This window comes from Eriocheir sinensis, chromosome 1 (genome assembly GCF_024679095.1).
Source record: "Eriocheir sinensis breed Jianghai 21 chromosome 1, ASM2467909v1, whole genome shotgun sequence".
NCBI classification, from domain to species: Eukaryota; Metazoa; Arthropoda; class Malacostraca; order Decapoda; family Varunidae; genus Eriocheir; species Eriocheir sinensis.
Genome location: NC_066509.1, coordinates 696,438 through 839,996, shown reverse-complemented (window position 1 = coordinate 839,996; position 143,559 = coordinate 696,438). Strand labels below are relative to the sequence as shown.

At 44.3% G+C, this 143,559-nt stretch overlaps 1 protein-coding gene and 1 long non-coding RNA gene across 20 annotated transcripts; one reads left to right on the top strand and one right to left on the bottom strand.

Annotated features, from left to right (window-relative positions):
- Positions 1–31,426: 31,426 nt before the first annotated feature.
- Positions 31,427–90,953, top strand: LOC127002094 (uncharacterized). Of its 16 annotated transcripts, XR_007755854.1 has the most exons (9): positions 31,427–31,441; positions 39,997–40,101; positions 46,687–46,813; positions 51,428–51,500; positions 68,401–68,455; positions 73,491–73,553; positions 85,770–86,011; positions 88,698–88,827; positions 90,476–90,953. It is a non-coding gene; the product is annotated as an uncharacterized LOC127002094 (long non-coding RNA). The 16 variants fall into 16 exon arrangements; XR_007755907.1 differs by lacking the exon at positions 68,401–68,455; XR_007755762.1 differs by lacking the exon at positions 73,491–73,553.
- Positions 87,218–127,361, bottom strand: LOC127001959 (ras GTPase-activating protein raskol-like). 4 transcript variants are annotated; one of them, XM_050867269.1, is made up of 22 exons: positions 126,954–127,361; positions 123,770–123,870; positions 105,864–105,949; positions 105,249–105,344; positions 104,472–104,564; positions 104,065–104,176; positions 103,046–103,227; positions 102,318–102,532; positions 101,244–101,505; positions 100,778–100,926; positions 100,129–100,295; positions 99,332–99,448; positions 98,826–98,995; positions 98,293–98,413; positions 97,773–97,909; positions 97,219–97,377; positions 95,390–95,730; positions 93,229–93,357; positions 92,701–92,992; positions 90,435–90,635; positions 88,796–88,954; positions 87,218–88,495 (listed from the first exon to the last, which is right to left on the bottom strand). In XM_050867269.1, exons 1-22 carry the CDS (start codon positions 127,099–127,101, stop codon positions 88,402–88,404), a joined length of 3,531 nt encoding a protein of 1,176 aa, XP_050723226.1. In that variant the 5' UTR covers positions 127,102–127,361; the 3' UTR covers positions 87,218–88,401. The 4 variants fall into 4 exon arrangements, with proteins under 4 accessions (XP_050723226.1, XP_050723294.1, XP_050723370.1 ...); XM_050867337.1 differs by having other exon boundaries at positions 95,390–95,640; XM_050867413.1 differs by lacking the exons at positions 87,218–88,495; positions 88,796–88,954; positions 92,701–92,992; positions 93,229–93,357 and having other exon boundaries at positions 90,487–90,635.
- Between the last annotated feature and the right edge of the window lie 16,198 nt (positions 127,362–143,559).

The window sequence follows — 143,559 nt, the reverse complement described above, 5'->3', positions numbered from 1 at the left end:
GAATAAATGGAATAAAAAACAGCTCTGAAACCGTCCCATTGCGTTCTTCCCTATTGTTAGCGGCACAATAGGCACGCCAAGCCATGGACACCCCCTGGCCCGGTCGATCCTCAGCCTATCAAACGTTCAGGCTGTTGTCCCGGCTGAGCGATGGCCAATAACGTGAAAAAAACAGTAAGCCTCGCACGGCGCCACACAACAGATAAAAGCAAAGGAAAATTGGATGCCTACAGCACGCTGCCCGCTGGTGGTATAGGGACGCGGCAACTCCCTCCCTCCAGCCCCCGACCGTTCGTTCCCCTAATTCCGTCACTCCCTCCCTCGCTGCGTGCGGCCTCTACCTGACTGCGGGGCCTTTGTGTGGGGGGAAGAGAAGGGAGGGAAACGGTTCTCTCTTTTACGCATCAAAGAACGAAGGGATAAATGGTTTGGGAGTGGCAGTTTGTTGATCGCCACGTCACTCGAAATGCAAAGAAATCAATATACATTCCTCTCAGCGCTTCCTTGATTTACTCCGAGAATTAACTGCATCATGAGTTTTATTTAATGCATTATAGAACGAAGGAATAAATCTTTTGGATGGTAGCAGTTAGCTGATCGCCACGTGCCTTAAAATGCAGATAAATCAATACATATATACCTCTCAGTGCTTAGAAGGTAGCCACTCCTTCATGTACTCCGAGAATAATTAAATTATCTGTGGAGCTTTGCATTCAAAGGTTATTTTCGTCACATAACTGGATTTCCAACGCTTCTGTGATTCATTGACCAAATATTTTCCTTCTTTCTTTATATACATCCATAATTATTAGTATTTTGGGACTATTTCCATGCTGAAGTAAATCATTTGTCTTAACGGTAATTGATTGAGCCATGAGAACCGCTGTATATGTCTTCCTATGTCTCCAAGTAACTATTTATATCAGATCAAAAATAGAATGAAATAACATGCATTTCCTTGGTCCCATCGCGTTGTTTGTCACTATAAAAATGTAAGAGAAAAAAAAGAGTAAGAAAAACTATTCTTGTAAACATTAAGAAAAAGCTTCGTTGAAAATACATAACAAGAAAAGGGAGGAAGAAGAAAGAGAGGAGCACTTATTGACGGCATCATGGGACACTTCAGATATATTTATCGTCCGTGTTCCGAGATAATCCTGTAACTCCCAACTTTATGGCATTGAATTGCAGGTATTTCCCAAGAAAGTAGTGTGTGGGTGTGGGTGTCTGTCTGTCTGTGTCCGTCCGTCCGTGTCTGTTCGTCTAAGTGTCTGACTGTCTGTGTTTCTCTCTTCCTGTTTGTATGTATGTCTTCGTGTCTCTCAATGTTTATCAATGTCTCTGTCTGTCTGTCTGTCTTCATCTCTCTCCGTCTGTCTATTTGCTTGCTTACTTACCTCGTTTCCTCCCTCCATCCCTACGTACCAACTCTCGTGTCTGTCCGCCTGTCTATCTCTCCGTCTATTTGTGTGTATATATGTATGCATGGCTGGCTCTCCATCTCTGTTTGTGTGTATGTATTCGTGTTCACATGCATTGGAGAGCGTGACCGGGTGTTGTGTTCCTGGCTTGGCGTGTGAGCCGCGTGCGTGCCCTGAGCTAGTAGGAGCTTGGCGGGGGGTTAGAGGCACTTGGGAAATTCGCTGTTGTCGATGACTTATTCGCGGCATGCAACAGTTACTACCAAGTTCATAAGGTGGCGTTTGTATGCAAATTATCTTATCCCTGCCCAATATTCGCCCGTGTTATAACTTGCTTCTCCGGGAGTTTGTTGCAGTGCTAATATTTTAAGGTCCATATCATTTGCTTACTAAATGTATTCATACGTGTTCTTGTTTTGTTTTGGTCGAGTTTTGGGGGAGAGTTTTCAATGATCTCTTACTCTATTCCAATTTTTTTGTTAGGTAATCTTATTCTAATTGTATAATCTTCACTTTGAGACAACTAAAACTCTTCAGCACTCATATTTTCACGTTACCAGCACCAGAATAAATTATCACGTATTTGTTTTTAATCTATCAGCCACTCATAGACTAAACTCACAGGGTCAGGGTAGTAGTGCAGGTGGTGGTGGTGGTGGTGGTGCATCTCAAACACTCGAGGACTTAGTGGCAGCTCCTGAGGAAGTCCGGTAACTGATTCCGGCGAAGAGTCTCAGCGTGATGGCTTCATTGATGACTCCGGGGCCGGCCGACGGGATCAAAAGCCTGGCCGGAATTCTGTGAAAGCAGGAAGCTGTGAGGTCTTGCGCGTGGGGGGAAATAGAGTTTGTCGAAGACGGTGTGTGAGTGAGTGTTTGAGTGGGTGTGGGTGTGGGTGTGTGAGTGAGTGTGGGTGTGTGAGAGTTACTTCGAACTTCGAGCAGCAGGACAAGGTGGAGAAGGAGGAAGAGGATGAACAAGATTGAAGTATAGGAAGTTTAAATAAGTGAGGGAGGGAGTAAGAGAAACAGGACAAGGAGGAGGTGAAGGAGAGGCAACGAGGAGAATAAAAAATTGCAGATATAGAAAGCTTGTTAAAGTTGTGAGTGTGAGTAAATAAGTCACCTTCCATTATATTCCAATTACTGCAAGAGAGCCATGCAGACTGAGGGTTAATTATATATGATTACTTTACCGCTGCAGTAAAAAATAATCCACTTGCAACTTAAATGTGTTAATATACCCTGCACTGCATATTTCAAGAGACAAAGAGCTCCAGGCACGAAGAGTTCTTGGGGGTGTAAAAACTCTGGAACGGGGAGGTGTGACGTTTATCCTCCTTACACACGGGGAACAAAAATGGTACCTATGAATTTAAAGAAAGAGGATGAGCACAGGGAGGAAGCGATATCTGTCCGTTCAGAGGGAGTGAGAGCAAACATAGGAAGGAAGACGGAGGCATTTATTGTAATCGGAATGAGATATATGGAAAAAACTACCAATCCGTTTAGAGTAGATGAAAGCAAACATCGGAAATAAAACCACCTTGCTTTACTCCGGCCAAAAGTAGCCGACTCCACCGACTCCGACTCCGATCCACAGCCCTGCCTGCAGTATACTATTAACCCGCAATTTTTCTCTCTTAGCACGGCATCAAAATCGACCGAATTTAATCAAAGCGGCAAGGACGTCTTACTCCATCCTACCATAAAAAAAGAAAAAAGTTTGATACTGCGTCCGCCATCAACAAGCAATAAATCTTTTCATGTTGTCACTCCCTGCACGACATTATAATCTACCTAACTATTTGATCAAAGCGGCAAGGACGTCTTACTCTATCGCACAATAAAAAAAGAGTCTTGACCTACGTCCTTCATTAAAGAGCTTCATTATTTGTCTCATCATGTCGTCACTCCCGGACTGTCATTAAAATCTACTAAAACATTGTCAAAGCCGTCCTACTCTTGTCTTATCCGTCTTAGTCTTATAGTCATCTACTCTATTCTAACATTTTTCCCTTGTGTTACTTGTACAATGTTCACCTTCTGTCAACTAACACTCTTCAGACTTCTTATTTCAACATTTTTAAGCACCACATTGAAGGACCATTTGCTTATCCCATCAGTCAATCACCCAAACCTTAAACTCATAAATAACACTTAAAAACTCATCATAAAGAGAAGCCTGGTACTGCTGTCCTTCATCAACGAGCCATTTATCTTTTCATATTGCCACTGTCGGCCTGGCATTAAGTTTGAGCCTCGCGCGGAAGACTCACGACGTAATTTAGCGTAGCAAGGTGAGCGCAGCCAGGGAGGGAGGGAGGGAGTCACGGGCATTACCTTTACCTACAGACGACAACGCGAGTCTGTCTCCCTGAAGCGGCGAAAGGGTACGAAGCGATGCCCGGGAGGAAATGGAGCGCGTCTCTTCACTGGCGGCGGTGAACGGAAAATTAAAGTATGCAGATAATGAGAGAAGGAGGAGAAGAAGTAGGAGGAGGAGAAGGCAATTGACGCTAACGATGATAATTAAAAGGAAAGGGAAGAACAACGAGAACTAAAACAGAGAAAAGGAGCAGAAATAGAAAAAAATAAAGGGGAGGAAGGTAAGGAGAGGGACGAAGAAGAGGAGGAGAAGGCAACTGACGCTAACGATGATAATTAAAAGGAAAGGGAAGGAGAACGATAACTAAAACAGAGAGGAGGAGGAATGATAAAAAGGAGAAAGAAAGAAGGGAGAGAAAGGCAATTAACTTCCCCACGTGTGTCGCTAAAAGGAATATTAGAAAAGGATGATTGTGGAGGAGGAGGAAGAAGAAGAGGAGGAAGAGGCGGAGGAGGAGGAGGAGAAGCCCGCAGCGTGTGGTCGTGTACCTCATAATATAGAGCAGATTGCTGTTTGATTGCAGGAAGAGGAGGAGGAGGAGGAGGAGGAGGAGGAAGAGGAGAGGGAATAATAAGAAGAGTACCAAAGCCACCTTCAGGGCTTCACTAATCACCTCGCTGTGTTATGAGGGAACGTCTGTACCAGGGCTCGATTCCAGCACCTAGAGAAAGAGAGAGAGGGAGGGAGAGAGAGAGAGAGAGAGAGAGAGAGAATGAATGAAAAATGATAACTCCTGAAACCCTTTTTATTCTCTCTCTCTCTCTCTCTCTCTCTCTCTCTCTCTCATTCTTCCTCTCTATCTCTTTTTTCCTCTATCTCTCACCCCATTCTCTTCCTCTCCATCTCTCTCTATCTCTCTCTCCCTCCCTCCCTGCCAGGATTACCAGCGGGCAAGTAATTAGTCCTTGTCCACACCTGCTTTGCTAATTGCCTCACCTGACGCGCAATTACACCACCAAAATTAATAGCGACGAGCTGTATAAATTTGCAGCAACCACCAAGCTTTTTTTTTTAGAGGGGGGGGTTGTTGGTTGTCTCGGTTAGGTTAGGTTAGGTTAGGTTACTCGTATACTACCTGTGTGTGATTGTATGGTGGGGGGGGGTCTGTGTGTGTGTGTGGGGGGGGGGGGGGAGGGGGAGGTGTGTGTGTGTGTGTGTGTGTGGTTACCTGTCTGACTACCTACCAGTCTGTCTGTCTGTCCGTCCGTCTGTTTGTCTGTCTGTCCTTCGTTAACTATTAATATTAGGTTGAGTATTTTTGTTTTAATATTTTCCGACTTTCCATTATTTGATTTTACTGTTTATCTTTTTTTTCATTTTTATCATCCATTTCGTTCTTTTTGTGCTTCTACTTTCTCTTAACTTTCTTTTATTTTTTTCTCAGTCTCCCTCTCCTCCCCTCTTCGTTTTCTTCTCTTCATTTTCCTTCTCTTGCCCGTTCTTCCAATTCGCTTCTGATTCTACTCTCATTTTTCCTTAAGCCTCTTCCTTTTCCTTCTCCTTTTCCTTCTCATTATCCGCCGACAGCTTCCTCTTTCCTTCATTCTTTTTTTTTCTTCTTTTTTTTCCTTCTCTCCTCCCTCCCCAGCTACTTATCTTCTGCCTCTCCTCTTTCTTTCTTTCCTCCATCTCCTCATTTTCTCACATCCTCCTCTTTTTTCTTTCTTTTCTTCTCATTTTACCTTCTCTTCCCTCCTCCTGCCTCTCCAAGTACATATTCTGCCCTTATATTTTTCTCCTCCTCCTCTTCCACCTCTTTTTTTTCCTCCTCCTCCTCTTCCACCTCTTTTTTTTCCTCCTCCTCCTCCTCCTCCTCCTTCTGTTAATAGCCCCCAGATTACACTTGTGGGGATCAAACATTAGATTAAAAAAAGGTAATGTCTCGCTTTTAAATTTAATTGCCTCTTTTATTTCCCAGAGAAGACGGTGTCATTGTACTTAATTGGCCCGATGGAACTGGCGGCTTTATGACGGTTGAAGTATCATTGTTTAAGACTTAGAAAGGGAGAGAGAGAGGGAGAGAGATGGAGAGGGAGGGGACAGAGGGGGGAAGATGAAGGGAAGGGAGGAGAGTAGAGGAGGGGAAAGAAGGAAAAAAGGAAAAGGGAACATAAGGGGAAAGAAATGGAAAGGAGTGGGAAAGAAATAATGGAGGGGAAGAGGAAGAAAATGGAGAGAGAGAGAGAGAGAGAGAGAGAGAGAGAGAGAGAGAGAGAGAAGTAAAATAAAAAGTTCCTGGAATGTTCTCTTCGCTTTTTTTCTTTTTTTTTTTTTCCTTTCTTTTTCCGACACTTGGTTTCCCAGATTCAATTCGTATTCATTTCCCGTGTGTGTGTGTGTGTGTGTGTGTGTGTGTGTGTGTGTGTGTGTGTGTGTGTGTGTGTGTGTCTTTCTGTCTCTCTTTGTCTATCTATCTTTTTCTTTATAACTTTGTATGTGTTATTATATACGTGTTTTAAGTTTAATGTGACGGAGATCAGCACCGAAGCCACGCGTAGCTATAACGTACGCCCTTGCATTACCTTACTCACGCCCTCCATAAATCCTGAATGCTCTTACGTCCCATCTCAAAGTACCCAGCAATTTGGAGCCCCGTATTTTCGTCTAATTATACCCCATGTCCAACTAATTATTCACTATGATATATTATGCGCGCGTGTTCCTTTCCATTTCCACATTCCGTTCCGGTCACAAAGGGGCGAGGAATGTTAAGGAGAGAGAGGGGAAGGGAAGGTGAAGAGGGGCGATTTTGTCAGGGCAAGGATATGTATATGGGTAGGGGAAGAGAGACCTCGTATGTTATGAGTCGGGGAAAGGTGGAGAAAGAGGAGGATCATAAGGGATTGGTTGGGACAGTCTTGAGAGAGGGAGTAAGGAGAAGGGAAGGAGAAGTAGAGGAAGAGAAAGGAAAAGAAGAAAAAAGAGGAAGAGGGGGAATGAAAAGCACGAGCAGAAGGAATGGGGAAAGAAAAAGGAGGATAAGGGAAGGAGGCTGTGAAAGAGGGAAAGAGAGAAGAAAGGGAGAGGAAGGAGAGGAGGAGTAGAAGGAGAAAGGTGTCAGTCATGGAAAACGATAGAGGGAAGAGGAAGAAGGGAATAAAAAGACAGAGAAAAATTGATGCGGAAAGGAAGAGAAGGATCATAAGAGGGAGATTGTGTAAGTCTTGGAAAAGGGAAAGGGAAAAGAAAGGGGAAGGAAAGGAGGAGGAGAAGGGGGAAGGTGTGAGTCATGGAAAACGATAGAGGAAAGAGGAAGAAGGGAATAAAAAGATAGAGCAAAACGAAGCAGAAAGGAAGAGGAGGATCATAGAGGGAGGTTGTGTGAGTTTTGAGAGAGGGAAAGGGAGAGGAGGAGGAGAAGGGAGAGGCGTGACTCATGGTAAACGATAAAGGAAAGAGAAAAGAGAGCGGAATGAAAAGTTAGGGAGAATGGAAAGGGGAAAGGAATTTGGAGGATCATAAAAGGGAGGTTGTATTAGTCTTGAGAGAGGGAAAGGAAGAAGAAAGGGAAGTGGAGGAGGAGAAGAAGCGGAAAGGTGTGAGTCATGGAAAGCGATTGAGGCAGAAGGGAAGTAAAAACTAAATGAAAAGGAAGAAAGCAATAAGAAAGATAATATAAACGAATAATAAAGATATGAAGGAATTATTACTGAGAGTCCTTGATCAATGTGAGTTATAGGCGAAGGACAGAGAGAAGGAGAGGAAGGGAAGAGAAAGAAAGGAGGAAGAAGGGAAGAGGAAGAGATAAATATATAAGAAGGAAGGAGAAAAACGAGGCAAGGGAAAAGAAAGCAAGTAGAAGAGGAGGGGTAAAGGAAGAGGAAGGAGGGAGGAGGAAAAGGAAAAGGTAAATATGAAGGAGGGAGAAACGAGAGGCAAGGGAAGAGAAAGGAAGAGGAAGAGTAAAGGAAGAAGGGAGGAGGAATAGGTAAAGGTAAAGATAAAGGAGGGGAAAACGAGAGGCAAGGGAAGAGAAAGGAAAAAGAAAGGAAGAGTAAGAGTAAGGGAGGGCTCTTGTAAGTCATGGATCCAGTGTTACGTGTCCCGACAAATCTTACATAGCCCCCCCTCAAGCCATCCCTCTGGTCACGTTTTCCCTAACTGTCCCAACATTTACGAAACTTTCAATATGTTTTGTTTATCCCCCCGCCGGGACACGAGACTCATCCGTGCGTCACACACTTTACGAGTTTTTTCGCAAGAGGAGGAGTCTGATTTATACCCTCGAGGGACACCCACCAATCACGTCTCCTGTTATAATTGCCTCTGATTGGTTGATTGCATTTTCGCCCCAGACCTCCGCCAATCAGAAAGCAGGAAGTGGCTCGAGCGTGTCATGGGAGTATAAACACAATTCAGTCAGTGCTGTCCTGCCACTCGTGTAGGATTGACGTGTGTGGGAAGGGAGAACGCTGCTGGGTCCAAATGATAGTAGTAGTAGTAGTAGTAGTCGTAGTGGCGGTGGGGCTGAGGATAAGGTTGTTGGGTCCGCCCGAGGTCGAGGAACTGAGCAGACGAATTTCCAAAGAATTGCGAACACATGAATCACTTAAGTTATTGTGTTTCTCGAGAGTTTATTTCGAGAAGCAAACATTAAACTGCTGGGAATAGGAAAGGGTCGTGCTGGGTCGTACTGGGTCGCGCTTGAAATAGAGGGAGGAGGAGGAGGAGAAGGAAAAGGAAAAGGAAAAGAAGAAGGAGAAGTAAGAGAAGTAGGAAGGGTCTTGTAGTCGTATTAGAGGTCCTGTATATGAAGTGCAGAGGCGTGAGGTCGTGGAAAAGCTACTTCGTTACGGTGGGGGTTGCAGATAGTGTGTGAGGTATTCTTAGAAGTGGTAATCGTCTTAGTAAAAGTAGCAGAAGGAGGAGGTGGAGGAGAATGATAAATAGTAGTAGTTGTAGGAGTTAGGGGACGAAGCAGAAGGAGGAGGAGGAGAAATGAAGGACGCAAGTTAGTCGTAGTGGGAGTTAGGTGAAGAAAGAGGAGAAGGAGGAGGAGGGGAAATAGATGGCGAAAGTTGGTAGTAGTAGGAGTTAGGGGAAGGAGAGGAAGGAGGAGGAGGAGGTTGAAGAGAAATTGCTGGGAGGGGAGGAGAAGAAAAAGAAAAGAATGTAGAGTAGGAACACACACACACACACACACACACACACACACACACACACACACACACACACACACACACACACACACACACACACACAACCCCCTCGACACCCACCTATACACTTATTAGAAGATATAAAAGTAGGCTGAAGAGTAACTGGAAGAGGAAGAAAAGGAAAACGATGTAGAAAAGGAACACTCATACACTCTCCCACGCACACATACACACACACACATCAACGCCCCCACAACCATCCCCCCCACACCCACACCCATCCACACCCCACACCCGCACTCTTATTACGAGATACGAAAGTCAATCCTCTGAGACAAGCTTCGTAGCCCTGCACGTGCCGTCCTTCCTTCCCTCCTTCCTTCCCGCGGCAATAATTTTAACGTAATAACAAACTAACAAAGACGTGACATCCGCTCTCCTCCTGTTCCGGAATGGCCTGATGGTTATCTCTGGCCTTTCCAATAACTGTTTAAAAGAAGAGAAAGTATATGTCTGTAATGAGAGAACAGAGGAGACGCGTAAGTGCTGCGAATGAAATAATAAATGAAAGAAGGTATAGCCAATAAGGGAATAGATTTAGAAGTGGCTATATGCAAGAAGAGGAGAAATGAATAGAGTTTGTAATGCCAATAAAAAAATAAGAAGTGACAATTTACAAGAAGAGGAGAAATTAATAGAGTTTGTAATGTCAATAATAAAAGGATAAATTAAGAAGTGACAATTTACAAGAAGAGGAGAAATTAATAGTTTGTAATGTCAATATTTTAAGGATAAATTAAGAAGTGACAATTAACAAGAAGAGGAGAAATGAATAGTTAGTAGTGCCAATTAAAAAAAAATAGGAAGTGAGAATTTACATGAAAAGGAGAAATTAATATAATTAGTAATACCAATCAAGAAGACGTGCATGGTGATGATTTCCAATATAACAGACGAATGAGCAAGAAACTCTTAATGAAAATAAACGGAAAAGTGAGTGTTGCGACGGAGAGGATCAAGACACCCCTTCACCTGAAACTTGCCTCTCTTTTGACCTCTTGTTCGCTTTTCTTTTGTCGAAGCAGCGTTTAGCGGTTTTTTTTTCTGTTTTCTTTTGCTTCTTGCCCTTGAGCTGCCTCCCTTGCTGTAAACACACACACACACACACACACACACACACACACACACACACACGAGAGGCCGCCCAGGTGCTTATAATAGAAAATGCAATTAACGTCGCCGCAAACGTAGGTGATTAGAAAACTTCCTTAATTCATGGCGCGTTGTATTGAGAATTAGGGAATGGACAGAATTAAGAAAGAAAAAGAAAATTGAGAAGATGATCAGCCCGACCCAGAGTCTTGATGGAAACAAAGTGGGATCGAGTTTCATGAGCTACATGTATTTTTCTGGCCATTGGTGTGTGTGTGTGTGTGTGTGTGTGTGTGTGTGTGTGTGTGTGTGTGTGTGTCAGAGCGTAGATTAATTGTACATAAACGTTTCAAAAAGAGAGAGAGAGAGAGAGAGAGAGAGAGAGAGAGAGAGAGAGAGAGAGAGAGAGAGAGAGAGAGAGAGAGAGAGAGAGAGAGAGAGATGAGGGAAAGAGAAGGAAATAGATGGAGGCAAAAATGGAATGAATGGACAGAAATAGAGAGAAAAAGGAAAAGCCGTGAAGAAAAACAGATAAAAAGAGCAGATAATAGTAGAGAGAGAGAGAGAGAGAGAGAGAGAGAGAGAGAGAGAGAGAGAGAGAGAGAGAGAGAGAGAGAACAGATAGCTCACAGTTATTGCACAAGTTTCGATAAACAATAAAAGGAAGTTTAGGAGATAAAGCGAGAGAGTTTTAGTGTAAGTTCTGATGGTCGCTGCGAAGTTGTGAAGTTTAATTAAAATTCTCTCTAGCTAGATGAGAGAGAGAGAGAGAGAGAGAGAGAGAGAGAGAGAGAGAGAGAGAGAGACGAACACATAAGCCATTTTTCCATGCCAGTTAACAAGGTGAATCTCGGGTGTATTGATTGATCGGCAGGTGCGCAGACGAGGTAGGTGTGTGTGTGTGTGTGTGTGTGTGTGTGTGTGTGTGTGTGTGTGTGTGTGTGTGTGTGTGTGTGTTTTCTGAATCCATTACATACTCCTCTCCATTTCTCTTCCCTCTTATAAGCTTGACCCCATTTATCACTGTCCTCATAAGCAAGATAGTGTACATATATTTCTTTCCACTTCTACAATAGTTTTCCTCTTAATTTATCAGTAAGGACAATATATATTCACACACATACTTCTCCTCTTGAATTTATTATCTCTTCCTCTCCAAAATTCTCCACTCTCTTTTTCTATATTTATCACCGTCCTGCACAAGGTAATGTTCATATTTCTTGTCCTTTTTAAAATACTCAGTACAGATATAGGAGAGTGAGGCAAAGTACGGTTCCCACACATGCTGCTACCCCCACATGAATCTATTGTGTGTCCCTCTCCAGTTCCTTCTTTTTTACCTATTTGTATCTCGTTAATTTTCTTTGTCCTTATATTCAAGATTGTGTACATATCCTTTCCACTTCCAAAACAGTTTCCCTCCTCATATATCAGAGAGTAAGATAAAGTACAGTTAAAACGCATACTACTACTACTACTACTACTACTACTCTTGAATCAACTATCTGTCCTTTTTCAGTTCTTTCTTCTTTATCAGTTTTTGCTCTTAATTTATCACTGTTCTCATATTCAAGATCGGGGACATATTTTTTCCCCTTCTGAAACAGCTTCCCATTATGGATGTCAGAGAGTAAGATAGTCTAGGTAATACACACTATGCTTCTTGTATCTCTAATCTCTTCCCTGGCTGTGTTCTGTTCTCTACCAATTTGTTTTCATTCTCATTTATCACTGTCCTCGTATACAAAAGAGTTCACTACATGTTCCCTGCACTTCCAGAATAGCTCTCCATTAAAAACATTAGCTAGAACGAGAATAATACTTAATCCACAGACATATTATACTCCTCCTGCTTCTATTGCACTTTCCTCTACCGTTCTTTCATCCCCCTCCTATACAAAAGGCTGTACATATTCCTTGCACCTCCAGAATAGCTACCCATTAAAAACCTGAGCGAGTACGAAAACAATTACCAACCCACAGACAACGTACTCTTCCCGCTTCCATTATGCTCTCCTCCACCGCTCTTTCATCTCCCACCATCAACCTTCAAGTACTCCATTTATCACTGTCCTCCTCCTTTGCACCATTCTCAGCCTCACTTAGGGGAGACGCGCGTGTATATCATTTTCATCCTCAAACAGTAAGAGGAGATGATTAATACATATACCTTCTCCCTATCCCTCATTCCTGTATTGCACTCTTTTTCACTCGCTTCCTCTCTCTCTCTCTCTCTCTCTCTCTCTCTCTCTCTCTCTCTCTCTCTCTCTCTCTCTCTCTCTCTCTCTCTCTCTCTCTCTCTCTCTCTCTCTCTCTCTCTCTCTCTCTCTCTCTCTCTCTCTCCTTTGTAAGTTGTGTTTCTTAATGTATCACTGTCGACCTAGAGAGACGCGTGATTCCATACACACACTCACACATACACATACAGAAGCTTATCTCATCTCTCTTGTCATGGAAGGGAAGCGATTATTATTATTATGCTGTATTTCCACTTTTTTCTGGCGCTCCGCCCTTCCGTTTTTATTCACAGCTGTCCAATTACTCTCTTCTCTCTTTTTATAATTTATGTCAGTTTCTATCTTCTCTATTTGTCTATCCTTTATTTCTGGTTATTTCATTACTGTTGTTTTCTTGTAGCTCTTGTTATTGCAGTTAGTAGTAGTCGTAGTGGTGGTAGTAGTAATAGTAGTAGTAGATATAAAAACAAAAAAACAGCCACACAGAGTCGGTTTAGCATAAGTGAGTGTAATGGAGGCGTTTAGGAGGAAGGAGAGGAGGAGAAAGAGGATGAAGAAAGAGGTGAGGAAGAGGAAAAGCGGAAGAGAAGGAGAGGGAGGAAGAAGAGACGAGGGAGGAGGAGGAGGAGGAGAGGAAGGAAGCAACAGAGAATCAAAAGTGGCTTGATTAGAAGGATGGAGAAGGGAGTTAGAGGAGAGAGGAGGAAGGGAGAAGAAGAAGAGAAGGAGGAGGCTTGCCGGTTCCTCCCATTAATGGAGCGGAAACAGCTAATGGAACACATAGAAAGAGGAGATGTCCCGTGGAGGATAGGAGGAGGAGGAGGTGGAGGGGGAGTGGGTGGGAAGGGTTGTCTAAGAGGAGTGATTGAAAGGGGTGGTGGGGAGGCGGCCCTTGGGGAATGTATAGATGGAGGAGGAGGAGGAGGAGGAAAGAGGATAAAAAGAACTTGTTATCTATGCGATGTTCTTTTGTTTTTTATTTGTTTTTATTCTTTCCTAATAAACGAAGTATGAGAGTGAAGGAGGAAGAAGAGGAGGAGGAGAAGGAAAAGGAAGAAGAGGGGAAAAAGTGAGGAGGCTTGTTAATAAGTTTTCACAGTGCGGATACGAGTCTCCTTTGATTGTACTTGTATTATTATTTGTTTATTTATTCTTATCTGTTTTTTTATATATCTTTTATACATCTTGAGTGAGTGTTTTTAAATATCGTGTAACTAAGTATCTTGTTTAAGTCATGTATATGGAGGGAAAGAGGAAAAAGAACACATTATCTTAGCAACACTGGGGAGCATTTTCATTATGTGTCCTGCTTCCAACAATTACAGAGATGTAGGATAAATATGTTTTCTTTTTTGTGGAGTGGGAATAAATACATGGTGTGTTCGCATCGCCTGTCATTGAAGACGTAGGATAATGCAATCGTGGCTGACTGTGCCGGTAGAGTTTGCCGCGTCACTGCCTAGTTACTGCTCCGGCCGTAACACACTGATTGTCTCATTGGCATTAAAAGGTTGGTGATATTTGGTGGAAATCTAAGCCGTAGGATAATCTAAACGTGGGTGAGTATGTCCGTAGACTTTCCCGCGTCACTGCCTAGGTACCGCCCCGCCCGTAGCACACTGATTGTCTCGTAGGTATTAAAAGAGTTGTTTATACGTGCTCAGTCTGATTAAGTTAAATGTAGTTAGAAGTGTCCCAAAGTATAATATTCAAATAATTTTAAAAAAAATGTAAATGAAAACGCACACAGACACACACACACACACACACACACACACACACACACACACACACACACACACACACACACACACACACACACACACACACACACAAAGTTGACCCTCCAATTTACCCAAGGTGGGAGAGAGAGAGAGAGAGAGAGAGAGAGAGAGAGAGAGAGAGAGAGAGAGAGAGAGAAGGCCGAAGGTTTCCTTAGTAAGCCAGAATATCTTCTCCTCCAGCCCACCTCGAGGGAGAGATGGAGGAAGGAAGGGAAGGAGAGATGGAGAGGGAGAGAAGGAGAGGGGAAGGGAAGGAAGGAGGGATAAGGAGAGAGGGAGGAAAGGCGGAGAAAGTATTTTGGTATATCTGGTCGGCCACTCTTGGAGGAGGAGGAGGAGGAGGAAGAGAAGGAGGAGGAGGAGAAAAGGGAGGGAGAGTGAGTGGCCTGGACTGGCACGGAAGGAGAAAAAGTGATACGGAGGGAAAAAAATAGAGAAGGAGAAGCGTGGAAGGGAAAGCGAGAAGTGAGGAAGGGAGAGAGAGAGAGAGAGAGAGAGAGAGAGAGAGAGAGAGAGAGAGAGAGAGAGAGAGAGAGAGAGAGAGAGAGAGAGAGAGAGGAGGAGGAGGAGGGAGTGGGTGAGAGGAAGAGAAGATTGAATATGGAGGAAGGTACGAGAGAGGGAGAATAGAAAAGAGAATAAGGTAGATCGGAAGAGGAGGAGGAGGAAGAAGAAGAAGAGGAGAATGTTCCAAATCAGAGAGAAGAATCGTGGGGGAGAGAGAGAGAGAGAGTATATAAATTGTGGAATAAAAGGGAGGAAAAATTGAATTAAGAAAAGAAATGTGTAGTTAAGTGAGAGAGAAGATAAAAGTGGAGTTAGAAAGCAAGAGCAAAATACTAAAATAATAAGATTTGACGTGAAACAAGGAAGAGACGGAAGAAGAAATGAAAAACAGAGAAGATAAAGATTGACATTAAAGAAAAGACATATAGAAACTTAAGATTGTTCGTAAAAGAATATATATTAAATTACTGAACCATGATAGATATATTGAGTCCCATTTTATGCATCTAATTATATACTATAGGGGTTTAAATTACTCTTGTCAGGTTAAAATATGCTCTACGTTAGCTAATATATATGGACATGTTAGGTGAAGTTCGCAAACGCATAGTCATTCTAGTTTCCTTTTTCATATTTCTCAGACTAAAATTGTGTGAAAGTCTAAGGTTATTTTATCCCTGTTATGTCAGTTCGTGGCAAAGAAAAGAGGTCAGTGATACGTATAGGAATTCATGTACCTGTCAGTCTCATCAACACTATCTCTTTAGAAAAATATTTGACGGAGGGAAAGAAGCCAAGAATGAGTATCAGCCGCAGCAGTTCCCATACACTCTCCCGTAGCTGTCCGCCGCTCGACCCTCGCGTCTACGGATCTGTGAAGTGAAAGCCTCTTAGGAAGGACGCTACGATGGAGAGCACAAGTTGAAGACGTATATATAGGATCCTCTTCCTCCTCTTCTGGTTTTGGTTCTGTTCCTTTTTCTTCCTCTTCTTTCCTTTTTTTTTCCTTTTCTTGTTCTTCTTGTTCTTGCTTATGTTCTTTTGCTTCATTCTCTTCTTCGTCATCTTATTACTCTTCCGCGTCCAATTCTTCCTCCTCCTCCTAATCCTCCTCCTAGTCCTCTTACCCCCCTCCTTTCTCTTTTACAAGCAATGGGGACAACATATGAGGCATGGCAGACTGGCTGGCTGTTGGATTACGACCGTGATAAAGAAGAACTATTTGTGTACGTATCTAGGTGAATCTGGGTACGAGTGTGTGTGTGTGTGTGTGTGTGTGTGTGTGTGTGTGTGTGTGTGTGTGTGTGTGTTTGTGGCATGAAGAAACACACACAGATACACACACACACCTTCCCCCCTCTCTCTCACACACACACACACACACACCTCCTCCCTTCCCTTATCTTTACTTCCTTGCGCCCCGTTTCAGCTTTCATGGTTGCACTTTTTCGCCGAGGCTTTTGTAAGCGGCGGCAACGTGCTGAGGGGGTGGCGGCGGCGGGTCGAGGCGAAGCAAGGCAGGGAGAGGCGGGTCGGTAGGTGTTAGGTATTCGGGAAGGGGCGCCACGCAGGTAAAAGTGATTCCAGGTAAATGTGTCCAGCCCGGGTCAGGTGCACACGAGCCCAAAAGTGTTTTCCTTTGGTGTGGGTTACTTTTGCTTTTTGTTGTTGGTTGTGGTGTTGATGTTGTAGTTATTATTATTATTATTTTTCTGCTTGTTCTGAATCTTTCTTTTGTTCTTGTTCTTTTCTTGTTTTTTGTTCTTGTTCTTTTCTACTTTTTTATTTATATTTTTATTATTGATGTTCTTATTTCTTCTTCCTCTTCTTCTTCTTCCACCTCCTCCTCCTCCTCCTCCTCCTTCCATCAGATCAGTTTCCTCATCTACTCTTCCTCCGTGAATATTACTCTCCTATCCTCCTCCTCCTCCTCCTCCTCCTCCTCCTCCTCCTCCTTAACCCCCTCTTCCTCGGGCTCCCCTTTCAGGCTAAGCTGCTTCTTTCTCTCAAAATTAAACACCCTTCGTTCCCTCCTCGGCCCCGCGCTTGCTAAACCAACACGGATGATAAGAAAGAGCTCTCACAAAAAACATTAGCGCGCCTGAACAAACACAGCCGGGCAGTCGATAACACAGGCGTAGACACGGGCTGGAAGACGAGGAGCAGGAGGAGGGAGAGGAGGAGGAAGAGTGGGAGTAGGACGAGGAAGAGAAGGAGGAGGAGGAGAAAGAGAGAAATAGAAAGGCTATAGAAGTTGTCAGGAGGAGGAAAAGGAGAATGAGAAGAATGAGTAAGGAGATGAGAAGAAGTAAAAGGAGGAGGAGGAGCTAGAAACTTGGAAACAGTGAAATACAGGCAACCGAAACCCTACTGAGTCATTACGAGGTTGCCCGCTCTGGTGATTTAATCTGCTCGACAGACACTTTGGTCGGTATTATAAGACACTTTGGCTCCTTACATCAACTATTTCTAAAGGTCAATGAGGGAATCAGTCGGGTTCTAATGAGTTTTTCTTTAGGTTCACGGTACAGAAGAAGGGTCAGACTACCACCAGGATCATAAAACTACTTCTGGAAATGCCCCAAACTCCTAGGAAAGCCTTGTCAAATAGGTGAACTTTGGAGACGAAATGTTTAGTAATACGACACAGTGCCTGCAGAACAGATGACAGTACTTCGGTATTCAATTTACTCCTAACGCAACGAAATGACGGTCGATATGATTTTTATAAGAGTTGATGGTATTTGCATTTACTACTTTTAAGGGAAGCTTGTTCCATTGGCGGATGACTCGGTTTGAGAGGAAACTCCCGTCAGTGTCTGTGCTACATCGCCGCGCTTGAATTGGTAAACCGTTTTTTCTAGTTACTGAGTTGGTATGCATTTCAAAGAACTTGGAAGTGATCGACGTTCCTAAACTTTTTCACGTGCTCAAAGACTGGAATTCTGTCTTCTCGTTGGCGTCTTTTCTCCAGTGTAAAGAAAGGCCCAGATCGTTCATATATTTTTCTCTATACCACATTCAGCCATCCCCTTACTGTTTCCTACCTTAACTTACCTTCTTCTCTACCTTGCCTTTCGCCCGTGTCAGAAAACGTTTTGCTACACCGACACTGAACGAGTAATTCTTCTATCTTTCTTTTCCAGTTCGTTCCTATCTTTCTTTTTCAGTCAACCAACTCTGCCTTATTTTCCTTCCTTACCTCCTTTCCTGTAATGTTATAGTGTTGTGTAGTGTAGTGTTATATCAAGACCGAACCGAGCATAACCGAATGTACTTCTTGTATGTCTTCCCTCCCTCCCTCTTGCATCCCTGCAACTGATGGACTATTTCGGCCTCACACACACACACGGACGGAGGGAGCATTTCTCGGCCCTGGACTCGCGCCACCCTGGACTCCGCGCCGCCCCTCGTTCGATCTGTTCCCGTTACCTATTCAAGACTTAATTACACGTCACACGGACTCGTAATGCCCCGTCGCTGAATAAGGCAGGCCAGGTGTGGGAGCGAGACAGGTGTAAGGCAGGGGTGTGTGAGGCAGGCGTGACGGACAGGTGAGGAAGGGGAAGGTTAAACAGTTATGTGTGTTGACGGGTTGGGTTTTGACAGGTGACGGAGGCGGGAAGTGAGGTGAACGTTGTGACAGTTTGAGGGACGATTTTGGGCGTGGCTATCATGTGTGGGTGTGGGGGGGGGAGGGGGGGAGGTATTATCAGCGCTATTTTTATCTCTTCTCTTTTTCTGTGATTTGTCGTTCGAGGAGACATTGTTCAGCCGTGCGATGCGATGTCAAATTACTTTTATTTTTTTACTTTTTCGCTTTTGGTTTTCTGCAAGGAAGGATGGAGAGGAAATGAACAAGTCTTGACAGCGATATATATATTTTTTTTCTGATCTATAATATCTCCTTAGACGGAAAACACGCGCATTGTCTTTCTTTCCTCATTCTGTTTATTTTACCATCAACGGGACGTACTATTACCACCACCACCACCACCACCACCACTACTACTACTACTACTATCATTACCATCACCACAACTATTGCTCCGTTATATCACCACCCTAAGCATTCTCATTTTTTTCCTTACATTTCCACTCGACGGTCACATCAACGTAACTAGCAGAGCCGGAGTCGACGTCATCGTTCTCCCAGCCACTTCGGTCTCCTTCTCTCAATTTTATCCCACAAGAGCTCCATTAGGCCCAAGGGAACCACTCTTTTTTTCTCCCCTTCTTCCTGTGGCCCGGCCGGCGAATGGGGCTTTTAGTGTGGCAGATTTGCTTCTTGATGAGTGTCGCCGAGTGCTGGCCTCCTGTAGTGTCCTTATAGGTTTGTGTATTCTTGGTGGTTGAGGCTTGAGTTCGCAGGGTTGAGGTTATTAGGAGTAAAGTGTAGATGTGAGATGGTGTTAGAGAGACCGGGCGACTGTTTTCTGTAAGCAGGTTCAAGAGGAGAGCATCAAGACAACTCTCCACCCGAAATTGACCTATCTCTATCGGCCACTTTTTTATAGGGGCAGTGAGTGATCAGCGGGCTTTTTTTCTGTTATTTAATTTCTGCCCTTGAGCTGCTTCATTTACAGTAGAAACAATAGCGTCGAAATACACTCTTGAAGGGCACTGGTGGTTGGGCCCATTCCGTTAGTAGTGCTGGCGGATTTGTTTTATGGTGATGCCGTATATGTCTTGCCTCATGTTACCGGCGGCCACTCTGATGTAAATTCCCAGCTTATAGAGGCGAAGTAAATTCTGAACTCGAGATTAAAGCACCCGCCGCTGACCACTCGGCCGCTGACCTCATCCCCATCTGTGAATAGAACCTCGTTACTGAATATGTCTGATGTCAGGACGCCACGACTGCTGTATATAAAGAGGCTTTCAAGATCCCTCTGTATCTTGACGGTGTCTCCTCCTGACAGGTCATTTAGGTACCGTCCGGGTGTGTTGTGAGCGGGGACAGTGTTGGAATAAACCCATTTGACGCCATTCCTCGTGGGCGTATATGGAGGCCGCTGAGGGTCGTGGTGATGGCTGGGTAATGCTTTTAGAGGCTCGTCTGGTGGTGTGGGTTTGTACATGGCAGTCTGTGGTATATAGTTCTTGTTACGAGGCGTGTTTAGAGGTTATTCTTGGCTATTCATATTGGCTCCATTTCCTTTAAAACGTAGTAATGGGGGCATTACAGAGGAAGAGGAGGGAAGAGGAAAAAGAAGGAAGGTTGGAATGGGGAAACACTCGTCATGCAATGTATCTGATACCCATTCATGACCGTTTTTATCACTGGTGCCAGCAATAATAAACTATGATATGTTAGAGTAGAAGGAATGTTTGACTTAGATGTGAGTGGAAAGGAAAGATGGGAGTAGGGTGAGTAAGACGATCTATTGAAGTAAAGGCTGAAGATAACGATAATGGTGTAGGATGAGCAAAGTTGACCGAAAGCACAAATATACTAAAAACTTATAAGTAGAGGAATGTAAAAAGGGAAATAGGCTTTGTGTATATATTTGTTGCTCACGGAAGTAGCTACATAGTTCCAGAATAAAGAAGTAATAAAGAGAAGTCGTGGAGAGTTAACAGTTTAAGCACAAGAGAGACAGACGTAAGCGTTAAGAGGAAGGGACTGAAGCAGGAAACGCACCGTATGCAATGTGTAGGCAGAAAATCAGCACTTCCTGGAAATCTCGTTACCGTGTTTACCGGCAGCTTCTGGGTAGTGGTTGGCTGGTCGCTGGTGTAGTTAGTACTGGCCGGCTCCCGCTCTCGCATAACTCCTCGCCCAGCGTTGTCAGGATGAATTTCTCGGTCCGTCTGCCATATTACTACGTCCGTGAGAGTGTCGGATAGGAATGAAACTGCGTAATATTGTGTTTGTTTTGATTTAGACAGATTGTGATTACTTGTTTACTTATTAGATGTGAGAGAAATACATGGAATATTTAAACCCTTGGGCAAAACCTTTCAGAAGACGTTTCGCTGACAGTGTTTCCTTATTTTCACGGTACATAGGAAGGGTCAAACTACCACCAGAAAGGTCACACAATAACCCCTTGAAATGCCCCAAATGAAAGGCTTGCCAAAAACGTGAGCTTGGGCGCCGAAATGTTAAAAAATATAACCCTTGATCCCAGTGCCCTCGAGGTTAGTACTTCTGCTTACTAGATTCAAGGCTATTGTTGATTCGGCTCCGTTTCCCAGCAACGAGTGTTTGCTCGCCATGTTGATTCAGCGAGCAAGCGTTGTGTTTAGGAATACCATGATCTTGATGAGAGAGAGAGAGAGAGAGAGAGAGAGAGAGAGAGAGAGAGAGAGAGAGAGAGAGAGAGAGAGAAATAACAAAGAGAAAGAAAGAAAAAGAAAGAAAGAAAGAACAAAAGAAGGAAAGGGAAGAACAAAAAATGAAGAGGGAAAAGATTGATAAAAAAGGAGGGAGAGAATAAAACAATTGAGTGGGAGAGAGAGAGAGAGAGAGAGAGAGAGAGAGAGAGAGAGAGAGAGAGAGAGAGAGAGAGAGAGAGCGCTGAGTCTGACACGTTGACTTAATTAGCAACAATATAGACAGCTAATTAAAAGTTCTAAATGAGTCGGGACTTGCCTCAACTATCGCCCGGGCCTTTAGAGTTTAGAGTCCAACGTGTGTGGAGATTAGGGGAGAAATGTGCGCTGGTTGCGGATTTGTTGGCGAAAGTGGATGGTTGTTAAAGAAGTAAAGTAAAGAAGCTGAGAATTGTAGTAGTGGTAGTAATTGTAGTAGTGGTGGTAGTAGTAGTAGTAGTTGTTTCAGTAGTAGATATATGTGTTGTTTTAGTAGTTGAAGTAGTAGTGATGGTTGTAGTAGTAGTAGTAATAGTAGTAATAGTAGTAGTAGTGGTAGTAGTAGTAGTAATAGTAGTAGTAGTGGTAGTAGTAGTAGTAACATAAAGAAGTAGTGTTAAGGTAAAGGAGTAGTTATAAAGAAAGAAGAAGAAAAAGAAGAAAATAGGATGACGAAAAAGAAGAAAAATGAAGAATGAAATAAAGATAAAGTAGCTAATGGTTATAAAAAGGAACAAAAACAAGAATAAGAACAAGAAGAAACGAAGATGGTAAGAAGAAAAGGAAGAAAATAAAAAAAGTCGTTAACGTTGATAAAGAACAAACTCAAGAAGGAACCTCCATCCCATCCCCTCCCTACGTGGCATTAGGCATTCATGTTTTCCGCTCCCCCTCGGCGCTGCTGTCCCGCTAATCATCATTATTATGCCTCCTCGGTAAGCGTGGCTGGCGGCGCGTCCTCGTAAGCGTCGCGCGGAGGACCTCTTCATTGCCATCAGGGCGGAGTGGCGCAGTGGTGGGGACCGTATTTTCTTATCTCTTGCTGGGGCGTCCGGCGTGCCAGCTTCGGTTTTCTTGTAGTATCTGCTCGGAGGAGGTTGTAAGACGGTACCACTTTTCTGGGATAAGGCGAATTACTTTTCTTCTTATTAGTTTACCAACCACAGCAAAGTTTTCTTGTTGGAGTGGTATCATCGCCCCGCTCGTGGCTGCGATGTTGATAATTGCATTGGGGAGGCGGTGGCTGAATTTTTCAGACACCGCCGAGTGGCCCAAGACTACCCAAATGCTGTCCTGACGACCACCTATCAACCTGGACTCAGATTCTTTCTCTAAAGGGAGGATCAAAGATGAGCTCCATGGGACAGCATGAGCCAAGCTAGATGGCGCCACTATAAACATTTGCCTGTGCCACAACGCGCTGGGGCCGATCACCAGGCCCCTCAAAGACAGTCCACCTGCGACATAGGCAGAAACGTGAAAAGAAATGAGTGAAGAACTGCAAGGATCAGTTCTCTTCTTCAGGCAGGGATGGGATGGCATGCAGTCCTCGGTCGGTGATAGGGACGAGCCAGCAGCAGCGGCGAGGGTGATGTGCGGCCGTGATCAGCGCAGCGGAAAACTCCTCATTCGCATAGATTTCCGCCGAGTGCATAAGGAGGAGGAGCAAGAGGAGGAGGCGGAGGCGGAGGCTGCATTTAGCGCCAGTCGTCCGGGTAATTCCGCCACGCACGGCAATTCACGTTTAACGGGGTATAAATAAATTATTCCGAAAGTTTTATCACCGCCATCACTTCAGAAGCTTTTCCATTAGCTCAAGATAATTGCAACAGGCCCGCCGCCATTGAGGGCGATAGTGAACAGCATAGCAATTTATGGGCCTTTTTTTTCTCTTGCATGCTGTAGTAATATTTTTTTGTGTTTTAATTATCCAATGGTGTAATTTAGGGAGTGGTGTTATTCCTCGAATTGCCACAAAGGATGCATTGGTATAAATTGTCTATCTATCTCCGTCTATCTATATCTGTATCTAAACTGGTGTAATCTCTCTTGTCTGTCTATCTATCTGTTATCTATCTATCTGTATCTGCAATGGTATTATCTCTATCTATATCTATCTATTTTTGCTATCTATCTGCAGAGGTATAGTCTCTTATCCATCTGCCTATCCATACTTATCCATCTAAATATCTATATCTATATCTGCAATGGTATAAATTGTCTATATATCTGTCTATCTATTTTTCTCCATCTATCTATCTCCTCTACTCGTCTTGTCGTATCCGCCGTTGTCTCCTTCAGGTTCGTCATTGTTTACGTGTGTGAAGGCCCAGGTATTGAGTTCGGGAGAATGGTTGATGGCTTAGCCCGACCCGGTGACTATGCTTATGATTGCTTGCCCGGCGGAGAGGATGTAGGTGGGGGTGGAAAGTTGAAGTTTTAATAGTTGTTTTGTTGTTGTTGTTGGTGGTGGTGGTAGTATTGTGACTAGCGTATGTTTGAGGTGTTGTCAGTTAAAAAAAAGAACGAAAGGGAAAAGTGGAGAAGGAGAAAAATAAGAGAAAGGAAAAGAAGAAGAGATAGGAAGCAAGCAGCACTGATAGGGGAAGAGGAAACGAAGCATATCCATCGAATTGAATGCCTTTGATAAACACAATTAGAATACGAGGCCGCTGTCTCTTAAAACATGAACTATTTACCGATTCTTTATCCTAAGGCTTTAGTTATTAGTCGGAGTTACTGATATACTAGGGCTTGTTGATGCTCTTCGTTTAGATAAGCTCATTTATACATTATTTCTCGTTTATTTAACAGCTATTGAGAGAGAGCACCAGTGAAAAAAACGAGGGATTGGCTGCCTCATCACGACGGTTTAATAAAACATAAGGGATTAATACATTGTCCGGCTAACTCATGCGGGTCACAAACACACAGAAATGAACTAATCAAATATTTATGTTCCAATTCACGCCTCCGTTCACAGGTAAAAGCAATCGAGTGTTAACTTAAAAATATTACCTTTACGGAACATAGGGCTTTCATTACACTCAAATCGTGGACGTATGGGACAATTACGGGTGAGAGAGAGAAAGATGGATAGATAGATAGATACAGAGATGAATAGATTGAGAGAAAATGAATAAAACCAGGAGGAAAGAAAAGAGCGGAAAAAAATGAATAGGATAGAGATTGATAGAAAAGAGGGAGAGAATGAAACGACTAAGGAGAGAGAGAGAGAGAGAGAGAGAGAGAGAGAGAGAGAGAGAGAGAGAGAGAGAGAGAGAGAGAGAGAGAGAGGTCAGGTTTCAGTAAGTCTTCGATGGTTAGAACTTCACTTAAGGACTGTTACGTGTGTGCTTGCTAGAGAGAGAGAGAGAGAGAGGGAGAGAGGGAGAGGGAGTCACCCCTTCACCCTTTCCCTAACGACTATAACTAATTTACCTTCGTCTGAGTCCTTTTCTCCATTAAAAAATCGATACAGTAGATGGAAGTCAGATTCTTGGGAGTATATCTCTTTGAAAAGGTTCCTGAAGGTCGTAAATTGTATTAGGCAGAGAGAGAGAGAGAGACAGCTTTTGAACTCTACCATATACTCTTCCTCTCTCCCGCTCTCTCCGCCTTTTGTGAGCGCTCCAGAACCAAGGTGGAAGAGCAGACGTGAGCAGGGAAGGATGAAAGATATGCAAATGACTCTAACTTGACTCAGGGGACACTCTGTTGGCGGCGCGGCGTGCAGGGACGGGGCGGGGCGGAGCGGCAGCGGCAGATTTCAAGATGTAGCGACCGTGTTCCCGCGACGCAAGTTTGTTGAAGGGATGGATACCTGAGACTTGATGGGAGGGAGGAACAAGCGAAGTGAGGGAGGGGCAGGCGAAGGGAGGGAGAGGTAGGCGAAGGGAGAGAGGGACAAGCGAAGGGAGGGAGGGAAAAGGGAAGAGATGGATACCTGAGATTTGATGGGAGGGAGGGGCAGGCGAAGGGAGGGAGGGACAAGCGAGGGGAGGGAGGGAAAGGGAAGAGGCGCAGACACACGGACACCTATTCTTACTTGCGCACTTGCGCATATAGTTACTGACTCGCATTTACGCTGAAACTGACACACACACACACACACACACACACACACACACACACACACACACACACACACACACACAGAAACACAAACACAACCCCCTCCCCTCACACACACACAACATAACCCCCCCCTCACACACAAACACAACACCCCACACACCAAACACTCACACAACCTCCCACCTACCCCTCACATACACACTCACCATTGGGCTGGCTTGCTGGTGGCTGGCGGGCGGGGGTTGGGTGGCTGGCTGGCTGGTCGGCTGGCTGGGCTGTAGTATTCTTGCCTTGTGTCGAAGCCAATATGTATGCATGGGCGGTCGGCGCACCTGGGGCTCGCGAGGCGGGGCAGGGGAACCGTGTACACCTGAACGCAATACAGACGCGTGCATTCCTTTGTCCAGCGCTTCCGGATGTGCTGAAAAAAAAAGGGGGAGGAAAGGGAAGGGCGAAAAAAATGAAGAGCGAAGAGATTGATCGAAAAGGGGAAGAGAATGAAACGATTGAGAAGGGAAAAGAAAGATAGATAGATAAGAGATGAAAAAAAAAAGAGGAAAGGGAAGGGCGAAAAAAATGAAGAGCGAAGAGATTGATCGGAAAGGGGAAGAGAATTAAACGATTGAGAAGGGAAAAGAGAGATAAAGAGATTGGTAAAGAGAATGAGAGAGAGAGAGAGAGAGAGAGAGAGAGAGAGAGAGAGAGAGAGAGAGAGAGAGAGAGAGAGAGAGAGAGGGGGGGGGGGGGGGAGGGAAATAAAAAATAAAAAGTGGAGGAAAACGAAGGGCGAAAAAAATTAAGAATGAAAGAAATTGATGGAAAAGGGGGGTTGAAGAGAGAGAGAGAGAGAGAGAGAGAGAGAGAGAGAGAGAGAGAGAGAGAGAGAGAGAGAGAGAGAGAGAGGTGAAGTTTTATAGAAAAAGGGAAGGGAAAGGAGACTGAAAACAAGTAAGATAAAGAACGAGGGAATGGAAAAAGAGATAAAAGGGGAAAAATAATATATAGAAGGGAAGAGGATAAAGAGAAAGAAAGAGGAAAGAAAAGTCAAAAAAGAAAAGAAAGAGAGCAAAAAGAGACAGAAAAAATATACTTCACGCGTTAGTGGTTTGATTGCGAAGGAAAAAGGATTGAAAGGTTGAATTTTTTTCAGCTTACTTTTTGGCGGCGAATAAAAAGCTTTGATTAAGGGAAAGTGAGTGAAGAGAAGGTCACAACTCGTTACAGCTTAAGTATAGCGGAAAATAATAGAGAAATTGTGAGGATTCGTAACATATAAGGTCTTTTGATAGTCAAGGAACAACACATCACAGCTTAGGTACAGTGAAAGAAATATAGAGAAATTGTAAGGATTCGTAACATATAAGGTCTTGTGATAGTCGAGGATAGGTCACAACACATTACAGCTAAAGTATAGTGCAAAAAAATATAGAGTAATTGTGAGGATTCGTAACTTAAAAGGTCTTGTGATAGTCGAGGATAGGTCACAATATATTGCAGCTTAAGTATAGTGGATAAAATATAGAGAAATTGTAAGGATTCGTAACATAATTAAAAGGCGCTGTGATCGTCGAGGTAAGGTCACAACAAGTTATTACAGCTTAAGTATACTGGAAAAAAAAATAGAGAAATTTTAAGGATTCGTAACATTATAAGGCCTTGTGATAGTCGAAGAAAGGTCACGACACATTACAGCTTAGGTACAGTGGAAGAAAATATACGGAAATTTCTATCAGTCTCCTTGCTTTTCCTTTTTTTCCGCCCGTCCCTTTACTCCCATATTTTCATTTACTCTCTCTCCATCTCCATCTCTCTTCATCTTATCCTTGCTTTTCCTTTTTTTTTCCGCCCCTCCCTTATTTTATTTTTTTTTTTTCATCTCTCTATCCATCTCTCTCTCTCCTTCTATCTTTCCCTTCTCTTCCCCTTTTCATTTATCAACCTAAGTCATAAGTCGCGAAGAAAACTACATGAATACAAAACAGTCCATCATGATTCTTTACCTCAAAATAATTACGTCCTCCCCAACCACTCCCCCGCCCCCGTGAGTGAGTGAGTGAGTGCCAGCCATTGCGTTGCGTCACTCAACCTGCTGAAAAATTACTCGCGGCGGTGAGTTATTTATGAATCTCGTGGTCACTCGAGCGATAGCAAAAACCTGGACCCCATTCAGGCTTTAATGAACGCTAATTAATGGTCGAAATTCTAAAGCAGCAGGTCATTAACTTGCTTAGGACCGTAGTTAATGGCCGGCTGTGGCTGGTCCGCTCATAAGAGTCTCTCAGAGAAGTTTTCAAGGTTTTTCTTTCTGTTCCCATTACCAAGACGTCGCGTGGCCAAGCTAGGCGCGGCCGGGCAGAGCCAAGGGTGCCACTTATCTCTATGTCGACAGGATTTCCAAACATCTCAGATCGTGGCTTGCGTAACGTCCTCGCATAACGATTTCCGCCGCCCCCCCTCTCAAAAATATTAGCTTGACCATTTGAATAGGAATAGCTAATAGTAGAAATGCATAACTAATTCCGATATCAGTCATAATATTCTTTGGAAGGTGCGCGTTGTCAATGAAGTGTCACTGATTCTCTTTGTGTGATGTCATGCCAACTGGTCCAAGATACAGTCTGACTGGGAGACCTGTCAGCACACCCTGGGAAGCACGAGCGTGTAACAAGAGCCTCCTGTCCCCTTCCGGCATGTCCGCAGCACCGGTGAGCCAACGTGACGTGGAGCGGCTGGTGGCGGTTCGGGTAGCGTCCCCCTCGCCCTGAAGGTCGATGGCTGCAGGAGGTGTAAATAGAGCCAATGAGGCGTCTTGCCCAGCAGCCAGCGAGGGGCGTCTGAGCCGGGCCGGTGACGCGTAAGGGGGAGAATCACAGACCAACGGTGCGTGCGAGAGGCGAGCGAGCCCCGCTGATCCCCGCCGCCAGGGTTTGCTGTAGTGAATTTTTTTTCCTCGTCCTCGGTCTGTCAGGAAATGGAAACAGTGGTGAATGTGGGGTGAACATGGTTGCGGATAAGAGACTCTAAGATTGTTTTTCATGAGCATTGGCGAAAAACAAATTATTTACTTGGGACAGATGAGAAGAGTTGAGTTGGAGAACGTGGGCTTGACAGAATAACAGGAAGCACAACGAGATGAAAGCATTGGTAAAATTACGTGGAGGGAGTAAGGATTGCAGAGGAAAGGCGTATTTAATTGGACGTCAGCAGGAAATCACAAGAACTAGCGAGGTGAAGCATTCCACGGTCGTCAACGTTTGCAGGGGGGCGGTACTCGGCAAGGTAAAGACAGGTTGGCTATATAGGACGCGGGCGGGCAGGGATCACGTGTGGATGGACGCCAAAGAGCCCTGACCCTCCCCTCAGCCCTTCGTCGCTCCGCTGCAGGCTTCGGGGCTACACATAGGGGGCTGACTGGGGCCCGAACACTGGCGGCTGATGGTCTCGCTTCGTTAGTCACCATCGACTGAATGGGGCGAGATTGAGGGCGGTATTCCTAAACATTTCGGCGCCCAAACACACTTATTGGACAAGGCTTTCGTAGGAGGTTTGAGCAATTCCCTCTCGAACACACTTATTGGACAAGGCTTTCGTAGGAGGTTTGAGCAATTCCCTCCCGAACACACCTATTGGACAAGGCTTTCGTAGGGGGCTCGAGCATTTCCAGGGCTAGTTTTATGATCCTGGTAATAGTTTCACCTTTCCTCTGTGCCATGAACCTAAAAAAAACACTCATTAGAACCCAATTTCTCTCTTTATCGGCCTCTGAAGAGGTTAATGTGAGGGGTGGCAGCGTCTGATAACACAGACCCCAGCCTCCAGCCAAAGCTTACATTGGTCTGGGCCGCGATTTGGTATTTTGGGAACTCGAGGATTAATTTAATGTCGGGGCTGCTATTTAGGTTTAGTGGAGCCCAATACAGAGTCCGTTTATCCCGTTGCGGCAAATAAGTGAACCGGCTCTCCGCGGACCGCTTTGCCTTTGTGAAGCAGAAACTGGAGGCATTCAGAGGCACTGTCTATTAAAACGTGCAAGGTTAAATCGGCGGGTACAAGTATTAAAGCGTATATTGCACTGATAGTAGGGTTTTCCCCGGGCGTAATGGCTCATATTCTACGATCACTTATTTTTATATATTCTGAGGCAGTTATGGGCTTGTTGAACGTGGTGCACCTCATTTGATTTTGGGTAAGGATTGTTGGGGTGATTCTGTAAACAAAACAAAAAAAAAATATATATATATATATATATATATATATATATATATATATATATATATATATATATATATATGCTTTGCCATATTCTAAAAAAAACTGTCATGTATCTTCCTTGCCAAAATCTTTATTAAAAACTTGTACCTGCTTACCCAACATCTAATAAATAAATAAATGAATATATATATATATATATATATATATATATATATATATATATATATATATATATATATATATATATATATATATATATAATCTGCTTTACCAAAATCTAAAATAAAAAAATAACTGTTTTGCCAATATTTATACTCTACTTCCATTAATAGGCGGATAGGCCACGCCCACGACAGTTCATCATCCACCAATAAGATCTAACCTTTCCTGGCACCAAGGTAGGGGCAGGTCTGTCTGAATGAGGGATGCAGCGTCCTCAATCTCCCCGAGCTGTTTTTCTTTTCTCTTTCTCCTGCTCATGCTTCTTCCTCTGAGTAGCCGGAGGATAAATCCCCCTAGGGGTCGTGCGTCCTTGCTCTCTGGTGAGCAGTCAGTCCAGCCCTTGATCTGGACGATTCTGTCTATAAGAAAAAAATTGATCTCTCGCCAAAAACAAATTAAAAGGAGAGGTCGGGGTCGGGGGGTGAGCTTGAGGGAGAAGTGGAAGAGCGTTTTCACCTTGAGAGAGGAAGAGAAGAAAGGAAAACATGAGCATTATAAACTTAAAACCAATACTGTCGTTACTTCCATGCTCAGGTGCGGGCGTGGGCGTGAAGTGACAGGCAAAGCGGAGACTTGTTAACCTGCCCAAACCACCTGTCAGAGCAGCCGCCCGGTAGGAAGTGGTAATTAAAACTTCTCCTCAGCGGGTTGATTTTGCGTTGACCTTGTTTTTGTTTTCCCGGCCAGAGCAATGATGTTATGCTGACGTTAGTGTTGGGGTACGGCGAGGAAGAAAAGCAGCGAGAGTTAGGTACAAGCCATTCCGTAGAAGCAAAAATGAGTGTCTGGTATGGCGTCGTTTGAGTGTGTGAAAGGAAAGGAAAGGGAGGGGAAAGAAAATGGAAGACAAGAAAAAGAAAGGATAGGAAAGAGAGGAAATCTAGGTATGTGAGGAAGAAAAGCAGCGAGAGTTAGGTACAAGTCATTCCGTAGAAGCAAAATGAGTGTGTGTTATGACGTTGTATGAGTGTGTGAAAGGAAAGAAAGGGAAGGGAAGGGAAAAGAAAGGAAAGGAAAGGGAAGGGAAGAGAGGAAATGTGGGTATGTGATGAGGTGAAGTGCAGGCTCCAACTTAGAAAAAAAAAGCTCTTGTAAAAGGCACACAGCAGAAAGTGATATTGTAAGCTAGGAAGAGAGGGAGAGTAAGTGAAGGAGTGAAGAAAAACACGGTTATTGTAAATTGTTGTATGTGTGTGTGTGGGGGGGGGGGGGGCCTTTGTGTGTGTGTGTTTGTGTGTGTGTGTGTGTGTGTGTGTGTGTGTGTGTGTGTGTATGTGTGTGTGTGTGTGTGTGTGTGTGTGTTTCTACGGTTCTATCAGTCCAATATTTGTTAACTAGGTGTCCATGATCAGCTAAAGTTTTTTTTTTTTTTCTCTCTCTCTCTCTCTCTCTGTGGCTGTGTATTCTATGGTTCTATCAATCCAATATTCATAAACTAGATGTCCGTTAGCTAAAGGGTTTCTTTATTTCTTCGGGGCGCTCCACGTAACTAACTCATAACCTTCTTCTCTCTCCCATGTATAAAGGTTGTAGAACGATATCCTGGTCAGAGCTGGACGAGAGAGGAAGGAAGAACATGAGAACGTAAGAACGTAAGGAGTCTGCAAGAGGCCGGTTGGCCTATACAAGGCAGCTCCTGTACACTCAACCCCACCTTACCTCACCATCCATGGCTTTATCTAACCTCTTCTTGAATGTATCTATGGTATTGGCACACACAACATGGCTCCCTAGCCTGTTCCATTCATCTACCACTCTATTGGTGAACCAATACTTGCCTATGTCTTTGTTGAATCTGAATTTGTCATGACGTAACCCACCTCTTTGTCCTCGGCCAGCCATCCTGTGAGAGGCCAGCGGGAAGCACCTGGACGCTGAGCCGCCGACACCTGCACACTTTGGGCCCGAGTTGAGTCGCTTCACACCGCGGCTTCATCATAACTTTAAGGCGGAAGCTGCTGCAGAGGTGGCCGGGACGCGAGAGAGGGTGAGAGAGCTTCGACGGGGGAAAGAGAGGGAAGAAGGTAAGGCGATCAACGTATCCATGGTGTTATTTTTGTTCGTGTGTGTGTGTGTGTGTGTGTGTGTGTGTGAATCTCAGGGGGTCAGGAACTACGAAAAATATTGAAATGTCTCGCGATGTGGGTGACTGAACTGTTGTTGTTTTTGAGGTTATTTTTATGTATTTATATGTTTTTGTCGCGTTTCATCCCTTTTTGGCTGGAATTTAGCTCCATTTTAACTTCAGGCTTGGTAAATAAACTAACTACCTATCTAAGTAACTATCTAACTGACTAATTAACTATATATCCAACTATCTAACTTTAACTATCTATCAACTGTGCCTAACTACTTATCAAACTACCTAACTATCTAGCTGTAACAATCTATATCTATCTAACAGACTAATTAATTAACTAACTAACAATTTATTACCCAGCAGAAACCAGGGAGCAAATAGGCAGACTAGAACTCGGAAAAGCGAATAGACCAACACAAAACCTACCTTTGTGTATGTGCGTGTATATTTTGAAGGGTTGGCTGGCGACTGTCTTAATTGGTGTGTGTGTGTGTGTGTGTGTGTGTGTGTGTGTGTGTGTGTGTGTGTGTGTGTGTGTGTGCGCGCACCAACTTCACACCCTGGCTGGCCGAGGTAATGGTCAGTGGCCCGTCAACGAGTCCTGTTTCCTCCTGACCTGGCTCGCTTCCTCCCCACCTCACTCCCTCCTTTCCCCCTCTTTACCTCTTCCTCTTTACATACCTCCCTTCTCTCCCTCCCCTCCTCCCTGCCTTTCTGTCTACCCTCCCTCTACCTGATCTCCCTTTCTCCCTACCTCTCTTTCTTCCTTCCTGCCTTTCTCTGTACTTTACCTAATCCCTCTTCCTCCCTCCCTTTCTGACTTTCCTTTCCCTTCTTCCATTCTCTCCCCTCTTCATCTCCTCCTCTTTGTTCTCCTCCTCTTTATCCCTCCGTTTCTCTGTACCCACTTTCTACCTGATCTTCCTTTTTTTTTCCCTTTCTTCTTTCCTCCTCCTCCGGTCTTCATCATTTTCTTCCTCTCCCTCCATACATCCATTCCAATTTTATCGCTCCCTTATCTCCCCTCTATACCTCCCTTCCTCCCCACCTTCCTCTGTACTCTTTACCTGACATCCCTTTCTCCCTCTCCCTCACTCCCGTTTACCTCCTTCACGACATCCCTCTCCTCCCTTCTCCCTCCTTTCCTACTCTACCTGATCTCCCTCCCTCCCTCTCTGACCCCCACCTTTCCCCTCTACATCACTCGCTCTCCCCTGCTCTCTCTCCCTCCCTCCCTGCCTCTCTCTCTCTCTATGTCTACTGCTGCATGGCGTTTCCAATGTTAGTTTAGCCTTTCGCACCGTTTCCCGCGGCGCCGCCTCCACCGTTTTATTCATTTTTGGTTCCCTTGTATGTATGTAATTTTCCAGCGATTAATTTTTGCTGCTGTTGATTAAACTTTGGAAGTGTGCCGCCGCAGTAGTAATAGTGGTGGCGGTGTTTGTATCCACCCAATTTGTTTTTCTTTTGTTTCAATTTGTTTTTATTTTGTTTCAATTTGTTTTTCTTTTGTTTTTTGCTGTTATTGTTTGGAGTGGTAGTGATGGTGGTGGTAGAGGTGGTGGTGGTATCGTTGTTGCTGTTGTTGTTGAGATTATTATTGTTGTTGTTGTTGTTGTTTTAAGAATACGGTTTGAACATGAATATGACAAAAGGTATATTGGCGCACGAGGATTTTCACTTGAGACACACACACACACACACACACACACACACACACACACACACACACACACACGCAATTAGTTACTTTTCCTTTTGCATTCTCTTACAATCAGGCACCAGCTTGTCGCTTGCCGAGGAGGAGGAGGAGCAAGAAGCGAAGGCAAGCAATTTCCTGGGTGACAATTGCTTCCATTATGAGCACCGAGGGAAAGACGGAAGCGAGGGAGGGTAGAAAACTGCGCTAAAGTGACGAGACAGCTGACAGAGGAAGATTATCGAAGCGTTCACGTGCGTATTTGCTGGCAGGAAAAGGAGGAGGAGGAGGAAGGAGAGGAAGAGAAAAAGTATATGAAGTAATGGTTTTGTTGTCAGGGCATTGTTTCTTAAGTTAGAGAAGATAATTGATATGAAGGAGAGAAGGAAGGAAGGTATATATTTAGTTGTCAGGGTATTGTACGAGGTTGGGGAACGTTATATGTAAGAGAAATATGAAGGTATATATTTAGTTGTCAGGGCATTGTACAAGGTTGGGGAAGGTTATATGTAAGTAGGAAGAGAAAGAATGAAGGTATATATTTAGCTGCCAGGGCATTGTACAAGGTTAAGGTGTATAAGAAAGTAAGAAGGGAGGAGAGAAGGAAGGAAGGAAGCAAGGTATAGATTTTGCTTTGAACTCAACTCAACCCTTCATTAACTTTGCTCAGACGAGGTTAAAAAAAAAAGTGAACGAGATAAAACTGAGAAAATGTACGCCAGAATAAAAAGTAATAATAAACAAAAATATCAAAACACATTTGTAACCGTAACGGACCTTTTGTCTTTCTCGTTCTCCTGTTTGATCTTTATTTCGACAGTTTCTCGGAGGCAATTTTTCAATATAATCATTTTTTTTTCATCATTGCCTCGAATACTGGGCAATAAACTAACTACCTAATTATGTATGACTAACTAGCTATCTAACTAATAAACTCTCTAATCATTCATCTATCTAACTATCTATAACAATCTAACTAATTAACTAACTAACTCAACTAACTAACCCAGTTAACTATACCTCTTATCTATCTAACTAATGAACTATAACAATATCTAACTTACCAACCCAGCTAACTATACCTCCTATCTAGCTAACTAACCAACTATAACAGTCTATTTAATTAACTAACTAACACAACTCACCCAGCTAACTAATCATTCTTCCTGTGCCATAAAAAAAACTACTCAAAACCTACTCTCTCAACTACCCCATTCCATGCTTTCTCCTCGTCGTTACCATTAGCTTAAGTATTCACGAAGCTATGAATAACGGAATCAGAGCACCGTTCACTCCTGGCCTACTTAACAGCCGGGTCCGTCCTCGTCGAGTCTTGGCTCCCAATATTCCGTCCCCTTGTCCTTTGTCCCGCCCGCCCGTCCTTTGTCCGTGGCTTCAGCGTTCAGGTACTCATGGTAAAACTGGAGTTGGGCGTGGCTGTCTTGGGTCCTCCTCTCCCGTCCTTTCTTCGTCTTCTGTACTGTGCTGCACCACTATCCTTTTATCACGTATCTGCCGTACCTGATCAGTTGCCTCTCCGTCCTTTCTTAATTTAAAAGCTGTTGGGTTAATTACTTTCCATCTGTTTTAGGCTGCACCACTGTGTCCTATTCTGTCATTTATTTGTCGTACCTGATTAATTGCCTCCGTCCTTTCCTAATTTAAAACTATTGGATTCCTTACTTTCTATCTCTTAGGCTGTACCACTGTGTCCTATTCTGTCATTTATTTGTCGTACCTGATTAAGTGCCTCTCCGTCCTTTCGTAATTTAAAAGCTATTGATTTCTTACTTTCTCACTTAATTGCCCTGCACAGCCGCGTCCTTTTCCGTCGCTTCTTTTCCTTAATTAATCCTGGGAACCCCTCGTGCACCTTCCCTTCCGGTAAATAAATGTCTGTGGACTTACATGAAAAAGCGAATGAAAGAGTAAAGTAACGTGATTAGTTTTCGGACTCTAACAGCCCGTTCAAAAAGTCTTAACGGCACCAGGTAAATTTTTTTTAGAATCGTTTTTGTAATCTTTATCGCCGGAGTAAAAATGGCAACTTTTCTGCCTCATTTAGCGAGCAGTAGTTTGCACAGAGAGAAAGTCCTTTTAATTAACAGTCAGTCAGCGGTAAATGAACATTCGGCTTCCCTGGCTGTTTTGTTTTATTCTATTGGTTTATTTTTTTCTGTTACAGAGGAAGAAATGAAGTGCTTTTTAAACGTAGCAAACCGTATCCGTAGATGTTTTTAACCTCTCCTTTTTCTATAAGTGTATACAAGGCATTCACATAGGAAAATCCCAACCAATCGAAACTTGTCGCACGTTAATTAACCGGTTACCCTTTTATTTTTAACTCATTCTTTCAGGATTAACACACAAAGCACTTTAATCAGACTCCTCATAAACCCCGAAGCTCATGCGTAGATGGAGACAAATTTAGGTACCCACTCCCCACACACACACACACACACACACACACACACACACACACACACACACACGAATAAACGGAGTACCAATCACTCATGTCCAAGAACCAAGTAAACAAGAGTCAACAGGGTGGAGGCGGGGCAGTTGTGGTTGTGGTCAGGTCAGTGAGTCTGTGCCTGCATTGCTCAAATCTCGCCCTCTCCAGGTAAGACACAGCACGGATTTATGCGCTTACTTTACCGCGGATGCCACTGTGCTTGTGTGTGTGTGTGTGTGTGTGTGTGTGTGTGTGTGTGTGTGTGTGTGTGTGTGTGTGTCTCTATTTTCTTTCGCGTGTTTTGTGTTTGGGGAGGTATTTGATTTTTTTGTTTGTTTGGTATTTTGAGTTTTATTTACTTCAGTCTTGTGGCCTTTTTTTTTACCTTTTGTGTGTTATATATTTTTTGGTATCTCTATTTCCCTTTACTTTCGTTCGTGTTTTGCTCGTGATGTTTAAGCGTAAAGTCATGAATGCCGTTGAGATGGTATGGACGCGTAATGAGAATGAGGAGACGAAAGAACTGTGGGAAGGAAAACAAGAAAAAGATAGATGATTAGGAATAGAAATGCGCTATGGTAGGAAGGAAGGAAGGCAGGAAGGCCGAGACAGAAGGAAAACCAGAAGACAGACGAATAGGAATGGAAATGCGCTATGGTAGGAAGGAAGGAAGGAAGGCAGGTAGGAAGCCCGAGACAGGAGGGGGTGTATGGAATGTGTAAAGAACAAAGAGTACCAAACATATCACAGTGCAGAAGTAAATGAAAATGGGAATACAAGACAAATGAATTGGAATGGAAATGCGTTATGGTAAGAAGGAAGGAAGGAGAGCAGGTAGGAAGCCCGAGACAGGAGGAGGTGTATGGAATATGTAAAAGAGTACCAAATATATCACAGTGCAGAAGTAAATGAAAATGGAAATGCAAGACAAATGAATAGGAATGGAAATGCGCTACGATAGGAAGGAATGAAGGCCGAGACAGGAGGAGGTGTATGGAATGTCTAAAGAACAAAGAGTACAGAACAGATCACGGTTCAAAAGTAAACGAAAATGGAAATAAAAGCACAAGGAAGACAGGAGGGACCGAGGCCGATAAATAGTTAGCTGTGTTGTGTAAAAGGACAAAATGAAAGACCAAACCATCAATGAACAAAGAGTACCAAAACAAACCACAGTGAAGAGGTTATGAAAATGGAAAATTGAGTGGATAGGAGAAAGGAATCGAGACACATAAGAGGTATATTCGTTCTCTATAAAAAAAGAAATGATAGACCAAACAAAACATCATTGAGCAGTACAAAACAAACCACGGTGAAGGAGGAGACTCGTACACAACAACGACCCCATTTAACTGTGAACAGTAATGCTGAGACGAAGAACAAGAGGAGGAAGAGGAGGAGGAGGGGGAAGAAGAAGGCCTTGGTCGTTCCTTTAGTCTCCGGTCTTTCCGTGTACCTGGAAGCAATCTTAACTTCTTGTTTACGACCTTCTCTTGTTTTCAAGGTCGGAGGCTGGTGAAGGGAAGGAGGAGGAGGAGGAAGAGGAGGAGTTGCAGTAGGAAGGGAGGAGGAAAGTTTGACATATACCTGGAGGAGAGAGAGGGAGAGGGAGAGGAAAGAAAAACTAGGAACGAGATATGACAGGAATGAAAAGGAAATGGAAACAGAGGGTGGAGGAGATGGGCGAGAGAGAGAGAGAGAGAGAGAGAGAAAGTTACTTACCTTCCCTAACAAACTACATTAAAACAACTATTATTAACGTTCATATACAAACTTTTCATCCTTCTTAGTCTCTCTCTCTCTCTCTCTCTCTCTCTCTCTCTCTCTCTCTCTCTCTCTCTCTCTCTTGATATATTCCTTTTTTTCCGCATAATTAATTCCTTCTTAATTTTTTTTCTTATTTTTCTCTCCCCTTTTCCTAGTTTCCTCCCTCTTCATCACCTCCTCTCTCTCCCTCCCCCTCTCTACCCCTCCTCCTCTCTCTCCCTCTCTCCCGCTGCCTCTCTGTTTTTCACAAGTTTCACCACATTTCAAAATCTGAGTGAGCGACGCGAAAGTCCATTCAAGTCCAATGAGCGAACTTTCCCTTCCATACGGCCGTTGTTAAAGCCGAGACGCAAGTTGGAAAACCTTTTAACGCCAGGCCAGACCACTCCCCCTCCTTGGACCCACCTTCTCTTCTTCTCCCCTTCTCTCCCTTCTTCAGCCCTCCCCCTACTCTGTTCCCCTCTAGGCCAGACCACTCCCCCTCCTTGGACCCACCTTCTCTTCTTCTCTCCCTTCTTCACCCCTTCCCCTACTCTGTTCCCCTCTAGGCCAGACCACTCCCCCTCCTTGGACCCACCTTCTCTTCTTCACCCCTTCCCCTACTCTGTTCCCCTCTAGGCCAGACCACTCCCCCTCCTTGTACCCACCTTCTCTTCTTCACCCCTGCCCCTACTCTGTTCCCCTCTAGGCCAGACCACTCCCCCTCCTTGTACCCACCTTCTCTTCTTCTCTCCCTTCTTCACCCCTCCCCCTACTCTGTTCCCCTCTAGGCCAGACCACTCCCCCTCCTTGGACCAACCTTCTCTTCTTCTCTCCCTTCTTCACCCCTTCCCCTACTCTGTTCCCCTCTAGGCCAGACCACTCCCCCTCCTTGGACCAACCTTCTCTTCTTCTCTCCCTTCTTCACCCCTTCCCCTACTCTGTTCCCCTCTTGGCCAGACCACTCTCCCTTCTTCACCCCTTCCCCTACTCTGTTCCCCTCAAGGCCAGACCACTCCCCCTCCTTGTACCCACCTTCTCTTCTTCTCTCCCTTCTTCACCCCTTCCCCTACTCTGTTCACCACTTGGCCACACCACTCACACTACTTCACCCCTACCCCTACTCTGTTCCCCTCTAGGCCAGACCACTCCCCCTCCTTGTACCCACCTTCTCTTCTTCTCCCCTTCTCTCCCTTCTTCACCCCTTCCCCTAATCCGTTCCCCTCTTCTTTGCATTTACTAATCACTCCCCTTTTGACTTCTTTCCTCCCCTTCTTCTCCCCTGCTTCACTTATCTCCCTTCTACACCCCTTCCTCTACTCTGTTCCCCTCCTCTCTTCATCTCCTACCACTCCCTTTTTGCCTTCTCTTCTCCCCCTGCCTCTCTTTCCTTTTCTTCTCTCCCCCTTTCCTCCACTCTAATATTCTTTTCCTTCCCGTTCATTCCCTTCCCTTTCTCCCTTCTTCCACCCTTTTCGTTTCCCACTATCCCATTTTCCCTTCTTTTCCTTTTCTTCTCCCCGCTCTTTCCTCCCCACCTTGGTAGGCCTGACACTCTCCTCCACCCATTCCTCCTATTCTTTCCTCACTCTGTTTCCTTCTTTCGCCCCTTCTTCCTCCCTCTTTCCCCTCTTCTCTCCCCCGTTCTTTCTCTCTCTTACCCCTTTCCTTCCCTCCCTCTTCGCCTCCCTTTCCTTCTATTTCCTTCTCTCCCTTTCCCTTCCTATCCCATCCATTCCCTTCCCATCTCTTCCCTTCCCTTCCCATCCCTTCCCGTCCCATCCCTTCCTATCCCATCCCTTCCTATCCCATCCCTTCCCTTCCCATCCCTTCCCTTCCCATCCCATCCCATCCCATCCCATCCCTTCCCTTCCCGTCCCTTCCATTCTCTACCCCAACAAGGACACGCCACACACACACACCTCTGAAAGCGTGGACGTCGAACTAGATTTTAATGCGGGAAAAAAAAATCGAAAAAGAAAGATATTGTTTATGCAAATCACAAATCTGAATGTTGATTGGCCCGCCGCCGGCACCGAAAAAAATTAGTGTGATGAAAGTGATCCGCGTGGTCATTATGGCGCTAATCACAGCACCCTTGGCGGATGTGGAGAGGGGTTTTATTATTATTTATTTTATTTACTTTTTTACTCCATATTTTTACTTTATTTTTACTTTTCTTTACTTTTTCCATTTTTTTCTTATTGATTTTAGGAGATTCTTAGTTTTGAACTGAATTTATTATTATTATTTTTTAGATTTATTTTATGGTGAGAATAATTATTTTTTATTTATTAGTTTGGGAAGATCATTTTTATTACTGAATTTCATTTTTCTAGGCTGACGAAATAATAAACTGAAGGACAAAAAAAAAGGGGAAAAAGAAGCTTACTATTAAGACAGACAGACAGACATATAGATACAGACAGACAGACAGACAACGTACAATTCTGCCATCCATCCAAGTACTCAGACATACACCCCTCACCCCCCACCTATTCCTTCCCACACACACACACACACACACACACACACACACACACACAGTATAGGCTTGAGGAGACTAACTTGGTCCTTTCCATCTCACCTTTCGCAGAATCTCAGGTGCGGCTCCGACGGCGACGTGTTTGCCTCATTCTAACTCGTGGCAGGTGACGGATAATGAGGCGACGTGCGCCCCCCTCAGGGAAGGAGATTAAAAGTGAGCTAACTGAAAGGGAGAAGGGGGAGTGGGAAGGGTGAAGGGGGAGAAAGGGAGAGGAGTGGAACGACAGGTGAAGGGGGAGAGAGGGAGTTTGTGGGACCAGAAGAAGTGGAAGGGGGAAGGGAGAAAAGAGGGGAGGAAGGAGGGTATGAGGCGTGAGAGAGGCGGTGGCTGAATGGATAGCGTGACGGCGCCGCGTTCAGGACGACGCGAGTTCAATCCCCACCCGGTGCCACCAAGCTGGGATTTTTCAGCCGCCGCCGAGTGGCTTAAAACTACCCACATGCTGTCCAGAAGACCACCTATCAACCCGGACTCTAGATTCTAGGATTAAAGATGAGCTCCGGGAGGGCAGCATGAGCCAATGCAAGATGGCGCCACTATAAACACTCGCCTGCGCCAGAACGGGCTGGGCCGACCATCAGGCCCCACCGGGAAGAAGCCTTGGGCCGACCATCAGGATCCACCGGGAAGAAGCCTACCGGCGCAGTTGGCCACGACGTAAAAATATAAAAAAATATAAAAAAATAAAAAGTACGAAGATGAGAGAGAGAGAGAGAGAGAGAGAGAGTTATTGGCCTCGGATAAAAGGAAGTAGTTTGAACGGCGGATATTATGAATTTTTATGATGATTTTTATTGTTATTGGTTTTCTTTTTTTTCTGTCTTTATCGTTCTCGGTAATTACTTCTTCATCTCCTCCTCCTTCTTCATCTCCTCCTCCTCCTCCTCCTCCTCTGCCTCCTCCTCCTCCTCATTATAGACTGACAATTTTATGATCAACGATTCTTATATATTTATTTCCCTCTTTTCCTCCTGCTCCTCCTCATTTTCGGAACATTCCATTAAAGAGAAATCTGATCACGCGTCCTTGGAGAGAGAGAGAGAGAGAGAGAGAGAGTGATCAAATTTATTATTATTATTATTATTATTATTATTATTATTATTATTATTATTTGCATTTGCATTTGCATTTGCATTTTAATCTTGCATAACTAACACTCCTCACCTCTCTCTCTCTCTCTCTCTCTCTCTCTCTCTCTCTCTCTCTCTCTCTCTCTCTCTCTCTCTCTCTCTCTCTCTCTCTCTCTCTCTCTCTCTCTCTCTCTCTCTCTCTCTCTCTCTCTCCTCTTCCTCCCTCCTTCCTACCCACCCACCCCCTCTTTCCTTCCCTCTCTCCCTCCCTTCCTTCCCTTTATTTTGGCAAGATTTGAAGGGAATGAAAGTTTACGTGAAGGTAAATCCGGGACTCACTTCCTCCCCGTAAACAAAAAGAGTGGGAGAGAAGAAGAGGAGGAGGAGGAGGAGGAGGAGGAGGAGGAGGAGACTGCGAAAATTTTAAAGTGGGAGAGAGGGGAAGAGAGAGCGGGTGTGAAGAGGGAAGTAGAGAGAGGGAGAGGGAAGGGGGAGAGAGTAGAGAGAGAGAGAGAGAGAGGGGCGGGGGGGGGGGGGGCCACAGGGTCTCCGGGGTCGCTGTAGTCGTTAGGGCAAGAGGTGTTACGTGTCAAGGGAACCGTTGCCTCCGTCTTCCCTTACCTCCCATGTCCTTTCTCTTTTTTCTCCCGTTTCCTTTGTTTTCCTTCCTTTGTTTACCATTTTCCTTCCCATCTTGCGGGTTTTTTCTTTTCATTTCTTTGCCTTTTCATCGAGTGCCTTAGTACCTTTCCCTCGTGTTCCCTTCGTTCTTTTTTCCCTTCCTTCTTTTTCAATCAATTTCTTTCTCATTTCCCCTTCTTGTTCCCAGTCTTTGCCTTCTATTTATATCTTTCTTTCCATTTCCTTTCCTCTTTTACCCTTCTGTTTTTTTTCTTTCCTTTTGTTTGTCTTTTTTTCTCCAATGTCTTTTTTCCCTTTTTCTCTCTTCATTAATTTTCTTGTTTTTCATAATATTTACCATCCAGTCTTTTTTTTTCATTTCCTTGCCTTCCCTTTCTCTCCATTTTCCTTTTTTTCCTCGACCGTTCTCTCTTTTCTTATTCCTTTGTTTATGATTTCCCTTCCCATCTCCCTTTCTTTCCCTCAATTTGCCTCGTCTTGTCTTTTTCTTTAATTCGACTACCTCATCCACCTTCTCCTTCTGTCACTATCTTATTAATTTATTTTGGTTTTAATGTGTAATTCAGTACCTTCGTTTTCTTTCCAATGCTTGACTAATCTATCTTCCCTTTCCTCGCATTCCCATACCTTCATTTTTCTTCCTCTCCTTTCCATAATGAATTTCCCTTCCGCTCCCTTCGCTAGCCTCCATTTTTGCTAACTCCCTTTTTTCTTTCCTTCCCTTTCTCTGTTCCCTTCCCTCTTTATTTTATTCCTCCTTTATCATTTCCTCCTTGTCCCCCTTATCCTCTCATTTATCTACTCCCCACTTTCATCCTCTTTCCCCACTCGCACTTTCTTTAATATATTTTTCACCCCACCCATTTTTCTCTTCCTTTTTTTTTCGCTTTCCCTCGCATGCATTACACCCTTGCTTCTCTTTCTCTATTTTTTTTTTCTCCTTCCTATTCTTTAATGTATGTTCTAGTGTTTTTTTTTCTCATTAATGTATTTTCTAGTGTAATTTTCGTTTCCCTTTTTTCTTCCATTTTTTTCCTTCCTGCACTTACTCCTCTCTTCTCTTTTTATGTCTCCTTTTACTTTTTCTCTCTTTTTAATGTATTTAGTGTGGTTTCCCTTTCCTGTTTTTCCCTTCCTCTTTTTCTCCTTCCCATGCATGACACACTCTTCTCTTCTTCTCTCTTTTTATTTATCTTAATTTCTCTTCTTTTCTCTTCTCCAATGTTTTTATCAGTGTACTTTTCCTTTCCCACTTTTTGTCTTTCTTCTTTCCCATCCTACGCTTCTAACCCTTCTTTTATTTTATCTTTTCTCCTCTCATATCTCTTCTTTCTCCTCTCTTTTCCTCTTTGCCAATGTATTTTTCAATGAAGTTTTCCTCCCCCGCTTTCCCCATCCTTCTCTTCTTTTTCCTACGCATGACACTCTTGCTCTTCCCTCTCTCCTCTTTTCTCTTATCATTCTTTTCAATTCGTTTCTCTTTTCTCTTCGTCAACGTATTTCTATTTTCCATTATTTTTCTTCCTTACATCTTTTCTCTTTCCCACACATCACACCATTGCTCTTCCTTCTGTATTTTTCACTTTTACCCTTCCTCCTCCTCCTCCTCCTCCTTCTTCTCCTTCTCCCATTCCCTCGCGTCCCCTCGCATGTGTCCCTCTAAAGAAATACCTCACCTCGAAGCACCATTTGTATCCCTGGCACATTTTATCTCACTAATGCTAACCTTCCTTTTTACGGCAGGGGACGCAGAAGCACAGAGGGAGTGTCAGTGGGAGAGAGGGAGGGAGAGGGTGGCAGAGCGATTCTCTCTCTCTCTCTCTCTCTCTCTCTCTCTCTCTCTCTCTCTCTCTCTCTCTCTCTCTCTCTCTCTCTCTCTCTCTCTCTCTCTCTCTCTCTCTCTCTCTCTCTCTCCTGACGTCACCCCCGCCACCTCACGTTCGATTCCACGTTCAAGCAATCACGAAACGCTTTGTGAGTCCATATTAAGTTAGTCCAGGTTCACTCCATTACCTTGCTACTGGAACCCTCTCGCACCCCCCCCCTTCCCTTTAACCTCCCCTTGCTTCCTCCCTTTTCCCTCTCTGTCCCTTCCCCCCCCCCCTTTTGGTCTCTTTCTCCCTCACTCCCTCCCTCACTTTTTTACCTCCTCTCCCTCCATTAGTTTTCCTTTTCCCTTACCTTCCTACCTCCCTTCGGCATCCCTTTTCCCTCCCTTTGGTTTCCCTCTTGCGTTCCCTTTGTTCTCTCTCTTTCCTCTTCTCTTCTTCCCGCTACTTTTTCCTCTAATCTATTTCCTCAATGTATTTTTCCTTCCTCTGCTTTTTTCTTCCTTCTTTTTTTCTCTATCCCACATCATTACACTCTTGCTCCTCCTTCCCTTTTTTCCTCCCTCAGGCTTCCCCTTATACTCCCTTTCGATCACTTCCCTTTGACTTCCCCTTCAACCTTCTCATATCCTCCCTATGTCACCTCCCTTTGACCTCCCTTTCTATCCTATCCTCTTCCCTTTCCCTTCCCGCCTCTCATCCCTTTTACATCCCCTTCCCTTTCTCTTTTGCCTCTCTCCTCCCTCCCTTATGGCCCCCCTCCCCTCCCCCCCCACGCCCCTTTCCCCTCCTACGCCCCCACCTTCGAACCCAAAACAGCAAAGCCTCAGAGTAACCAAAGCTTTGCGTGAGGATCCGAGGCAACGAGAGGAAAAAAAAAACAGGAAAAGAAATAAAAAACGAGAAAAGAGAAATTTAAAGAAAAGCTCTGGTCTTGAAGATTCGTTTTCTCTCTCCCTTGAGCCGAGCGTCTTTTGGGGGAGTTTTTGTGAGTGTGTTTGTGTTTGTTTTTATGTATGTGTGTGTTTGTGTTTTTTTTTGTGTGTGTGTATGCCTGTATGTGTGTATAACCATGCGTGTGGACCTCTTTCCCCGTGTGTGTGTGTGTGTGTGTGTGTGTGTGTGTGTGTGTGTGTGTGTGTGTGTGTGTGTGTGTTCGTGTGTGTACAATTGGTCGCTCGCCTTGATTGCTTGGGGACGGGTGGTCTCTGGCGTGTCCTCCTCCTCCTCCTCCTCCTCCTCCTCCTCCCTCTTTCCCTTCCCTGTTGTCTCTTTCTCCCTCTCCTCCTCCCATACCGTCACCTCTCTCTCTCCCCTTCCTCTCTTTCCCTCTTCCTCTCTCTTCCTCTTCCCTTTCCTTCCTTTCTCTTCCCCTACATTCCCCTTCCCTCCATATCTCTCCATATTTCCCCCCTTTTCCTCTTCTATATCTTTTTTTCTTTTCCTCTTTCCTCTTCTCCATCTGTTTCTTCTTTACTCTCCTTCTCCACCTCTTTTCCTCTCCTCTTTTTGCTCTTCTCTGCATCTCTCTCCATCCATTTACTTCCCTCCTATCTCCTTTCTCATCCCTTCCCTTCCTTTCCTTTCCTTCCCCTCCTCTTCCTTTTATTCCCTTCCTTTATCATTTTTATCTTCTACTCTCCTCCATATCCCTCTCCTACTCCCCCTTTCCCTCCATTTGATCCCTACTTCGTTTTCATTTCTCCACCTCCTCTTCCTCCTCCTCTTCCTCTCCTCACCAGCATCATTCCTCTCCCAGTCCCCTCTCCTCTCCTCTCTTATTCTTTATCCCCCTACATCGATATTTCACACCATTCCTTTTCATTTCCCTTTTCCACCATTATCACCACTACCTCCCCCTTTCTCTCTATCTCCTTTCCCTTTTCCCCTTTCCCTCTCTTACTTCCTTTCCTTCACCTTTCTTCAATATAATTTGCACTCACAATCACTATATACTCTTTGCAGTTTTCATTTCTCTTCCTTTCATTTCATTTCTTCGATTTTCACTTTCTCTGGTTACATTTTGTCTTCACTTCTCGCGCGCAAACACACATATCAGTAACTTCACTTTTTCTCCCTTTTTTGCAATCACAGACATCGTTATTCACACACACACACACACACACACACACACACACACACACACTGTTAACACTCACACTAGACAGCCATCACCCTTTCCCTTCCCTCCCTTCCCTCTCTTCCTCCTCCTCCATCCACACTCCGCGATACACACATACACACGCAGTTTATACCCTCACAGACACACACATATACAGTTTACACGCCACCTCCCTCTCCCTTCCTCTCCCTCCCATATAGTACGCCATACATACGGTCATCTGTTGTCATTCTCCCTCCCCTGACGGTCTCTGTTGCGCCCTTTTTCTTTGTAACGATAAAATACTCTTTGCCATACAGCCTGACATGGGCCCGTTTGATATTCTTGTGCCATACGTGTCTGTTACGCGTTCTCTCTCTCTCTCTCTCTCTCTCTCTCTCTCTCTCTCTCTCTCTCTCTCTCTCTCTCTCTCTCTCTCTCTCTCTCTCTCTCTCTCTCTCTCTCTCTCTCTCTGTTTATCATCCCTCCCTCTCTTCCCATTTCCTTTTCATACCTCCATCATATCTCGTCCCTATATTTTTTTCTTTCCTCCCTCCTTTCCTTTCCTTCCCTCTCTTCCTCTCTCTTTCGCTCTTTCCTCCTCTCTTCCTGCATCGTCCATTTACTCTCCGTTTCAACCTTCCTCCTTTTCCGCTTGCATTTTGCCTCCACCTTTCTGTTCCCTCTTTACTCATTTTCTCTCTTCCGAGCTGGGGAGAGGAATACGAAGGGAGAGAGAGAGAGAGAGAGAGAGAGAGAGAGAGAGAGAGAGAGAGAGAGGTGTATATATATTTTTTACTATTTACCTAACTTGATTTTCCCCTTGTTCATCTTTTGTAGTAGTAGTAGTAGTAGTAGTAGCAGGAATAGCAACAGCATAATTGATAGTAGTAGTTGGAAGAGTATAGATGGTAGTAATAGTAATCGTGGTAGTTTATTTTCTAGACACAACTCAATGATTTTTTTTACCTCGAATCCCTTTATAATTTCCTTTCCTCTCCTTTCGCTCCCCATTCAAACAACAATCCCTCATCCCTTCCCTTCCCATCCCTTCTCTTCCCTTTACTTTCACCTCCCTTTCCTTTCCATTCCTCAGTCAAGCGGTGTCGAATCAGTCCGGATCGTGTCTCGCCTCTCTCGCCCACCCCAAGACCTTGATGCAGCAGGAGAGAGATGAGGTGTTCTGAGGCAAGGACGAGAAGCTGTGGCCCTGCTCATAAGACGTACGAAGGGACACTTACCCGCCGCCTTCACTCTCTCTCTCGTGTGTGTGTGTGTGTGTGTGTGATAACTGATTGACAATTGACCGGTAGACGAGGTGCCATGGAAGTCAGCTCGATTCGTGTGTACAAGTCATTATAATCAGGAGCATCAGCATTTATCGTCACTACTGTAGGAAAAAAAGGTATTTGTTAAGTTTTGCATATCTCTCTCTCTCTCTCTCTCTCTCTCTCTCTCTCTCTCTCTCTCTCTCTCTCTCTCTCTCTCTCTCTCTCTCTCTCTCTCTCTCTCTCTTCCTTTTCATACCTCCACCATATATCGTCCCTATATTTTTCCTTTCCTCCTTCCTTTCCTTTCCTCTTTCCCTCCCTCTCTGCCTCTCTCTTTCGCTCTTTCCTCCTGCTGTGCTAAGGTTCGAATTTCATCTCTCTACCTGGTTATCTCTTCTCTCTCTGCCATAACCTTTGCGATTCCCCTGTTGCTTCCACTCTCTTACTTTGATCCATATTATTAAACGTATCGGGTTCATGTCATTACTCTTTTCTAAGGCCACTGAGAAGACCAACTGGATTTCATGGGTGATTTTCCCGTTCAAAATGCAGAAGAAACTATCACTAGGATCACAATACAGTCCATGAAAAGTCGTTATTTCCGCCTACACACACACACACACACACACACACACACACACACACACACACACAGTTTACACTCACACTGGACAGCCATCACCCTTACCCTTCCCTCCCTTCCCTCTCTTCCTTCTCTTCCTCCTTCCTATTTCTTTACCTCCTCTCACCTTTCCTTTCCCTCCCTTTCCTTCCTCTTTCTTTACCTCCTCTTCCTTTCCTTTCCATCCCTTCTCTTTTTCTTCCTTGCATTCCCTTCCCTTCCCTTCCCTTCTGCAACTTCGACGTACGAGAGGCTTCTCAAACAGGCGAACTACAGAGGCGCCGATACTATAAAAAAAAAATATCGGCCTTTGTCCATTATTTTCTCAGTTCTACGCATGGCATGGTGTCTTGATGCTCCCTTCCCCTCGTGAAAGAGCTAAAATCACAAGAGGAAGGATCTATATACACGTGATGCCCTACATATATACCTTTCAAAAGCATCTGTAAATTGAGTTCAAACCCTTGCCGTCCATCCCCAATTTCTCTCTGCATCGGACTTAGGGGAGCAGAGGTTAACTTTATCTACCTTGCACATCATAATTTACAGAACGAGATGCAGAAAGAGGAATAGAGAGGAGGAGATTTACTTTACCTTTTAAATCATAGCTTACAGAACTACGAGATGCTGAAAGAGGAATGGAGAGGAGGAGATTTACTTTATCTTCCTTTTATATCACAGCTTACGGAACGAGATGCTGAAAGAGGAATGGAGAGGAGGAGATTTACTTTATCTTCCTTTTATATCACAGCTTACGGAACGAGATGCTGAAAGAGGAATAGAGGAGAGGAGGAAGTTCATTTTATCTATCTTGCACATCATAGTTTACAGAACGAGATGGAGAAAGAGGAATAGAGAGGAGGAAATTTACTTTACCTTTTATATCACAGCAGAAGGATATGCAGAAAGAGGAGTGGGGAGAGAAAGGATGCTGCGAATAACAAGCAGAGGGCGAGCATCACGGATTAAGAAACAAAGGCTGGATATAAAGTTACGACGATTCGGAATAATAAATAGGTTTGTGCAGCTCTTACCATGCGTGGAAAGGATAAAATAATGGACGGGGAAGGTAACAGTGGCGGCAACATAGGAAACACTGAAGTCATGGCAGAGAGAGAGAGAGAGAGAGAGAGAGAGAGAGAGAGAGAGAGAGAGGATGTGCGAAATAGATTGATTGAATTATTTAGGCTCGGCAAATGGACGACGAGAGGCAAAAAGGTTTAGATTGCTCACAGAGGGAACCGTGACGAAACGAATTGAAACTGTGAAAAGCACGGATTACACACACACACACACACACACACACACACACACACACACACACACACACACACACACACAGAACGCAAGAATAGAAAGATAGACAGATAAATAGAGGAATAAGAGAGAGAGAGACCCCATCCTCCCAATATATCAATAGACAAATGCCAACTCTTTTAAGCTAACATATCTTTCCTCTTCCTCCTCCTCCTCCTCCTCCTCCTCCTCCTCCTCCTCCCTAAATAAATACAGCGAGGTCTTCCTTTAGCATCGGGAACAATTCTCCATCAATTTATCTTCTTCAGTGGTACCTCCTCCCTCGACCCCTCCCTCCCCCTTCCTTCTCCTCCTCCTCCTCCTCCTCCTCCTCCCTCGTCCCTGTAGGCGGAGGAAAGAACGTGGAGGAAATATGTAGACAGATTGTTCTCTTATCCCTTCCTTCCCTCCCCTTACCTTATCTTACCTTACCATTCCCTTCCTTACCTTTCCTTTCCCTACCTTTACTATTCTTCCTCTTTCTTTACCTCCTCTTCCTTTCTTTTTCTTCCTTACATTCCCTTCACTTTCCCTCCTCTGTCTTTCCTCTCCCTTTCCCTTACCTTTCCCTTCCCTTCCCTTCCCTTCCCCTTATTCTTCTCTTTCATTACCTTTTCTTTCCCTCCCTTCCTTTCCCTCTCATTCCCCTTCCTTCCCTTCCCTCTACCTCCCCTTCCTTGCCTTCCCCTCCCTTATTCCCACTCTTCCTTCTCTCTTACCAACCTTTCCCTCTATCCCCCTTGCCCTATCTCCAGCTTCCCTCTCTCTCCTCCCCTCTCCCTCCCTCTCTCCCTCCCTTCCCACTACACCGTGATTGATTCATTTCCACCGCCAGTAGTGACGATAAAAGCCCCATTTAGCAGCCGGCACAATGCGTATGGCCCAGGGTATTGTAATGCGGTATATGGGGAACTTTACGGCTATTGTTGTGGGTATTATTATTTTTATTATTATTATTAGTAGTAGTAGTGGTGTGTGTGTGTGTGTGTGTGTGTGGGGGGGGGGGGGTTGTAAAGTAGTGATCCGCTGTCATTTCTCTCTCCTTTCCTTTTTTTTCCCTCTTTCACCTCCCTTTCCTCTCTCCCGTCTCCCAGTTCTTCACTTTTTTTTTCCCTTTCTCTTCCCCTCTACTCATGCCTCCTTCCCATCCCTCTATATCACTTCATCCAGCAACAATTTCATTAAGAAGTAAAAAAATAACTACTCATCACTATACAAGCCGTAAGGAAACACATAACATCTCGGCGGTCTATTGCTACCCGAAGCCAGCCTTGAAGGAACACACTGCACTGGATGCCGTATTCAGAACCCTACAGAACCTATAATCTTCGGCCTCAGAAGTTAGCCTTAAGGGAACAAGGTACTGCGTATACCTCAGGGCGCGCTGGCACTCTATAGACTAATCCATTTGTATCATACTCGTGACTGGACGTATAGGAGGCGTTAGCTCAAACTGGAAGTGACGGCGTGGAATGGTCATATTTTTAAAACTTCGGCTTGCAAGGTTACATATTTTAGGCTTTCGTAGGAATTTGGGGCATTTCCAGGGATAGTTTTATGACTGGTGGTAGTTTGACCCTTCTTCTATGCCGCAAACTTAATGAAACACTAATTAGAACCCGACTGACTTCCTTGCTGGCCTTTGAAATTGGTTGATGTGATGGATGGGAGCGACAGCGGACTGATGACATTGGCTCGTTGTCGTGTAGCGGGCGGGCGGACATTAACCATCTGTTTTTATGGGCGGCATTAGCAACAGTCAGCCCTTGGTCAGCCGATATGTTGTCAGGGGATGTTCTGACTGTGTGGGGGGAGTCAGGGGGAAGAGAGGCAGGGGAGGTTGTGTGTGTGGGTAGAGGAGAGTTGTGTGTGTGTGTGTGTGTGTGTGTGTGTGTGTGTGTGTGTGTGTGTGTGTGTGAGGGGGGTTGTATGTGTGTGTGATTCGTTTTATCGATGGGATTGATTGTAATTAATATCCATAGTGTTTATTCTAGCTGTTAATTGCTTCGTTGTATTGATTCATTATATTTAATTTATTATTGTTGCCTTTATTATTATTGTTATATTTATTACTACTACTACTGATGCTGCTGCTGTTACTCTTTAATCAGTATCAAGACTTAGTAATAACAGAGAGAGAGAGAGAGAGAGAGAGAGAGAGACCCGTTTCTGTATAGCATCTTTGGAATCATAACAACACGGGGGGCAATACAAACTTGGCCCCAGTGTAGTGTACTAATTCCCCGCGACAGAGAGCAAAGAAAAGCTTGACATTGGAGGCTCGGCGCGGAGTTTGGCCGCGTCCCAGCAGTTAGGGTGACGCGCTGAATGCCGAACAAGGAGCCCTAAACTTTGTAACACGTAGGGGTGGTAGGTGGGGGTGGAAAAAAGAGAGAGAGAGAGAGATTATAAGAAAGAGAAGGAAGAAGAAAAAGAATGAAGACAGAAGGAAGAGAAAAAAGAAAATTAAAGAAAAGGAAAAAAGCAGAAAGTAAAGAAAGAGAGAAAGAACGAGAGACTGATGTACATATATAATTATGCTCCCCTTGTCGTTCAGCAATATCACAAGTAAATGTTTTAATCAGTACCTTGTTTTCGTATATAATTTTACGTATTAAGAAAGGTCTAACTCAATTCTTCCTTTTCAGTTCTTTGGCTACAAAACCCGAAGTCCCTCAAATAATTCTTCCCTCTCTCAAACGAAGATGAACGGCAGAAAAGGTCAGTTATTTTTTTGGTTATGCCCTTTAAAGATTCACATTAGGTAGCATACAAGAGATCCAGATGTCTTACTCACGGCAGTTCCTGAATAAAGTTAGGCCATGAGTATCGCTAACCTACATTCCAAACTAACTATATTTTTTTGCATAAGCTACATTGGTCCTCATATTAGTCTGTAAATCTTTCTATCTTCATCTAAATCTCTCAATCGTGTTTCCATTAGCTATAAAGGCGCAGGAATTAGACTATAAATGATGTTGTTTACCTTTCTTTAAATCTTCCGGTCGTGTTTGCATCAGCTATATAGGTTCTTAATTTTCTTTTATTATGTTTCTGCCTAACAATCTTTTTTGCATCCACTACCAAGCTGCTTAAAGTGTTCCACTCATCCACCCGTCTATTCGTGAACCAGTCTTTTTTAACCTCTCCTCCATTTCCGGACAATAAAAAAACTAAAAATCGTAGTCCAGATTTAAAATGATCACTAATTATAATCCTCCGAGTTCTTAGAGACGTCAAAAGCTTCAATTGTGATTAAGTCAAGTGAACTCCCTCATTAGGAGATCCGAGACGGTGCCTGGCTCCTCCACGCTCCTTTTTTCCGCTTCTTAAATTCTTCAAGATTCTTCGTTCTCGCCGAGCTGGGATGAGTGAAGATGTGCCCCCCCTCCTCCCCTTTCCCTCCCTCTCTGTTTCATATATTATTTAACCATTTCTTTATTGTTACTCATTATTTGCATTTCTTGACCATTTTTAGTTTTTTTTTTCATTATATTTTTATTCGTATATTCTTTTTTTTTCATATCTCTATACAGACTCCCTCTTTTCCCTCCTTCTCTCTGCCTCCACAGCCTCCCTTCTCTCCCTTCACAGCCTCCGTCTTCTCTCCCTCGCTCTTCCTTTCTCTCCCTCCTCTTCCTCTCCCTCTCTCCTCTTCTTCCTCTTATTTCTATTGTATTATTTTGTATTTCTATCTCGTTCTTAAATTGCTTCATATCTCTCTCTTAACAGCCTCCCGCCTCTCCCTCCTCCTCCTCCTCCTCCTCCTCCTCTCCTCATCTCCCTCGCTGAGTAGAATCGCTAATTGTTTACCACTCGTTGGGCCGCTCGTAATCACTCGCTTATTGGATACTTAATGTCAATCTCTCGTTAGAATACCTCATTATCGCCGGCCAGGTAGCGAAAAGGGGGAGGGGGGGGGCGAAGGGGAGGGAGGAGGGGGCAGACAGGTGTGACGTCGAGGCAGGCAGGTAAGGTTTGGCTCTACTATCATCCACTTAGCTAATTGCCGCCTCACACCTGACTTCATAGGTATATCAGGAAGGAGGAGGAAGAGAGGGGAGATAAGACGGAGGAAGAGGAGGAGGATAAGAGGAGGAATAGGAGGAGAAGGATGGAGGAAGACGAAGGAGGAAATAGGAGGGAGAAACAGGAAGAGGAGGACGAGGAGGTAGGAATGGATGTGTAGTAGTAGTAGTAGTAGTAGTAGTAGTAGTAGTAGTAGTAGTAGTAGAAGAAGGAGTAGGAAGAAAAAGAAGAGGAGGAGGAGAAGGACCTTATTTGCCATTTAAACACACATGATTCAGACCCTGCCCATCAATAATCAGAATGTGTGTGTGTGTGTGTGTGTGTGTGTGTGTGTGTGTGTGTGTGTGTGTGTGTGTGTGTGTGTGTGTGTGAGAGAGAGGAGGGGCGTCAGAATTGCCCGTTTCCATCTTAAAGAAAGGAGAAGGGAAGATTTTCAAGCCTTTCAACAGTTCAGCCCCTCGGCCCTTTCTTTACCTGTGAGAGACCGCCTACCTATCTACCTACCTTTCCTCCCTACCTTCTCTCCCCCTCCGGCTCAGAGATAACGATGGGAGAGAAGAAAAAGGAGGGGGAGGTGAAGAAGGGCTCACACTATATCTCCTTACTATTGCCTCGAGAGAGAAAACGGAGGAAGGGAGAAAGGGAGGGTCGATGGGCGTGAGAGAGAGTGCAAGGAAAGATGGAAGAAATTGCTGGTACGTTCATATATAAAAAGAGTAAGAAAAGAGAGAGTATCCCCTAACCTATGCCCTTTCTTCACCTCAATGACATCCTAAGTCCCCAATAAGCCCTGACATTTCATCCCTTCCCGCCCTCCCTTCCTTCCTCTCTTAGAAATGATTGGTTCGTTAATACATAAAAGGGAGAGAAAGAGAGAGAGATTGAATTTTTCCTTCCCTAATTCCTTTTCTTCGCTTCTATGTCATTCTAAGTCCCCTGTAAACCTTGACACTTCTTCCCCTGCCGCCCTTCCTTCTTGCCACTCTGAGAAATCGTTGCAAAATTGATAAAAAGAAGATTGAGAGAGTGAATATTTCCTAACCTTAGTCCTTTCCTTCACTCCTTTGCCATCCTAAGTACTCCTGTAAGCCTTGACACTTCTATCCCTGCCGCCCTTTCTCTCTTCCTCTCTCAGAAATTGTTGGTGGTACGTTGAAGAGTTAAAAAGGAGAGTGAGAGAGAGAGAATATTCCCTAATCTAAGTCCATTTTTTTCACTTCTATACCATTCTAAGTCCTCTGTAAGCCTTGACACTTTTTCCATTACCGCCCTTCTTCCCTTCCTCTCTTAGAAATCGTTGTTGGTATGTTAAAGGGTTAAAAACGAAAGTGCAAAAGAGAGAGAGAGAGAGAGAGAGAGAGAGAGTGTGTGTAGTCCCTAATCTAAGTCCTTTTTTTCACTTCTATTCCATTCTAAGTCCTCTGTAAACCTTGATACTTTTTCCCTTACCGCGCTCCCTCCCTTCCTCTCTTAGAAATCGTTGGTACATTGAAAGAGTTAAAAAAGACGAGTGCGAGAGATGATATTCCCTAACCTAAGTCCTGTCTTTCCCCTGTACTTTCCCCCGTTCCTTCACCCCCAGTACGATCTCTCCCCCTTCCCTTCCCTTCCCAGCCCTCCTCCCAGCGTTCCCTTACCATTGCATACGCCGTCACACTGTAAAATGTTGGCCCCATAAACGTTGCCGCCGCCCCGGGTTTAGAGGCGGGCGGGAAGAACGTTTGTGTGACTCCCGAGGAAACGCTTAAACGAGGGTGGAATCTTTGCCAACTAAACCTGACCTCAGTAACCGTACGTTGAGACTGTAGACGCAAGGGCGGAGGGTGTGTGAGGGGGGGTGGGGGGGGGTCTTGGTATTATTCTTTTTATTATTGTTATTATTGTTATTGTTATCCTTATTATTTTATTTGTACCTTTTTTCTTGTCTTCTTTTCCTCCCTATTTTTTTTTCTTTTTCTTCTCTTTTTTGTTGTGTTATCTTTGTTTCCTTTGAGTCACAGGTCCTCCTCCTCCTCCTCCTCCTCCTCCATTAACTATCTCTAGCACAAGCTCTCCCTACCCCTCCCTCTTCCCTCCCTTCTGCAAACCCTTCAATAGGTACTCTTCCTCCTCCTCCGCCTCCTCTTCCTCCTCCTCCTCCTCATCCTGCCGGTTCTCAGATTGCGGTACATGTCAAATGGAAAGCGATGTGTCACTCCAGATATAATCGCAACAAGTGTGTGTGTGTGTATGTGTGTGTTTGTGTGTGTTTTGAGCCTTCCCCTACTGCCTCTTCCCTCCTAATCGTCCTCTTCCTCCTCCTCCCCCTCCTTCTCCTCTTCCTCCTCCTCCTTCTCCTTGTAATAAGTCAAAGGCTAACATGTGAAGCTGTCAATTAGGGGGGGGGGGAGGAAGAAGAAGAGGGAAGGGAAGGAGAGAGAGAGAGAGAGAGAGAGAGAGAGAGAGAGAGAGAGAGAGAGAGAGAGAGAGAGAGAGACAGGTGTGTGTCGCTAGGTGAGATGATTAATGGCCCAGTAGAGAGAGAGAGAGAGAGAGAGAGAGAGAGAGAGAGAGAGAGAGAGAGAGAGAGAGAGAGAGAGAGAGAGAGAGAGAGAATCTGCAGAGGACAGCTTGGGCATGCGAGCGAGGAAAAGACGGACGGAGGCTGGCTGAAAATTTTCCTTCTTTTACGATATTTTATTATGAAGTAACGCCTGGGGAAAAATAACGGCGATATATAGTGAAGAAAAGTAGATTAAAAAGGAAGATGTTAATAGGAGGAATATACGAACGCAAGAAGATGAAAAATTGATAGGGGGAAGTATGGTTTGATTTTGTGTTTCTGAAGTGAAGCAGAGAGAAGGAAAGTAATTATGATAAAAAGAAAAGTAAAAGAAAGAAAAATATAACTGATGAAGGAACTTAAGAGGTGGAGTATACGAAATGAAGAAGACGAAAATTGATTGATGGAAGTTTAGTTTGATATCCTCTTTCTGAAGTGACGTAAAGAAAAAAAATAATGGAAAGAAGATAAACGTTGATGTGATGTATAGTGAAGAAAAGTAAACCAAAATTAAATCGGCGAACTATACGAAAGCGATAATACTTGAATGCGATAGTGAAGTATAGTTTAAGTTTGTGTTTCTAAAGTAATGTCAAGTAAAAGAAAGTGTAATTAGTATCGAAGTAATAGAGAAACAAAGACAGAGGAGAGATATACAAGGGCACAGGGTCTTTTGTTTCTTGTGGTATTCTCGCTCGAGGTCGCCACAGTCATTCGTTTCCATCTCCTCCTGGCCTCTGCATCTTCCTCTATCGGCCCTGTCGCCTGCATGCCTCTGCCCCCCTTAACCCCCTTCATCCTTGCCTCACCCTTTCATCCCTGCCTCACCACGTCCATAAACCTCACCGTGGCCTTCCTATTTTCCCTCGGCCTGGCAGCTCCATCCTCAGCATCCTTCTTCTGATCTCTCCTCCGTACGTGTCCAAACCATCTCAGTCTCGGCTCCCTTACCTCACCCCCTTGTCCTTCTCCTTCCTCTCCATCTCCTCCTTCTCTTTCTTCCTCCTTTTCCTATTCCTTTGCCTCGTCCTCCTCTTTCTCCTCCTCCTTCTTATCCAACTTCTCCTCCGCTACCTCCTCTTCCTCCTCATCTTTCTACTACTACTACTACTACTACTACTACTACTACTACTACTACTACTACTACTACTACTACTACTACTACTACTACTACTACTACTTGCCATAGTTATTTGGATAGGCTTAACATTTTAAATCTACATATTTTCATTTTTATAAAGGCGAGAGGTGCGAGGAGAGTTTTTGATTGAAGCCTTTTAAAGGATGAAGGTTCGTAATAAGAGCGGTGTCAATAATGTTACGTGATCAAAAGAGCAGCGGAGGCCTCGAGGTAATGGGTTTAGGTAAAAGTCAGACTCAGTGTCAGAGAGGCAAGGGCTTCTTACTTTGGGAATGATTAAGAAACGTTAGAATAATCCTTAAACAGGGAGTACATGGAGTGTTTGATTTACAGGAACAGAATTGTGCAGACCGACTGACTACCTGTGGACCACGAATGTTCTTATGCTCTTAACAAGCGTAATTTTATGGTAGAAGAGGAATCAAAAGTGTAAAATAGATTAAAAAAAAGGCGCACTGCAAAAAATACAAAAGAAAATAGATTAATGGAGTAAATATCCTTAATCTATATCATTCGAGCATTGCCGATTAAAAAATGGCATTACATTGTATAGATAACTAAGAGAGCAATTAAGGGATAGATAAAAATGACAAGCATAGATAGCAGCGGAAAGACAGAGGGAGGTCGGCTTAGTTCCCTTCCGATTCTCTATTCCTAAAAGTATCACCGACTACGCAGCTTCATAATATTCGGCAGGAGGGTGAACGCAAACTTAGGGGCGATATAAAAAGGCGGAGAAAAAGATGCCAGCGAATAGACAGAGAGGAGTAGAGTAAGTTTCCTTCCGATTCTCTATTCCTAAAGTATCGCCGACTATGCAGCGTCATAATCGGCAGGAGGGTGAACGCAAACTTGGGGGCGATATAAAAAGGCGAAGTAAATAGGAAATAGAGAAAAAAACAGAGGGAGGTAAAGTAAGTTCCCTTCCGATTCTCTATTCCTAAAAGCATCACCGACTATACGCAGCGTCATTTATATTCGGCAGGAGAGTGAACGCAAACTTAAGGGCGATATAAAAATGCAAAGTAAATAGGAAATAAAGAAAAGACAAAGGGGGGCTGAGTAAGTTCACTTCCGATTCTCTATTCTTAAAGTATCGCCGAGTACGCAGCGCCATTGTATTCGGAGGGGGAGTGAACGCAAACTTAGGGGCGATATAAAAAGGCGCGTATGAGGGACATCTGCCTCCGCCTCCGCCGTTTGCGAGATAATGAGACAAAGTTAGAAGCGAAGAAAGAGAATTCTGATTGTCTTCCTCGCCGAAACTTTCTTCACTTTCTTCCTCAGCTTCAGGCAGGCAGAGAGAGAGAGAGAGAGAGAGAGAGAGAGAGAGAGAGAATGTGTGAGGGTCATTTCGGTACACACACACACACACACACACACACACACACACACACGGATAAAACTTAGACACAAACGTACTCAGACCTTCTTTCTTTCTTTGTTTGTTTCCTGTCCTTCCTATCTTTTCTCTTCTTTTTTTTTTGTCTCGTCTTTATTGTTTTCTTTCTTCAGCGTTTCTTCTCTGTAATTTCTCTATATTATTGCTTGTAGTAGTAGTAGTAGAAGTAGTAGTAGTAATATTATTATTATTATTATTATTATTATTGTTATTATTAGCAGTATTATTAGTATTAGTATTAGTATTTCTATTATTATTCCTTTGTCCTACTCCTCCTCCTCCTCCTTCTCCTCCTCCTCCTTCTCCTCCTCCTCCTTCTCCTCCTCCTCTTCCTTCTCCTCCTCCTCCTCCTCCTCCTCCTCCTCCTCATCCTTCTTAGCATCAAAGTCTTGCACACTGAGAGACTAGCGTAAGGAGGAGGAGGAGGGGAGGAGAAGACCTCATCAGCGTGTCACAACCTCCTCTTGGCCTCTCCTCTCCCTCCCTCCCTTCCCTCTCTCCCTCTTCTCCCTTTCTTCCTCGTCTCCCTCCTGTCTCCCTTCCTTGCCTCACTGTCTCCATGTCTGGCCTCCCTGTCGCCTCGTCAACGCCTTGTCAGTGAAAGCTTAGTGGGAGGGAGAATAGGGAGGAAGGAAGAGGAAGGTTCATAGGTGTAAGGAAGGGTAAGGGAAGGTAAGGAAGGAAGGGGGTAAAGGAGGGAAGGTAAGGATATAAGGGAGAGAAAGGGAGGAATGATAAGGGGAAGAAGAAAATTAGGAAGGACGAGATGTGGAAAATAGGAAAGGAGAGAGAGAGAGAGAGAGAGAGAGAGAGAGAGAGAGAGAGAGAGAGAGAGAATAGAGGAAGTGAGAATGGACGAAAGAAGCAAGAGAGGAGGAAACTAAAACAAAGGGAGAAAGGGAAGAGAAGGAGGAGGAGGGTAGGGTTACGACAAAATCCGTGAGAGAGAGAGAGAGAGAGAATGAGATATAAAAACAAAAAAGTATGGAGGAGTTATGTCGGGTCAGGGAGTGAGGGAAGCAACGGAGTCGTCGGGTATGAAAGAGGAAGTTTAAAGGATGGGCGGTAAGGAAAAAGGAGGTCGCAGTGTTGAGGGGATGCAGGAAGAAAAATGGGAAGAGGAAGGAAGGGGAAAGGTGCAGAGGAAGGGTCGTAATGAGATACCAAAAGCAGAACGTGTAGATAGGAAGGAAAAAACGATAGATTAGTAAGGTAACGTAAAGAATGGGAACAAGAATAAAAAATGGGAAAGAGGAGGAGGAGGAAAGTGCAGAGGAAGGGACGTAATGAGATACCAGAAGCAGAACGTGTAGATGGGAAGGAAAAAACGATAGATTAATAAGATAGAATAAAGGATGGGAACAAGAAAAAAAATAGGAAGAAGAAGGAAGAATGCAGAGGAAGGGACGTAATGTGTAGATGGGAAGGATAACTGTAGACTCGCAAGGTAAAGAGGGGAAGGAGGAAGATAAACGGAGAGAATAGGAAGGAAATTGAGGAGAAAGTGTAAAGAGCAGATCAAGGGCGTAATATCGAACATTTACATTCTTAAGCATCACTAAAACATCTTAAACCTTTGTCCGTTCCCTTATACAAAGTGCTACTCCTCCTCCTCCGCCTTCTCATGTACAAATACTATAGACTTCGATTCTCTTTTATCCTCCTCAAAATCGTACCTTCCTATTCTTAAGCATCACTAAAACATCTTGAACCTTTGTCTGTGCCCTTATACACAATGCTGCTGCTCCTCTTAAGCTTTCCCTCGTACAAATACTATAGACTTCGATTCTCCTTTATCCTCCTCAAAATCGTACCTTCCTATTCTTAAGCATCACTAAAACATCTTAAACCTTTGTCCGCGCCCTCATACACAATGCTGCTCCTCCTCTACCTATTCTCTCCTATTTATTCCCTCGCACAAATAATGTAGACTTCGATTCCCCTTGACCCGCCTCGAAAGCTTACCGATGAATAAGTGAAGGGGATGAAGTAAGTAGGTCGCCGCTCCAGCCTCACGCCAAAGCTTCTTGTGGCGTCTATTGTATATTACTTCTTATTGCATCATGTTTTCCTGTATTACATTCTATCTTACTGACATGTTATATTTTTCTTTTGCTTTCCTCATCCTCTCCTTTTTCCTTGTTCCTATTTTTACGGTCTGTTACATTGTATTCTACTCTTGCATTATATATTCTTCTATCTTTTACATTATAGTTTACTCTTGCATTATATTTTACTGTGTTTTCTTTATATTTTACAGTCTCTTACGTTATTATATTACTCGCATCGTTCGTGGCCTTTCTCTCTTAAAGGTACATATATATTTTTTTCTTCTTTTTTTCATTATTTAACATTGTCTTTATTTTTCTTCTTTTTCTTATCATTTTTTTCGTCTATTCTTTTATCTTTTTCATTTTCGTCTTTTTATTTATTTCTTTTTTTTCGTCTTTTTATTTTTTCGTCTGTTTTCATTTTCTTTCTTTTCGTCTTTTTTCTTCATTGTTTTCCCAAAGACCCCGCGGCAAAAGTTAGTCCAGTCTCGGGTCGCTGAAACAAAGGAAAATCGCTTGCGCCTTTGTCTGGTGTGTGTGTGTGTGTGTGTGTGTGTGTGTGTGTGTGTGTGTGTGTCCTCTTACGTGTAGACTGCTGATACACACACACACACACACACACACACACACACACACTCATGTTTTATTCATCAAAGGGTTAAAAGAAAAGAAAATACAAAGCTCAAACACGAAAATAAGAATGAAAAATAAATATTGAACACTCGAACTTGTCTGAATCTGGACGTCAAAATATTCGCGTAAAAGTAATAAAAATAATATAAAAAAATAAATAATAAGAAATGATAATGATAAAAATGATATGACAGTAATAACAACCCAGACTATCTATCTATATCTATCTATATTCTTACCAATTTATCTCCCTTTTTATCTCTTTTTCCCTCCTATCTCTTTCCCTTTCTCCCATCCTCTCCTTTTCCCTCATTTCTCTCCCTCTCTGTCTGTCCCTGTAACGTACCCTTTCAACCCTTCTCTCCTTTTCTCCTTTACACCCTCCCCCTCTCCCTTCCCTCTCTCTCTCTCTCTCCCTCCCTCTATCTATCCCTTTCCCTCTCACTCACTCCTTTCCTCTCCCTCTCCCTCCTCCTCTCCCTCATTTCCTCCCTTTTCTTCTTCCTTACTCTCTCTCTCTCTCTCTCTCTCTCTCTCTCTCTCTCTCTCTCTCTCTCTCTCTCTCTGCTGTCCCGGTACATCGCTTTTTTGCGGGAACTAATTTTCTCGCGGTATTTCAGGGACCCAACTTGTGGCAAACTCTTCCCCGTGTTTAAGGGCGAGGACGACTAATTATTTAGAAAAGTTTGGAGACGTGTTCGGCAGGCAGCGGGGCGTCCTTGAGCCAGGCAGGGAAGGGAGGGAGGGGAAGGATGCAGGAGACGGAAGAGAGGTGAGGGAGGGATGGGGGGAAGAAGGGAAGATGCAGGAGATAAGGAAGAGACGAAAGGAGGGAAGGAAGGAGAGGGAAGGAGGGAGGAAAGGAGACAAGGGAGGGAGGGAAGGATGCAGAAGACAGAGAAGAAGTAAAGTGACGAAGGGAAGGACTGAGGAGACGAGAGAAGGATGAAGAGGATGGAGGAGACTGATAGAGAGGGAAGAAAGAAGGAAGGGAAGGAAGGAAGAATGGAGGAGACAGCGAAGGAGTATAAGGAAGGGAGAAAAGATTGAAAGAGGCAGGGGGTTGGGGGGGGGGGGGATTAAAGAATGGAGAGAAGGTTGGAGGAGACTGTAAACTAGTAGAGTGAAAGAGAAAGGGGTGGGGAGAGAAGAGAAATGGGAGGGATGGAAAGGAGATAAGAGGAGGAGGAGACATAAAGGATGGGATGGCAGGGGAGGAAGAGAAATAAAGAAGGGAAGAGAGAAAGTAGGAGAAGGATTGGAGGGAATGAAAGAAAAGAAGAAGGGAAGAGAAGGAGATAGGAAGGAAAGGAGGGAGGGAGATAGGGAGGGATAAAAGAAGAGAAAATAAAGTGAAAGGGAAGGAGAGAGAAAGTAAGGGTGGTGAGAAGTGTGTGTGTGTGTGTGTGTATGTATGTATGTATGTATGTATGTGTGTGGGTGTGTGCGCGCAATACTGATGTGCAACCATAAACCACAGACATGCAAAAGCACCAGAAAGAGGAGGAGGAAGAAGAGGAAAAAAGGAGGAGGAGATAAAGGAGGCAATGAGAGGAAGAAGGAAGGAAGGAAGAAGAGCAGGTGGAGGAGGAGGCAGGAGAAGAAAGATGAGGAATAAACACCTGAAGAATGAGGAAGAGGAGGCGGAGGAGGAGAAAGAGGAGGAGCAGGAGGAGCGGTAACCGGTTAGCAGGAGGCAGTAAGTTCAGCAGAAAGCGCCCTAGAGAAACATCAGTTGCATACCCTGATACCTAATGGACTACTGGGCCGCCACTACCACTACCACCACCACTGCAGAGGTGGTGGTGGTGGTGGTGGTGAAAATGGTTGTAGTTGTGGTTTTCCTTTTCTCTCCTTCCTTCTTTCCTTCCGTTCTTTACTCCTTTCTTTCTTGCTTCCTTCCTTTCCTTACTCCTGTCTTCCTTTATTCCCTTACTCCTTTCTTTCCTCCTCTGCTTCTCTTTTTGTTTTCCTTGTTTCATTCTTCTTCTATCCTCTCCTCCATCCCTTCTTGTCCCTCCCCCTTCTTTCTTTCCCCCCTTCTTTCTTTCCCTTCCTCACACTCCCTCACTAACCGTCCCCTTCCGCTCCCTTCCTTTACCAAACTGAGACACGCACAGTCGATGAGTTAAGCGCTAAATTACATAAATAAAGAAAAATTTTAAAATAGAGACGAACAGAAAGACAGACAGGCAGACGACGACACAGACAACATAGAATTCAGAGGCGGAGACAGACAGAGTGACGAACAGACAGGAACAGACAGACACGCAATACTGACACTAATTCAGACACGCGGAATCGGCTCGTTCGACAGACAGACAGACAGACAGACAGATAGACAAACAGACACCATAGAATTCAGGGGCAGAGATTGACTGAGTGAGGAACAAACGACAAGTAATACAGACACACGGAATCAGTTCACTCGACAGACAGACAGACAGACAGACAGCATCAACTTTCCCGCACGCCCCAGCAAGCACACCAAAAAGAGAATATCGGAAAAATAAAAACGCGAGAAATTATGTTCCCGTCGGCTTTCTCGTTCGCTGGAAATCTCGGTGCGCCGGGGAAAGTCGGGCCACTGTTGAGCCATCTCGTCTTATTAACTTAATGCATCTCGCGCAGAACTTCGGCTGTTGTGAAGCGAGGTGAAAGAAGATTCTGTTCTCCTTTATCGTGACTGCCTACACGCTCCTCTGCTAAATGTGTCGTGGAGTTTATGAGCGAATGCACTGAGCTGCCTCTCAATAAGCTGGGACACACACACCTTCAGGAATACGTTGTGCCGTGGATTTAGCGAAGTGTATATAGAAGGATACAGTTTTTCATTTGTTTAGAAGGACGTGTCGAGCTGTCAAATCTGTTGCGGTATAGGCGCGAAAGCACTGAGTTGCCTGTCAATATCCTGGGACTCTCACACCTTCAGGAATACGTTGTGCCGTGGATTTAGCGAAGTGTACATAGAAGGATACAGTTTTTCATTTGTTTAGAAGGACGTGTCGAGCTGCCAAATCTGTTGCGGAGTAGGCGCGAAAGCACTGAACTGCCTGTCAATATCCTGGGACTCGCACACCTTCAGGAGGAGGATGTGCCGTGAATTTAACAAAGAGCGTTGATAACATGCGGTAATAAACTTGTATCAAATCTTCAGCTGCAGGCCTTTGTAAGCTAGACTCACTGAAGAACTTTATGTACTTAAGAATTCACTGTTATTAGGGAAGAGAGCAAAAAATAGTTAAATGATAATGCAGTAGTAACAATTAATATATGACTATAGTTCAACTGCTAATAAAGTGAGGCACATTTTTTTCGCCTTTCACGTCAATGTTATCGTAGCAAAACAATTATTACGATATGGAAAGTTAACACACACACACACACACACACACACACACACACACACACACACACACACACACACACGCCGGCGACGACATAAAAGTCAATATTTCCCGTGTCGAGTTTGTTTTTTGTTTCCGGCAATAAAAATTTTCCAGAAATATGGAGACTGATTGACTGGAGCCGCGCGGGTGGGTGTCAAAGCGCAGGTGTGTGTGTGTGTGTGTGTGTGTGTGTGTGTGTGTTTTTCCGGTCCGTTTTTGTGTGTATAAGGTTGTTGTTGTTGTTTTCTTACGCCATGCAGTTACAAGTTCAATTCAGTATTCGGCTACGGTACACTTATCAACTCTCGTGTTTGGTACGTGTCCCTTTCCTGTCTGCACTCTGAGGCGGATTAGCATAACGGCGTGGACTGATGATAAAATACTCGAGGGCATAATTATCGAAATGAGATCACTTGCCGAATTGAATTAAGTTATCTAATTAGAGAACTGCATCATGGTTTCTGACACGGGAGATTTTATTCATCACATTCATCAGCAGCATCACGTTACATGGTGGATGATGGTAATATAGTAACGCTGCTGTTCTCGACGTAATTAAATTGGTGGGTATTATGGGCATGAATTTTGAAGAGGAATTTGACGAACTTGCGCACTCAATATCGATGACAGGGGAACATAACTTCAAATGATAAGGTAAAAGAATCCAATCTCTATCTTAGTAAGGCAACAGATACCAAGGTCAGTAGTACAGTAGTAGTCAGCATCAGAAAAAAAATACACACCAACAGTTACCATTGACCTTAGCATAAAAAAAATAATACTAAGATCAACTCACTCCAAGCTTTCCCTTTCATCTCCCATTTCTTCTTTTCCCAACATTTCTTTCCCTCTTTTTCCTCTCATTTTCTCTTTTACCTTATCCCTTTCTCCCTTCATCTCTCCTATATCATACTTCTCCATTTACCGTTTCCCTTCCATCTCCCATTTCTTCTTGTCCCAACATTTCTTTCCCTCTTTTTCCTCTCATTTTCTCTTCTACCTTATCCCTTTATCCCTTAGTCTTTCCCATATCATATTCCAGTTTCCCTTGACCTCAGCCTCACTATAGTAGCGGTAGTACCCAGGCCATGACCTTCGCCCTATCCCGTCGGCTTTGTTATGATAATCCAACACACGGCCGCCGCTTTTATGAGAATTGCCCCCATAAGCTGTATCGATATACTAATCACCTTCATTACGAGTATAATTGATGCCATTAGCGTCAGAATAACTTTTTTAGCACACGAGTGGACGGGGACACACACACACACACACACACACACACACACACAAACAAACACAGACCAATACATATATAAAGACGATGAATGACAAAAAAGTATACTTATATATAAAAAAAAAAAATTTACATACATCACACCCACAAGATGACCTTCCCTCCGTTCCCTCCTCCTCTTCCTCCTCCTCCTCCTCCTCCTCCTCCTCCTCCTCCTCATCCTCCCCCTCCTCCTCCTCCTCCTCCCTCCCAGCGTGGGCGTCCTGTGATTACTGAGTGGTGATAAATGACTTGAATTTAATAGGGTACCAACTCCCCCTCCTCCCCCTACCCCCTTCCCCTCCCTCCCACCCCCTATAGACAGCGTAGTGCTCCCCCTATTAATCATATTTTATCCTCATCTGATTATTCATTCTGTATAACGCCGAGCGGCGAGAGAGCGATGGAATACTGATGAAAAAGCATTGATAGTGTGACGCTGGTGTATGGGGAAGGGGTAAGGGAGAGAGAGAGCGGGGTAGGGGAAGGCAGGGAGAGGAAGGAAGTGTAAAGGGGAGGTAGGGGAAGGAAGAGTAAAGGGGGAGATAGGGGAAGGGAAGGGAGGCCAGGGAGAGGAAAGAAGGGGGAGAAAAAGGAAGGGTGGAAATGGGAAGGGAGAGGAAGGGAGGGGGAGGAGAAGCGGGAGAGGAAGAGGAGAGAAGAAGGAAGGGGAAGGAGGGAAAGAAGGGAAGGAGAGGAAGGAAGAAAAGGTAAGGGAAGGGAGAAAAAGGAGGGAGGGGCCGGGAGAGGAAGTAAAGGGAAGGGGGAGGGAGAAGGTAGGAGTCAGGGAGGGAGTAGGGGAGGTACACACACACACACACACACACACACACACACACACACACACACATTACAGCTCGCATGATATCCTGTACTCAATGTGCTTCTTTTTTCGCTTTCTTTGACACGGAAAGTCCTGCGTATTGTTATGGCCACACCCACGCCAATCTCCTCTTTTTCATATTAGCTACAAGGAACAGAACGATTTGGCTTCGATTAGGTAATACAGGAGAAGGTGGAGGATGCTGGATGTTCGATTTCGCGTTCAATTTCCAAACTCCGCTATTCTTTATCCTCGTCTTGCGTCCTCAGTTCGATTCCCGTAGCTTTTATACCCGCTTCTGCCACTCACGCATTGAATAAGTGGGTCTGTGAGTGCTTTGATCTGGTTTTCGTGGTGGGATTCAAAATTATAAGGCTATTGTTTTCAGTTGGTCTTTTATTGCAGCCTTCACTTCGAGGTCTGTAACTTTTCTCTGCATTCTAACACTTCCGCATCGATTTAGTGGAGGTGTGAGAGTTCAGGTTTGATTTCTGGTGCTAGTCTGCGTTTCCTTTTTGCTTTTCTTTCTTGGTAAATTTATGGCCTGTCGAGAAGCGGTGGTAATAGCTTTGGTAACATCCCTCTAGTTTATTCCTCGTTCAGTTCACACTTTTATGTTCTGGTTTGATTTTTGGGTTAAGTCGCTGTTTCTCTTGCTCTCCTTGCCTTCTCCTTTTTCTCTCATGGTAAATCAATGACGTGGCTTGGCTTGGAGGCGATATTCTTTAGTAATATCCCTTCTCTTTCTTTTCTTTCCTACATCCGATTCAAAATGTCACGTTCCGATTTGATTATTGGGTTAAGTCTCTTTCTTTTGCTCTCCTTGCCTTCTCCTTTTTCCCTCTTGATAAACCTATGACATGGCTAGTTCGTGGAGGTCATATTCTTTAGTAATGTCCCTTCTTTATCTTCTTTTTCCTTCGTTCGATTCAGACTGTCATGTATTGAGGCCATTTCCAAGGGTGGCATAGCATACTGCACGTCCGTCAAGGGCCTCTGCTTCGTACCCTGCCAGTAAGTCTTCAGGAAATCAATCCCTTGCCGTGTACAGTGCCTGAGGTGAAAAAAGAGGCGAGGGCGACAACCCTGACACATGCCAGCAATCTCCTCTTTACCCTATGTGGCTGGAACTATTTCTACCGGTGTCCTTTTTCTCTCTACCTTGGTCGCTAACACAGCTGTAAACGAGAGCTTTTTCGCATCTTTCTTCTGAGCCTCCGCGTTAGGGACGAGACATATCTGGAGAGGATTTTACGAATGGACTTTTCTCTCTCTCTCTCTCTTTTACCTCTACGTACCATAACATCCCCACCATCACCGCCCATGTAGTTGAACCTTCTTTTTCTTACGTTTCCAAACCTATATGCTTTTCTTCGGTAACATAACGGGAACAGCTTCTACCAATGGAATTTTCCCTCTCTCTTTTACCTCTACGCACACCAACATCCCCACCATCACCGCTCATGTATTTGACCCTTTCTTTTCTTACCTTTCAGACCCTTCATTCTTTTCTTAGGTAACATCTCTGGGGCAACTTCTACCGCTGATCTCTTTCTCTCTCCCTCTTTCATATCTACGTAACATTGCCACCACCGCTCATGTATTTGACCCTTTCTTTCCTTACCTTTCAGACCCTTCATTTTCTTAGGTAGCATCTCTGGAGCAACTTCTACCGCTGATCTCTTTCTCTCTCCCTCTTTCATATCTACGTAACATCGCCACCACCGCTCATGTTGTTGATCGTTTGTCTTTCTTTTTGAGGGCGAAGTGGACAGCCCGAGGACTAGAATAGAGGATAAAAAGCTAGGTCGGTACTGTCAGACGCTTCCACAGCTCACACCAACTATATTCAAAGGCCAAAAAGGGGGTCAGTCAGGTTTATTGAGTGTTCTTTTAGGTTCATGGTACAGACGTAGGGTCAAACTACCTCCAGGGTCATGAAACTACCTCTGGAAATGCCCCCAACAACTCCTACGAAAGCTTTGTCAGATGTGTGTGTGCTTGGGCGCCGAAGAATATTACCCTAAAAATCGCGCACTACGTTACTTCCATGTGCCATCATTACCCTTAAACCCAAGCAATATACACACCTCAGAAATGGGAGAAAATAATGTGCCACAGAGATAGGAACCAACACACGCGAACAGAGACAGACGAAAGTAAGCAAATATATATGAAAAAAAATTACAAATCTACATATATCACACCCCCAAGACGACCTACACCCCTTCCTCCTCCTCTTCTTCCTCCTCCTCCTCCTCCAGTTCAATCTCCTGTTACTTCATTGCTTAGGTTAATGTTACTCTTTCCTAATGTGTTGATATTTGCCTTTCAGAATACTACAACGAGTGAATTCCCGAAGCTGTAGCAAACACACCATTGGCTTTGAGGTGACAGAGAGAGAGAGAGAGAGAGAGAGAGAGAGAGAGAGAGAGAGAGAGAGAGAGAGAGAGAGAGAGAGAGAGAGAGAGAGAGAGAGAGAGAGAGAGAAGGAATGAGAGACAGACAGAAAAATGGTGTGGCCTCATATCAACGACCTGACACACACACACACTTCTCTATGTATTTATTATATTTCTCGAACTCGAACAGCAGCAAGAGGACTCCGGAGTGTCTGTCTGTGTCGCTGGAAGAGTCAAACATGAAAGTCTCACAGCGGCGCACCTGCATATTACATCCCCGGCCTGGCCCTCCCCCCCAAGCCTGACCCGACCCGTGGCCCCGAGGAAAAGTTTGTTGAGGAAGTACGAGATTTCTCCCAGACCAGTAGGATAGAACCAAAGAAAGGGACGAGGGATGGAGGAAACTCGTAGACAGGGAGAGTGATTGACAGTGGACGTAGAGTGATGAGTTTCGATCTGTCATGTATCTGTTTCGTATCGTTGTGAAATAAACAGAAATAATTCCCATCAGACCAGTAGGATAGAACCAAAGAAATGGAGGGATGGAGGAAACTCGCAGACAGGGAGAGTGATTGACAGTGGACGTAGGGTGATGAGTTTCGAGCTGTCATGTATATGTCGTGTATCGTTGTGAAGTAAACAGACAGAATTCCCTTCAGACCACCAGGATACAGCCAAAGAAAGGGACGAGGGATGGAGGAAACTCGTAGACGGGGAGAGTGACAAATTTCTTATATAATGAGTTCTGGGTTATCGTATATTTATCTTTTATCGTTGTGGAATAAACAGCAACGAGTTCTTATAAGATCACCGAGTTATATACAAGCGACGTAGTCAAAGAATGATAGAGAATTACCATAGACAGTCGCTGAAGGCTTGAAGAAAATCGGATTAAAACCTTTGTACCAGTTATTGTATTTTATCGTTAGTTTAGTCCTGTGTGAGGCAGGCGGAGGAGGAGGAGGAGGGGGTGGTTGGGTGAAGAGTCAGCGTGGGGCGTATAGATATCAGATGAATTGAAGAGTTCCAGATTTGACCGAAGCTTTCTGATTGTCTGGCGAGGCGGGCGTGTGACCATCAAATACCAGGTCCCTCCCTCAGTAACCCCACCCTTCGGCCCTCCCTTACCCCTCCTCTCCCCCTTACACATCCCCATCCCTCAACCCTCCCTTACCTCTCCTTCCCTCCCTCACACTTCCCTTCTCCCCTTCCTCCCTTACTCATCCCCGTCCCACGTCCCTCCCTCACTCCTCTCCCTCTACTCCCCTTCCTCCTCCCCTCTCTCCCTCCTTCCCTTCCCTCCTCCACCTGCCTTTGTCAGCTGAAATTGAGCGCCGGTGCCTCGCGTCGGGAGGTCGAGTCGAAACCACCAGTCCGCGGGGAAATGAAGGCGGGAGAACGTCTGTTTGTTAAGTGGGGAGCCGCGGCCCCGGGGAGCGGTGTCCTGCGGCCGGGGAATCTGGAGTAATAGAGCTTTGTGTTGGGCATTGGCTGGTGGTGGTGGTGGTGGTGGTGGTGGTGTGGTGGTTCAAGAGGAGAACGAGTGAATGAACGAGAGATGGTAGTAGTAGTAGTAGTAGTAGTAGTAGTAGTAGTAGTAGTAATAAAAGTAATGGAGAAAAATAGACCCGTAGAGATAGATACATAGATACTAATTTGTTTGCATATTGTAAACATGTATATATTAATAGCAATAAATATTTAATCACTTACTTAGATACGATAATATACAAATCCGAAAGCAAAAATAATAGCAAGTGAAACGTGTGTGTGTGTGTGTGTGTGTGTGTGTGTGTGTGTGTGTGTGTGTGTGTGTGTGTGTGTGTGTGTGCTTTCCAATTTTTATTCTCCCGGTATTGAATCTAACACGTAATGACCGATTTCTTTCATCTCTATTTTCATGACGCTATTCCTGAAACTAATATAGGGCAATACTATTTTAACACGATTCCATTTAGCAAAGCATTTAGCTCATCAGTTCTTCAAGGTGGGTATTTGTGGGTGTAGGTGTGTACGTACGTCCGTAGCCCCCTGTCCGTGTCCTTAAGTATACATATGCACGGGTACGATATGAACTTAAGTCTGTCCGTCCGTCCGTCCGTGAACACTCATCATGCCCCAACTCACTCCCAGCATCACATCACACACCACAGTTATGGACGTCATCCCCTCAGGCACTCACTCAAAAACCCTTCTTCTCAACAGTTTTCCTTCCTTAGTAGCGTAGACAGACAGGCAGACAAGGTGACACATTAGTAGTAACATGTCCATCATATATCACACACCACAGTTATGGACGTCAACCCAACAGTCACTCACTCAGCCCCCCTTCTTCTCAACCCTTCTTCTTCCTTAGTGGCGCAGGCAGACAGGCAGACAAGTAAACAGGCAAGATGACACAGTATTAGTAACTTGTCCATCATATCACACACCACAGCTACGAACGTCAACCCAACAGGCACTCACTCAACCCTCCTTCGTCTCAACCCTTTTTCCTCCTTAGTGGCGCAGGCAGACAAGCAGGCAAGGAAGCAGGCACAGTTGTAGTAGTATTTCCAGAAGGGGTAGGAGGAGAATGAAAGGAAAGTGCTCTGAGAATTCGTCAAGTTCCTCAGCGGTGAAATGAGAAAACTTGTGTGGCCGTTTGGCGGATAGCGGCGTCGGTGGGTTGTTCCATTACAACAGACGCTGGCAGGGGCAAATATACTTGTTCCCATCAGACCCCGAAATAGAAAGAGTGACCTTGGCCTGACCTTTAGTATATAACTGTGTGGGGGAGGCGTGTGTGGGTGGGTGGGTGTGCGTGTGCTGTCTGTCTCTGCACGTCCACCAGTCAACCCAGTCAACTGTGCTTGTCAGAATGTCGATGAATATGCAGACAGACAGACAGACAAATAGGAGAGGATATATATATAGAGAGAGAGGGGTTAGAAACACATAATGAGTAAAGATAATGAAGTAATTATAAAGATCATAGCCGTGAGAGAGATGATATGAGATGGATGATTAAAATGTGAAGGGATGTAATTTCTGGAGTGACGGGAGAAGAGAAGTAGAGAAAGGGGGAGAGAGGGAGAGGGAAAAGAGAGGAGAGCCTGCTAGTGATGGAGGAAAAGAGTTAATAGACTGGAGGGAAGAGGAAGGAAGGTAGGTAAGGAGGGAGGGGAGACTGAACCCGCTGGAAGTGACGGAGAAAAAGGAAAAAGAGGGAGAGAAGAGAGAGAGAGAGAGAGGCTTGAGGTGATGAAAGAGACCCAACCACTTCAAGGCAACTAGACGAGGAGGGTAAAAGCCATTGTTTCCTGTCAACCCGTAGAGAGAGAGAGAGAGAGAGAGAGAGAGAGAGAGAGAGAGAGAGAGAGAGAGAGAGAGCAGGGAGTAGAAAGAGAAAAAAAAGGTAAAATAAGAAAGAGCAAAAGAAAGAAAGAACCAAAAAAAGACATCAGCCGCAAAAAAATAAAATCCCGCTACACGCCTCCGAAAAAAAAAATTCGAGAAGCCAGAAGAGGTCAATATCGGGTAGTAATAGTAATAGTAGTGGTAGTAGTAGTAGTAGTAGTAGTAGTAGTAGTAGTAGTAGTAGTAATAGTTGTAACTTACCACTACAATCATCAATGTCACACCTTCGGCCTCTTCCTCCTTAAGGATTCTCCAGCACAACACCAAAATGTCTTCCGAAGCGAATTATTGTATTTTCTATCCTTCCTCGGCGTCGTAGCTACCGTGTGTGTGTATGTGTGTGCGCGCCCGTGTGAGTTAATGGGTGAACGGGTCGCAGAGGTAATGGCAAGGGGTCCCTCACACAGCCTCTTAAGGGTAAACACACACAAGGAACTTTCATCCCCTTAGTACGGGGCCTTAGGAGAGCTGGTCCATTTTTAACGAAAGTCGTGTAAACAGAATATTTTATCGAGGAACTGGATGTCCACAAGGGATAAAAAGGGATGGAAAAAAAGAGGGGGGGGAGGGAGGTTAAGAGAGAGAGAGAGAGAGAGAGAGAGAGAGAGAGAGAGAGAGAGAGAGAGAGAGGAGAAGAAAGAGAAGGGAAGAATGGAAAGAAAAGAGGAGTAAGAAGAGAAAGAGGGAGATAGGAAAATGACCGAGGAGACAGACAGACAGGCAGACAGACAGACAAAGACATACGGTGGTAGAAGACTCGAGGAAAAGACGTCGGAGAGAGAGAGAGAGAGAGAGAGAGAGAGAGAAAGTAGCAGCGTGTCGGTGTTAATGGCTTTGTCGAGTACCGGATGGAGACGTGTATGTGTCGTCTCTTAAGAATCCTCAGGAGGGAAGGAAAAAGTGGCGGGATGGGATGGAACGAGGCAAAGAAATGTAGTCTGAAAGTAACGAATCAGTAGGAGGAGGAAAGAAAATGTGAAGAAAGAGAATAGTATAAAATTGGGACGAGGGGGGAATGTGAAAAAAGCCAAAGAAACGGAGCCTGAGAGTAACGAAACTGTATGGGGAAAGGAAAGATATACAGTTACATACAGTGAAGGAAAAGAGAATAAAACGGGGGGGGGATGAACGGAGCCGACGATAACCATGGAGTATTAGTGTGTGTGTGTGTGTGTGTGTGTGTGTGTGTGTGTGTGTGTGTGTGTGTGTGTGTGTTTACCTAAGTGTATTTACCTAGTTGTAGTTTTACAGGGCCTGGGCTTACGCTCGTGTGGTCCCGTCTCCATAGCTGTATCTGTCCAGTTTTTCCTGAAAGTTGTGCACACTCTTCGCCGATGCTACATCCTCACCTAGTCTGTTCCAGTGTGTGTGTGTGTGTGTGTGTGTGTGTGTGTGTGTGTGTGTGTGTGTGTGTGTGTGTGTGTGTGTAAAAAAGAGGTTCAGTTGATTAGTCATACCGGAGAAATGAGTTGGTTATATAAATAGTACTCGAGACAAAGCGAAGAACTGCCTGCCTACTCTACATTACCTTCGAATATAGATTGATAAAGCGTCGCCAGGTTAGATATTTCAGTTGTTAAGTCTGTCCTCTGTTATCAAGCTCTCTTTCTCTCTCTCCTTCCAGCGCCTCCCAGATAGCTCGTCCCTTCTTCCTTTCCCCGCCGGTGCTAAGGATCGGAGGCAAAAAGTGAGTGAGTTGTTGCAAGGTTAAAGAGAAGCTGCTGTCACCTGCCTTGCCTTGCCTGCTGCCTCACTCCCTCCGCTGCACTTGATGATAAGAAACGGAATTAAAAGGCATCTAAATAACGTACTGACCTGCTTTCTCTGTCTGTCTCTCTCTCTCTCTCATTTTAATAGCTCCTTCTTTCCTCCTCATCCTTCGTACCTCCCTTCTCATCTCCTAAAATAAATCCCTTCCTCCTCCTCCGCTTTTCCTTCTTCAAATACCTCCTCCTTCCTCCTCCTTTCTTCATAATACCTCTCTTTCCTTCTCCTCCTCCTTCACCTCCTTTTCCCTTCCTCTCTCACGCACACAAACAATAATAGCGTCATGATCTGTAATTCCTCCGCCCTGTTGACCGTTTATTATCATCTCCGAGGAAAAAATAATAAAAGCAGATTAAAAGTGACTGGATATTAATTGCAACAGATTAAACGGATGCTTGGCTCGGCTGCAGCGATACATTAGCTTATTAGACTCACTTCCTTGTCTTGCCTTTCCCCTCTCCCCTTCTCCTCCTCCTCCTACTCTTCCCTACCCCTCACCTTCTCTCCACGCTTTTCCTCCCTCTTCCTCTCCCTCCTTCTCTCTCCTCTGTTCGTCTCCCCTTGCTCTTTCCACTTCTCCTTTCCTTTCCTTCCCTCTCCCCCTTTTCCCTCTCTCCCACTCCTCTCCCTTTCCCTCCTTCCTCTCCCCTTCCCTCCCACTCCGCTTTCCTCCCTCTCCTCTTTCACTCTCCCCCTTTCCCTCCCTGCCCATCCCTTTCCCCCTTTTATCCCTCCCCATTCCCCTTCCTCTCCCCCTTTCCCTCTCCTCTTCCCCTCCTTCCCTCCTCTCCTCCGCACTCTTGCTCATCTCCCGCTTAATTTCAGCCAAACATTTAATTAAAGTTACGTTATCTTACGTGTGGATGTCGCTTAATTTGGGGGGAATTAATGGCAGAGTGGTGGCCGCGTGCAAACGGCTCTGTTGGTGGTGGTTGTTATAGTGGTGGTGGTGGGGGTGACTGTGGTGTGTGAGAATGGTAGTGGGGATAAAAGCTGTAGTGGTGGTGGTGGTGGTGGTGGTGATAATCGTAGTGATATTATAGTAGTGGCAGTAGTAGTAGTAGTAGTAGTAGTAGTAGTAGTAGTAGTGGTGGTTGCAGTAGTGGGAGGAGGAGGAGGAGGAGGAGGAGGAATAATATTAGTAAGAGGAGGAAGAGGAGGAGAAAGAGAAAAAGGAAAAGAAGGAGAAGGAGGAGGAGGGTAGTAGAAGTAGTAGTAGTAATAGAAGTAGTAATGCTAAGAAAGTAGTAGTAGTTGTAGCAATAAAAACAGTAGCAGTAGTAATAGTAGCAGTAAAAGCGGTAGTAGTAGTAGTAGTAGTAGTAGTAGAAGTAGTAGCAGCAGTAGTAGAAGGAGGGCTTACACACACACCACCGCGGAACACACTCTCCCGGATAAACCAATAAGATAAACGAGAGCGCGGAAACAATAGACTCGCCCAAACAGATACAAATGGAGCCCCGCCGAGGTGCGCTTTTTCGCTATTCCAATTGAAATTCAAAAAGGCCGACTAACTGGAGGAAAGAGATGGGAAGGAGAGGATAGGAGATGAACGAGAGGAAACGAAGGAAAAGGAAAGGAAAGGAAAGAGGAAGAAAGAGAGGTAGTATTAGGAAGAAGGAAAGGAAAGGAGAAGATAGGAGATGAATGGGAAAGGAATGAAAAGGAAAGGAGAGGAGAGGAAAGGGAAGGAAAGGAAAGGGAAAGAAAGGGAGGTAGTTTTAGGAAGAAAGAAAGATGGAGGGAAGAGGAAAAGGAAAAGTTAGTAATATGAGAGAAAGAAAGGAAAAGGGGACGAAGAAAGGAGAATTAGAAGAAGAGAAAGAAGGGAAAGACGAGAAGGAGGAGAGTATTAGCAAAACAGAAAGAAGGAAGCAAAACAAACCAAAACAAAATAAAAACTACAAAAAAACGTTGCCAATTCACGAGGGAGCCGCAAACGATGACAAGCGGGATGATGAACGAGCGGCCCGAACCTAAAAGCTCCTTCAATAGGCTCTGGACCTCTGCTAATGCTGGCGCTTCCCTTCCGCGACTGGCTAACCGAAGAGAGATTTTAAGCGATGCAGCAACCTTGATGGGGCTGATTTAAAGCCTAATAACCCTTGATTTATGAGATGAGAGAGAGAAAGTGCATGTGTGTGTGTGTGTGTGTGTGTGTGTGTGTGTGTGTGTGTGTGTTTCTTTGCCTCTTCCTGTCTGTCTGTTTCTCTGGGTCTCTGTCTATCTCTGCCTGTCTCTTCCTCTAGTCTAACCTTTCTTCTGTATCGTGAATCGAAAGAAACACTCATTAGGACCCGACTGATCTCCTTTTTGGACTTTGGGAATAGTTGTTGTGAAAGGTGGAAGCGTCTGAGAGTACCAACCTTAGTGCCCTTCCCTTCCTCTCTTCTCTCTCTCTCCGCCTCTCACATCAACTATTTCCAAAAGCCGAAAGGGAGATCAGTCGGGTTCAAATGAGTGTTTTTTTAGGTTCAGGGTACGGAGGAAGAGTCAGACTACCACAAGAGTCCTAAAACTACCCTTGGAAATGCCACGAAATCTTACGAAAGCCCAGTCAAATATGTGGAAAACTTGGACGCCGAAATGTTTCAGAATATAACTCTTTGTGCCTTTCTCTTCTCCTCCTCTCTCCCTGCCATGCTACTGGTACTATAGGGAGTCCGCCCCGCCCCGCCCCGCCCTCTCTCCTGGTAGCTTCGTCTCTCGTGGATATTGTGTTGCACGCTCTCCAGGGACACCACGCGACACTCTTTTTCTTCCGCGTCCTCACCTGAATATTTCGCGGTCCAAGGTACGAAGCAACAAAAATAAAGCCCTGGAATAAGACGCCACTAGTCTCCTCTCTGGTTCACTTGAGGTCTTCCCCGCAACAAAACAAGACAAGCTCTTCTTCTCCTTCCTCGCCGCCGTTCTTACCGGAATATTTCGTGTTCCCGATTGTGCTGATACAAGGGACTCAGCGAACCTAGGCAAAAAAAGTGGTACGTGGGCGTTTTGATCGCCTTTGAGCCCCGCAGCGATATTTGATTAATCTCACACGACCGCCAACAACAACAAACAGGGTATTATTCCACGTCGTTTTTAAGTAATGTCTATATCGTTCAGTCGCTACGCCTCTCCGCCCAAGGTACAAAGAAACAAGAGTAAAAATACGATTAGATTCTATTATTTTTCTCCATCTTAAGTTCCCCTTCCCTTACTTGCATACGACGGAGACGAGCACCGAGGCCACGCGCAGCTGTTGTGTAGGCCTCAAAACTTTACTCTTAATTTCTGTTTTGTCGCTACGTCTCTTCCCCCAAGGTACAAAGAAGCAAAAAATATGAACACTATCAGATTCAAGTATATTTCAGGTTTATTTTGGGTTCCCAGAGAGCTCGGTCAGGTAACCTCCGGCTTTAACGAAGCTTCAGAGGCGTCCAGGTGACCCAAGCGCCCCGACCGGTGTCTCCAGGGACCGTGTGGGAGGCGTGAACGTTAATGATTATAGAAGAGACGCGGCGGCGGCTACCCGGGGCGGTGTGTCGGCGGAAAATAATACTTTGGATGCTCGCGCTGAGGAGAAAGAAGGATGAGGCGTCAGTGTGTAATGTATGCCGGGGAGGACAAGGGTTCGAGCCCCACCTGGAAGACCGAGGGAGGGCAGGAGAGGAGGTAGGAGGGAGTGAAAGGAGAGAAGAGAGGGAGGGAACGAAGTAAAGAGAGGGAGGTAGAGAGGGAATTTGATAAGCGGGGAGGAGGGAAAGAGGAGGAAGGAAAGGAGAGAAAAGAAGAAGGGAACGAAGGAAAGAGAGAGAAGAAGGGAGAAAGGGAATAAAAGGAAGGTAGAGAGGGAATTTGATAGGTGGGGAAAAAGGAGGAGAAAGAGGAGGTTAGAGAAAGGGGAAGAGGAAGAATATGATAAGCGGGGAGGAGGGAAAGAGAGAAAGAGAAGGAAGGGGGAGGGATAAAAGAGAGTGAATGGGGAGGGAGGGAGGGAGAGGAGGGAGGAGATGGATGTTTCCGCGTAGGAGCTGATGGGGAAAAGCGGGTCTTGGGCGAGGAAGAAGGAGGGGAAGAGTTTCCTCGTAAAGATGTGCTCATATTGTATTTTCCTTGCCTCGCGTTTCCTTATGTTCGTGTTTCTTGCTTCTCGTCTCCCTCTGTTTAGTTTTCTTTCTATTCATTCTTTCAGTTTTTTTAATAATTCTTCGTTTCCTTTTATTCGTGTTTCTTGCTTCTCGTCTTTCTCTGAGGTTTCTTTCTCCTCTTTCTTTCATGTTTTTAGTAATTCTTCGTTAAATTTTATTCGTATTTCTTGCTTCTCGTCTTTCTCTGAGGTTTCTTTCTTTCTCCTCTTTCTTTCAGGTTTTTAGTAATTCTTCGTTAACTTTTATTCGTGTTTCTTGCTTCTCGTCTTTCTTTGAGGTTTCTTTCTTTCAGTTTTTTAGTAATTCTTCGTTAACTTTTATTCGTGTTTCTTGCTTCTCGTCTTTCTCTGAGGTTTCTTTCTTTCTCCTCTTTCTTTCAGGTTTTTAGTAATTCTTCGTTTCCTTTTATTCATATTTCTTGCTTCTCGTCTTTCTTTGAGGTTTCTTTCTTTCTCCTCTTTCTTTCAGGTTTTTAGTAATTCTTCGTTAACTTTTATTCGTGTTTCTTGCTTCTCGTCTTTCTCTGAGGTTTCTTTCTTTCTCCTCTTTCTTTCAGGTTTTTAGTAATTCTTCGTTAACTTTCACTCATATTTCTTGCTTCTCGTCTTTCTCTGAGGTTTCATTCTCCTCGTTCTTTCAGGTTTTTAGTAATGCTTCGTTCCCTTTTATTAATGTTTCCTGAACCTCGTCTTTCTCTGAGGTTTCTTTTTTCTCTTCCTTCTTTTAGCTTTTTAGTTCTCCCTTCTTTCCTATGTTCGTGTTTCTTGCTTCTCGTCTTCTTCCTCTGAGGTTTGTTTCTTTAACTTCGTGTTTTATATATATTCATTCTTTTAGTTCCTTTTTTCCCTTCCTTTCTTCTTTTGTTTAATTTTCCTTCTTTCGTTTTTTATTGAGTTTCTTCTCCTTTTCTTGCTCTCCTACGCATCCATGATCCTTCTTTCATCCTCCTCTTCACCCCTCTTCCTCCTCCTCTAGCTCCTCCTCCTTTTTTCTTTTCTTTTCTTTTTTTTCTTTTTTTTTTTGTTTTCTGTTCCTTATATAAGTGTTTTTTCTTCGTTTTTCTCTTCTTTTTCTTTATTTTCAACGTCATTCTATTTCCTTCTTTCCATACACTTCTTTCGCTTCAGCAAAACCTGATCCTCCTCCTCCTCCTCCTCTTCCTCTCTTCCTCCTCCTCCTCCTCCTCCTCCTCCTCCTCTCTTCCACCTCCTCCTCCTCCTTCTCCTCCTCCTCCTCCTCCTCCTCCTCCTCCTCCTCTTCTTCCACCGCCTCCAGCAGACAGGTGTCCCAAGGTGGCTATTGAGCACGGCAGACCCAGCAGTCACGGCTATCGGCGAACAGGCGGTGAGAGGAGGAGGAGGAGGAGGAGGAAGAAGAAGAGACGGAAGAGGAAGAGGAGGAGGAAGAGGCTTTGTTGAGAAGGGAAAGAAGTGTATCAACCAACCACGGGGTGTCCTGGAATATACTCATTGTGATTCCCACTGAGAATTACCCTAAATGACCACCTAAACCTAACCTGACCTGTTCAAGAGTGGGCGCCGCATACCCGTACAGAGAAGGGAAGCACGTGCCCGGAGTGTTCACATTGTCTTGCACGGGAGCGGTGGAGTAGTGTAAACGCGGCTGGCTGTGTCCGTAGAGTTTTCACGGCATTGTTTGAGACCCGCGCTGCCCGTAACACACTATTCACTATGACACTGGGAAGTTAATAGTATTCTGGTGGAGGTTTTGATAATGTGACTTCAGTTAACCTCTCTGCTGGTACTAAACGTGGCAGGAGATTTCCCACGACTATTATTGTTAGTGAAATGAATGTAAAGATTGTGTGTGTTGCCGAACGGAGTAGATATGTTCAGAGCTGTTATTTTTAGCTTGCAACGATGAATAGTGCAAGTAAGCTAGGGGAATGTAGTCTCTCTCTCTCTCTCTCTCTCTCTCTCTCTCTCTCTCTCTCTCATTCCCGTCAGCCGACAATTTACATGAGGCAACAATTCACGCTAAATAATTTCTCCTCTCTGAGTGCTAAGATTAGAAACTCTTCGTCTATTCCACAAAGACTAGAAATTACTTCCCATTCATGCAAGTAACTGGGAATAGAAGGACAGGACAGGGCAGGACACACACCCTTTTAAACGTCAATATGTGGGAAAAGTCTTGAGGTACGCCAGAGGTACGCCAAACACAATGATTTCTGGTGGAGAGAGAGAGAGAGAGAGAGAGAGAGAGAGAGAGAGAGAGAGAGAGAGAGAGAGAGAGAGAGAGAGAGAGACTTTGTGTGTGTATGTTTGTAGCACCTCAACGGACGAAGAAAAGGAAGGCAGCAGCAAGTGTCGTAGCTATGTGTGTTAGGTACATAGAATTTACGGCGTCTGTAAAGCGTTCATTCAGGCAGAGAAATTGCAGTGCGTAGAGTAAACAAGGAAGGAGGATTTTAACTGAATTACGCTGGTTCTATTTTGGCCGAGAGAGAGAGAGAGAGAGAGAGAGAGAGAGAGAGAGAGAGAGAGAGAGAGAGAGAGAGAGAGATTATTGGTGAACATTATATTTATTTTTTTGTTTATTTTTAAGGTTAGAATAAATAAAATACGTTAACTTTATCTCTCTCTCTCTCTCTCTCCCACCCCCTTTATTTATGTATGGGGTAACTTCGTGTTTATGTGCTTGTCTAGACGTATGGATTGTAGTATTGCCAACAACTCTCTGTACCCTGCAACTTAAGGTCCCGTACGGTTTTTTGCCTGAAATGCTTCAAGTAGTCTTCGCAAATGTTAGGTCCCGTACGTTTTTTTTCCCGGAATGCTTCAAGTAGACTCTGCAAATGTTAGGTCCCGTACGGTTTTTGCCCGGAATGCTTCAAGTAAAAACCAGCGATTCCGGAAAAAGAAACCCGAATTTCCAGGAATAAAGGAAAACCGAATATTCTGAGTATAAAAGAAACTTGTTATTGAAATATGTATAAGTAAGGAAATTTTCTGGATATCAGGGAAGCAAAAATATATTGCACGTACGTTTTTTTGCCGTGAATTCATGACGCGATATTTCGTAACGCCAAAAAGTGTGTGGTAGATGAAAGGAAAAAAGAAGGGCGTTTGTACCGTCATCATTCTCGCCTCAGACCAAAAACAAGAGTTGTTTTAGGTCCGCTGCACTCTTAGCATCGAATATTTCAAGGATTTATACTTAGAGGAGAGAAAAAGAGAGAGAGGAAGAAGAGGACGAGAAATAGTACAATTATGATAGAATTGCAATAATGTTAAATCATTCTCTCTCTCTCTCTCTCTTCAATATTCCTCGCTGTACTCACAAAAAAGTTTACTCTTGAGGGAACGAGGGACAGAAATCAATGGTAAAGGTGTTAAGAGGGACAAACAATGGAGAGAGAGAGAGAGAGAGAGAGAGAGAGAGAGAGAGAGAGAGAGAGAGAGAGAGAGAAGAAAGGAGGATGGATAATCAATGCACTAACTCTCACACACACACACACACACACACACACACACACAGATTGCAAGGTAGAGAAAAAGTGCAAAAGACTAATGGAGAGAGAGAGAGAGAGAGAGAGAGAGAGAGAGAGAGAGAGAGAGAGAGAGAGAGAGAGAGAGAGAGAGAAAAATGATACAGAAAGTGACACAGAGACATACAGCGGAAAAAAATGGAAGGAAGGAAGGAAGGAAACAAGAGCAGATATGACCAAGGGAAGGGAAGGGAAGGGAAGGAAGGAAGAGAGAGAGGAAAGAGCACGAGCCTGTAAAAAGCGTGAGAGAACAGGAGAGGGGAAGCGTGTGGGACAAGGTAAGGGAACAGACCGAGAGAAAACGGACAGTGGACAATAAACGCGAAGTGGAGGAGGGACTGAAGAAAAAATGAAAAACGAAAACGTGGGTGAGGAAGACAGACGAAGAGGGGGAGGAGGAGGAGAAGGACTGCATCAGCAATATTCGAAGCAGGAAGGAAGGAAGGAAGGAGAGAGAGGGAAGGCAGCTGAGCAAATCGTAAATCGTGAGAGAGAGAGAGAGAGAGAGAGAGAGAGAGAGAGAGAGAGAGAGAGAGAGAGAGAGAGAGAGAGAGAATAAGAAATACAGTATAAGAGGAAAGGAGTAAGTGGAATTGGTGGTGTGGAGGAGGAGGAGGGGGAGGAGGAGAGAAGTTCGAGGTAACATTCCATTGCTAGAGAAGTCATGGAAGGAGGAGGAGGAGGAGGAGGAAGAAGTGGAAGAGGAAGAAAAGTTGGAAAAAGGAGAGAAAGAAGATCAAAGTCGAGAAGTGAAGAAAAAAAGAAGGAAATAAAAGGAAAAGAAGGAAGTGGAATTCGGGGAAGAGAAAAATGAAAATAAGGTAGTAAGATAAAGATTAGAGGTTAAGAAGATAATAAAAGAGGAAAAGGAACAAAAGAAGGATTAGAGAGGAAAGATAAAAGAAAGAAGAAAGAGGAAGAGGAGGAAAAAAATAAGACAGAAAAGAGAAGGAGGTGGAGATAGATAATTCAGAGGAGAAAGAAGAAGAGGAGGAGGAGGAGGAGGAGAAAGAAGGAAAAAGAGGAAGAAATATAGTTAGAAAAAAAATTCGTTCGATTACTGCAGAAGTCTTGTAATCGACTTTGTGTGTGTGTGTGTGTGTGTGTCACCTGCTCCCTGTTGGTCTCCTCGTCCTATTTATTTTCTTTATTCTTTCTTTTTCTTTCTCTATTTTTATTTTCATGTTTTTTTCTTTCGTTTTCTTTTTTTCTTTTTTTTTTTTGTGTGAGGGGAAACGACACACACTTCCTGGTTATCTCTCTCTCTCTCTCTCTCTCTCTCTCTCTCTCTCTCTCTATCCCCCCTCCTTCCTTCTCCTCTTCCTCCCTGACAAACGAAAGCAGAAGGGTTACCTGGGCGGGAAGTCAAAATTACAGGTGTGTGTGTAGGTGATTACGAATGTGAGGTGTTTATAGCAGTGAGGGAAGGGTGGCGAAGGTGATATGAACGAGGGAGGGAGAGAGACACAGAGAGAGAGAGAGAGGGGGGGGGGGAGCGAAGGTAAGGGAAGGAAAAGGGAAGGATAGGGAGGAGTAATGAACGAGAGAGAGAGAGAGAGAGAGAGAGAGAGAGAGAGAGAGAGAGAGAGAGAGAGAGAGGCAGTGAGGCCGTATAATATTAGCGCAAGGAGAGGAGAAATGAGAGAGAGAGAGAGAGAGAGAGAGAGAGAGAGAGAGAGAGAGAGAGAGAGAGAGAGAGAGAGAGAGAGAGAGAGAAAGTTGGGAAGGAAGGAGGGAGAGAGAAGAGTAGAGAGATTGAAGGAAGAATGAGAGGAGGAGGAGGGATAGGAGGAAGGCGAAAGTAATATTAGGCGAGTGTTATCAAGAGGAGAAGGAGGAGGAGGAGGAGGAGGTGGTAGGACGTGAGAGGGAAAACTAATGAAAAGACAAAAGAGAGAGATAGACAGACACAAGGAAAGAGAGAAAGCGCCATGTAATAAATAAGACTGAAAAAAGAAGTATAGATAAAAAAAAAAGTTAAAGGAAGAAAACAAAAGGAGGAAACAAGAAAAAGAGAAGAAAGACGTATTAAAAGACGAAAGAAGAGAAAGAAAGAAGGAACAGAGGGAACGGGAAAGAAGGAAGGGGAGAGGAACACAAATTGAAGAGATGAGAGAAAAAAAGGAAAAGGAAAAATATGATGAAAACGTAAAGAACAAGAAAATGAGGGAAGCAAGAAGAGGAATTGTATTTTTTTTCTATTTATTTATTAGACTTTTTTCTCATTGTATTTTTTTCATGTTTTATTTTTTTATTTTGTTTTCAGTTTTATATTCATTTTTTCATTTGTTTATATTTATTATTTCCTTGATTTTCTATTTAATTTTGTTAGTTTTTTGTTTATATATTTTTGTGTTTATTTTTCTCTTGAGCTGCTTCCTTAATTAACCGCAAAAAAAGGAAAAGATGGAGGTGTTTACGTAGCTTCAAATAATCATCTTCATTTGCTCAGCAGATTCTTCCTTCCTTCCTCCTCCTCCTCCTCCTCCTCCTCCTCCTCCTCCTCCTCCTTCAATTACTTTCTTCCCCGCCTCGCACGTCATCCACGGAGCAGAATATCCTAATACGTTGTCTTAGGATTAAACTTTTTTCCTCTTGTCTCGTTTATAAGCTTGGCAGGAATTAGTATTTTTTTCCTACCCTTGGCGTCTTGTACCATCGTTATTATTACCATTATTATCTCGTCTTGTATGTAATGAACGTGAGAAACGAGAGGAAAAGAAAAAAGCGAAATAATACGTGATAGAGGATGCATTGATGACATGGAGGGAAGGAAAGAAAGACTTAAAGAAGAAAAAATTGGGTTCTAATGAGTTTTTTGAGGTTCACGGCACAGAAGAAGGGTCAGACAACCACCAGGGTCATAAAACTACCCCTGGAAATGCCCAACACAACTCCTACGAAAGCCTTGTCAGATATGTGTGCTTGGGCGCCGAAATGTTGAAGAATATGACCCTCTAGGAGCAACGCCTCGTGGAACTACTCGCTTAACCCATTACGAGATGGAGGCAAGTGATTATTACCCCCACCAACGCACGCCTCAGCACACACACCTACATTCTCTCTCCCACGCTCACACCTACGCTGTCTTGTCTCTTAAACAGTTCGGCGCCTAAGCACACATCTGACAAGGCTTTCGTAGGAGTTTGGGGCATTTCCAGGGGTAGTTTTATGAGCCTTCTTCTGTACCATGAACCTGAAAAAAGACTCATTAGAGCCCGACTGATCTCCTTGTTGGCCCCTTGGAAATAGATGATGAGGGGTGGAAGCGCTTGACGATACCGACCTTATATAGTTCCTTTCTCCTCCTCCTCCTCCTCTTGTCCGCGTCTCTAGGAACTGTAAGATTGCTCACATTCTTCCCCCCACTCACACACCTACACTGCCTCCTCTCTTCTCCTCCTTGCTTGCCCATGTTGATAATCCCACACTGTCCTCCACATATGCCATCGAAATCCTCAGAATCCCCAGTCCCATCCTCCCCCTCCTCCTCCTCCCCCCCTCCCCCCTCTCTCCCTCCCTTTTATTCGTCTTCTGCCCACGCCTCCAGAAACTAAGATCACCTATGCCTTAGAGAGAGAGAGAGAGAGAGAGAGAGAGAGAGAGAGAGAGAGAGAGAGAGAGAGAGAGAGAGAGAGAGAAGCAAGAAAAGGAAGAGAAGAAAGAAGAAAGAAATAAAGAGTGGAAAAGATAGAAAAAAGAAAGAAAAGAGAGAGAGAGAGAGAGAGAGAGAGAGAGAGAGAGAGAGAGAGAGAGAGAGAGAGAGAGAGTATAGGTCAGCCTAACGCGCCCTGACCCCCTTCAACCTTATGTAAACAAATGAGCCACGTGCCGCGATGGCCCCATAAATATGATGAACGCCGGGCCTACACCACTACGACTCTCCTCCTCCTCCTCTTCTCCCTCCTCCTCATCTTCCTCCCTATCTCAGTTTTCCTTCTCTCTCTCTCTCTCTCTCTCCCTTTCTTCGTTTTCTTCTTCTCCAGTTCTTCCTAATGTTACTTTTGCTCATTTTCTTCCTCCTCTCTATCTCAATTTCTCCTTCTTCTCTTCCTCCTCCCTACTCATCTTTCTCCTCATCCTCCTCCAACTACCACTACTGCTACTACTGTTATCACATCTACTACCACTCCATCTTTATCATTCTGCTCCTCCTCCTCCTCCTCCTCCTCCTCCTCCTCTTTCAACTACCACTATACTGCTACTACTATTATCACAACTACTGCTACTCAATCACCTTTATCATTTTGCTCCTCCTCCTCCTCCTCCTCCTCCTCCTCGTTCCCTCCATCGCTTCTCCCTGATCCATATCTTATCGCACACCATCTCCCCCTCCATATATTTATTCCACCCTCTTGTCCAGGGATAATACATTCCATCTTTCAGAGCAGAGGACGAGAAGGAGAGAAAGGCTAGTAGGTCTTTACATAGTTACATATAGACACCTACATGCCTCATATACTCTTCTGTGACGTTATACATATCCTTCCAGGCCTTGCACGTGAGATAAGGTTGCTGCTGGGCTACTCAACTCAAGACCAGCCGCCACAAATTCACTCAAGGGAAGAAAAATCAAACCACCAATCACTCGGCGCTTCAGACAAAAGATCATGATGCTTCGGTCGTCGCCTCGAAGCACTACGTCGGTGAGCACCAGTGGTCAGTTACCCTCTGCTGCCAGAGGAGAGTGGAAGTGCTGATGACTCCCGAGGCCATAGACGTAGATCCAAGCTGGTAAGTCGTCCTTATCCGTTTGATTTAGTAACTGTACAGCATCCCTGGTGGTGTGTATGTCAGGACACCCAGGTTGGTATTGTCAGACAAGGCCAGATAGATCAATCGGGTTTTCATGAGTTTTTTTTAGGTTTGAAGTACAGAAGGGTCAGCCTACCACCAGGGTCATTACACTACCTACCCCTGGGAATGCTTATAACTCTTATGAAAGCCTTGTCAAATGTATGTGCTTTAAGAATATGACCTTTATTGTGCAGACTTTGATAAAGCAGGATCCAGGATCATTGAGTTAAGGTTGAACTGCCCCTCATTCCCATGGGAGGGAAGCTGGGTGACACACACGGGCGGGATTGTTTGCAGTGACCCCGCGCCTGGATATGAAATAAACTCCCTCCTTCAGGGGTTCAGTGCTTCATGACTGACTCATTTAACCCTTAATTAAAGAGCGGGCTTGTTTTGCTGTGCCTGTCCTCCCACACGGGCCTAGTCTTTGAAAAACATACCTCAATTCAACCTTTTATATCTTTACTTCTACTTACCTCACATGACTGAATGAAGTATCATTGTAAAGTACATACCCTTAACTGTCCTTTGACGTTAATTTGAATACTATATAACCATTGCTAGAGCTAGTACGGAATATTGAATTAGGATCACTGAAAACTTATCATTATAGACAGTTTTCCACCCCTAGTGGACTTCCCTTCTATGATTTAGTAATGAAAAGCATAACTTTTATACAGTTTATGTGAACCACACTTTAAAAACTTTACTTCAGGGCCTTCTTGATGCCCTTGATGGGTGCTGAGGTCAAAGGGCCCCCATCTTGTGGTTGAAATTCACTGGAAGGTGATAAGAGGTGGGATGTCTAGCGGACACCTTCTCAAAGCTAACACAAGGCATGCACTGACAAATAATTAGTCAAGGGAGCATGGCTGGGTATTATTTGAAAGAAATTAACATGCTTACTCAGAAGCAATTAAAATGTTCTGTGTACTTAGTTAAGTGAATTTAGTACTTGACTTGCAACCTTTTTTGCTGTGCTGCCACACTTTCTCCATTTATGGTCTTGCATTTCTTTATCTTTCTTAATATTGAGCGAACAAGTAATGCATTAACTAAGGGAGACATACTGTTGGTTTCTGCACCTCAAATTTTTTAAGTGTTTTTTGGTGCAATTGTTTAGGATTTTAATAATACACAGAATAAAATTTCTTCACTTCCGAAGTTGGTGTATTATATAGTTGGTACAAACAGCATAATCTACACATATGTAGATAGCATAATATACAACCTTGTTTAAACCTTTGGTTTCTATATATAAAGGTGTGCTTCACAAGCACAGATTCTCTAATACACTTCATACTGTATCAAAACTTCAGCCTGTCACTGTGAAATGGGAAAAATTACACTGTCTTTTGTCTTCTATATGTGGAGTTAGTATTTACAGTCTAAGGTACACAAAATAGTGTCGGACGCACTGCACTGACGTTGAGCTTCAGAAATCAGGACTATCATTAACCTAATCTTTGGTGTTCTCCAGTGTGTCTACGGACTACAGTATACACAAAGCATAGCTATACAAGGGCCATATATTTCACACTATACAGGGAATAAAGAATTCTGTTTGTAACCTATACAGAATAAAGCTTCTGTTCTGTTCTCTAGGATATCTTTGTGAAATTATACAATTTTATCTATTAAAATAGCTTAAACTTTTTTTGAACAATATAGATCTAGCTTGAAGGGTTAAAACCGCACTAAGTAACCTTACTGATGTCATAGTGTTCAAATGAAGAGGTAATTTAATGTTTCAGCCAATGCTTAAGTAAAGGAACTCACTACCTTCACTGGCAACTGGAATGATAAAAAAAATCTAAAGCACTTGGAGGAGGAGGAGTGATTGAGTTTGACAAAGTGGTGAATCTGTACAAGGATATAATGCTTGTGACTTGTACAAAACTTGGACATTGAAACCAGTCTGCACCTCGCATGTCCTGCACAGGAATCACTCCTGTCTGTCGGGACATGCCAGGTCAGCTGAGAGCTCATTCTCTTTTGGTGCGACCATTTACTGAGATTGGAACAGGAAATATTAGTTTTCATTGAAAACTTGGACTGTCAAAATGGGTGAATAAAAGAGAATGATGAACTTGTACTCAAATGCCCAGCTCAAACACAAACTGTTTGTGTTCTACAATTTGAACACTAAAACTTTTATTTTATTATATTCAAATTGACACTTTCATGTTTATATAAAAAAAATATCAAGTGTACCATAGAAATGTGACCTTAACGTATTATGTACAACCTTTACTTGGCTCACTGGGAAATGCAAGGACCGAGTGTCAGGGAGGGGGGGGCCGCGAGGGAGGGGCGGATGGCATGGCTCAGCACGAGGAACTCTTGTAGTCAGAGGTGTCGGAGGCATTGCAGGAGTCATTGTGTGGGTCACCAGACAGGTCAGGTTTCAGCTCTCCAGGCCTGAGGAAAGGAAGCATACTAATCACTCACATGCATTTTTGTATTTAAAATATGATTTTTTTTTTTTTTTTTTTTTTTTTTTTTTTCTTAACTGTCAATCTTCCCCAAGCTTTATAACTTTCAAAATAACACAGCTTTGTACACAAAGACCTCCTCAGTTGTATCTCAAGCTACCTTCGTTAACCACAACACTCATTTACAGGGGAGAGTGAATCACCTTGCTGCCCCACAAGTCCCAGCCCCTTGGTACCCCCGCCCCTTACCAAGAAACTGTCACCCTGCCTGCAGCGCTCCACTCACCGTGTGCTGAGGGAGGCGATGGTGCGGATGAGGTGAGTGTTTGCTGTGTCTAAAGCTGCAATCTTCTTTTCCTGAGCATCAATTCTGGCGTCTTTGTGGTGCATCTCTCTCCTCATCATTTCCTGCTCGTGACGAAACTCATGCTCCATCGACACCAGCCTGGGGAGAATAGTTCAGTGTAGAGTGACCAAAGTAATCTTGTGTATCTGTATTGCTAAGCACAGAGGTGTTAAGAAAATGACATATCCACTGCCTATCCATGCCTTACAAAGCATAACTTCTTTTGTACATAAATTACTATGAGATATGTGATATTCACCACTTCTGTGCTGATAATAATACCAAAAGACAAAATTAGGTTCATCAATCACTATCTTTCAGCCATTATTAGTACACAACAGGACAAAGACTCTTCCCAGTGTTGCCAGCTCTCTCTGTGTGATGGTGGTGTTCCCATCTTGCCTGTACAGCTCCTCAAATAATGTCATCCCTCCACCTGGTCCTTAATCTCTTGACTTCTACAGTTTCTGGGTTGCCACTTTGTTATTTTCATTATTTGTTATCGGTTCTACACAGGATATGACCTTCCCAAGTTCATTTCTTATTCTAAACACTCATTAAAATGTCTAAAGATTGTCTCGTCTATTCCATGATGCTCCTCCCTTTGTCTCAGTGTTATTCCCACACTTTTTCTTTACATTCCTCTCTGTGTGCTTTTTGGCTTTCTCTTCAAACATTTTGGGGCTCAAACTCTGTGGGCATCCCTTTGGGATGCCCACAGAGTTCATGGCTTGAGCAAACTGACAGATCCTGGCATGAGGTCTTGGGATGGGAAGGAGACCTGCATGGAGACACCTGGAGGAATCCTTGCATTTGGCATGAAAGGATGGGCGGGGTGACATGCCCCAGGCGTATGCCACACTGATTGACTGATATGCGCTTCATCACATTCTTATTTTTCTTATGTATTTTTCATGGGCTGTGTTTGCACTAAGTGTTGTCCTTTTCTCTCAAGAGATTCATTCGAGAATTATTCATTATCCTATCTATCTATATCTCTGAGACTGCTCCCTCATGGGAACTTCCCTCCAGGGGGTGGCCACAGCAGAAGGGTCTCCATCTCTCCCTGTTCTGGCACTCCCTCTCAGTGTAATGTACAGTCCTGCTACTTCCAACTCTCTCGCCCTATTGATCCACTTCTCAGGTGGTCTTCCCTTGACACCCCCCCCTCAGTCCTTTCCTTATTCACACTTTACAAATTCATTCTTCCCTGTTAATTGATTAATAATTAAACAATTTAACTATGAAAGTGTCACTAAGTTATACTGTTATAGATGAATATGGAGCAAAAAAATGGGCAAAATCTGCTGGAAATATGCTCAAATCCAAAAATATTAGCTAAAATAAGGGTTTTCTAGGGCCTAAAAACTGTACTAAGTCATAACTACCTTGAACAGTGCCCGGAGAAAAAGCACAAGTCTTTGGTTTAAAAAGAAACAATTCGAATCTCCCTTAAGTGTGTATTTAGAATAGTCTTCCAACACAAGGTAATCAGTTCACAGCCAAATAGTGCATATTTTTTACAATCTTAATATTTCATTGAGCCCTAAGCAGGCATGTCCGTGGCCTGTGTCCTCACCTCTCAATAATTACTCTCATTTGGTCTTCCTGTTGGTCCAGGATCTGCTGGGGCGCCAGGCTGTGGGCCAGGAGGTGCTGCTGCTCCTGCCAGCCGTCCCTCGCCCAGCTCCCTGCCCCCGCCCCGCCTGCAACGTTTAGGTCATCCTCGGAGTCATCGTAGCGGTGGGGGGCTCCTCGGAAGTCCTCTCGCTCGCAGGATCTGGAAAGAGAAGGGAGGAGGTGACACCTGAAGGAAGACGTGACTCCTTTTAGTGGAGACATCACGGGCTGGCAGGCATTGATGTGGAGACTGAGCATTCTCTGAGGACCTGGGTGAGACAATTCAAAGATGGCAGAAAAGTAACTGCATTCACGCCCACATTACAGAGGGGGACATATTTTCAGCACGGCAGTCTTTGAAATTCCTCACCCAGTTACTCAAAAATTTCCTTTGTTCAGTGTCTGGCTATATCGAATGGGGGTGTTGATCTGTACAGTTACAAGAATTACTTTGAATAAACTTAAGGGGACATTCAAATTAGTTTCACTTAATCAAAAAGCTTGCAGTCTTTCTCCGGAGGCTTCTTTAGGTAGTTATGACTTAGAGCAATTTTTAGGACCCAAAATCCCCTTTTTTTGCTGATTTTCTAGCAGATGTTAGTCTATAATTCTACTTTTAAAAAATATTGATCATAAAAGTTATGAGAGTTCGTTACTTTGTTTTCACAAAGGTAATATTTTAGTGAATTAACAGGATGAATATAATGACGGAACAAAACACTGAACAATTAGAGAATAGGAATGAAGCGAGAATCATTCATTACAAAACATACATCTAAAGATTCTAAACAACTACAAATAAAGTAAATTAGCAGGATAAAATATAAAGATACACTAAAACAGAGTGAGAATGAATAAAGCAAGCATTATTAATTAGGAAACAGACAACAATTCTTAACAAGTACAAATAAGAAACGGAATTAGGCAAGTCACGTATCCTCAAACTAATAAACGACAGACACCCAAAGTAACAGTAACCCGGGAATTATTATAGAACTCGGGGCGGACGGAGGCCAAGTGAGAGATACAGCAACTCCCTCAATACCTGTAAGTCTTTATTTTAGAGGGAGAGGTGGAGAATATTGGGAAAGGCTTTTATCGTGCAGTGAACTTGTAATGACTTAAGATGATGATATTAAATGTACTCTTATTATAATCATTACCAACCCACTGCAAACATTCTCCACCTCTCTCTGTCTGGTGTTAGCATATGCTCTGGTTTCACCTACTCCTGGTTCTCTCTCTGCCCTGATATCACCAACTATTATTACTAGAACACTGCAAGATAAAAGGTTTCCCACATCTTTCTCTGGCAATGCTCTTAACTTCATCTCCAACAGGTCCTCTCTCTCTGCCCTGACTTCAACGGTTCCGGGGTTGCCACATTTACTGCTATACTCTAAAGGACATTGGAACTATAATTTTTCCCTGTCTAGTCTAGCAGGCACCAGATTCAGCCTCCTCCAAGCCTCCAATGTGTGGCAGGCAGGAGGCAATTGATGGGGTGTGCCACATGCAATACTCTGATACAATTACTGCTATTCCCCTGAAGACTTCGGAACTAAATTTTTTGCCCGTCTAGTCTGTCAAGCACCAGACTCGGCCTACTCCAAGTCTCCAATGTGTGTGGTAGGCAGGAGGCAGTTGAGGGGATGTGCCACATGCAATACTCTGATACAATTACTGCAATGCTCCTGAAGACTTTGGAACTAAATATTTTGCCTGTCTAGTCTATCAAGCACTAGATTCGGGCCTCCTCCAAGCCTCCATTGTGTGGCAGGCAGGAGGCAGCTGATGGGGGTGTGCCACATGCAATACACTGTTACATATGTGAAGGACGAGGACATAATCTAAGGACATGACTCAGTGACAAACTGTATAGAAGGAATTAAATGCATACATAGGAGAGAAATTTCCTTTCTTAGTCCTTGCCAATGTTTATACAAATCTGTTCATAGTGGGTGTTTATCTCTGGGTTTTGGGGTCTGAATGAGGACATAAAATAAAACCTATATTCTATGAGGGAAAGGTTCCATACTCTTCCATGCCAATAAGGAGGAATATGGATGTAGAGATTGACAATTATAATATATATGACATGTTCTAAATTCTATTAAAACCTAGATTTAGCCTCCCATGCTGAAGACACTGTGTATGTAGCCCCATGCCTACACACACCCTGCATGCACCCACCAGGCCCATGCAGACACAGGGCAGAGTCTTACCTGTTGCTCTTTCCTCTCCTGCCACTAACGCTGCGGTCATGGCGCTGCTTGGCTGACCTGAGTTCATGCCTGAGGGCCGGCGAGGGCACCAAGCGGGGGGAGCAGTGGGGGTTGGTGCGGGGTGTGTGCGCCGGTGCGCGCCGGAAGTGAGCGTTTGAGTGTGAGGGAGGGTGCGACTCAGGGGAGGAGTCTGAGGAGGAGGAAGCTGAGCGGCGGTGGCGGGTGCGTCCCCGGCGGAGCGAGGACAGGTCCTCAACGCTCTGGGAGGAGCTGAGGCTGCTGTTTGGGCTCTCTATAGAGGCGACGGCAGCCAGAAAGGGATCATGAGTACCCTTACAGGGATAATTTATAAGCTAAAAAGCAGCAATGGATGACAGTGACACCAGCAAGGGAAACAGACTAAGATTAAATTACCAGGTCAATCAAAAATCAAATTCCACTAAATATCAGTGAGAGCAAAGTTCATGATGAGCTACTATACTGAACAGCAAGGGAGTCTTATGCTGAGTGACATAGGGTTTAATTTACCTTTGGGCTGAGGGACTCTGGGGACATGTCTGGGGGTGCCATGGAGGGAGGCGTGCCCGGCATGTCCCAGATAGGCCGGGTGCATGCCCACGGCGCGGTACTTGGAAGTTTGCTGGTGCAGAGGTGAGGCTGTGGAGGCACACAAGCACATGCAAGCAGGTCAATGAGATGGAATGAACTCGTGGAAGCCTCTTGTTGTACCCGAGTCTGAACTACATATGTGAAGTTTGGGAAGATTTACTGTACACGGCTTCTTCAGGAGTGCAAGCAGGCCTCGGGTTCAACAAGAGCTGTCTGTATGCGGTGAATCATTGTGGTAATCATCATCTCATCATCATCCGTCACCTCACTTACTAAATGACAGATTACATAGACGGTTCACTTATATCTATGGCTGTGATACTCATTTGTGAATAAAACTTTGTTGGTAACTAAGATAACGACCAACCTGTGAAATTTACAGAGAAAACATGAAAAGCCATCAGAGTGAACAATATGAAGATAAGTATTGCTATATTACATATGTTCTAACTAACAAGTAAATTGAAAACAAAGATAAGAATGCCTCAAGAGGTGAAAGAGAGTCAGCATGGTTGTGGATGTACTATGCAGTCAAGTCTTGTATTGAAGCTGTAAAATGTGGATAAGTGACAACTAAGATCCAGACAGACAAAGATGAAAAAAAGAAAAATTAGGCACTGTCAGCTACATACATACAAGAATGCTACAGTCAGGTGGGAGAGTGTTTCTGAGAGTACGTAGTGAAGTCTTGCATTGAAGCTGTGGATAACTGAAGTATAAAGAACGGCATCCACATAGCACATTCACTCCAACCAACACACACACTCAAGTCATCAGTCAGGTGTTTGTGTGTCAAGCAATTCAACTTAAACATAAAAGCCTTGAGCATCAGCATCTTTAGCAATCTGTGTATTATGTGGAATAGCGTCCAAATGAGCCCCGAGAATCACAAGGTTGCCAGGATCACAACAGCCAAAAATTGAGGTTGTGCCAGCAAGGAGTTTCATCAGTTAGGTTTTACAGAGGTGTGTTTTGAGGTTCTAATGATCAAACCAAAGCCCAAAACTGCTTTACTTAACTACATATCTTACTTAATATTTTTTTCTGCCATTTTAATAAGTGGCATTTGCTTCCTGGTGATTTTAAGGAGCTCAGATGGATTGGTATATCTGTAAAAAGCAGAACAAAAAGTGTGGTACAAATCAGCAAAGCATAAAAACAACAGCAGCTACAGTACCTTCACATTTTTTTACTTACAACGAACTGCTAAAAACTGTGAAGGCGGCAAGGAGGAGACAGGTGGAAGGGAGAAGATCGAGAGGAAGACATTTAGATGGAGGGATGGAATTGAGAGAGACATGAGGCAGCTGGGTCTGGACGAAGGAGACGCAGAGGACAGAACATACAAGAGTGGCCGACCCTAGCATGGATTGAGGCAGGGAAGAAGAAGAGAACTGCCAAAAAACAGGCTATTACCTACTGTTTGGGGGACTCTAAGGATGTGTTAAAGCTATATATAAGATAAGGATGTATTGAAGCTACATATAAGAATGAGTTGAAAGACAGGGAGGACCAAGTGTACATGTGGTGTGTCATGGGTGTCTCCTTGGTAAAGTACAGAGTGGGAAAACTTGAGAGACTTAACCCAGGGAAGGAACAGGAACTTAAGAGTATCAGTGAACATGAGTCAGTCAACAGAGAGAGTATGACAAGGACACAGAAGGAAGGAAGGCATATAAGAGGGGAGTGATACACGAGTCACAAAGGAGGTATTTACATAGGAAAGGGACAGTATACTAAAAAGGAATTCCATCTAGCACACCAATGTCAGCAGATGTGTGTGGTATAAGAGAAGGCATCAGAAAAAGTCACAGTACAGAGAATATTTAGGGAGAGAAAATATGATTACAAGGGATGAATTATGGACCTGTCAACCATACCATAGTCGGTGAATATGTAGAGTATAAGAGTAGGTATCAGAAAAAAGTCACACTACAGAGAATATTTAAGGAAGGAAGACATGATTACAAGGAGTGAGCAGTGGACAAGACAGAGGTAGGGGTGCTAACACAAGACAGCATATACTAATGAAGATAACTTTGGTGTATAATAAAAATAAATCCTTTAAGCCACCACACACCTAGGGGAGAGTCGTGAATCTGCCTGATCCCCACTGGCAGTCCTGGGTTTCCGTTCTCCCTTGAGAGGAGGCTGGAATTGTCCGTGTGGAGGAGGGAGTCCACCGGCGAGGAGGACTGGGAGTAGGCAAAGCTCTGGTAGCCTGAAGAAGCAATATTGGATAGCTGGGAAATGGATGTCTGCGAACCTTGGATGTTGTTCTCCCCGTCTTTGCATATAGCACTCATCTTGTGGGTGACGTCATCCATGTATCTGAAGAGATCAGAACAGTGTCCTTCAAACCTTCGCCTCTCAGCGGGGCTCGGAACGCCTCCCACAGAGAGGTTTCTTGATATCCCAGGTCTGTAAGGGACCACAAAGATACAACAAAGATTCATTAGTAAGGTTGACCATATCCATGTTAAACTTGGGTGCTAGCTAAACTTCTCTAGCAGATTAAGAAATGATGCTTTACTGCAAGGATCTTTTAGTGGGACGAAAAACTTTTATGGGTCTGTATGTGTGGTTTTAAAGTGGTGGTGGTGGTGGTGAAAGGGTGGTTTGTGGTTGTGGTATTGGTGATGTTGGTGATGGTGGTGATGTTGGTGGTGGTGGGAGATGAAAGTAGGGGAGAGATAATAAGTCTGGTTAGTTTGTTGGTCAGGTAAGCAGTTAGGTAGGTAGGAAGGAAGGAAGCGAGGAAGAAAGAGTAAAAATAAATGCAGAAAAGATTTACCACACGACATTTAGGGGAAACCAGGGAGCTATAGAGTCTGATCCTTGCCCTACACTGCCCTGCCATAACACGTGTCACCCCTCACCCAGAGCAAAGGATAAAGCCATCTATGCCACAACAGTCTCATCACACGCCTGCCATCATTAGCTATTTCTAAAGCAAAAAAAAAACACCACCATCAGTTATGCTTGTAGCTAACTAACACCACATGCTATTAGTTATTTGTAAACTCATGCCACTCCTGGTCATACTAAACTTTGTCAACCATTAACTTATTTGATAATCCACAGACATACACACTATCAGTTATGCTCAGAGCTGATACAGGGAAGGAAGGAAGGAAGGAAGAAAAGGAAAGGAAAGGAAAGGAAAGCGAGGAAGGAAGGGAAGGAAGGAAGAAAGGAAAGGATTGGAGAGAAGGGTAGAAAAGGAAAGGAAAGAAGGAAGGAAGGAAGGGAAAGAAAGGAAACGAAAGGAAGGAAAGGAAAGAAAAATCATATCTACATGCATTAAAATTCTCACTGCCAACCAAACACACACTCCAGCACACGAAAGGACTTATCAATAGCGTATTCATGTGTTATATATCTTCACTAAACACATCTTCAGTTAAGCTTGTAGCCAACACCATGCCATTAGTAACTCAAGGAGATATAGAGACTTACAAGGGACCAGTCAGCCTACACATGGGAGCTCCTGAGAACTAATAATTTACCATCTGCCCTCCAACACAAATCCTGCTTAAGACAGACTTCATCAGACACGTTCATATAGGCTACTCTCTCTCTCTCTCTTCCTCCACCCTCGTCCCTACATACAGATAATCAGCACCACAGGGAAATCTACGGTATGCAAGTATTCATGGTACAGAGGTCCATATACTTAAAACACTTCGTCACCCAAGCTTTTGTAGGAGTTTTGGGAGGCATTTCCAGGGGTAGTTTTAAGACCCTGGTGATTGTTTGGCCCTTCTTATGTACGTACCATGAAACTAAAGAAACACTCATGAAAACCCAATTAATCTCCTTTTTGGCCTTTGGAAATAGTTGACGTGAGAGGAGGGAGCGTCTAAAACTACCAAGGGGAGAGTGTCAAGAGGGCGTCATGGTGGGTACCTGTGGTGTGGCCGGGGCTGGACGGTGGAGTGGAGGAGCGCCCGCTGTGGCTGGTAGTTGAGGTGGTGGATGGGGGCCGGGGATGCCTCGCTCATGTAGAAAGTGTTGCTGTTGGTGACCCGGACGTCCATGGCCGGCGTGTTGTTGTTATTGGCTTCCCTGAGAATGAACAAGATTTTACGATTAGCCCCTTGGATGCGGATTTCCTATAAGGAGACATCACCAAGCTACAGGTGGGGAGTAATAAATGCCTGCTATAATTCAGTGAAGGAGGACGCATCAAGACACCTCTCAAATAGGAACTGAACTTCAGTCTTTTTGAGTCTTTACCTTTATTGACATAGGAAAATATCTAATAGTCACTAGTTCAATGATTTTGGGCCATACTTTTCCATCAGTTTGTGTAGCCCTTGCTCTGCCCTGCCTGCTATACCATATAAACCTAAGAACAAGTTAGTGTCTTGATATGCTTGTCAAGTCCTGGCTCAGTCTCCCTCACCATAAGAGCAAACAAAAGCAATACAAAGGCTCACACAGGTCAGAAAAAGACTCACTCTGAAAGGGACATGGAGATCTGAGGTCTGGAGGAGTGGTCAAAGGCAGTGATGAGGACAAACTCTTCACTGTTGGTCAGGTCGTTCACAGCTGACCTCTCCGGGTGGCGGAAGGGCTGCCTCTGATTTCCAGGAACCTGGTGGGGCACAACACACTGGTAAGAAGGATGGAGGCAGGGAGGAAAATCATGCAGCATTGATGAGGGAAGTTATTAGACTCACCCTCAGCAATGATGAGCTATTCTGTCCCTCTGCCATTATGATTTTCCAATTAAAATTTTGCTAATCAAATTTTCCAAATCAGTCATATATATACAGTTCTGTTAATCATTGTCAGTGAAGAAAATAATGGGAAAAGCAGATATAGCTGATTCCAAGCAGCATTGAACACATTCCTTTTACATAATAACAAGTTTTAAGTCCACTAGCAATACCTGGTTTTCTGATAATTTTAATTTCAAGAACTATTTAATCTATGAAGTCAAATTCCTATCAGCCAACAAGCCTGGCCCGGGCATACCATGTGGTGGTTGGCGTACACCGGCGTGGTTGCCCTAGGGAAGGACTGGGAGCGGTTGGTGGCGTGGGGCAGCACCAGGCCCGTCCCCGCCTCCCCGACACTGTCCAAACACTCCTCGCGCCTGAAAAGTGGTAGTACATTATTTCATATGGTCTGTAATCATAAGCTTATATCAATAATACCCTTTACTGGTTCTAACCCATATGATTGAGGCTTTAAGTTAAATCTGTTCTCTTCCTTTTCTTATTTGCCATATTTTCTTTGGCATCTTTTCAGCCCACAAGATATAATTACAGATAATTATCATTCAGAAGTGCAAAAATAGAAGTACTAATTGCCAGTGATAAGAGACACTTTGTAATGAGTTTAATGAGGATCTGTGCTGATACCACCTATAAAACCTAACCAGATATGAACAAATATATTACTTAAATCTTCCTTTACATATATAGACAAACACATTCACATCTAGCTATCTGTACATGAAAGATAAGTCTCACCCTACATCAACTCGTCTCTCTTCCAAAACTTACGTGTAATTGTTATTGTAGTGGAGGTGGGGGGGCGCGAGGGCTGGGCTGGCGTTGAGGGGCGGACCGCTGGATGGACGGCGTGCGTAGGAGACCTCATTGTGGTTGCCCCCCAGCAAGGCACTGATGTCATCCACCAGTGCATTCACCCGGCTGGCCTCACTCTCGTAGCCCTGCAGCGGAAACAACGGAATTTTTTGTGAGGTGAATAAAATGAGGAAGCCTTTACTATGGAACAAATAAGAATGAATGAAATCAAGTTAGGAGGTTGTGTATCTGTATGTGAGTTTGCTTGGTCTGTTGTTTTAGGTAAACAAGGACTAGATTTGTATTAGCTAGGTTTTCTTTTGAGGTGAGGTGTGTAGTATAGTATAGTGTGGTGAAGTAAAGTGTAAAGTACAAAGTAATGTAATGCAATGTAAAGTAATGTAAAGTGAAGTGAAGTGTAGTCAGGCATTGAGTTGTGTTGCCATGTTATGTCATGTTGTGTGTCACCACTTCATTCTGACCTGAGTGTTGATCTCAGTGAGGACATCAGCCAAGTGGAGGTGAAGGAGAGCCAGGTGCTTCCCGAGGTCAATCTTCCCGTCAAACTCCAGATGGCTGTCCTCAGGCGAAGGAACGCTCTGTGGGGGGCAAGGCAGAGTGACACAGATGGATGACATAACTTATTGTCTATACCTTTTCTTTTTTACAGTAAAGGAAGCAGCTCAAAGGCAAAAAGAAATGAGAAAAAAGAGCCCTCTAATCACTGCTCCTGTATGAGAAAGTAGTATAGATGAGTGGCCAAAAGAGAAGTTACTTTAAGGCAGGAAGCAGTTCAAGGGCAAAACAGCAAATTAGAAAAAAAAGTCTGCTAATCGCTGCTCCCATATAAGAAGGTACAGACGAGTGGCCAATAGAGAGGTCAGTTTCGGGTGGAGAATTAGGTGTCTTGATAGTCTCCTCTCCCTATACTGTTTTGTCACTATGGAAACAGACCTCTCAAGAAATAGAATGCAGTTATTTTAAGGAAATTCACCAAGCAACATAATATAAAAGTGCCTTGATGTATGCTTGTTGAGTCCTGCTACAGTCTCTCTAACCATAAAAATGAATAAAATAGAAATGCTTACCGACCTCTCAAGAAATAAATTGCGGTCATTCTAAGGAAGTACACCAAGTAACATGATATAATACTGCCCTTTAGGATGCCTGTCACCCCTTCCTCAGTCTCCCTAACCATAAAACAAACAGAAGTATAGACTTACAATCAAAGGAAACACTACTAATGATAAAATAATATAAGAACAAAGGAGATACTCACGGAAATTGCCTTCAGGAACGTTCTGCACCGCTCCTGCTCCTTGTTGATGAAGTCGTTGAGGAACTCCATGAAGGATTCTTTGCCCTGGAAGTGGGTGAAGTTGGCGAGGGTCTGCAGCGTCTTGGCCACCAGTGTGAGGTTCCTGTTGGCACGCTCGTCTGGGTACTCTGGGAAAGGAAAGTGAGGGTTAGCTTAAGGATAAAACAAACTATACCTGGCTGCCTTGTGTCCTTAGAAATCTGGGTACTCTGGGGAAGGGATGTGAGGGTTAGCTTAAGGATAAAGAAAGAAACTATACCTGGCTGCCTTGTGTCCTTAGAAATCTGGGTACTCTAAGATAGGGATGTGAGAGTTAGCTTAAGGATAAAAGAAAGAAACTATACCTGGCTGCCTTGCGTCCTTAGAAATCTTGCTACTTTCCTACCTCTTTATTTATTATTCTGGGGAAGCATGGGGGAGGTCAGTGGTAATAGTTAGCTTCAGGAAGAAAGGAACTATATTCAGCTGTCTCGCGTCCCTAGAAATCCTGCTGCTTCCTCGACATTTAGCCCTATTATCTCTCTATTTCTAAAGGTAAATAAAGTTGACCATGAGTAAAATAAGGTTATCACATCACAGAAAGAATGCAAAGTTAAGCAGCTTCCCTAACCTGTCGTAATATTGAAGAGGGAGGGAGCGAGAACAGCCGGGCAGAAGAAGCGCAGGAACACACACGAGGAGATCAGGTTGTCGGTCAGCTCACACTTCTCCTGGCGGGACAATTTTTCCCGCAGCTTGTGGAACACCTTGCGCAGCTCCCTGGAAGGCGGAGAGTAGATTAGTAAACTTTGCAACATAGAAACACTGCCAGACTAACAGCTTGAAGGTTTCTGAGGGTTGGCATTGGGACATACAGTACAAGAGAGATGCTTTTTAATTATTCTTACAGTAAAGGAAGCAGCTCAAGGGCAAAAAAAAGTAAGAATGAGAAAAAAAGTCCAATAAACTCTGAAAATGAGTTCAGAGGAGTGGCTAAAAGAGGTCAATTTCAGAAGGAGAGGTGTTGGGATGCTCTCCTCCTGAAAGGGTTCAAGTTGTAAGTCCTTAATGATAATGAACTGTTACTCTTCACTCACACAGGGAAGTTCCGACTAGATTGCAATATTTTCTCCCACACGGCAGTCACTTGCTCCTTCAGGGATTTCCGCTGCTCCTGAAGGGACTGGAGGTTGGTGATCTTGAAGTGGTCCACCTCCAGGTCCTCGCCGCTGGTGATGAGGGCCTGGATGGGCTCCTGCAGGGTGTCGTGCAGGTACTGCTCGCCCACCAGCTTCATGTACGCCTCTATCGCCTTGGTGGCCACACTGTTGCCCCGGAAGAGGAGGTGCTCATTCTCAGCTGATGGAAAAAAAGACATTGATAGTACAGAGAGTAAAAGATGATTCTTCTTGTTATCATCCATTATAAGCAATCCAATTCTTTCCTGAAATATGAGCCCTCCAGAGTCACAGGCCACAAGGGCATCACGACAATAAAACTCAGGAGGTTCCAGTAACATTCAAGCTCTACCAAGTCTCCTCTTCTCTTGCTAAAGTGTGACTTGAGGCATTGTGATCATCGAACTGAGTCTCAAACTGCATTACTCTTATTACCTAACCTAACAAAACCCCAATTACTATAGGTCTTGACACTGAAAATTCATATATGCTTCCTTACTAATGGGACTTTCTATGCAAAAAAAGTGAAGTCATTCTTCGTTGATACCATAAGGTGCTGGCTATCATGTGTCTGAAGATACCCTAAACCAACCTAATGTAAGCTAACAAAACCCCAAACAGTTACCACTATAAGCCTTGACTCGGGAAATTCATATATGCTTGATTACTAATGGGACTTTCTATGCAACAAAGTGAGGTCATTCTTTGTTGATTTATACCATAAGATGCTGGCTATCATATGTTTGAGATACCTTAAACTAAACCTAACCTAACTCTTATACAAGGCTACTATAAGAACAGGTCAATCATTACTATTACATCAGAGATTCCCCCGCTTGAGCTTCAGTACAAAACATGAGGTGCTTGCCCTTATGAACACCAATACACCGCTCACCATTGCCATGCTTCAGTAACTCACCATTGCTTTGGATATCCGCCATGCTTCAGTAACTCACCATTGCTTTGGATATCCGTCATGCTTCAGTAACTCACCATTGCTTTGGATATCCGTGTAGACGAGGTCCACAAGGAAGGTGATGGCACAGTCCTCCACCTGCATGATGTTGATAAGTGTGGTGGCGATGTCTTCTTTGGCTTTGACGGAAACCACGGGCTCCAGCAGCTGGCAGAGGGAAGTGGAGTTGTCCTTCAGGTACATGCGAAGGGGGCCGTACTGGGACAGGGGAAGGATGTCCAAAGACTGAAACCTGTCAAGAGCAACATAGCATTAGAAATTTATGATCAAGCTTCTTTCCTTCTTCTTTTTCTTCTTTGGACATGTAACGCTTTGTATCGCTTCTTAGGTCCTCCTCCTCTCGGTTCTCTCTTCTGTTTGTTCACACACTTTGCTTTTCAATGGTACTGTATAACTAAACTTTCTTCACTGCAATAAGCTAACGCACTATACAATCAACTATACAATTAACATGATGGTCAATCCTATCTATCCTTGCACAATCTAAAATTCTACAACGGGTAACTAACATGTCTAAGAAACAGCTATGGCAAACACTTATCAATACCTATAGGCCTACTGTCTAACTGGTGTCTGAAAAAGCGATTATTAGCAAAAATGTTACTTGTGCACCATTGTAATATGCGTAAAAGTGTAGCTGGTGTTGGCATTCTAAGATTTTCACAACATTATTTTCCTTTTCAAGTTCTCGTTTCTGTCACTGAAAGCTATATAATGTCACGCAGCCCCCAAGAGGATGACTGACCTGTGCTTTATCCTGAGGGCGGGGCAGGTCTTGTCGGGCCTGTCCACTTTGACGGCATACCACTGCTCCTCCAGGGTGGCTCGGCCAGGGCTGGACGGCTTCAGGTCAATCTCCACCGAGCCAATCCTCTTCGGCGACTTCTTGTCCCCCTCTCGCTTGAGCTCAATGCAGATGGTGGTGGTCTGCAGGGAGGACTCTTTTAGGTGGATTTCATATGTATTTTATATAAAAGGTTTTGGTTGTGGAATAAAAGGGCAAAACTTGTAACACTGGATTCAAATTTGGGTTTGATGGAGACACAGGCAAGCAAGGAAGCATATATGAATTTTCTGAATCAAGACCTATAGTAATTGGAGTTTTGTTAGGTTAGGTAATAAGAGTAATGCAAATTGAGGCTCAGTTCGATGATCACAATGCCTCAAGTCACACCATAGCAAGATAGAGGACACTTGGTAGATACGTGGATAAATGGATAGACTGATAAATGGAGATGGATATGACAATAGACTGGTTAATGAGTGGAACAGGCTTAGCAGTGAAGTGATGAGTGTTGGGAATATGATACCAAATAGAAAAAAAAAGCTGGATAAATTCATGGATAAGGAGGGTGTAAGGTGTTGGGTTTTCAAGTGATGGTCTCGGTGGGCTGACTGATCTCTCTCCTTGTGTTCTTATAGGTATCCAAAACCTCTGAAAACTACTGAATGCTTAGGGAAGTTGCCAGTAAAGAGTGAGAGAGAGAAAGAAAGAAAGAAAGGACAAAAGAGAGAAAGAATGAAAGAGAGAGACTGAGAGCATTAAGCAAACAATAAGAAAGGTTAGTGAGTTAGAGGTTAGAAAGAAAGAAGAAATGAATGAATGAGAGAAAGAATGAACAAGAGATAGATAGGCAGATTACGAGCATAAGTCGAACAAGGTTAGAAAGAACAAATGAATGAATGAAGGACGGAAGGAAGGAAGGGAGGAAAGAGAGATAGGTTTAGAGCATTAGCCGAACAGCGAGAACTCAGCGCGCCCACCTCCGGGTTCAAGTCCAGCTCAAAGTATTCGCCCCAGAAGCACATGTTGGTCATCGTCTTGGAGCAGGTGCGATGACTGGGCTGCGAATCCACTATCAGGTGACAAAAGTATCTGGAAGGAAGGAAAACAGCGCTGCGTTAGTAACTTAACATACATTTTCAGCGCTCCCCATACCTTTAAAACTGTGAATACTGATAACAAAGGAAGGCCATTGGATTACCTATAGTATCTGAAAGGAAAGAACAGAGATAAAGACAGATACAGAGAGAGAAAGAGAAACAGAGAGTGAGTGTACTACAGCAAATCCGTCCCAAATATTATTCTTAAAGGGCGCAAGTTGTTCCTCTGAGACCAAGACCTATATTTAACCTCTCTAAGTGTCGCCAGATAGACTCGTAGCACTCACTTTTTCTTGCTGGCAATGTCCTTCGCCTCCATGATCCAGATTTTGAGGGTGTTTTCCGTTCGCCTCTTCTCATCTTGATCCTGGATCCTCGGCCTGGAAGGGAAGCCACATTAATTAACAAAACCGTATGTGAATAAATCTACGCCTTCATGTTCCTGGTTACTGTCTATCTTCTAACCTGTCTTCCCTCTCCACCTGTCTTCTCTATCAACATATTTCCTCTTTCATCAACTCCTATACTCTTTTTCCTCGCCTCTCCTGTCATGCGCTGCCTTATCTAAACCAATCTTTCGTTTTTTTTTTTTTTTGCCATTCCTTCCCGTGACTATCTTCTAACCTGTCTTCCCTCACTACATTTCTTCTGTATCTATCTAAATGTTTCCTCTTTCACCAACTCCTATACTGTTTTTCCTCGCCTCTCCTTTCATGCGTTCCCTTACCTAAACCAATCTTTCGTCTTTTTTCCACTATTTCTTCCCTCCTTATTTTATTGGTGAAGTTTGTTGTTATTTTCATCTTACACGGTACTGTCAGACGCTTTCACCTCTCACATCACTCATTTCCAGAAGTCGGAAAGGAGATCGAGCGGGTTCGAATGAGTGTTCTTTTAGGTTCAATATAAGTGTCTTGTTATTCAGGTACCTTGTGTGACGTGTGACTTATTGGGAACTCTTCTTCACAACCATCAATATCACCTCCTCCTCCTTCTACTACTACCACTACTATTGCTACTCCTCCTCCTCCTCCTCCTCCTCCTCCTGCTCCTTCAGTGCGTACCGGCTCTGCAGTGGCGAGGAAGCGTGGCTGAGCGGGGAGTGGTGGAGGTTCTCCTGGGAGTGAGCACGGGCCAGGCCATCCACGCCGCCCTCCAAACTGTTTGAGATTGAGTCAGGGATTAGTTTTAGTGTAGCAGAGGAATACAGCAAAGAAGAAGGAGCGAGCATGCCATCACAACCTCAAAGCAGTATAGAAAGACACAGTAATGGTATAATGGTATCATCCTCATCATTAGCTTTGTATAATTTAACTGCACAACGTAATATAGCTATGAGAGAATACAAGAACAAAGGAGAAGGGAAGAGGAGCATACCGTCATAACCTCAAGGAAGTATAGTAATGCATATGAATTGTAGAAAGGTATATCGAATGCATATATCACAAATTAAATGAAAAGATAACAGATAAGGAATATTAATTGTAGAAAGGTATGAATAATATAAAACACAAATCTAATTACACTGATAGAGATAAGGAATATGCATTGTAGAAAGGTATTAAAGGTATAGAACCCAAATTTAGTGAGTAAGAGATAAATAGGAAGACTGAGAAAGATGTATATAGAGAGAGGAGGATGAGGAGGCTGATAATTTAAGACAGGTAACAGCCACACACCTTTCGGCACCCCTTGTCTTTCCTTTGGTAGCTGTGGCCTTGGAGGCATTCTTAGCACCCTTCTTGAAGCGGTGGAGCTGGTGGAGCTGGAGAAGAAGAAAAATAACAGTTAGACATTAGCAATAAACGTTGATGTATATAGGCTACTGTCACGTGTCATCCAGCCTCGGTAAACTATTTTAAAAGAACTGTTTGCTTGACCGTGTGAATAACAAGATCAAAAGGAGAATAGTTAGGAATTGGTAATCAACGTTTCTGTATGGCTTCAAGGGTTATCTATCCTTGGTAAACTCTATAATAAAATGCTAAGTTGAGTGTGTGGACAATAAAGCCAAAAGAAGAAGAAGAAGAAGAAGCCGAAAAAGAGGAAGAAAAAAGAAGAAGAATTAAATGATAAAAAACACAACAAGGAAGAAGAAAAACGGTTAAAAAGAAGAAGGAAAAGATGAAGACGAAAAAAAGGAAGAAAAAAAAAGAAGAAATAACAGGCAGAGAACAAGAACAAGAAGCTAATAACACACACACACACACACACACACACACACACACACACACACACACACACACACACACACACACACACACACACACACACACACACACACACACACACACACACATTCGCCTTGGACCCTATATCCGTTTTCAGCGATATGTACTACTTCACCTCACCTCGCCTTCCTCAACAACTTATTCCAGAACACGTCGAGGAACTGATACGAGCGAGAGAGAGAGAGAGAGAGAGAGAGAGAGAGAGAGAGAGAGAGAGAGAGAGAGAGAGAGAGAGAGAGAGAGAGAGAGAGAGAGAGAGAGAGAGAGACAGACAGATAGATAGGTAGATAGGTAGACAGATAGATATTGATGGATAGATAGATAGATGGAGAGGAAGGTATGCAGATAGATAGATAGATAGATACATATAGAGATAGATAAGACAATAGTTAGTTGGATAAATTAGCAAACACAAAGATTGAAAAAAAAAAAACTTAATATATTTTACGATAATAAGAACTCCAAAATCGGTCTTTGAAAACGTAAAGTAGTAGTAGTAGTAGTAGTAGTAGTAGTAGTAGTAATAATAATGGTAACACTAGTACTACCATCACTGCGACCATCAATAATAATAATAATAATAACGATAACAAAAATAATAATAATAATAATAATAATAATAATAATAATAATAATAATAATAATAAGTTCCTCACATTGTTACACGTGTTATATAAAAAATGCTCCCCGTTAAAATGGCCTAATTCGGGGTCATTATTTTGGTAATCGGCTTCATAATGGACCATCCAGGCGCCTCCCCTTCCTTCTCTCCCTCTTCAACCTCCCTATTTTATCTCCCTTTCCCTCTCTGTGTGTGTGTGTGTGTGTATGTGTGTGTGTGTGTGTGTGTGTGTGTTACGGTAACCTTGCTTTCACCATAAAGGCTCTCTCACCTCTTCTCCTCCTCCACCTCCTCTTCCTCCTCCTCCTCCTCCTCCTCTTCTTCCCAATCACCCCTGTATTAAACCCTCCATCTTCCATCCTTTCTCCCTCATCATCTCCCTAACGATATCTTCTATGCTTCCTCCTCCTCCCCCTCCTCCTTTCCTCCTCCTCCATCTCCTCCGTAAAGAGAGAGGGATGAGGGTACGAGAAAGTGCTGGGTAATGTAATAATGTGTGCCTTCAACCACTTTTATCTCGCCTCCCGTGTGACTCTTGATACCCCCGAGAGGAGAGGCTTCCGAGAGGTGCTCCTGCAGGGCTTGTTACGTGGTGCCCTGATCCCCCTCTCCACCTCTCTCTCTCTCTTGTTTAATCTTTACTTTTTCTTTCTTTTATATTGTCTCTCCTTTTACCTTTCTCTCCTTTGATCCTTTACCTCTTTAATCTTCTATTCGGACAATTCCTTTCTCTTTCCTTTCCTTTGCTCCTCTGCCTTTATATTTCTGCCCTTCCTCTGCTTTTTCCTCGTTTCTCTTTTCTTCCTTTTCCTGTCATTCCTTTCCTTTGCTCTTCCCTTTCCTTTTCTCCCTCTGGTTTGTTCTTTCTTATCATTTCCTTCCCTTCCCTTCCCTTCCATTGTCTGACTTCCCTTCCCTTCTTTTCCCTTTCATATCATTTCCAGCTCTGTCTTTGTCATTCTCATAATTCCATTCACTTATCTTCCCTTCCCTTTCCTTCCTTTCCTTACCCTTCTCTTCCCTTCCTTTGTCTACCGTTTTCTTCCCTTCCTTTCCCTTTCCTTTCCTTCATGCCCTGTGCCTCTCCTTCCTTATCCTACCCTACCTTACCCTGCCCTACCCTATCCCACCCCCACTGTTTTCTTACCTTCCCTTCAATACCCGCTTAATCCCCAACCATATCTGCCCTATTTGCCTGCTTTGTGCTCCCTTCTCTAATCAATCCTCAACTCCTCTGCCCTCTTAATCAAACGAGCCAATATATATCCAAACACGGTAATTATAGACTATAGACAAACACACACACACACACACACACACACACACACACACACACACACACACGTTATCGTACCTCCTCTTCCTCCTTCTCTCGTTCCCTCTCTCCCTCTTTCCCTCCCTTCCTCCCTCCTCTCGTTTCTTCCTCCATCTCAATCCCTTCCCTTCCCTTCCCTTCCCTTCATTGTCTTGCTCTTTTCTATATTTCTCTTCCTTTCTCTTCCATTTCCTTCCCTACCTTCCCTTCCCTTCTTCTCTCTCCATCCCTCTCTCCACCTCTTCATCTCTCCACCTCAATCCCGTCTTCCACACCTTTCCTTCTCCATCTTAATCTCTCCCTCCCTCTCTCCCTCCCTTCGTCTCGGCCACTAACTTCAATATTAATTAACGTGTGAGATCAATGATGGCGTCCCAAGAAGAGGAGGAGGAGGAGGAGGTGGAAGAGGTGGTTGGGGATGGTGGTAGTGGTGGTAATGATGATAGTAGTGGTAACGATAGTAGTGGTGGTAGTGGTAGTAGTAATAGTAGTAGTAGTAGTAGTAGTAGTAGTAGTAGTAGTAGTAGTACATACGATGATGCAACAAGCCAGAAAGAGAGAGAGAGAGAGAGAGAGAGAGAGAGAGAGAGAGAGAGAGAGAGAGAGAGAGAGAGAGAGAGAGAGAGAGAGAGAGAGAGAGAGAGAGAGAGAACGAGTGCGAGCGAGAGACAGAGACGGAGAAACAGAGAGAGAGAGAGACAAATAGCACGTGAGAACCAGCGAAGAGAGCAGCTTATAAGAACCATGACCGAGGATCGAGATATATAATGACCAACAAATATACGTGTGTGTGTGTGTGTGTGTGTGTGTGTGTGTGTGTGTGTGTGTGTGTTTGCCGCCCTACCTAACTAGTCGCTACGTGGATAGATACAGACTTACAAAAACAATATATAAATAACAGCAAAACTAAAACATCTACTTCCTCCCTTCCTCTAGCCCGCTAAAAGGGAAAGGTGGAAACTAATGAAAGAAAAAAAGATAGACAGATAGATAGATACAGACTTACTCCCCCCCAAAAAAAACAATATAAATAAAAGTAATAGACCATCCCCTTTCCCCCCTTTCCTCTAGACCGCAAAAGAGGGAACAAAGACTCAAATTAAGGCGAAAAAGAGCGGATAATTATGCGGATGAAGGCGTAGGTAGAATATAAAGAAGGAAAAAGGTATTAGCATGCGTGGGTAAGGAATTCAACCCTATTAGAAGATCGTGTTGGGGTTATAAAAGGGAAAGTAAACTGAATAACTATTGAGAGAGAGAGAGAGAGAGAGAGAGAGAGAGAGAGAGAGAGAGAGAGAGAGAGAGAGAGAGAGAGAGAGAGAGTAATGAAAAAGTATGGAGTAGAAGGACGGATGATGAATGTAAGAGGAGGAGGAGGAGGAGGGAGGGAGGGGGAGGTAGAGGAGGACAAGGACGAGGACGAATACCAAAGAAGAAAAAAAAGAGGAAAACAAAGAGGAAGAAGAATACAGCAGGAGGAGGAGGAGGAGGAGGAGGAGGAGAGAAGAACAGAGAAGGGATGGAAGGAAAGAAAAGAAAAAAAGAATAAAAAGAAAAAAAAAGAAGGGAAAGAACAAACGTGTGAAGTAAATCTACTCTTTTCTCCCTTCCTTCCTTTCCCTTACCTTCTCTTCCCTTCCCTTCCCTTCCCTTCTCTTCCCTTCCCTTCCCTTCCCATCCCTTCTCTTCCCATCCCTTCTCTTCCCTTCTCTTCCCATCCCTTCTCTTCCCTTCCCTTCTCTTCCCTTCCCTTCCCATCCTTTCCCTTCCCTTCCTTTCCCTTCCCTTCTCTTCCCTTCCCTTCCCTTCCTTTCCCTTCCCTACCCTTCCCTTCTCTTGCTTTCCTCTCCTTTCCTTTCTTTTCCTCACCTTTCCTTTCCTTTCCCTTCCCTTCCCTTTCCTTCTCTTCCTTTCCCTTCCCTTCATTCACAATCTTACCTTTCCTCACCTTCTCCTTCCCTTTCTCCTCGCTCTTCTCTCTCTCTATATCTCTTCACACCTTATCCTCCTTATACCTTCTATTTTCCAATCTTCTCTCTCCTCCTCCTCTTCTCACCTTCCCCTAACTTCTTCCTCTCCAATATACCTTGTCCTCTTTCCCTCCCTCCCTTGCCTTCCCGATCCACCTTCCCTTTCAGTCCTTGTCTCCTATATCACAACACGATGCCTTCCATAACCTGCCTTCCCTATACTATCCTTAACCTTCAACCCTTCCTCCTCCTCCTCCTCCTCCTCCTCCTTTTCCTCTTCCTTCTTCCTTGGTTGTTTTTCCACTGCGCCTTCCTTCCTTCCTTTCTTTCTTTCTTTCTGACGTTTCAAATTAAGACAAAAGAATGAAGATGAAATTAATTGTTGTGTGTGTGTGTGTGTGTGAGAGAGAGAGAGAGAGAGAGAGAGAGAGAGAGAGAGAGAGAGAGAGAGAGAGAGAGAGAGAGAGAGAGAGAGAGAGAGAGAGAGAGAGAGAGAGAGAGAGAGAGAGAGATAAACAGAAACATTAAACAAAAGCAAATAAAATGCCCTTCCTTGCTCACTCGCTTACACACACACACACACACACACACACACACACACACACACACACTACACACACACACAGCGAAACAAAAGCTAGTGAAAGGAAGAGAGAGGCCATTAGCTTGACAGAATGCACAGGAAGAAAGAAGGAAGGAAAGAAGGAAAGGAAGGTGAATGTAAAGAGAAAGAAAAAATGAAAAAAAAAGGTAGAAGGAAGGAAGGTAGAAGGGAGAGATTGAAGGATGAAAGGACAATAATACAAGAATGAATGAATGAAAGAGAAAGAAATAAGGTGAATGAGAGAAAGAAGAAAGGAAAAACGGAGAAATAAGAATGAATATGGAAAGAAAGAAAGAAGGAAGGAAGTAATAGAAGGAAGGTAGGGAGGAGAGAATGAAGGGAGGAAAGGATAAAAAACAGGAAGGAAGGAAGGACGAAAGAAAGGAAAAGAAGATTGAAGAAAGAAGGAAAAGAAAGAAGAGCAGAAAAATAGACAACCTGAAATTATGAGCTAGAATGACCACCACCACTACTACTACTACTACTACTACTACTACTACTACTACTACTACTACTACTACTACTACTTTCCCAAGCCTTCAGTACAGGTCTAACGAGATTTAGTCGCGTCAAAAACCTGAAAGTTGTGAAAATTACCAAAAAAATGAGAGAGAGAGAGAGAGAGAGAGAGAGAGAGAGAGAGAGAGAGAGAGAGAGAGAGAGAGAGAGAGACTGGCGTGATGAAACAAGAAATACAAACACTTGAAAGTAAAAAGGACACAACAAAGCGAAAGTGATTGAGGAAGGTGAAAGGAGGAGGAGGAGGAGGAGGAGGAGGAGGAGGAGGAGGACGACAAGAATGAGGAGGAGGAGGAGGAGGAGGAGCAGGAGAACGATTACGCAAGGAGGACTAGGAAGGAAGCAGATGATGAAGAGGAGAAGGAAGAAAGGAAGGAAGCAGAAGAAGAGAAGGAGGAGGAGAAGGAGATAGAAGAAGAAAGAGATGAAAAAAGATGAACCCAAAGTAAAAAAAAAAGTAAAACCGTATATATAAAACGAAAAGGAGAAGGAAGAAAAGGAGGAAAAGTAAGAGAAAGGAACCAGAAGAGGAGGAGGAGGAGGAGGTAGAAGGAAAAAATAAAAAAGTAAAGAAAAATAAAAAAATAGAGAGTTAAGGGGAGGAGAAGGATAAGGAGATGGAAGTAAAAAAGTAAAAAAAAGTAAAGAAAAAGTAAAAAAAAAAAAGTAAAGAAAAATGAACAGATGACAGAAGAATCAAAAAGCCACGAAAAGGAACACAAAGGAACACAAAGGAAAAACAAACAACAGCAGATTATAAGAAGCAGAAGAGGAGGAGGAAGGGCCGGTAAGTAATTAGGCAAGCCCATTACCGGCGGTGGTTCTCGCGCTGTGACAAACGTTCAGTCTCGTGCATTAATTGCCTAATCAACTCCTCCTCTCGGGCGTAAATGTGTTTCTGTTAGCGGGGAGACGAGGCGCAGGTAGCAACCATAGCCGCGACAGGTGTTGGCGGCCACGGAGGTGATAGAGGAGGAGGAGGAGGAGGAGGAGGATTGACGACAAGTAGGAAGAGGAAAGGTGGAAGATGAAGGAGGCAGAAGAGGAAAGAGAGGAAGGAAGGAAGCAGGAAGAAAAAGAGGAGGAGGAGGAGGAGGACTGACAACAAGAAGGAAGAGGACAGGAACAGAAAAGGAAGAGGAGGAGGAGGAGGAGGAGGAGGAAGGAAGCAGAAGAGCAAAAGGAGACGAAGCAGAAAAGCAGCAGAGGAGGAAGAGGAGAAGGAAACGAAGGAGGAGCAGAAGGAGAAGGAAGAGAAAGACGAAGCTAAAAAAGGATAAAGAGGAGGAGGAGGAGGAGGAGGAAGCGAAGAACAATTGTCAGCGAAGAAGGGTTCAAGAGTACCTTTCTATATTACTGTGTTCAACTTCTTCCCCTTCCCTTATCCTCTCCCTCTCTTGTCCTGATGTTGGTTCCTGCCTCTTGTCTCCGTCCCTGCCTCCTCCTCCTTCTCCTCGCTGTTACAATAGAAGCAAAACAATGGTCGATCTCAACTCTTGCCTTGCGGACTATTCAGAGTACCGGAAAGGGAATGGGGAAGGACCTGTCTGTCTATTTGTCTGTCTGTGCGTCTGTCTGTGTGTCTGTCTGTGTGTCTCTCTCTCTCTCTCTCTCTCTCTCTCTCTCTCTCTCTCTCTCTCTCTCACTATGTCTTGTAGAAGGGGGAAGAGGAAGAAACAAAGGAAGGGAAGGGAAAGGACAGTCTCTCTCTCTCTCTCTCTCTCTCTCTCTCTCTCTATCTATCTATCTATCTATCTATATCTATCTATCTGTCTATCTATCCACGGACGTTCAATTATTAGGCTTTAGCGGCGAGAGACAAAAATTGGCGCCAAATCCACCATTCCATTAACTCGACAAATCCCGCGAACTCGAGATTATTTCGGTAAAAGCTTCGGTCCCATAACGCGAATTGCCGCGCACTTGACGAAATGGCGGGGGAAGGAGAAGGAGGAGAGAGTTATTATTATTATTATTATTATTATTATTATTATTATTATTATTATTATTATTATTATTATTATTATTGTTATTGTTGTTGTTATCATTATTATTATAGTTTATTGGTAAAGTCTTTCCAGTTTTAAAATACAGAAGATAAAGAGAAATAAAATTGTACATCGAGAGAGAGAGAGAGAGAGAGAGAGAGAGAGAGAGAGAGAGAGAGAGAGAGAGAGAGAGAGAGAGAGCGCTCACAATCAATGCACAGGGCTCACACACATTCTTCTTCTTCTTCTTCTTCTTCCTCTTCTTTTTCCTGATATGGAACTCTCAAATCCCTATCCATTACAATCATCTCTCTATCATCCCTCATCAGTCATCAATCACTATCCTCATTACCACCATCATTATCACTCATTAATTCAGAACTACACTTGCCATGGATCATCTCACAACAGCGCCAGATTCCCATGCGCTCCCATCACTACCGAGTGCCAGAGTGCCTGTATACAAGGGTGCCACGCAATGGTAGGGGTGCTTGCTGGTCATATAGGCGTAGAGAGTGCCAGTGCCTGTTTTCACGAGTGCCAGGTAAGGGTAGAGATGCTTGGTGCTTATATGAGCGTGCAGGGTGATGTAGAGGGTGCCAGAGCAGGGCCACAATGGGCAGTCTGGCACCTCGATACCCGATAGCCTAAGTCAAGGATACTGTTTGGGTCGTCCACGCGTAACACGACCCACGTAACGACCCTGATGTCACCTTGTACCCACCTGCCCGTACGACTGCCTCTACTACTACGACTACTACTACGACTGTTACTAGTACTACTACTACTACTACTACTACTACTACTACTACTACTACTACTACTACTACTACTACTATTACTACTACTACTACTACTACCATTACTTCCTTACTCTTCATTCTCTGTCCCCTCCTGCAAGTGCCCTTCCCCCGATGGCTAATGCAACGAAAATGAGCACTGGGGCCACGAGCAGTATGACCTATGCCCCAAACTTTACTTACATATAGTCCAGATCCTTCCATTACGTTCTCTCCCTCCAAATAGCACTCCACATAACCACCACCTCTCCTTGGTCCACATATACCAACCTCACAGTCTATTTGCTTCTTCTCATTCTCGTTCCCATACCTCCTCCTCCTCCTCCTCCTCTTCCCTCCCTCCACCATGCCCATCCGCCAGTCCACATAATTATACGCTACTCCACTTCCCCGCTCCACTCCCCTCTTGCCCTAATTCCCTATGCAAACTTTCTCTTTTTTAAACATGACCCATTCTGACTTCCCTTGCCCTCCCCCTCTCCCTCCCTCTCTTCCTCCTCCTCTTGCTCTCCCTCTCTCTCTCCCTTCCCTTCCCATCTCTCCCTCTTCTCCCTCTCCCTCCCTTCCTACGCCTCCTTCACATTTGAATTTACAAGATCTGCCCTGAGCTTTTTAATTCCAAAACACACTCTTTCTACACTCTTTCTACACACACACACACACACACACACACACACACACACACGTAACTTGACCTTCCTTCCTCCACTCCCAAACACGCACACACACGCACACACACTCCAACTGGGTCAGAGGTACATGTCTAAAGGACCCCCTTATCTTCACACACATACTTACAAACACACTCGCACACACTCACGCCTCACCCTACCTTTATCCTCCTCTACCTTCCCCCACTCTCTCTCTCTCTCTCTCTCTCTCTCTCTCTCTCTCTCTCTCTCTAACAAGCACGCCCTCGCAATATTCCCAGCCCACGTAAGCCTACACCCAAACTTTTACTTTCACACACACACACACACACACACACACACACACACACACACAGTCGTAGTGGGAGCCTGATACGTTTAAGAATATGGACCTAACTCATGATATTTACACGCTCAAGCCTGTCATGTGTTTGGAGACACCTCAAGGTCGAACTAACCATAACCCAAACACGTCATACCTCTCCCTCCCCCCCCCCCCCCCTTAACCCTTCTCCTCTCCCCCGATACACACACACACACACACACACACACACACACACACACACACATACACTTCAGCATCCCACAATATGAGTTACGAGCTTGTGTGTATGTGTGTGTGTGTGTGTGTGTGTGTGCGCGCTGATGGCTCACTCACGCGCAGGCTTATCACGTACATCCCCTTCGTGCACACACAAAGTAGCACACACACACACACACACACACACACACACACACACACACACACACACACATCATGGTGTCTACAACAATAGTCATTCGATTTACATAATTCGCTGTGTCAACCAATACGTTACGCTGCTGAGTGCGTGTTAGTGTGTGTGTGTGTGTGTGTGTGTGTGTGTTATATCAGTAGCCGCCAGCAGCCATCCAAGCGTGTGATAAAGCAGCATTGACGCGTACTAATCCTATTTGTATTATATTATTATTATTGATTTGTTATTATTATTATTATTATTATTATTATTATTATTATTATTATAATTATTATTATTATTATTAAATTTATTACCGCTTTCAAGCCTCCATAATCACCATCACCACCACCATTACTACTACTACTACTACTACTACTACTACTGCTACTACTACTACTTCTACTACCACTACTGCCGTTAATATTATCACTGCTCTGTGTCTTTCCTTCCCCGCAATCTGGCTGCCATTGTCACGTGGGATTTCCGCTTTCCTACACCCAAATAATCTGACGCGATTCATTCATATTTCGCTCCACCAGACTCGCCTTCCATTACTTCCCTCAGCCACACCACACCCAGCCACACCAAACCAAACCACACCACACCCAGCCATACCACACCCAGCCATACCACACCCAGCCACACCACACCCAGCCACACCAAACCAAATCACACCACACCCAGGCACAGTACACCTAGCCATACCACACCCAGCCACACCAAACCAAACCACACTACACCCAGTCACACTACACCCAGCCATACCACACCCAGCCACACCAAACCAAACCACACCACACCCAGCCACACCAAACCAAACTACACCACACCCAGCCACACCACAGCACACGTATCGTAAAATAATCGTAGTCGGAGATATTTTTACCGACTCCGACTCCCAACTCCACATCCCTCCCTACGTCACCACATGCTGCTGTCACGGGAAAGACGAATACATGAATAAAAAGATAAAGTAATGAATTTTTCCCACAATTAAACTTAGAGCAAAAAAAAATACGGGTTGCAGGAATGGCACAGCGGCAAAAATAAAATAAGGGAGTTGCAGAAATGGCGCCTCGCTGAATAAAAAGGTTCCATCGTCGCCCTAACGCAAATATTTCGCGAGTTTAAAAGTAATTTCACGAACGGCGACTCATTAGCATTCAAAGGTTTCCGTTTTTCATTTGCTGCCGAAAAAAAATAATATATAGTAATGACCAACACGAACGTACGAAGCTGCCCTTGGAACAGACCTATCTCTCTACACACACGAACACACACAAACAGACATACAGGCCCCCCCCATACACACCCATAGACCCCCCCACACACTTAAACACACGGACATACGAAGCTGCCCATGGAAATGACCTACACACAAACAGACATACAGCCCCCCCTCCCCACACACACACACACAGAGACCCCCACACATACACCTAGACACACACTCGTTCTTGACCCTAATGTGACCTCCCCTATCAATACTTCTTTGTGGTGACTTCCGATCCAGAGTCACACATTCATTATTCCACCTCAGGGTCATATTTTTCTTATACAATTCGGGGCCCACAAGCACACACATAATTGACAAGGCTTTCGTATATAGGCGTTTTGAGGGGCATTTTCAGGGGTAGTTCTATAACCCTGGTGGTGGTAGTTTGACTCTCCTCACACATATTTGACAAGGATTCGTTTATAGGCGTTTTGAGGGGCATTTCCAGGGGTAGTTTTATGACCCTTATAGTGGTACTGACTTTTCTCATACATATTTGACAAGGCTTTCGTATATAGGCGTTTTGAGGGGCATTTTGAGGGGTAGTTTTATGACCCTTGTAGTGGTATTGACTTTTCTCATACATATTTGCAAGTCTTTCGAATATAGGCGTTTTGAGGGGCATTTCCAGGGGTAGTTTTATGACCCCGGTGGTAGATTGACCCTTCTTCTGTGCCATGAACGTGAAGAAACAATTGTGAAAACCCGATTAATCTCCTTTTTTTGGCCTTTGGAAATAGTTGATGTGAGAGACGGAAGGGACTAAAATTACCGACCTCAGTCCCTCGCGATGAACTTTCCACTCGAGCGAAATTAAAGATCGGATTCTCTCTCTTATAGGAGGAAAGGGAATTGAAAACGAATAAGGGAGTGAGAGAGGGAGGGAAGGAGGGAAGGAGGTTATATATAGAAGAATGGATGAAGGGCAAAAGAGAAGGAGGGAGGAGAAAATGGATGAAGGGAAGAGAAAGCTGAGCGGATAGAAGGAAAGATTATTAAGAGACGGATGAAGGAAGGAAGGAAGGAAGGAAGGCAAGAAGGTTAGACGGAGGGAGGAAATGAGAAGGGAAGGGAAGGAAGGGAGGGAGGAAGGGGAGGGAGGGACAGGCAAACAGAAGTAAGTTATATAGACGGATCGATAGAGAAAGGCAAAAAAAAAGGGAGGTCGGAGGAAGGAAGGAGAAATTAAGGGAAGGGAGAGGAGGAGGAGGAGGAGGAGGAAGACAGAATGAAAAAGACAATGTAAAAAAGTTCTAAGATGAAGACAAGAAGCGGAAAAAACGGCAAAAGAGGAATTATATAAGACGGAAAAGTAAAAAAAAAAAAAAAAGGAGTTGAAGGCGAGTGGTGGTGGTGGAGGTGAATGGAGGTGGGTCAGGTGGAGGTGGTGGTGGTGGTGGGCGGTGTTGAGTCTCCCGGCGTTGTGTTGGGCGGGTGTTGAGCGAGACGTACGAGTGTTGGTGTGTTGGTATTAAGGGCTGTTTGTCACGCGGGAATTGTGTGTTGCGCCGCCAGGGAGGGTTGGTGTCTGCTCTCAGTGGTGTCCCTCATCTGCCCTTGGCCCTTGATTTCACCCCTTGCCTTTCCTCCCCTTACCTCCCCTCCCCTAACCTTCCCTTCCCTTACCTTCCCCCACCTTATACCTTACATTCCATCAGTCCTTTAGTTCCTCCTTCATTTCCTTTTTTCTTTTCCTTTATTTTCTTTGATTCTTTTCTTTTTTTTAAGTGTTGCCTGTAGCGCCGGTAGGCTGCCTTGAAGGGGCCTCTTGGACAGCCCAGCCCGCTAATGGCGCAGACAATTTTATTTACAGTAGCTGCCGTGATATATGACCCTTGTTTGGTCAATGCTTCCCCCCGGTGCTCCACTTTATTTATAATTTGAGGAACTGTATTAACACTTGAACGAAGTCGCTAAAGTCAGGGTTGTTTGAAAATCTGGGCAGCATGCGGGCAGTCTTCCGCCACTCAGCGATGGTTTGAAGAATAAGCGGGTTTCGATGGGACTCAAACCAAGGTCCACGGGCTCACCATGTCCGCATACTGACCACTCGGCCACCGTCTCTTCCCTATTCCCAATTCTTTATTATTATTGTCAAGATCGTGCTTTTTCCTTATTTCCTCCTCCTTCTTACCCTGTTCTAGATACCCTTCCCGTCATCTTATATAATCCTCCTTTTCTTCAGACTTTCTTTCCTCAGACTTTTCGGTCATATCTTATTTACTCCTCCTGCTGCTGTCAACCCCCTGCCGTGTCTCATCTCTTCACCGTCTCCTTCTCGTCACTCCAACCTGGACTCCCCTAAACTCATCCCCCTCTATCAATTACCCTCATCCTGTCTCAAACACACCCACTCACCCTTCGTCACCCTATACTCCAGCCACCCTCATACACACCCTTCTCCTGTCACGCCCATTCCTGCTCCTACCCCCGTCTATTCTTTCCTTCCTCCTCTTTTTCCTCCTCCTCCTCTCTCCCTCTCCCTTCCCCTCCTTTTAACTCCAGCCTTTTCCCGTCAGCTGCACGACCTCCTCCATGACCTCCCAGCCTCGACCAGACCTCGCACGGGGGGAAAACTGCGAGGAAATTTTCGTGTGTGTGTGGAGAGGAAAGAAATGCGAGGAAAAGGTTATGGGAGGGAAATACTACTACATGGAGTTGAGTAAGGAAGGGATTGCAAGGGGAAACGAAGGTGAATATAATAGGGACAAGCTTTTTCTTCTCTGTCTTGTTCGTTAGACACTGGAATTCGTTGTAGTCTTGTAGTTATAATGTTATAGAAGGAAAATAATACATGGATGGAATAGAGTAAGGAAGACAATGCAAGGGGAACGAAGCTAAATTTTATAGGGACGAATTTTTTTTTTCTACACAATTTCTTGGTGGTTTGTTAAAAGAATTCGTAGTACTTTTGTTACGATGTTATAGAATTGAAGATAAAAACAGAGTAAGGAAGGAATTTTAAGGGGAAACGAAGCTAAATATTATAGGAACCAGTTTTTCTTTCTTCTTTCTTTCTTGTCGGAAGGGAAATGGGAAAATATGGGAATGGTGCAAGGACAGGGGTAATAGGGAATGAGTGGGGAAAGGGGGGGAGGGAATGGGGAAAATAAGTGAATGGAAATGAATATATGAAATGGGTAGGGAATGGAGGAGAGGAGAGAGGGTGTAAGGGAGGGTAAGGGAGTAAGGCAGGGTAGGGAAAGATAAGAAAGAGGAAAGAAAGGGAAGGGAACAGGGAATGGGGTAGGGAAGAGAAAGGAGAGGAAGGAAAGGAAGAGAATACATAAAGAGGAAATTGCAAAGGGAAACGAAGGTAAAATATATAATGACAGGTTAGGGGTAGGGTAGGGAAGGGTAAGAAAGAGGAAAGGAAGGGAAGGAAACAGAGAATGGGGTAGGGAAGGGAAAGGAGAGGAAGGAAAGGAAGAGAATACATAAAGAGGAAATTGCAAAGGGAAACGAAGGTAAAATATATAATGACAGGTTAGGGGTAGGGTAGGGAAGGGAAGGAAATAGAGAATGGGGTGGGGAAGGGAAAGGAGAGGAAGGAAAGGAAGAGAATACATAAAGAGGAAATTGCAAAGGGAAACGAAGGTAAAATATATAATGACAGGTTAGGGGTAGGGTAGGGAAGGGAAGGAAACAGAGAATGGGGTAGGGAAGGGAAAGGAGAGGAAGGAAAGGAACAGAATACATAAAGAGGAAATTGCAAAGGGGAAACGAAGGTAAAATATATGAAGACAAGGTTGTTTTTCGTCTCTTTCTTGTTCGTTGGTCTTAAAACATTCGTAGTACTTTTGTGACGTGGTATTTTGAGCTTCAACGAAAGGTGACTTGAAATATACAAGCTCTGACCTTCATTCCCTTCTCCCTACTTCTCTTTCTTCCTCCCTCCCTCTCTCCCTCCCGCCCTTCCTTCCTTTCTTCCTTTCCTCCTTTCTTCCTTCCCTCATAAAATCTTTCACGCTTTCTTGATCACGAAGAAAAGAAAGAGTAAAACAAAGAGAGAGAGAGAGAGAGAGAGAGAGAGAAAAGGTGCTGAAACAGGATCAATAAAACTACTCGATCCTCCCTTGACGTGTTCTCTCTCTCTCTCTCTCTCTCTCTCTCTCTCTCTCTCTCTCTCTTCTCTTCTCTTCTCTCCTTTCTCTCTCTCTTCTTTTCTTCTCTTTTTCTCTCTAATAATTTTAGCTTCCTTCCCCTCCATTCCCTAATAATCTCTCTCTCTCTCTCTCTCTCTCTCTCTCTCTCTCTCTCTCTCTCTCTCTCTCTCTCTCAATAACGACGAAAGCTATTCCATTTTCGCACGAGTCTCCGTCACTGTCTGTCTGTCTGTCTGTCTGTCTATCACTGTGTGTGTGTGTGTGTGTGTGTGTGTGTGTGTGTGTGTGTGTGTGTGTGTCCCCCTTTCTTTTTGTTTCCCTGTCTGTCTCTCTCTCTGTTTGTCTGTCTGTATATATGTATGTATGTATGTATGTCTCTCCTTAGGCCCAGTGTACATGTAATAGATCGCTTCCTTCTTGCCACGACCCATTAAGAAAATCCCTTAAAAAGAATTGGTCCCGGAATCACGTTCTTACGACATTGGTAGGAAAAAAATGGTCCCTTACACGGCGGTCCATTACCGAGGGGAACTATTATGTACAGAAAAAAAAATCACGGTTCTTCGGTCGGTATTGTCAGACGCTTCCTTCCGTCCTTCACATCAACTCTTTCCAAAGGCCGACAAGGAGGTCAATCGGGTTCCTGTGAGTGTTTCCTTAGGTTCACGATACAGAGGAAGGGTCACACTACCACCAGCGTCATAAAGCTATACCCCTGGAAATCCTGGAAACTCCTACGATAGCCTTGTCAATATAGGTTTCCTTAGGTTCACGGTACAGAAAAAGGGTCACACTACTACCGGGGTCATAAAGGTATCCCTGAAAATGTCCGAAACTCCTACGAAAGTCTTGTCAAATATATGTTTCCTTAGGTTCACGGTACAGAGGAAGGGTCACTCTACCACCAACGTCATAAAGCTACCCCTGGAAATGCCCGTAACTCCTACAAAAGCCTTGTCAGATATGTGTTTCCTTAGATTCACGATACAGAGGAAGGGCCAGACTGACACCAAGGTCATAAAGCTACCCCGGGAAATGCCCAAAACTCCTATTCGAAAGCCTTGTCAAATATGTGAACTTGGGCGCCGAAATGTTTAAAAATATGACCGCTAGTGTTCCGAGAGGGGAGACAAAGGGAAATGAGACCACGCACACAAACACACAAACCGTACATATATAAAGGAAAATGTTTTGGTTATTTAAAGGCCTTATAGAGCAATGATTGTACTTACCAAGGCTTAGGGTAATGGGACCACGCATACATACATTGGCTACACACCCATATATTAGGATACGTAGTACTTATTTAGGGGCTTTCAGATATCAGAGAGTGTTCTTGTTGAGGATTAGGGACAGGAAATGTTAGGAAGAAGGAGAAGTTTTGAGAATGAAAAGTAAACGTATAGGAAACTGACTGACTGACTGACAGACTCCCAAACTGACTGACTGATTAACTGACTGACTAACTAACGTACTGACTGACTCCAAATGAAAAATATAGAAACAGATCAGTCGTGAGTTCTTTTTTTTTTTTTTTTTTACAGTAAAGGAAGCAGCTCAAGGGCACCAAAAAAAAAAAAAATAATGAGAAAAAAACCCGTCAATCAATGCCCCTATAAAAAAAGGAGTTTAGAAGAGTGGCCAAAAAAGAAAGGCGTTGGGCACCTGAATAAAGGGTGTTAGCTAAGGGGATTGAGAGGGGAGAAAGTGATAAGGTTAAGAGAATCGAAGACGAGGTTAAAGGGTTCTGAGAGCGCTAAAAAGAGTTGAAAGCTAAGAGGTAACAAAGTGAGGAGGAGGAAGAAGATAAGGAAGAAGAGTATTGAGAGAGAGAGAGAGAGAGAGAGAGAGAGAGAGAGAGAGAGAGAGAGAGAGAGAGAGAGAGAGAGAGAGAGAGAGAGAGAGAGAGAGAGAGAGAGAGAGAGAAAAGGGAGAGGAAAGGGAGAGAAAAGGGAGAGAGGAAAGAAGAGGAAAGTGAGAGGAGAGAGGGAAGGGAGAACAAAGGGAGAGAGGAAAAGGAGAGGAAAGGGAGAGGAAAGAGGAAATTCAGAGGAGAGTAAGAGGAAAGGGGAAATAAATAATTGAAAAGGAGATAAAAGGGAGAAAGGAAAAGGAGAGAAAAGTGAGAGGAAAGAGGAAATTCAGAGAAGAGTAAGAGGAAAGGAGAAATCGGAAATCGGAAAGCAAGAGGAAAGGGAGGAAAAGAGGAAAAAAACGAGAGGAAACGAAGAGGTAAAATTAAAGTAAGAGGAGATTAAAAGGGAAAAAAGAGGAGTGCAAATATATTAAAAAAGAGGAAAGTAAGAGTAAGCGTAAGTAAGTGTAGGAGGCAAATCAGAGCTGGTACTTACGATGTTCTTCTCGAGGGTGAGTGAGGGAGAAAAGAGCGAAGCAAGATTAAATAAGACGTAAGTAGAAGGTACTAACAAAATTCTTCCTGAGGGGGTAAGTATAAGTTAACTAAGCGGTAAGTAGGTGGTAAGTGGTGAGTAGGTGGTAAGGACGTGGTAAGTAGGTGGTAAGTATTTAGTGGGTAGGTGGTAAGTAAGTGGTATGTAGGTGGTAAGTAGGCTAGTTAGTAAGTAGGTGGTAAGAGGAAAGATGGTAAGTAGGTAGTGAGGCTAGTTAATATAAGTAGGTGGTCAGTAGGAGGTACTTACAAAATTCTTCTTGAGGGGGTAAGTATAAGTTAATTAGGTGGTAAGTAAGATGTAAGTAGGTGGTGCATAGATGGTATATGGGTGGTAAGTAGATAGTAAGTAAAAAGTAGTTAGGTGGTACTTACAAAATTCCTCTTGGGGGTGCTCTCGGCCGAGCTGGAGGCGGGCAGCTTGGGGGAGGGGGGCGCCGAGCCTTGGCTGCCATGGGTCACCCCGGCCACCACACCTGCAACACAACGCAACACCTTAGTAATGCAACACACTGGATATCTTGACTACAACACAACGCATGCCCTAGTAATGCAACACACTGGATATCTTGACTACAACACAACGCATGCCCTAAGGAACAATGCAACACAGCGACGGTTTTGACTGCTACACACTACCCAATGGTCTGCAACACAACAACACAACATCTTAGTAATGCAACACACTGGATATCTTGACTACAACACAACACATGCCCTTAGGAACATTGCAACACAGCGACGATCTTGACTGCAACACAACACAAGGCCTGAGTCCTGCAACACAACAACACAACACCTTAGTAACGCAACACACTGGCTATCTTGACTACAACACAACACATGCCCTTAGTAACATTGCAACACAGTGACGATTTTGACTGCGACACAACACAAGGCCTGAGTACTGCAATACACTACGCGATGGTCTGCAACACAATAACGCACAGCCTCAGTAATGCAACACACTAGCTATCTTGACTGCAACACAACACATACCCTTAGTAACATTACAACACAGTGACGATTTTGACTGCAACACAACACAAGGCCTGAGTAATGCAACACACTACCTAATGGCCTGCAACACAGCAACACACGGCCTGAGGAACGCAACACACGGACGGGCTAGGCGCTCTGAGACACAACACACGCACTTTGGCAACAGGAACACCACATGACCTGTTTTGATGGCGTTGATAAAGGAATGCAACACCTTTAAGTAATGCCGCAACTCGTGATAAGGGAGCACAGCATTACTGGCCGCATATCAACACTGGAAGACTTGGATAACATTGTTCTTATCGGTAATACGAATACATTTTAACATTATTTTGCTATGATATATCAGGTTAGGTGTTTATGGGTACTCTTGTTCTTGTATTTGTTTATGTATGTATATGTGACTGGAAACTCTGGTCAATATTTCCTTCTATTTTTGTATATTTGTGTCTGTGTTTGTATGCCTCAGTGTGTGTGTGTGTGTGTGTGTGTGTGTGTGTGTACATGTACCGGGTAGCTGTGGGAAATATATTCTTCTACAAAGACACTGAATACAAACATTTGCATTACAACACTAATAATAAAAAAAATAACGAGTAAGAAAGGGCGTGTATCTGCTCAACATTATTTCTATTTTTGTATACTTTTTCTATTTTTGTACGTCTTAATGAGTGTACATGTATCTGGTAATTACAGAGACTTTGATTAATAACACTTGCATTACCACACTAAAGGTAAAGAAAAGAACATCTGTGTGAGAGGATGCATCCCACCGGCGTGGCTGCAGCACCCCACACGTGTTTCCTTCATGCGGGCAGCACCTGTGCGGCAAACACCACCTGTGCGCCCAGATTGCTCCTCTGTATGCACCACGCCGGGCATAAGGAGGCGCGGCGGAGTATGGACCCAGGCAAGGAATGGTAGCTCTGTTCTCTTGAAGGATTGCACGTGGTTGGTAGACTTAGATAATAGGACAATCATTCAGAGCCTTTCCCTTTCCTGTCGTCCCTTTTACCCTTGCAAGAAACTGGGAAAATCTCTCTTGTTTCATTGGTGTTTGGGTACTAAGTGAGGCTAGGTTATTTCTTTGGTGTGGTTAACTTACTATCCTGGGTTGTAAGATAGCCCGGGTCCTTGTTTTGTTTTAATGCGGTCCTGTTATCTAAAATTAGCCCCGTGGCGTGGCGGCGGCGGCGTGTAATCCCCACACAAAAAGTTAAACTGTTAAACTCTGGACGGGTCACAACTCGCTAAGCCGCGCTACCTGATGCTATCTAGCGTTGCCTCACCGAGGATGACTGGGAGGGTAATGTAGAGAAGTGCCGCGTCACGACCCTTTGCTCCGTAACGCTGGAATGCCATTTGTCTCCAGTGTCGTCACGGCCTGAGTCACTGTCACGTTCCGGCTCGCCGGGGCACGATAAGTAAGAATAACATCATGACGTCACGTCCCGGAGGCCGCTGGTAAAGTCCTTTCCTTCTTGCGTGGGCCCAAGGCAACACACGCCGGGTACAACATTGTAGCGTGTACCTCTACAACCTGACACACCGGTACTGTAATTGTCCAGGGCCCATTTCCCATTGCACCAGACACGACTCAATAGACAAAGGACAGCAGCAAACGGGCGACCATATTACACGTGTATATATGGACAATAAACTTACTGACTCGTGATGATGAAGGAACCATACCTCTTTAAACAAGCGCGTCTTAATTTAGCGAATCGAGAGTGAAAATAATGGAGCACACCGATGGCAACACAGTGTGAGCAATAGGAGATAAAAAAATACATGCCCAGAATAATCTAATAGCCACTTCCCATTAAACCAAGCACGTCTCAATTACACGAACAGAGCACGACTGGGAACTAATAAACACCTCGATACCAAGAACGTGACGACAAGGACGCTGTGATAAAAGCTCACTATTGACTATTTTAAACCTTTAAAGCCCCAGAGAGAGAGAAAGAAGCTGCCCCGGCCTCTACATGTCCTTCCCTCCACAACACGCACTCACACGCAACGCACGATTGAATCACAGTAAAACACTTGAATGCTTCCTACGTAAAGACATTCAAACTGAGGTAGTGATTCATCCTTATCTCCCTCACCTTGAAAACCCGAGAAAGAGAAGCTGCCCTGGCCTCCACAAGTCCTTCCCTCCCCCGCAAACACTCATACCTTTAAGTACGATTGAACCAGTAAAATACCTGTATGCTACCTACGTAAAGATAATTAATCTAAGATAGCAACGCATTCTTATCTCGCTCACCTTGAAAGACTAATAGAGGAGCTGCCTTGCCCTGCACATGGCCTTCCCTCCCCCACACGCACTTACACTCAACGCACGATTGAAACATTAAGACACCTGTATGCAACCTATGTAAAGACATTTAAACTGAGGTAGTGATTTATCCTTCTCTCTCACCTTGAAACTTAACAGAGGAGCAGCCACAATATCCTTCCCTCCCCCACAATCACTAACACGTAAATCAAGATAGAAACAGTAAAACCCCCTGATCCTAATGAGACAGAAATGCGTCCTTATTCCTCTCACCTTGGAACCCCAAAAGAGGAGCAGCCACGGCGTCCACAATGTCCATCACTCCGCCGTGGGCATCCAACACGCTGGCCATCCCGAGACACTGTACCTTCCCTCTAGGGTGGATGATCTCAGCGCGCGGCACGCCCCCCGCTATACACATTGGGACTATGATGCTTCCACGTAAATACTGAGCCGCGCGATGCACCCACAGGAAGTTCAAGCCTCAGACTGCCTCACAAACACACGTAAACACTGGCGGTACCTTCACACACCAAGAGTAGGCGCTGTCACTCAGGGATTCGCTCACTCCCAGCTACCGCCTCTCCCCATCGCCTGTTTCGCCAAGATTACCACGTATGGCCTTATAATGGGACTTAAGATCATAATGTCCAGCGATAAATTACGCAAACGGGTGATTATTTTGTCCGCTCCCTACGACAACCAATCAACTAATGAGACCTGGGTGCCGAGGGAAGCTGGTAATGAGGTGGGTAAGTCTGGCCGCTGCACCCATGACGCACGCGACGGCACTTCTCTTCCCTCTCTGTCCCTCTCTCTCCCTCTCCTCCGCCGCTCAGAGCTCGAGTGAGGTGAGCCGCGTGATTCCCGCTGCCGTGACACGCTTCCTTCGTTCTATTAATGCATCGCGCTACGTCATAGAGCCTGAGTGATATGCTCTTTTCGGTAATAATTCCTGCTATATATCGTATTTATATCTCGTGGGCTCTGGTGTATTTAAATTAGACAAGCGTGATTTCCAGGGCGTTGCTTCATTCGGTGTTTTGAGGCATTGAAAAGCGTCATGAAGCCCCGGATTGGTATATATTGGTAAGTTGTCATTAGCATCCGTTTAGATCGTACACACGATGCTCAGCTCAGAAACGAATACTTAAGGACTGAATAGAGGGAATGGGTCAACCTTCTCAATTTCCACCCACAAAATCTTCTCTCTCCTTCCCTTTTCCCTTCTTCCCGTACTGCGTCATTCTGAGCCTCTGGGTAAAGAAATAAGTTATATATAGTTTTTAGTGGATTCTAAATCACAGAAAACTCTTGGTGGGGGTGATAAACTGTTTGATGATGAACACGAAACACACACACTCTCTCTCTCTCTCTCTCTCTCTCTCTCTCTCTCATACCCTCCCACCCACCACACACACGCACCTACACACGCCTACAGCCTCACAAGCTCACCCGGCAGTACCCTTGACCGCCGACATCAACATAACTTTGGCTCTAAAACAATTTCTGGCTCCCCTTTTTCCGCGTATTTGACTCCGCAGCGCCTGATGGCCGGCTTCATAAACTTGGCTGTTGTGTCCCGCTGGCGCCGCGCTGTCGGGGCGGCGCCGTGGTCCCCTGCGTCTGAGCACCGGGAGGATGGAGCAAAGGGCCTGAGGGAAGTGCTGCAGCAGGGGAGGAGGACCTTAAGCGTGACACGGAGTAGGGAATTGGCCTGGTTTTGTGTTAAGGCAAGGGAAAAAGGGAAGATGGGACAGAGAAAATGGTTTGTGGAGTGGAAATTGAAAAGGTTTGTCCAGTCCCTCTTTTAGTTTGCGTTTCTGAAGTGAAGATTCCTAAATGTGGGTCGTGAATTGGTCTGGTTTTGTGTTAAGGCTTGAGATGACGCAGTGGACGGCAAGGGAAAGGAAAATAAGGAAAGAAATAAGGTTTGTGGGGTGGAAATTGAGAGGTTTTTTTCCAGTCTTTATGCGTTATTCGTGAAGATGAATTGGTCTGGCTTTGTGTTAAGGCTTGAGATGACGCAGTGGACGGCAAGGGAAAGGAAAATAAGGAAAGAAATAAGGTTTGTGGGGTGGAAATTGAGAAGGTTTACCCAGTCCCTCTTTTAGTATGTGTTCCTGAAGTGGAGATTCCTAAGTGTGAGTCGTGCATTGGTCTGGTTCTGTGTTAAGGCTCGTAAAGGCGCAGTGGACGGCAGGGGAAAGGAAAATAAGGAAAGAAATAAGGTTTGTGGGGTGGAAATTGAGAGGGTTTACTCAGTCCCTCATTTAGTATGCGTTTCTGAAGTGAAGATTCCTAAGTGTGAGTCGTGAATTGGTCTGGTTCTGTGTTAAGGCTCGTAAAGGCGCAGTGGACGGCAGGGGAAAGGAAAATAAGGAAAGAAATAAGGTTTGTGGGGTGGAAATTGAGAGGGTTTACTCAGTCCCTCTTTTAGTATGCGTTTCTGAAGTGAAGATTCCTAAGTGTGGGTCGTGAATTGGTCTGGTTCTGCGCTAAGGCTCGTAAAGGCGCAGTGGATGGCAGGGGGAAGGAAAAAACAGGAAGAAAGAAAAGGTTTGTGGAGTGGAAATTGAGAAGGTTTACTCAGTCCCTCTTTTAGTATGCGTTTCTGAAGTGAAGATTCCTAAGTGTGAGTCGTGAATTGGTCTGGTTCTGTGTTAAGGCTCGTAAAGGCGCAGTGGACGGGAGGGGGAGGGAAAAAACAGGAAGAAAGAAAAGGTCTGTGGAGTGGAAATTGAGAAGGTTGACCCCCTCCCTCTTTTAGTACGTGTTTCTGAGCTTAACATCGGGAAGTGTGAGAGACCTAAAGTGATGCTAATGGCAACTTACGGAAAAGAGAAAAAAAGAGAAAGGGTCTGTCAGGTGGATATTAAAATTTTTCATACCTTTCTCTCTCTCTCTCTCTCTCTCTCTCTCTCTCTCTCTCTCTCTCTCTCTCTCTCTCTCCGGGGGAGGGGGGGAGCGTCTGCAGCAGGAGGAACCAAACGAGGACCGGAAGCCTCGCAAATGTCTCCCCGAGTTTCTCTATTCCTTAAAACTTCGGAGGTTCTCAATGGCGTATTTCAGAGAGCATATTATTACTTTCCTTTGTTTTTCTCTATTCAGGATATCGTTTCTTGGAGCGCTCCGTGTGTGTGTGTGTGTGTGTCTGTGTGTGTGTGTGTGCGTGTGTGTGTGTGCATCCTATATACGTAGACCTGACACCATCTCTCGGCCTCTCTTAAGGTATCAGAATCCATATTGCATCGCCGTTTATATACAGGGTTGAGGGATGATAGGATTAGATAAACAGAGAGGAAGGGAAAGAAAAGGAGGGAAAGAAAGGGAAGGACGGAGAGGATGGGAGAGATAGAGAGGGAATCAGAGAGGAAGGGAAGGAAGGGGAGGTAAAGGAAGGGAGGAAATGGAGGGAGGAGGGAGACAGAGGCTAAAAGCAAACTGTTGGACTATTAAGGGAAGTGAGGAGGAAGGAAGGAAGGAAGAGGAGATAGACAGAGAGAGTGAGACAGACAGACAGACAGAGAGATCAGAACCAACAAAGCCAACCAGCATAACGGGGAGGAGGGAAGGAGGAGGAGGAGGAGGAGGAGGAGGAGGAGGAGGAGGGGCAGGAGCTTCCGAAAACGCTCTGGAATACAAAATCACCCGAGGACTAAGGAGATTAGACCCCCCCTGGCTGACGCTCTGCCGCTAACACCAGGTGACACGGAGGGGCCCGGGGACGGAATATTAAGACGACCCCGACGTGAGGACTTATATACCGCCGCTGGCCACTTGACGGACAGGTGAAGGTAGTGGTGGTGGTGGTGATGGTGGTGATGGTGGTTGAAGAGGAGAATGAGTGAGTGAATGAGAGATAATGGTTGTAGAAGTAGTAGTAGTAGTAGTAGTAGTAGTAGTAGTGTAGTAGTAGTAGTGATATGAAAAATAGATAGATAGATAGAAAGACACAATAATAAATAATACAGGAAACAAAAAAAAGTAGAATGTGTGTGTGTGTGTGTGTGTGTGTGTGTGTGTGTGTGTGTGTGTAATAAAGAGAATGAGAAACAGACCACGCCACACACACACACACACACACACACACACACACACACACACACACAGGCACACACACACGTTAAGCCCCTCCCCCCCCACCCCCCAGGCCGCCACGCACGACACATTATTTTCACTAAATCTTCCTTCTCCTGCTGCGGGACTTTCCTAAACTTTATAATATACCAACATTTTATTCCCATCCTCCGAGCTTGTAACTTCCTCCTCTTTCTCTCTCTTCCTTCTCTATTTTCCTCGTGTTTTACCCACTAACTTTACTTCTGGTCTTATTTATTATTGTGTCTATCTATCTATCTATCTATCGATCGATCTATCTATGTTTATGTCTACCAATCTATCTAGCTATGGGTCTATCTCTTTTTATATTACTATTATCACTACTTCTATTACTACTACTACTACTACTACTACTACTACTACTACTACTACTACTACTACTACTACTACTACTACTACTACTACTACTACTCAACCAACCGTTCTCATACCAAAGACTGTCAGGGAAGGGTTTGCTTGGATCGGTTCCCACACTGCCTGTCCGAAGCTGACTCTACTATACGCCCCAATACCCCGCTAAGGACAGGCACATCACAACAGGGCTGCTCTTAAGCCTGACAGGCCGCCTAATATGCACAGAGGCAGCTACCGGGGACATGCAGCTCAGGGCACCGCGCCGCGCTAAACACAGGTGAGGCGTCTGTTGTCAGCAGGACGGGATGGGTCACCTGCACGAGGATGGACCGTGTTGTGTTTTGATTATTTTTTTGTGGCAAAGAGGAGGCTCGCCGAGGGAAGAACAGGATAATAGTATAAGAAGAAGCTTGCAACACGCTGCCTCGACGAAGAGAATACGTAAGGGATGCCGAGAGGTCCCTTTAGGTTACAGGTGTCTTGAATCTCCCTCCGTTGAAAGAGTTTAAGTCGTAGGAAGAAGGAAATGCATATGGAGAAATGGTGCCAAAATTAAAAACGTTGAGAAATGTATTTAGGAAAGATCTGGGAAATGGTGTGTATGAGGGACAGTCTGAATACTTGAAGGGGTTTCTGAGGATGACTGAAGAATTAAAGGCTTGTTAATTAAGATATTTTGGGGGTAATTGCATTATTTTTTTTCAAGGGTGTGTGTTTTGAGGAGTTCGATATCCGATCTCGCGAACATTTCAACGGAGTTCTTGGTCAAAGTTTGGGGAACACTGATTGACAAGCGTAAGTCGTTAATAGGTATTGCGTTATTTTACCATGGGAACGTAATTTGGGCGGATTTGAAGAGTTTGATACTCGGTCTAAGAAAAATATTAACCGCAGTCTAGGGTGATTTTGGTCGAAGTTTCGGGAGCACTGACTGACTGACGGGCTTGACTGAGGAGGAGGAGGAGGAGGAGGAGGAGGAGGTTCGCGACACAGTACCTGGCCGGCCATAAGGAGTCAGGGAGCCTCGGGGCCACTCTCTCACGACTCTGGTAATTGCCGAGTGTGGGAACCCCTCGGCCCTACCTCCCTCCTCTCTGGAACCACTCAAGCCTACCCTCCTCTCTCTGGAACCCCTTACCCTTCCTTCCTTCCACCTCTCCCACCTACTACAGCCCCTCAACTCTCCCTCCTTCCCCTCTATAGAAACTCAGCCTCCCTCGTTTCCTCCTCCTGGCATCCCTCAGATTTTTTCCCCTCTCTCTGGATACCCTCAACTCTCCCTCCCTCCCTCCCTCCCTCCCTCTAGCTTCACATGTCCCTCCCCTCTCTCTCTCTCCCCCCCATCGTGATTACTATCCTGCACCCGCCAGAACACAGACTCCTGCACGGGATAATTTTGTCAACTCCCTTCCGAGATGGTCTGCGTTGGCTCAAGCATGACAATCCACTCCCCCCACCTCACCCCACCCTCTCTCTCTCTCTCTCTCTCTCTCTCTCTCTCTCTCTCTCTCTCTCTCTCTCTCTCTCTCTCTGATATTCACTGGTTTTCTTTTTCCTTCATATTTTTCTTCATTTCTTTCTTATTTCCTTCCTTCCCTTTCCCCGATCCTTCCTTCCTTCGTCTATATTTCCTCCTCCTCCTCCTCCTCCTCCTCCTCCTGCCTACGACTTAAACACCTTCAAGAGAGGAGGATCAAAAGGCATAAGTTTCTCCAGTAGATTCTGACCCCCCCCCCCCTCTCTATCTCCCTCTCTCTCGTACAAAAAGTCAGTCCTCAGGCGTTCTGACTCACTAGATCGCGACGGTCGGTGACGAAGCGATTAGTTTAAAGTCCAGGAAGCGATTCGGATAGACTGGAATTAACCATGCGAGTGACAGCCAGGAAGAATCAGTGTGTCTTAGGTCGTTGGAGAGGGAGGACGTACGAAATCCACTCCTCTAAGACGTCAAAGGGAAAGTTGATAGTAAGAAGAGTAAGACAGTGAATAAACTGGTGAGGCGGTGGGCAGCATGGGTGAAGCAAGAGTCATACACCACGGCAGCCACTATAAATATGATTCGCCTGCGCCACTATCAAGCTGAGGTCGCCCAAGAAAGCCTACAAGCGTTATAGGCAGCTCGTGAAAAGAATAAAAATACGTAGCGCAAGATTTTAAGATAGAGAAAAATGGATAGCTTAGTGTAGAGCTGTAATTAGACACAGGTTAGGAATGTGTAGGGAAGATAAAAAAGTAAGAAAAGAAAATGGAAGAAAGGAAGAGAGAAGGCAGTAAAAGAAAGTGAATGGGCGGAAGTTGATAAAAATAAACGTCAGGGGAAATAATAGTTACGTGTGTGTGTGTGTGTGTGTGTGTGTGTGTGTGTGTGTGTGTGTGTGTGTGTGTGTGTGTGTGTCCTTGGCAAGGTAAATTATGGGAAGAAGCCAAGAATGGACAGCAAATTATCCCTCTTCTTTTTTTCTTGTTTGCTCTTTGTCTGACTCCTTCCTTCCCTCTTCCTCCCTTCCCTTCCTTCCCATAACGCTCCTCTCCCTGCTCCTCCTCCCCCTCCACCTTCCCTCCATCCTTCCTTCCTTCCTTCGTTTCTTCCTTCCTTCCTTCCTTCCTTCCTTCCTTCCTTCCTTCCTTACTTCTTCTCTCTCGCTAACTGTAGGGTCACTCACCTAAAAATTGACGACTGAGACAGGAATAGAAGGATAGGGAGGAGGAGGAGGAGGAGGAGGAGGAGGAGGAGGAGGAAGAGGAGGAGGAGAAAAGGATAACATAAATCACACGTCAATTAGAAGAGGCATCTCATTACTAAGGTACTTTTCCTCCCGTTCCTTTCCTTCCCTTCCCTTCCCTTCCTCCTTCCCCTTTCCCTTCACGCCCATTTCCTTTACTTAGATTCGCTCGACGCTTCCCTTTAGAGAGCTTGCGTGTGTTCAACTACCTAGTTTGTCTGTCTGTCTGTGTCTCTCTCCCCATCTGTCCTCCCCCCCTCCTCTCTCCCTCCTCTCCCCTATCGTTCTGTCTTCCTCACCTCTCCGTCTACCTTTTACCTTCTCACCTCGCTGCTCCCTAAATGAGGCGGACGAGACGCCGCTGCAACGCTCGCTAGCTCCTAATGTGAGGCTCAAGAGGCGGGAAAGGGGATGTGGGAGCCGCGGCCGCCGGAGTGTGGTGGCGAGGGACGGGCGTGCAGGCGATGGTGGGTGGTGGGGAGTGACGGGACGAGGTAGGGAAGCGATAGGTGGCGTTAGGTGGGGTGAGGCTGGAGAAACTAAGAAGCGTTTGGTGAATATAATGAGAAAAGCGAACATCAAGGACTCAGAAACGAAGAAAAGTTGAAGGTAATGTAAAGATGAGCGAGAATAAGGAACGGGATTAAGTAGTTCATAGGCTGGAGATGTAAGAATTGAGTTAGATATTATTAGGTTAGAAAATATAGTAAGAAAAGCAAACATTATGAAAGGAAAGGAAAAGATAAAGATAAGTTAAAGATAAAGCAATAATATAATGGAATAGATAGATAGATAGAGATAGAGATGGAGAGATAGATAGATAGGTGATGAAGCTGGTAATGAGATGAAACGGTAATGCACAAGTGTGGTGGTGAATATGGGTGGTGATGACAAGAGAGTGGTGATGGAGGTGGTGGTGATGACAGATTGATATATACAAGGGAACGTGGTGATACGGGTGTGGGGGGGGGAGGGGGGGGGAGTACTAATGGTGATGAATCAGGCGTCGGTGGTGGTGTTGGTGGTGGTGAAGTGTTTTTAAAGAGCTTGTGTGTTATGGGAAGGGAGTGAGTGGAGGTGAGCCGAGGTGTGGTGTTGGGTGATGCATGGAAGGTGTGAATTATGGGGTGATAAGTAGTGGTGTTGAGGGATAAAAGTGGTGGGTAAGTGGTGGGTGGTGACAGGTAAGAGTGATGAGGGGAGGTGGTGGTGGTGGTGGTGCATGGTGGTGAGTTAGTGTTCCGTGGTGTCACAACGGCGGTAATGGTGAGCGATGGTGGTGGTGGTGGTGGTGGTGATGGTGGTGGTGATGGTGGTGGTGGTGGTGGTGGTGATGGTGGTGGTGATGGTGGTGGTGGTGGTGGTGGTGATGGTAGGCCCCACGTTTTAGAAGAGAGAGAGAGAGAGAGAGAGATGAAGAACAGGAATGGTGATGAAAATGGTGATGATGATACTGAATACTAGTGAATGGTGATGAGTCGAGGAGAAAAGACAATGGTGGTGGTGGAATGGTGGGGTTGAAATGACAGTAGTGGTGATGGTGAATGGTGTTGGGTGTTGTAATGAAGAAAGTGAGGGACAGTAGGGGTGGTGGTGATGATGGTGGTTGTAAGGAGGAAAAGTCACACTACCGTCACCACCAACGTCACCACCACCAAAGCCTACCACAACCATAGGCCTAAACAAAACAAAAACTAAAAAAACTATCATACTATCACCGACTTAATGGTAGACTAAGTTAATGGTAGGAGTGACTTAATGGTAGACAAGGCTTTCAATGGTAGACGTAAGTTAAAGGTAGACGTGACGTAAGGGATACAACGTCGGCTTAAGACCTCTCCCTTATGCCAACGTCATCTTCGTCATCCTTACGTCAGTGTATTACGTCAGTCAGTCGAACCGCCGCCTCCTCGTCGTTAGCGAATTCCACTTTACAACCCAACGAAGTAATATTTTTTTTCCATTATTTTTTTTTTATATTTGCAGTTTTATTAATACCTCAAAACCTCTGTTACTCTTTATTTTCTTTCTTTATTACTTTATTTTATTGTCAATTATCTATTCTATCTATTATCTATCCTCTATACCACTATCTATCCCTATTTTCAACGAAGGAAGAAAGGAAGGAAGCTCTCTCTCACTCACACACACACACACACACACACACACACACACACACACACACACACACCTGTAGAAGAAGGCAGCAGGTGTGTGTGTGTGTGTGTGTGTGTGTGTGTGTGTGTGTGTGTGTGACAGGGAAGCCAGCAAGCAAAGACAAGGAGGAATTTTGGCTGAGGATGAACCAGTAATTAACTATTTTTTGAGGCATGATACGGAGGAGGAGGAGGAGGAGGAGGAGGAGGAGGAGGAGGAGGAAGGGGAAGAGGAGGAGGAGGAGGAGGAGAAGTAGTGGTAGTCTGTTTTCTGTCTTTTCTTCTTCCTCTTCTTCATTCATTTCAACTTTTCTTTTTTTCTACTAATCTTTCTTTTTCTTCCTCTGTCTTTTCTTCTTCCATTTCCTCCTCCTCCTCTTCCTCCTCCTCAAGAACGTCTTTTAATCCTCTTCTTCAATTATTTTATTTTTATTTTTCCTACTCTGCCTTTTCATCTTCGTCTTCCTCCTCCTCCTCCTCCTCTTCCTCCTGCTCCTCTTCCTTCTTCTGCGCCTTCTCCTGTCAGATTACTGCAGATGTCATTAGCAAGCAAGCGGCCATTTCCTCTCTACGAGTTGGCCCTTCGCTGCGACCTTCCTCCTTCTTCCTTTGTGTATGTGTGTGTGTGTGTGTGTGTGTGTGTGTGTGTTGTGGCCTTGGCGGGGAGGTTGTTAAGAATATAATTAACAGTTTTCGCTCATTAAGAGATTTTTCAATAGTGCCTCCTAACAATGCACCTTTCTTGTGAGCGCTTCGTTTTCTTTGTTTTTATTCTCCTGTTTACGCCTCCTCCTCCTCCTCCTCCTCCTCTTCCTCTTCCCCTTTATTGCAAGTGAAAGTAAAGGCGCAAAGGAGGAAGAGGAAGGAAAGAGGAATAAAATAAATGGAAAAGAATAACAGACAATAGTGTTTAAAAGTTAACTGGAAGAGGAGGAAGAAGAAAAGGGAGAAGAGAAAAATGGAGGAGAGTAGAAGGGAAACGAGAATAGGAGATAACTAAATAATGGAGAGAAATACTAAGAAGATAAAATACAGAATAGCAAGAGAAAAGGAAGGAGAGAAAGAAGGTTAAAAAGACGAAGAAAAGGAAAAGAATTAGAAAGAGGAAGAGAAAAGCAAAGAAGGGAGAGACAGAGAGAGAGAAAAAGGGAGCACAGGACATCAACAACACACACACACACACACACACACACACACACACACACACACACACACACACACACCAATGATACACCTCTAAAACCAGTCGTAGGAGGAGGAGGAAGAGGAGGAGGAGGACAAAGAGGAAGAAGATGAGGACAAGGGTGAGGAAAGACTGATTAGATTTGAGTTTTAGACGCGGCAAAGAGGGAAGTTTATGGGCAGTTTCGAAGGAGAACGAGAAGGGGAACGAGAAGGAGAAATAGATGTAGACGGAAGAGGAGGAAGAGGCGAAGACTGAAGAGAAGGAGGAGGAGGAGGAAGAAGAAATAAGAGGAGGAGGAGGAGGGGGAGGAGGAGGAGAGAAGTTGAAGCAGAACGAGAGGGGGAAAGGAGAAGGAGAAACAGAAGTAGACGAGAGAGGAAGAAAAGGAGAAGATTAAAGAGGAGGAGGAGGAGGAGGAAGAAGAAGAGGTAGAGGAGGAGAAAGAGGATATACAGTGAAGTCTGCGATAAATGGAGGAGGTTTAAAAGATCGAGTCATAGAGAGAGAGAGAGAGAGAGAGAGAGAGAGAGAGAGAGAGAGAGAGAGCAAATTATGATGTAAGGACAGGCTGCGGTCTGGTTGGTTAAGGCGATTTTCTGCATGTTTGTGTGTGTGTGTGTGTGTGTGTGTGTGTGTGTGTGTGTGTGTGTGTGTGTGTTGTCGAGACGGGAAACGGAGAGGGGTTGTTGATCTCTCTCTCTCTCTCTCTCTCTCTCTCTCTCTCTCTCTCTCTCTCTCTCTCTCTCTCTCTCTCTCTCTCTGTCCTTCGTGAGTCTTAAAAATGGGAATTCCACAAAAGACGGATTCAGAGTTCTTAGATTAGTGTGTGTGTGTGTGTGTGTGTGTGTGTGTGTGTGTGTGTGTGTGTGTGTGTGTGTGTGTGTGTGTGTGTGTGTACAGTGAGACAAAAAAGTGCTTTCAGTGGCAAATAAATAATAGAAAATAAGAATCAAATGAATATATAAATAACATTAATGTTGCAAGCTCATAAAGGCTTCCAATTGACGAAAAAAAAACTACATGCGGAAATGATGCAGCAAAGTTACACGCGGATAATGATGAAGTGAATAGTTGAATAAATAGATAAATGAATAAATGAATAAATAGGTCAATAATAATAATAATGGAAATATGAGGAAGGAATATAAGAACAGCAACGACAACAACAGTAACAACAACCCCGCCAATACTTGCAACGAAAATAATAAAAATAAAGATAGAATAAAATATCGACATTGAAGAAAAAAAATCGCTTTCTGTTCTCTCTTGCACCAGAAAATAAAAATAAAAAGCAATAACAACGGAACAACAGGATATGCAAATTCTCCATTCTTTTTCTCATCGTTCTTTCACCCCAAAACGAAGAACATCCAGAGACCTCAAGAATAACAGAACAGGAACTACCAAGATTACCAAAAACAAAACAAAAAACGCAGGACGGAAACTCTCACTCACCTATCATTCTTCAGTCTATAAAATCGTATCAATATACCTCAGACTAACTAAACTTAACGCAAATATTCAATCCTTCTTTTCTTTGCTCTACCTAAAAAGCAGTATCAAAAGGGTATCTATCACAAGCAACAGAAGAACAGATATAAACACCCACAAGTCTTCTTTTCACTCTTTCTTCTCCTTCTTCCGTGCTCAATAACATTAAGAGATATCAAAAGCAACAGAGGAACAGCTATGTAGACCCAGTGCTCTTTCTACCATTCTTCCCCTTGCTTCTCCCTTAAGAACCTCACAAGCTACGAAAGAATAAGTAACTCCTGCAAATACTCCTCCTCTCCTTATCCTTGCTCCGCCGTCCATAACATAAGAGATATCAAAGGCAACATAAGAACAGCTATGTAGACCCAATGCTCTTCCTATCAATCTTCCCCTTGTTTCCCCTTCAAGAACCTCACAAGCAACATCAGAATAAGTAACGTCTGCAAATCCTCCTCCTCTTCTTCTTATCCTTGCTCCGCCGTCCATAACATGAGAGATATCAAAGGCAACTGAACAGAACAAGTATATACAGCCTCAATTTTTCCTCTTCTTCGCCTCTATTCGTCTCTTCCATTCTTTCTTTCCTTTCTCCTCCTCCACCTTCAATAACGTAACCAGGTATGAAAAGCAACATATCTTCCTCTTCTTCTTCTCCTCCTCGCCTTGGTTACACGCGAGCGGCGCCGCGGGAGGACGGAGCGAAGCAGTGGTAATTCAATGCCGGGCCTTACAAAACGACAAAACCAGTGACAGCAAAGCGCGAAGAGGCGGGGGAAGGGAGGCAAGTGATGGATCGTAACTCTTGAGAAATGTTAGAAGAGGAGGAGGAGGAAAGGAGAAAGGAGGGAGGAGGAGAGGTAGGAGAGAGAGAAGGGAGAGGAGGAGAAGAAAGGGAGAAATTTGTAGATACTTTTGAAGATTTGCTTGATTTTTTTCTCTCCCTCTCTGTCTCTGCCTCTGTCTGTCTGTCTGTGTGTATGTATGTATGTGCGTTTGTGTGTTTCAATAAATCAATCCATATATCTCTTTCTTTCTATGTATTTATATATGTGTGTATGTATGTCTCTTTCTATTTATTTTATGTATGTATGTATGTATGTATGTGTGTGTGAATGAATTTAAAACATATATGTCTATCTATCTATTTATCTATCTATCTATCTATCTATCAACAACAAATATATAGATCTTGATTACAATCAGAATAATTAAACTTGCAATCAAACCTTTAGTAGTGAATTCACAGCGGCGTAAAAATAACAGAAAAAGACTAACAATATAAATTAATAAAAAAACAACAACAACAGGAAATTAATGAGCTCCGTACCGGGACGTTGAAATAATTATCTAAACTTGTATTGGAATAAGTCTATAGAGGTAGTTCGGGGCGCGCTAAATGACGGCCCCAACTAATTTATGGGACTCATCAATTGCTCTGTCCGTCTCTCTCTCTCTCTCTCTCTCTCTCTCTCTCTCTCTCTCTCTCTCTCTCTCTCTCTCTCTCTGTGCTTCGGAAAATATTATGGAATGTCGCTGATTAAATGCATTATACGAGTTTTTTGGGGTCTCTCTCTCTCTCTCTCTCTCTCTCTCTCTCTCTCTCTCTGTGTGTGTGTGTGTGTGTGTGTGTGTGTGTGTGTGTGAGAGAGAGAGAGAGAAAGAAGAAAGAAAGAAAGAAAGAATGGAAGGAAGAAAGAAATACACACATGAAAGAGAAACGACAAAGAAAGAAAGAAATAAAGAAAGAGAGAGAAAGAAACAAAGAAACTGAATACACACACATTTAGGCTTACTTCTGATTACATAATGAGAGAGAGAGAGAGAGAGAGAGAGAGAGAGAGAGAGGGGACAAAGGGTAGCAGTACACATAAGAGGAGAACCACAGCAGGAGGAAGAGGGGGAGGAGGAGGAGGAGGAGGAGGAGGAACGTTACTTCTCCCGCCTACTGATGACTCACTGCGAAAATCTGGTCATTGCTCTGCTACTAAAGGATTCTCTCTCTCTCTCTCTCTCTCTCTCTCTCTCTCTCTCTCTCTCTCTCTCTCTCTCTCTCTCTCTCTCTCTCTCTCTAATGGAGAAAGAATGCGGTTTCACTTTCTATTCTATCAGTTTTTTTTCTTATTTATTTTTATTTTTTATTTTTTTATCCTTAATTCGTCTATGCAGGATCAGTCTTTTTCTTTAATTTCAACGTTTAATTTTATTTTTATTCGTTCTATGTTCGTTCGCTATTTATTTCTATTTCTATTTCTTTAGCGCGTCTTCTTTGTATTTGTTTCGATCTCTTTAAATAACAAGATCATGGCGCGCAATGGGTTTCTTTCTCTTCCTTATATCATCATCTCTTCATCTTTTTTCTCTTCTCTATTGTTATTATTCTTTTTCTCGCTTGTTTGATGTTTCCTGATGCTTAAGTTTTCTCTTCCTAGCTTACATCTCTTCTTGGTCACGCTTCTGTTATTCTTCTTCTCTTTTCTCTTTCCTGTTTTATGCTTTCTGATGTTTAAGTTTACATCGGAGGTTTGTCTTCCCTTCTTTTGTGGTTTCTTCCTATGGTTAAATCTAATCTAGGTAAGTATGCCTTCGTTACTTACTAGTTACGTTTTCTTTTGTTTATATTTGTAAGGTTAGTAATATCAGTCCCATCAGTTTGTTTTTATACTAAGCTTCTCTTCGCTAAATCAAGGCCAAGATCTGTTTAATCTTCAACCTTTTATAAATACTTCTATTCCTAAGCTGTTCTCTGGCAGGCTCTCTTTCTGTCTCTCCCTCTCTCTCTTACTTACTATAACAAGTCTACACGTATTCTCCACAAAACTGCAAAAAGGCTCAAAAATGCTGCGGCGCGTCTGAAGTTCATACAAATCCACTTAACAGAGAGAAACTTGGGCGAGGGAAGAGACGGAGCAGCTCAAAGGTTTTATGTAAAAGTCTGTATACGTGTTTTGAAACGAAATATAATAAGAGTCGTTGTGTGTGTGTGTGTGTGTGTGTGTGTGTGTGTGTGTGTGTCCTCAAGGTCTCACGGTTTAAGTTGTTTTGTGTGAGGAGAATCAAGTTATTTAAAGGACACCAAAGTTATATATTCGTTTACGTGGCCTGTCATCACCACCTTCAACACCACCACCACCACCACTACACAAACTTATTCTATCAACACCACTACCACCATCATCAAAACCAACTATGTAACAATCACATCCATCACCACCACCACCACCAACAACAACAACAACACCACCACACGAACTTACTCAACACCACTACAACCATCAAACAAACTAAGTAACAACCATCAACACCACCACCACCACCACCATTGCCTACCTTGCATATCATCACCACACCACCACCACCAGTAACCCATCATCACCACCACCACCACTAACAAATACACTAATTAAGGGACTGTCATCACCACCATTATCACCGCCACCACACCACCACCTCACCACCACCACCACCAAAACAACTTTCTAAAAATTGGCTGATCCTTAAAAAAATAAATATGTAAGTGAAAAAACAATCTCTCTCTCTCTCTCTCTCTCTCTCTCTCTCTCTCTCTCTCTCTCTCTCTCTCTCTCTCTCTCTCTCTCTCTCGGCTACATGTGGGGGCTATTTCACGTTGATGGCGGCCGTTCATACGTCAGAGAGAGGGAGGAAAGGAAGGAAGGAGGGAAGGAGGGAAGGAAGGAGAGAAGGAAGGAAGGAGGGAAGGAGGAAGATCAAAAGGAGGGAGAAAAGGAAGGAAGGAAAGCGGGAAGGAGAAAATGAGAGGTAGAGGGAGAGAAAGAAAAAAGAAAGAGGGACAGAGAGAGAAGGGGGGGAGGCGGGAGTGTCTCAATAGAAGAGTTACAAGCGACAAAGAAAATAAAAAGCGGACGAGAAGTATCCTTGGCTGGGTCTCTCTCTCTCTCTCTCTCTCTCTCTCTCTCTCTCTCTGTCTATCTATCTATGTATCTATCTCTCCCTGCAACACAACAACACAAACAGGACGAAGGAGACGAGTTGTTCCTGGTGTCCCCGGGAGATGGAGGGCGGAGAAGGATGTCTCACCAGGGCGCGGCCTTCCCTCACGCAGCCTCCCGAGGGGCGTGAGGCTGAGGGCGTCTTTACTCTTTACTGAAGGGAGAAATATGTGGACCAGGGAAGAGAGAGTAGAGAGCGTCCTGCCTCCTGATAACTTTTACCCACCCGCCTCACTCTTTGGCCCTCTACCTCCTGCTCCGACCGCTATCCATTATGGCAAGACACTAAGGCATCCAAGCGCACACATTTGACAAGGGTTTCGTAGGCGTTTTGGGCATTTCCAGGGGTAGTTTTATGACCCTGGTGGTAGTTTAACCCTTCTTCTGTGCCATGAACCTAAAGAAACACTCATGAGAACCCGACTGACCTCCTTTTTGGCCTCTGTATAACACTTGAAACACTACGACCCTTACACGTTCACCTAATTTTTATCCACTTTTTGTCAAATTTTATCTCATTTTCTACCACTTGTCTACTTTTCTACACATGCTTCTCGTATACCCACTAATAAAACGGCATGGATTCTTATACTAACCCCACAACGACTCTCCTCTATCTTCGGCGTTTTCAATAAATACTCTAAAGGTTCTTGGTTCGTGTCCCTGGTGGCGGAGAGGAAGACGTGAAGCAACAGACGGTAAGCTTCTCCTTCCTTTCTTCTTCCTCCCCTTCCCTCCCCACCGTCTTCCTGTCACCTGGGACGGCCTCTCGCTGCGGCCTGCGTGTTCCCTGTCCGACCGGTCCCCTGGTAGGCTAGGTTTAGGTGAAGGGCGCCGTGACAAAGGTTTTAGCAGCGTTCCTGAAAATTCCACTCC

What these genes read in the sequence shown, in the direction of transcription:
- LOC127001959 (XM_050867269.1), bottom strand. Translation starts at nt 127,101, where the DNA reads ATGTGTATAGCGGGGGGCGTGCCGCGCGCTGAGATCATCCACCCTAGA. An exon ending in CACTACAATAACAATTACAC is followed by an intron (nt 98,414 to 98,825) that starts GTAAGTTTTGGA and finishes ACCACTTTTCAG; the next exon opens with GCGCGAGGAGTGTTTGGACA. An exon ending in AGGAGAGGAAAGAGCAACAG is followed by an intron (nt 90,636 to 92,700) that starts GTAAGACTCTGC and finishes TTCTCTTTCCAG; the next exon opens with ATCCTGCGAGCGAGAGGACT.